Raw genomic sequence first — 144,179 nt, 5'->3', positions numbered from 1 at the left:
GTGCTTTAACTGTCAAATTTAAACATTAAAATTAATCAGATAAAATAGTTAAAGCCTTTCATAGTCACTCTATATTAATACTGTAAATGAAAATAAATTAATCATGACTATATTGCATTGCATTGCATTAGTTTATAGTAAAATAATAATTTTATTATTTATTTCAGTATCTGTTGGTTATGAATATGAATCTTGTTTGGATCTAACACTGTGGGAAAAACGGACAGCCATTCTACAAGGTTATGAACTGGATGCCTCCAACATGGGTGGATGGACACTGGACAAACACCATGTATTAGATGTTCAAAATGGTGAGTATTATTAATCTTATAATGTTACGTAGTACATCTTAAACTGAAAACCTCAGATTCCAAGTCTGAACATAATTGTACCTTAAAAAAAAAAGTTTATAGGCTTTCTCTTGGAGAATGCTGTGTTTTTTCCAATAATGTGATTAATCCATTACTCTGAAACACAAAGCATAAATTCAAAAATTATAGTTCTCTTTTATTTTAAAATTCCAATTTCCAAGCATTCTTTAACCCACATAAACACCATGACAATGTTTCCTTTTTTGTAGTACATATGAAAATACTATATTGCTCTTTTCTGCCTCTTCAAATCAATTAATTTCCATGCAATATAGCAGTACACTTTCACTCTTTTATCTGATTATGTCTCTCCAAACATACTCTATGCAATGTATACAAACAAACTCTGTGTGTGTATGAGAGAGAGCTAGAGAGAAAGTGAAATAAATCATAAGAGGTTGGTAAAGGAATATCTCCTCCTTAAGAAAATATCTCTATGAGCAATAAAACTAGACACCTGCTTGATGGCAAATAATCAAATAGAAATATGCTGATTTAATAGGGAAATAAGTAAAATATTGGCCCTTTCCCGAGAGATAGTATCCTACCCCTTTTAAATGGGCCGTTAACCATGAAACAATATAAAACAAAGAAGCTATCCAATCCTCAGTGTAGAAGGGATTGCCACTCTCGAATTGGCCTTTTTAGTCACACTAGATGCTGTTTTAGGACCTCTTTCCAGAGCACGATAGCATAGTCTTTTGAGACTGAAGGATGCCAATGCATCCAGTCAATGTGGTAACTCATGTAAGGCAAAAGAAATTGATGTCCAAGAACTTATTCATGCAATTATATTTTTTTAAGTATATATATGTTCATGCAATCATGTTTTTAAGTATATGTATTTAATTATTATTCTGTTGCGTATACTCTGTAAATCAACTTCAGTGCTTAGAGATGTGCTTAGGAAGCAGTTGGCAAATAATGACTTTTGCAAGTGTAATTGAATAAATGAAGTGACTAGGATGAATGAGCTGGAAAAGTGTATTGGCTTAGAGCAAATACTGTGGCAGGTTTTTATATGGATATCTTGAATGACTGCAATAGTCTAATGTTCATCTTTCCTTGTTTATATTAAAAGAGAGATGTGAAGGAACAATTTTTCAGTGTAATGAGGAAATGTGTAAATCAGATGGTATAGTACTAACCTCTAGGAAATTTATAGAACTCATGTATTGAAGTGACATTGCAGGTTTCCCGATTGTCATAAAGGATATAATCATAGAAGTAGGGGTTCAGATTCCAGTAGTGTACTTTTTTCCTAAGTGCTTATGAGGATCTGAATTCCATATAGAATAATGATGCAGTCTTCTGTATAGTCTTCTGGTAGATGGGGAGGGAGGGGGTGGATGGGTGGAAGATAGATAGATGATAGATAGATAGATAGATAGATAGATAGATAGATAGATAGATAGATATGTTCAATAGTATATAAAATATTTACTTAATAAAATAAAGTAGCTTGGATTGTGAAACTTCATAAATATATTTTACTGGTAATCGTAAAGTATAATAATGATCATGAATTTCCATTTTAAATTGAAGTGAAACCAGTATTATTATACAGTACAAAGTGACATGTACATTGCATGATTTAAATTAGATTGAGATTTATAATGAAACAAATGTTACAATAATAGCTCACTGTTCTTGCAGCAGACTTAGATTGACTCATTAATCTTGATAATAATGAGGAAAGAAGTCTGTCCAACAGACAGCATTAATTGTGAAAGTGTACATTAGGTACATATCTTCCTTCCCCACATTTCCTGTGAAGGTCATAAAAAATGATGCTGGCAAGATACTTTGTCTTTTTCCAATGATTGTTGATGCCTTTGAGCAGAACTCGGTTTAAAGGGCAGGTGGCCTGCAAAAGCATTTTTGTTGTGTTTGACATATGAGAACCTAACTGCAAACACATTATAAAACCAGGCTCTGTAACCCAAAGTAAATTATTATAAAACCATTTTGCAATGTGAAATTGAGGCTGTCAGAAAACTGCTCTACAGTAATAACGTACTAATACAAGATTTTGATTCGTAACAGCACATATGTTTGTAGTTTATTCCAAGAAAAGAAAGAATGTGAAAACATTGCTCCAATCCAACATTCAGCCGAAACTAAAAGAGAAAATCTGCATGCAAATGAATTCTTCAGTCCTCTTTCATATAGCAGACTGAGAAGCAGTTTATGCAGAGACACGGTCAACATACCAGCTATCTGGAACAAAAGAAGACAAACATAGATGTGGATTCTGTCCAGAAAGAGAAGAGTATTGCTAACTGGGGTTACACGTACATAGCTCTTGTTCTTGGGAACCAGCTGTACAGCAGCTGTTTACATTTGTTTTTCTGCTTCCACATATTTGGCTTATTATATGTAACATTACAAGCCTAGATAGAAAATAATGTAGGAGGGATTCATTATGGATTTATGAAGATCCTTGTTTTTCTTATTATTGAATTAGCTGTAAATATGAATGGTTGAAGACAGGATATCTAGCTATACATTGTTAAATAAAGTTACAATTGGAATTGAAAGGACAATGCCAATGGGATTCTAAAAGATTGTTTCTTGGTATGTGCTGACAATGCTTAATGAACAAACTTGCTGAATTTCATTGTGATGTGCTCAGATACACTATTCATATATTAGCATCCATGAAATGCAATCACACTGTGAATTTTAAAGTTTACTTTATTTAAAATGTATCTGGTTATTAAAAGTTATTACAGAGACAAGAGGGGTCATGTTTCTGGTTTTTTTTTTAAAGGAATCCTATATAAAGGCAATGGGGAAAATCAGTTTATCTCTCAGCAACCACCAGTTGTCAGTAGTATAATGGGTAATGGCCGACGGCGCAGCATTTCTTGCCCAAGTTGCAATGGTCAAGCAGATGGCAATAAACTCTTGGCTCCAGTTGCCCTAGCTTGTGGAATTGATGGAAGTCTGTATGTAGGAGATTTCAACTATGTTCGACGGATATTCCCATCTGGAAATGTAACAAGTGTACTTGAACTAAGGTATATTTTCCCCTAATTTTAAATACCTAATTTTTAGAATGCGGTTGTGATGATTCATGGTGTCTCTTAATCCATCAGAATATAAAAATACACACAGCTAGAAAACCATTTAATATAGCATAACCATTCAGGTGGCCATGCCAATGGAACTGCTATATATCATGGCTAGTGTTTGACTACTACTGGGGATGCTAAATTGGAGTCTTTTTTCAGCCATAAAAATTCACTGGGTGTTTCTCTCTCAGCCCAAATGATTATACAGGTTGGTTGTTGTGGGAAAAAATTGGAGGATGCAGCATTGTGTATGCCACCTGGAGCTCCCAGAAAAAAAGGCAGGGTATCAATATAACTAATAAATTAATACATAAAATAAAGGCTAAAGTCTTACTAGCAACCTTACCAATTTTTTCGTTCCTTTAACTTTTTCCTTCTAATACTGTTCTTTTTGCTCTTTCTTCTTTTGCCTACCCACCAAGAAATAAAGATTTTAGACATAGGTAAGCATTTTAAGCATGTTCATACATTTTGTTGAGGCTATTATTGGCTTTAAATGAGTAAATAAGGTACTACAAAAACTGCTTCAATCATTATTTGAATAAAATAATAGTAAAACTATTCTGAGATAAATCTTAGTAAGTATAAGGTGAAAACTTGCTACTGTTCATTATTAATCAAATTACTTTCACATCCCAGTTTAACTTGTTACATTTTAAAGTATGACTCTTTAGATAAATGTAATGTTTAAAACAGATAAAACAGTGCTTCATTATCTTTATATATTTCTTATCTGTTTTTAAGGTATTGGCTATGTTTTATTTCAATGATTTGTATCTTCATTCTGCTACACCAATCATCCACCTCATTGTCTTTTGGGCATCCTCAATTCCATTGACAGAGGCTGCCATGCTGCCTTTTTAGATGGAATTCATTTACATATTTGATTGCTGGGCATCAAGGCTTGCAGTAATCCAGATAGATAGTTGAGCATTGTATACATGTGTACAAACATGTCTGGTTTTCAACAGAATAGGTCAGAGAATGTTTTAGCACTGTGATGGAAAATCTGATATACAAAATTTAATCTTCAGCATCTCAAATGTGTCTGAAGCTCTTAACATTGGAATGAAATGGAATTGGGAACAGGAAGAAGAACAGAACAGAATACTTCATTTGTCCAAGTGTGATTAGACACACAAGGAATTTGTCTTCGGTGCAGAAAATATTAGAGAGAATCTACTTTTCTGTTTATAATTTTTTAAAAAAAGTCAGAATTAAAATAGTTCAAATTCCACTTTCTTTATGACGTGCTTTAATGATTATACATGAGTTTCCCATTTCTCCAACCATAAAATGCTACAAAAGGTAGCTTCCATTAAAATATATATTTCTTGAGTTGTTCTCTCTCATCTTAAAAATAATAGTATTTGGGTTAGTATATGTTCACTTTCTTTTTCAGTGTTTTTCTAATGTAGTAAAACTAAGTCAAATTCCACTATTTTGTGCAAGTTAAATATTCTTTGATTTAAATTTAGTTAGTTTAAATTTGTCCAACTAAACTGTAAAATTATTATCCAGAGCTGAATTTTATATCTGACAAAAGCTTTTCTTTAGACAAAGTCTAAGCACATTAGTGAAAAGTTATAGATGAAAAGACATATATTTGATCCGTTATATTTACTGTAACCATCATTATTTTATCTTAAATAATTTTCAAAAATATATTTTCCAGTTAAGAGGTTTCTGATCAAATCCAGACATACCATTTCTTAAAATAAAAATCAGAACAAGCTGTCAGAACCTTCAATGCTTTGCCAAAACCTGTTCACAATTTAAAGATAGTTAGAATGCCTCCAGTTTAGGCTTTTATTGTTCAATTGCCCTGCTGCATTAATCACATTTTACCAAAACTTAAACTGATTATATTTTCCATCCAGATTTCTGTGTCTATTAAAATGACATATTAATTATTCAAAACCTGTCCCTACTTCAAACCATAATTTAGTCACAACTTGTTTATGTTAACCCCTGACACTCTTTGCCAACAAGATTACATGCAATGTGTTATTGTAACACTGTTACATTTATATTTATGAAATACTAAGCAGTATTTTTTGTGAACAGATGCTCTGATATCACCAAATCTATTGGATACATGTTAGTAGCACATTTGCAAATAAATTAGAAATTGATCTGACGGATACTAGGGCTTTGTGCATTAGTAGGCAGTCTAATATTATCAGCTATATATTCATTCTTTTATGTCATAACTTAGATCTATTGTTATTGATGCAGCTAGTTAAGCTTTTGGATTGTATCTTTGAGCAGCAGATATATTCAATAAAGTTATTTACTCATTAGGAAAGAAAACTTTTTCTCCAAAATTTATTGAGCTTTGAAGAAAAGCTCCAAAACTGTATATTCTTTTATTTCATAGGAAAATATGGTGGCATATTTAGTGGTTTTTAAAATGCTGTGATATTTTGAAAAAAGCTGGATTTACTCACAAATATGTCTAATATATGAAACTATGCTCAGTGATAAGAAGGTGCTTTTTGATCAGAAGAAAACACAATATATTATTTATCAGTAATATGGATCATATATTCAAATGGCTTAGATTTATGAGAAAATGTTGAGAACAAAGGAGCGATCTAAGTGAAGAAATCCAGATATGATTATTTGAAACTAACATTTCAAATATGTTAGATATCTTAGAATTATATACAATTATAGTATTAAAAGAAAAAGATCACAAAAGAATTAATTCGATTCAAATTTTAAGACAAATGACAGTCTGTGCCTATGCAACTATACCAATTGTTCTCAAAGTATAGTCTTTGCCAAGTTAATTATTTTAAAATTTCTTTAATTTCTAATATAGTAAATATCAATAGATATAGCCCATGTAAACTTTTTGGAGTCTTCTATTATTTTTTATAATGTAAAGGGATACTAAATGTTCAAGAACCATTGAATTAGACAAACAAAAATAGTGACATGGGATTATAATCAAACTAAAAAAAACTTGTTTTCCTTTTTGCAGCAGTAATCCCGCTCATAGATATTATCTTGCAACCGATCCAGTCACAGGAGAATTGTATGTTTCTGATACAAATACAAGACGGATTTATCGTCCAAAATCACTTACAGGAGCAAAAGATCTGACAAAAAATGCTGATGTAGTAGCAGGGACTGGAGAACAGTGCCTTCCATTTGATGAAGCACGATGTGGCGATGGTGGCAAGGCTGTAGAAGCTACTCTGATGAGTCCGAAAGGTGGAGGAAATTGAAAATTTATGAAGAGAAAAATACGCAATATTAGTCAGCACTCACTATAACATTTAACACTGTCTAGTTGTTTATTCAATCCTGTACTTATATGTAGTTTTCTGAATGGAAGAACCTTCTAAAAGTAAAGTTGCAAAAATGAAGTCTTTGATTTCCTATCATTAATAATTTGTCTTTCATTATCATGCATTATGAATATTTTTTACCTTCTATCAAGGATGTCCATGGAAACCTGGAATGATACCTAAAAGATGGCATGTATATGATGCCATAATCATGCAAAAACCATAATTACATGCTTGCATCATAACACGAGTTGCAAGTACGTAAATCATGTCAATTGCATGATTGCATCATTATGCATATGTCATCATTTGTCCATCTTTGGTCATCTATGCATGCCATAAAGACTTTGTATCCAGGGTACCATGAAGGGCTCAATAATTAGACACAATGCTTAACAAACTGCAACAAGCAATATTTTATTTTCATACATGATATGCCAGCATACTAGAATCCAGTTCTGTTAAATCTTTAGAATCATTCTTGGTGTTTAATGAAAAGACATAAAAAACAGTGTATAAATAGAAGAGGAAAAATGTTGATGGTTATAATTTGAAAGAAAATCATATCGTATATGCTTGTTTGTTTGTTTGTTTTACTGAAGGAGTGGCAGTAGATAAGAATGGATTAATCTATTTTGTTGATGGGACTATGATCAGGAAAGTGGACCAAAATGGAATAATATCAACATTACTTGGTTCAAATGATCTGACTTCCGCGCGACCATTAACATGTGATACCAGCATGCATATCAGCCAGGTACTTTTAACAAAGATCTTTTTTCTTTTGAAGTCATTTTCCCTTGAAACAGCCTGTATAGTTCACACAATAATAACATCAGCATCTTCTTTGTCAATCTACTAATGAAAAAATAAGTACAGGTCTAAATGAATAGATTGTTCATTCATTCATCCAGGTCTAATCTATTCATTCAAATGTCTTTCCAGCAAATAAAACTCCTGGCAGGAGACAAAGAAAGAAGGAATTTTTTTAGATTTTTATATTATGGAATTTTCTTGCATTTATTTATGCTTTCTGTCTGTGAATTCTAGACAATTAAAAAACTCAGCAATAAATTTGTGTTAAGATAGTGATAGTTATTTCAAATTTGATCACTCCTTAAAATAAAATTTACTGTCTTATACAAGAGCATTGTGTTGAATTTAGTGCCTCTGGGAACAACCTTCAGTTAAGTTATTTATTATTTAATTCTACAAAATGTAAATCATCAAAGTGAAGCAATTATAAAAACAAAGATTTTATACACTTTATAATATCATTTTAGAAACAATTGAGAAAAAACAAAAAACCTTCAAGGTGGATTGTAACAATTATTGCACATGTATTAACAGATCTATTAGAAAACTACAAGACTCAGATACATTTAGTACAAACATTTAATCATTATTTTAGTGTGCTACAAACATTTCTTTACTTATTTATTTGCTTGCTTGCTTGCTGCTTCTTTGCTGTGCTGCTGTGGGTCAAAAGCTAATGTAAAAATCAGAACTGTATACCCGAAAGCAATTTAACACGTGACAAAAATCAGGAAAGACTATCAAACTTCATAAATCAGCATGTTTATCAAAACCTATTCTTGTCTGAGCATAACTCAGAGGCTGTACCTCCTAATCAGAACTATGATTGTGATGGTATAGATTTTGCAACTTTCTAAGAGATTTTGCTAAACTAATGTTTTAATAAAAGGCTCACAAATCAATATAATTTTAAATATTGCCTTTTTTCAGTACAGTTTCTCTAGAATTTTTCTTTGCATTGCTAGGTTTGTAGGGAGACAAGCTCTTAATATTGTGTGGGAGTTAGACCTGAAGACCCCATTTGTTTCCACAGAACCACATTTAAACAAATCTACCATTAACTTTTAACAGATTAACAGAGTTGGAAGGGACCTTGTAGGTCATCCAACCCCCCACCCCCACCCAAGCGGGAGACCCTACACTATTTCTGACAAATGCCAGTCCAGTCTCTTCCAGTGATGAAGCTCCCACAATTTTTTTTAAATCTTTCATTTGTGACAAATGGCAGTCCAGCCTCTAAATTTTTTTTTTTTTAATTTGATTTATATGCCGCCCTTCTCCGGAGATTTACAATGCGCTGGCAATGGCCTTCATTCTTTTGTATATTTATACAAAGTCAGCTTATTGCCCCCACAACTGGGTCCTCAATTTACCTACCTTGGAAAGGATGGAAGGCTGAGTCAACCTTGAGCCTTGGCGAGATTCGAACCTGCAGTAATTGCAGGCAGCTGGTCTTAATAACAGGGTGCTTTAGACCACTGTACTACCAAGGCTCTATCAAGTTGTAATGTTTTTAATTTTTAGTCTAATTATTTTCACCTAAGTTAAGCCATTTAAATTGTTGAATAATACCATTCTCAGTAATCCCATGCAATTAAAAGAAAACAGAACACTATTCCAAAAGCAGCAACTAGGGCTATTTTAAATTTCATTCAAAAAAATTATTTGTCTAAAGCCAGGATAACTAATGTGTTAATAAATTGTTCTTGTTTTGATAAGGTACGTCTAGAGTGGCCAACAGATTTAGCTATCAACCCAATGGATAACTCCATATATGTGCTGGATAACAACGTAGTGCTTCAAATTACAGAAAATCGGCAAGTCCGTATAGCTGCTGGAAGACCAATGCACTGCCAGGTTCCTGGAGTGGAATATACAGTAGGAAAACATGCAGTACAAACTACCTTAGAATCAGCCACGGCTATTGCTTTGTCTTATAATGGGGTGCTTTACATTACAGAAACAGATGAAAAAAAGATAAACAGAATAAGACAAGTAACAACTGATGGAGAAATCTCATTAGTTGCTGGAATACCTTCTGAATGTGATTGCAAAAACGATGTTAACTGTGACTGCTATCAAAATGGTGATGGCTATGCTAAAGATGCCAAACTCAGTGCCCCTTCTTCCTTAGCTGTATCACCTGATGGAACACTGTATATTGCAGATCTTGGAAATATTCGAATAAGAGCTGTGTCAAAGAACAAACCATTGCTGAATTCCATGAACTTTTATGAAGTTGCCTCTCCAACTGATCAGGAGCTCTATATCTTTGATGTCAATGGCACTCATCAGTACACAATGAGTTTAGTCACAGGAGACTATCTTTACAATTTTAGCTACAGTAATGATAATGATATAACTGCAGTTACTGACAGCAATGGAAATACCCTTCGAATTAGGCGTGACCCCAATCGGATGCCAGTAAGGGTAGTATCTCCAGACAATCAAGTCATCTGGTTAACCATAGGAACCAACGGTTGCTTAAAAAATATGATAGCACAAGGACAGGAACTAGTCTTGTTTACATATCATGGCAACAGTGGCCTCCTAGCAACTAGAAGTGATGAAATTGGATGGACAACATTTTTTGAGTAAGTATAAGCTTAATGTGTATCATTTTGAAGCATGCACAGGTTGGTGTAATTGAAATTTGATATATATTAATAAAACTGATAAAGCAACTATTAGAAGAGGAATTGTGCACCCAAAACAGAATACACGATCTATCTGATAAGAAATCCAGAGTAATGCTGTAACCAAAGCTGATAACCAGGCTAAATCAATCAATCCCATTTGTGTACTATAGAAAAACAGCTTAACTTAATATTAAGTTATTTTGACATGTAGTGCCAAACTACTCTGAGGTAGAAAATATGAAAACAATGTTTGTTGTTTCCTGTAACAACAATTACAGGTGTGTCAAACTCAATTTCATTGAGGTCCGCATCAGGGTTGTGTTTAACCTCAGGGGGCTGGCGTGGGCGTGGCCAACTCAACATAATTCGTGTTAGGGGACTCTGTGGTAGCCCGAGTGCTTTACTAGCGAAAACGGGCTCCTGAGCTCCATTTTCGGCTGCAAAAGCCGCCTACAACCCTCTGCCAGTGAAAATGGAGCTCAGGAGGGCCACGGGCGGCCCTCCGAGCTCCGTTTTCACTGGTAGAGACATTGTGGGCCAGTCATTCACTGTTTCCAGGGGATCTAAGCACCCCGGCGGGCCAATTCCGCCCCCCGGGCCTTGAGTTTGATATCCCTGCTGTAGTGTGTTAAGCAGCTGCTTATAATTGTTTGGACTGGTTCTGAGAAAGTTGCTTTCCTCAGAAAATGTCAGCTTCTGTTTTCTCAATTATTCTACGCATGTTCTTATGAAAAACAATTCAGATTATTCAGAACTCTGCTGGATTGGGTCCCAGATCCATTTAATCCAGCATGAATTAGATTCATGTATCATTTCCATGTATAGCTAGCCAGACACCACCTAGGAAACATACAGTCAGATTCTGAACGGAACAGCATCTTTTTCTGTGTACCTCAGAAAAGTGCTATGGCTTATAACTACCCTGTTTCCCTGAAAATAAGGCATCTAATAATAAACCCAATCGCACTTTTGAGCACATGTGCTAAAATAAGCTGCCCCCTGAAAATAAGCCCTCCCCAAAAATAAGCCCTCCCTGAAAATATTTAAACGCATGCGCAGCCGGTCCCCACCATTTCCTCTGGTTAGGGTTAGGGAGACAGAGCTGGAAATCAGGTAAGACGGCAAGAGGAGCCCTGTCTTGCTCCATGTGCCCCAAAATAATAAGACCTCCCCAAAAATAAGGCCAAGCACTTATTTTGGGGTTCAAGAAAATATAAGACAGGGTCTTATTTTGGGGAAAACACAGTAACAATAGCTGTCAAAAGATGGTTGCATCAATATAATGTTCCTATTGCAAGACTAGCAGAAGAGACATAAACCTAAATGTCCAGTCTGAAAAGTAATAACGGAAATAACTTAGACTTAAACATTGCTAGGCAGCAATAAAAAAAGAGACAGGAATGGAAGTTGGTTTTTAAGTTGATATAGTACAGGATGTGAAAAAAGACCATGGAATAAGAATGAAGACATTCAAAAGACAATAGAAGAAATTTAAAGGGCAGAAGAAGGATGTGCTATAATCGTAAAAATACGAAATTAGGTGAGTTGAAACATTAAACCGCCCATTTAAATAGATTAGGGAATTAAATAAGCACTAATGGAGATATTTAGAAGCATATTACCAACCCTATGTTAATTTAAAGAAATCAAAGAAACTTCCCTTTCCTTTCCAGTATAGCCATCAATAAGCATCTCAAAGTTCTCTGTTTTTGTCCTAAACAATATGACACCATATAGGGGAAAGAAATAATTGGAATCATTTCTTCCATGCATTTTACTATGCAGGCTGAGTCCTATAATTGGTCCTAACATATAACTTATCCTATTATTCAAAAAGTCAATTTGACTGTCAGGTCAACTTTTATAGGTATGATAATAGAAAATTTATCTTCGAATTCGAACATAGTTTTTCTTTTGTTATAAGAAGCCATCAAGAAATTCCTATTATTTAGGCATGTAGCTTCTTTCCAGAAAACAACTGAAGTATGATTCTAATCTGTAAATCAGTTAAACATCCTTTTCAATATATGTATGAGGACTGGTATTTTTTAATGCATTTAGACATCCACCTGTTTAAATAACATGAAATCTTAATATTATTTTGTGATAAAAAGGTGTATTCTGAATTGATATATTTCAATAGCTAAATATAAAATTAAGTCAAAATACATGGAAAAGTATGTATTAATCAAAATGAAAATAAAATATTACTTTGAACCTGCTTCATAATTCAAATAATCAAACCATATTCTGTTTTATTTTTACTTTTTTCTTTTACAAAGTATGTGCTGCCCAATGCATTTGTGGCTCTTGGCAGCTTACAAACACTGATATAAAAGCCAAAGTAAAAAGCCATTATAGCCCATTTAAGAAGGCCTTAAAAATTCTAAAGAACTCTTTTGAACCCTAGGAAATCTCAGTAAAATATGTTAAGCCCCTTCCAGAACTATAACAATTACAATAGCAAATTGTTCTCACAATAGAAAAAACAGAATTAGCAAAAAGTATAGTGCAAGCTATATAGGAATTAGCAATTCTTCAAGTAACCTGGGCCCAAGCTATATAAGATTTTATACACCATACTGAGCACATTGACTTGAGCTCATGAAGCAATTGTTAACCAGTACAGCTGGTTTCTTATTTCCTACAAGCACCATTCATCATCCAAATTATTGCATTATGGAGCAATTGGAGTTTCAAAACTATTTTATTATGGCAATTCAAAAAAAGCACTTTGCAAATTCTATCCTTGCAGAATGAGTGTTCCTACTATATCAGCCAGTGCTGATAAACGGTCCATCTTGCCACTAACATAATGTGGCTTTCTAGGACCAGTATCAAACCCAAGAGGACCTAGCAGCTGTACATCTGATCCTTATGAAGTCTAGCCCCAAGAAAGGAAGCATTTGTACCTTGTCTGAATTCTGGTTTGAATTATTATTATTAGTATTAGTATTAGTATTAGTATTAGTATTAGTATTAGTATTAGTATTATTTTATTTTATTTTATTTTATTTCTATACCGCCCTTCTCCCGAAGGTCTCAGGGCGGTGTACAGCCTATTAAAAACACAAAAATATACAGACATCAATTAAAAATAATTAAAATTATTAAATAATTTCGGCCCAAATTAAAACTCAAAAATTTAAAACACCCAATTTAAAATCATTTACATTGATAGCCCGGCCTGGCGGAACAGCAGGGTCTTGAGGGTATTGTATTCTCTCACATTTAACTCTTTACATCTTAGTGACATACAGAAGAATTCTAAGCGTGCAATCCAGGTTCACAGAAAAACAGAAGTATAGAGAAATATACAGCAATCTTCACCCATGCTAAACTGGTGTGACTTATTCCACAGGGCTACTTGGGAAGAGTTCTTGATGTCTCTAAAAACAATCATCTCTTGCATGAAATTCTGCGTCTGTTGATTTGGGGTGTTTTGTTTTTTTTTACTTTTCAGTCTAATGCTACCAATATTGCCATATGTTGAACGAATATAATTTTCGTTATATTCAGTCAATCACCGTCATTGTTTTAAGTTTGAAGATGAAGGAAATGTCACCTCTGCTAGGGGCCTGGCTATTTGGGATCCTAGTAGAGAATTGTGCCCATGTTCAATGTTATGAAGAGCAACCAACAGAGTAGATGGGATACAATTAAGGAGAGTCTTATGCATCGATCTCCTTTTACACAGTTAAACTTTATGATTTAGTCAATATCTGGACCATAGTCGTAATTATTTTTTATTTCTTCTATTCTTTTAATTTTTGTTCATATTTTAGGTGCTTATTTTTAATTATTTTATTATTAGCTGTTGTTGAAAATAAAGAATTAAAAATAAAATACATATTTATGTAGGCAAAACTTTCTAACTAAATATTTATCATTCACATTAAAAATTAATTCACATTTTATTTCCAGTGAAAAATCTTACACTGCAGGAAGTCCTTCCCATGTCAAGAGAAGGTTAAATCCTTTCATTAAACGTGCTGTCCTACTGATTATACAATTTCAGCAACACTGAGATGCCATAGTAAAATACACGATATTTTCTTCCGACGGGGGCAAGATAAACATAGCAAGACACTTAGTAGATTGAGTTTTATGTCCTCAGCAGTAACATTTGAACTGATATTTAAATTAGTTAACTGAGATGCAGAAGGACCCAACTCTATTTCCTGACAGATGAATTCTAGTGGGGAGTGGGGAGTGGTATTCTGAAACAGGGAATTCCTGGCAAACAATTCAGACTCTCTCTTCATATAGTCTAGAGTCCCTGTATTAATCCCCAAACTTTCTTGTTGAATCTTAATTGTCACTTAACTTTACTGCTAAAAATCCAGATAAAAGTTTCAATTGTTCTGGGGTTCTCTATTGGAATGCTGAACTATGAAATGCAGTAGTCCATGAACTATATGTTATCCATAAACCTTTTCAGAATTACTGTATTTTTTATCCATACATTTTTTACACTTGTTCTAGAAGTAATCCATATCCACATACGACATGATAGAAAAGTAACATTGCCATTGGAATAATCTGCAGAACTATCCCTTTCAATATATCATAGCAACTTGGCAAAGGGAATTCCATTGTAAAGTCTCAGGATTTAAATATATGTTTGCCTCTGATCTGAGATAGTGTAGATTTTTTTTTTTTAATTTGATTTATATGCCGCCCACCTCCGGAGACTCAGGGCGGCTTACAATGTGTTAAGCAATAGATTCCCCACCCCCACCCCCAATATTTAGGGGACGTTTTGAATGTCCCAGTTTTACCTCATTTCATTGTTTAAAAATGTTGGACAAACTAATAGGATCATCTATATAGTATTATATACAGTATACTTAGAATTCTTGATTAGTAAAGAATGCTATGAGAGATTTGCATTTGATTGGTAATTTTCAGTAGCTTGACAGTAAAGAAAATTTCCAGCAACAATACTGCAAATGAAAAGAGTCAGATTGATGTAATGGTTAAGGCATCAGAGTAGAAACCATGAGACTGTGAGTTCTAGTCCCAGCCTAGCCACAAAGCCATCTGGGTGATTCTGGGTCACTGGGCTAGTCGCTTTCTTTCAGCCTTAGGGAGGAGGCATTGGCACTTCTGAGAAACCTTCCCAAGAAAACTCAGGGACTTATCCAGGTAGTTGCAAAAAACTGACTTAAAGGAACAAAAAAAACCCTCTTGAAAATAATACTTATACTTTACTAGCTCTGAGGCAATGAATACAAAAATAGCACTGTTTGATTTTTTGAGACAGCAACTGTCTCGTGTCCCTGCTCTTTGCAGATGCTATGACACAAAATATTATTGCAAATAGGCATGGAAGTAGGTAATACTTGTTCATGCTCAGTCCTAAAACTTTGTATTATAATATTTACCATTTAGAATAAATTACTACATCAAAATATACCATGTGATTGCAAATACCTATTTAAAATATGCAGATATGAAAAGCTAATGAGTAGCTGTTAAAACATAAGATGATTATTATGATTCACTTCAGGGTCAATTTATTCTATTACTATGGCTGTGTTATACAACACATTTAACTTGGTTTTAATCAACTCATTTTTCTGAGTTTTCACATTACAGTACATTAAATCATATATTAACCACATGAGTGGGTTCACATAGTACAAACTGACCAAGTTTTCCAAATTCATATGAATATAGCCACAAATTTTGCAGCATACCTGCTTGAGCATGTTATCTGAGTGTCTGATTCAGGGGTGAAATCTAAAACTTTTCGCTATCGGTTCTGTGGGTGGGGCTTAATTAGTGGGCGGGACTTGGTGGTCAGGTGGGTGTGGCCAAGTCGACGTCACTTCTTTGCCCTTTTTTAACCTACAAAACAACACAACACAACTGGCTCACCCACAATGTAAAAGCAGCTGTGCTAGACCCAAAATGGCCCCTGCAACAAGCAGGAACCTCACAGAGCCACAAAAAGCCCCCAAAAAACCAACTTTCACACTTTACACACACAAAATTCCACATACAGCTTTGTGAGATTTTGTGTGTTTGTGTAATTAGAGTGAAACACTACAGAAACACACAAAATCCCAGAAAGCTGAATAAATATTATTTTATTTTATTTTATTTTTATTTTTATATAAAAGCAGCTAAATTTAAAAATTCCTAAACTTTAAATGGCTAGGTCTAAAAAGAGAACAATTAAAAAAAAACCCAATTAACTATTTTTTTTAAAGCTCTCAAAGGGGAAAAAAAAACTTACCCAATTGAAGGGACAAGGCAGGCAGGCAAATAGAGCTGCTCACCGATGAGCTTGATTGCAGGCAGGGAGATTCACTTGCTTGCTGATGCAATGGATTGCAGGGATTACAGCAAGCGAAGCAAGGCAGGCGTTGCAACCAGCAGCTCAGGATTCAGTCCAAAAAGCGAAGGTAAGCAAGCTGGAGGCTGGGGGGGAAGGGATTTTTGCTACCGGTTCTCCGAACTGCTTGCTGCCATCACTACCTATTCGCCCGAGCCTTTCCGAACCGGGAGCATTTCACCCCTGGTCTGATTCTTTTTTGCCACATACCGGTAAATATTTCTGACCCAATCAGTATCTGGTTCAATTTAAGTATATAGTAGCATTCTGTGATATTTTTTCCTGAATTCTATTAAGCCAAAAGTGGAAACCTAGGTTACCAAGACAAACAGAGTTAGAGTTGGTTAACATTTGGATTATGAGAAAATACCAGGGTTAAATCTAAAACTAGATTAGGTTATTGGAAGAACATTGCAGAACAGGAGAAGTAAAACATTCCTGTATTGGTGCCAAAATATGTCAGTTTTAGCCCAGAAATCATCCCAGAGTTGAGTTTTATTCAAAAGGGTCTTCCTCCCTATAAAAACAAATACTAAAATTATCAATTAGCAAATAAGTACTATTTCCATTGTGTTTCCAAAGGCTGTTCATCTTGCAAGCCATTCAACATTGCAATTAAAAATTTAAAAAGCTGTTTAATTATCTGTTACAAGGTCAGGTGAATACTATATTGTCATTCAGTCCTAATTATTCTCTGAGTTGCTAAATGTTTCTGTAATTATATATTGGATTTCAAAGGAAGTCAAGTTTTGCATTCTAAATAACCCTTTATATTTCTAACAAAACTCTTCCCTTTCTTCCACATTTGTTTGGCTCACAGATTATTCAAATATGTAATTTCTCTGATATGTGCCTGACAATTTGAAGGAAGATTTGATCTTAATTGTGTTTTGAGAGCTGTATCAAGAGTAAACTGTGAAATAGTGTTTGATTTTTCTGTCTGATATCTACTATTTTATAAATACAATTATTTTCTGTATTCTTTTTTTTTATTATTGAAAAAGTTTTTCAAATACAAATTTTCCCCCTTCCCCCCCTCCTCCCTAACCCCCCTCACCCCCCTTCCCCTTTGACTTCTTCATAATAAACCCAAATTCATAACAGATTATATCGTACTTTGCTATCCACTTACTCCATCTCCATATACTGACCCTTTCTTTCTAATAAAATTATCATACCCCCCTTATACTATGCTGTAATATGCATTTCAAAGTGACATTCTATTATAACAATATCTAGTAACTCCTGATTTAACATAATGATATTATTATATCTCCCAATTTAACAATTTCGGCTCGTGATCTACCCTTTTACTACCCCCCATACAATATAACATTTCAAAGCATACTTCCGCTCTAAAACTATTCAATAAATCCTAATTTGACACTTATTCAATTCAACTAATTTCCTTCCCCCCCTTCATTACATACATTCAGATCTAAACATAATATCCCTTTTCTTTAAACTAAACAATCCGTAACCTATCCTATCTCCACCCACTTTCCTACAAAATTACCATAATTATTCTTAATATCTTTATTCTTCTGCCCACTCCCCTAGAAAAATATTCCCTTATGTAAATAAAATCCTAGAAGAAAAAAAAAACTTTTTGCTTGTAATCCATATAACATCTTCTGTAATATCCTTCAACTGGATGATAAATTCCATCACCCATGTTAGGGTAACATCGCATCCTTATTCCAACAGTATTTTCAGAATCTTCAATTACCATCTGCCCCCATCAGTAACGAATATCTTCATATTGGAAAAAAGAAACAAAAAAAGCCCCCAACAACCACCCGAGTGACTTTATAATTATATTCCGTATAATGTTTATGGAGGTATCTTTTATCCAGATTATTAATTCCAACCATCGTAATAGGGTAACAACCAGATCTTCTGCGTGCCCCAATCAGTAAATCTCTTGCCATATAACTCGACATACACGTAATATATTTATCCGGAAATCCAAAAATCAAACAAGATGTTTACAACCATTCAATTTAAGGCCTTTTTCACACCCCAAAATAATTCAGCACTGCAGAGATCTGTCCTTTCCTCAGGATAAAATAAACCAATGCTTTGCCAATTATCTTTTCATATATTCAGTACTCTCATAAGTAACTGGCATTACTGTTGTTTAGTTTAAAAGTTTTTATGTTTGTGAGACCTACTTCTTCTTTTCTTGACTTTTTGTGGGTTGGATCTCCATCCTAAATTCCTTCCTGTAGATTGTATATCAACTATTTGGTTTTGCTGGTGTATAACTTGATCCTGTTGGGTTTGCTTTTGTGGCTGAGATCTTTCTGGTTCTGTAAATTGTATATCAACTAATTGACTTCCATGCTGGTTTGTGGTTTGACAAATCATTGCAATAGGATCCAGAACCGCCTCTCTTATATTAAATAATCCAGCTGAGACCTCTGAAAGAGAATCCAAAAGCGGCTCATCTGTGGAGACCTCTTTAACTTGTTGTTTCTTCATTGTCTCCATCTCCTTCTGCTTTTCTTGAATTTCTGTCTCTTGTTGATTTTGCTTTTTAAGTACCTTATGATAAAATTCTTCCGCTTTTTCAACAGTATTTATCTGATATCTTATTCCTTGATATCTCAGTATTATACCCACTGGGACATCCCACCTGAATAGAATATTTTGTCTTCTTAACTCAGTCACCAAAAAACCAAATTTCTTTTTATCTCTTACCATCTTAGGCGGCAATTCCTTAAATATCCAGATTTTTCTCCCATTCAGTTGTAAAGTAGAATTAAAAGATTTTTGCACAATATCATTCCTTATCTCTTTATCTGTAAAGTAAATCACCACATCTCTAGGCAGTTGCCTTTGTTTTGCAATCCAGGAATTCACTCTATAAGCCTTATTAATTTTACTGAATACCTCCTCAGGATGAACATTTAAGATCCCAGCCAAAACTTGAGCAGATGTTTTTCTTAAATCATCACTATAATTTTCCTGTAAACCTCTAATTCTGATCGCAAATTCTGTGATTCTGTACTGCAGCATTACAACCTCTCTTTCAATTCCTTGCTTTATATCTTCTGCATTATAAGTCTCGTGGCCAGCTTCCTTTTTAGACTTTAGTTCTGAGCTATTATCTCGAATATTTATTAAGTCCTTTTCAATTCTTAGTATTTTATTGTCCAAATTATCAATTTTCTCCATTTTAGACTCTAACAATTTAATATTTGTATCCAACTTTATAACAATTTCTGAAAAACCATTAGTCACTGTTACAATCTTTTGTTGCAAATTGTCATACTTTTGTTGTATCATTTCTTTAATTTCCTGCCTTAAATTTTCGAATTCCTGGTTCACAGTCTCATAACATTTTGCCATTTCCTCCTGAATAAATTCTTTTAAATTAAAACCATTCTGCGAAGTCTGTAGGCTCAGAGCTTGCTCAAGCAGTTGCGAGTGGGGGAGCACCCGCCCCCCTTCTTGTCTATCAGATTTCATTAGTAACGCCATCCTTCCAGCAGGCTGTTCTTTTTTACCCCCCAAACAAGATCAAGTACAAATCTCCAAGAAGAGAGGAACTTAAAATAACTCTTTTTCTTTCAAATTGTAGCCAGAAGTATATATTCCGCTACTTTGTATCTGTTATGGAAGGACTCTTAGTTTCAGCTTTCTTCTACTTCTCAAGCCTCAGTGGCCATTTTAAAGCTTTTTTTTTTCCTCTTTCACTTTAAAATGCTTGTAAATTCATTAAGGATACTTGCGACTTAGGGTCCAAAATCCAAGTCTCATCTTTTTTAATAAGTCCATCTGTTAGTTTCGTTAGTTAATCCGGTTCCAGCGCCTAGCTCTGCAAAAAAAAGCAGATTGCACTCGATGCCCGGAGCGGCGGCAAGGGACAATAGGGAGCTCCAATCCACCCGTCCCCAAGAGTTAAAAAAAGACTCTGGGGACTTCGCAGAGGGCTCTACCCACCCCCGCCCGCTCAGACTCACATTTCCATCAGGAAATTGAGTTTTTCGAGCCGCCTTTCAGATGTAAAGGCGGCTCTTTTACCGGCAACGGGGCGGCGGTCACAGAGGACCATCTGGCGGCGCCGGAAGCCAGACCATTTTCTGTATTCTTATTGCTGTAGTTACATTATCTTGAATTTAGTGAAGCAGAAATGAAATGGACTGAGCAAATAATTTTAATCCATTGCATAGCTCCAGATTAATCGTATTGACCACATAAAATAAAAGAACGTGTCTGACATTAAAAATCATACATTTATCACAGATTATTAAAAATTATCGGGCAAATGAGTTCATTTTCAAAATCAGTAGTGATTGTTGTTGCATTGAGAGTGTAATACAGACAGATACAGGCTACCATACAGACATTCTACTGGCAGAATATAATATGGCAAAAAGCCATTTTGATGCAGCTTTTAACATCTACCTTTTAGCTTTGAACAAAAATATTTTGTTTCTTCCTGTATATTTAAAGAGCATTTTAATCTGTAGCTGTTGTTGCAATTCTAATAGAACTAGATTGTGTGTATCTACTTCAGGTCATGTAATTTGATTTTTTTTTAACATCGCTCTCAATTGATCTAATACTGCAGCCTGGAGACGCCTGCTATAGGCCAGGATTTATGTAAACCATACAAAATGCCCAGTGCTGCATTTATTCCAACTTTGTATGTACAATTCACCACAGGAGATTTAAGGATCTGGACAAGAGAATTGGAACCATATGTCAAACTCCATGTAACTGACAAACCAAATAATTAAACAGCACACAGATTTCAGAAGAGTAACTTTAGTGATAATCAGGGATAAAAACATAATTTTAAAAATGATAAGATTAAATTCCAATCCACATATGAAAGTCAAGTAAGGTCCAGTCTCTTTGAAACAGTTTCTTCAACAATCCCCAAATCTAGGCTGCTTTTCCTCTTCTTACAAAAGCTAGACCAGGGGTCCCTGGCCACGGACTGATACTTGGCCCACCAAGAACCAAGCCACGCAAGTGAGCGAAGCCCCATTCATGCATACACCGGATCTAGGCAACACTCAAAACCACGCCTCCATGGTCTGCAGAAAAACTGCCCTCCATGGAGCTGGTCCCTAGTGCCCAAAAGGTTGGGGGCTGCTGAGCTAGACTTTTCCTGCCCTGCTTCTTTCCCAATCTTTAATAGCTAATTTGATTTCGATAGAAGAAATCCCTGTGCATATTCTGATAGGGTAAATATATACAGGTGTAAAGGATACAAAAATTCCAAAGGTATAGAAGTTGTGCCACTTGCTAAAAAATCTGCACTCCTTTTCCCAATGCTAGCCAATTTGCTAGCTAGAACCATTGTCACCGTGAAATACCCTGTGGCTGATAAACTAAACATTGAATTAATGAAGTGGACTTTAGATGGTGATACTTTTAAACCTCACCCCAGCCTGAGTTTATTTTGCATATTCAGCATTATATAGCTAATTTAGCTAATTAAAGAGCTAAAAGGGTTATCTAATGTTAATATATTCTCTGCCTGATAGGATGGAAATATACTGGCTGCCAATTTGCTATGACGCCAGGTTCTAAGTGCTTTTGTTGACATATAACTGCTACATAGGCCAGGATTTTATTTAGTTGATGGATCCCATCCTTTCCATATCAGTTAGGAATGCAATACCCAATAAAAATATCTTCTTATGAGATTGTCCTTGTCAGTGATGTGTTATGTATCAATCCATAACAGAACATTTTCTAAAGAGACAGTAGCTTCCTCCATGACTTTCTGGCTTGTAAATATTTGGTATTAACTGAAAACCATTAATTGAATTGATGCTGCTGAATATCTTGTTTCTCCTGCTGTCTATTTTTAAAGTGTTGCAGTTTTATGGTTTTAAGAAGTTAAAAATTTAAAGTTTTGATCCCATTTGTGCATTTTCTTTAAGGTTGTGAGGGCTGTAATGAAAGGTGATAGTAGATCCTTATGCTGACTTTGATTTTAACAAATGAAAACATTGCGTCCATATTACAAGCATATATCTATCTATCTATCTATCTATCTATCTATCTATCTATCTATCTATATATATATATACTTACTGAATTATTACACTAAAGACATTAGAAAAGCCTGTGTCATTCCCAAAAATAAAGTTACAATAACACAAAGCTTCAGAGCGCCTAATTAAATTTAACATATAGTTAGAAAATCTCAATATACATTGTGAGGAAACTCTAAGCTCCTGGCTTGTAAGAGATAAGTAAATGTTATTATCTAGAGAAAGAAGAGATCATTATTTTCAAAATCAACAAAGCAAACTTCAGAAGTACCTTTAAAAACTGCTTATTAAAGTATTCCTGGAAATTTATTGTGCTTGACATATTTTGAGGAAAATAATGTAACCCTGAATGAAAAGAAATTGTGAAATGGGACATTTTATTTCCCAGAAGTAAAAAATGAAATGAAATAAAGGGAAGCAAAATACCTTTTTGCTGATGTTGTAGCTTTCAAGTTGCACCCAATCCAATTCAGGAATACAACAATGATATATACATTGAAAGTTTAAAAAAAGCAGATGTGTTTATTTAATTACTATTGTTTTGAAATAGTGTGGAAATCAGTTCATACTTTTAACAATGTTACATGCTTTCTTAATCAAGTTTGTTAATGTGTTATGGATAAATGTAAAAATTTAAAAAATAAATAGGTTACTCAGATAATTTAGGACTGGAAAACCCATGGTATTCTTCTTTTAAAAGAAAAAGGTTAGCTGAAAACATTTTGTACACCTAATAAGCCAATTAATATTTTACCAGATTTTTTTTGAATCGCCTGTTAACCATGCAAAATAAATGCATATTTCTACATAATAACTAAGAAGCAGGATATTTTCTTTGATATGTAATTACTGCACACTTGATTTTAGCCAAAGGCTGAAAAGTAATACTCTGTTTTTTTCAGATTGTATAAATTGTTCAACTTTTTTTTTATACATAAGAATATATTTCAGTACAAAATTTGTGGAGCAAGTACACAAGCAGTATTGTACAAAAGTCTCTCATATTTAATTTTGTGTCCTAAAAATAAAAATGTCAGTATATGCCACATAACTATGAATTTATGGAAAAGTTGATATATTTTCTGCCAAATATATAGATACATGCTCTAAAGATTCTCTACCAATAGATTAATTAAGTTCAGCTGAATATGAATTTTCATATTCATATTGATTATCTTGAAAAGCAAGATCAAGTTTTTCATCAAATAAATAGACAATTGTAATTGAAGTAGTCCTTGACTACCCAATTGGGCCCAGAATTTTGGTCACTAAGCAATTAAATTATTAAGTGAGTCATCCTGTAACCACACCCAGATTTACAACCATTTTTACCATGGTCATTAAGCAAACCACATGGTCATTAAGTATATGTGGCTTCCCCAATTGACTTTGCTTGCTGGAAACCAGCTGGGAAGGTCATAGATCATGATCATATGATTGCAAGACACTTCAACTATCATGAACGTGAGCCAGTTGCTAAGCACCCCTATTGTGATTGTGTGACTATGGGAGTGGTGCAATTGTCATAATGTGAAAGACAGGTTGTAGATTACTTTTTTAATGGCATTGTAACTTTGAATATAGTTAAATGCTTGTAAAGCAAGGATTACCTGTAGTTTTGTTGTGAACCATTTCAGATCTATTCTTTTAAATATCTGTCACCATTCATTAAAAAATGTATAAATATATTTCAATCTTAATCACATTATCTAATTTTCCTCTGTAATTTTCACATGTTTTGGAGACCAAACATGTAGCTTAAAATTTATTTTGCAGAAATGTCTCTGATTTTTTTATTGCCTAGTACTAGACATATTTATAAGATTTGCTCAGAGCTATAAGTAGACTGTCCATCAATTCAGAGAGGAATTCCTGGATGAGAATTAAAATTTAGAAAGGCATGTTAGCAATGTCTTCAGCTGGAATAGAAAAGTAATAGTATCAAGAAATTGATTGCTTAAAATGCATGTAGATATAAAGAAAGGAGAAATGGCTTAGACAGAAGAACACGAGATAGCATAAAAGCAACTAAGAAGCATATACTGTACATGATATGACTTTTAATGAGGAATTCTTTTGCATTTTTTTTGTCTAGTACAAAAATCTGTGTAGTACAGAAAGAACACAATAGCAGTGATACCGTTTTGTAGGATTTAATGGGGTTGATGCCCAGTCAAAAAAGTAGCTTTTACAAAAGTAGATCATGTCTTTTCTCTGTTGCTTGCCATGTTAGAGCCATTTCATATTCAGCACTATAAATCTTAACCCTGATTGCTCTCAACATTAACATATTGTTTCTTGCAGTGAATTCTTTAGCCTACATATTTCAGAGTTACATTGCAATTCTCTAGACCTCCAGCTCTATTATATCTAAGTAAACAAGGATAGGTACCAGTAGAATCCTTTAAAACTGTTTTCTCTCTAGCTGTGTTCTATTAGTGCTTTTTTATATGCAAGTCCTGTTTGCATTTATTTTACAGAGAAATGAAATAACTAATAAATATAGCCTAAGCAAGATAATTCATTTTAATCTGGTTGTGAATTTTATTAAATTAAGTTTTGAAACCTTTTAGAATGATCCATCCAGATCCAGTTGTGAAATTAGTGAAATTTACAGCTTGTCCCTTAGAATGAACAATTAATAATAAAATGAAAACAAAGATAACTTTTTAATTATTTTTAATTCTGCATATACAGCATTTTGAAGAGCTTCCACTGAGTCTATTTGTGTGATCCATTGTTCATTACAGGATTTAAGTTAAATTAGTAGTCACAAATTGTTTGCAAAGAAAGAAAAATGCATTTATGCAGGGAATAACGCAGCAGAATTACTAACAGAGTCATTTGGTATTTGGAGTATCAGGAAACACTTAGATAATCTGTGGGTGACTGAGTACAGTATGTCAAGTACATAGCCTTTGTGTGCTGCTTTTCAGTAGCAGAAAAGGTGAATCATCTCATCCTCCTACTTGAAAATGTAGGGACAATGATGAGAACAAGAGGGCACATTGCTGATATTTCTTTATTTCTTCATAATAAACTCTCAAAATAAGCATGTGTCCGATATCAGCCTGCCTATACTCTGTTTTTAACCTCTGTATTTATATAAGGCTAGCTTTACTTAAATATTCTATGTAGGACAAAGAATTACTTGAAAAGCACTACAGATCAAAGTGGGAGTTTTTCCCAGTACACAGCCTTAAAGATGCATTTTGCTAAAAATTATCTTGTAGCAGAGAGTTTCCTACAGGAAACCCCTGCACTAATTTGCAAATGTTCACATTTATTATGCCCGGGGTGGGCATGCGAGGTTTGGCGGGGCCAACCCCCTTTTCCCGCTGCCCTGAGCTTCTTTACTCCTCTAGCTGAGAGGTGCCATCGGCGGCATTGATTGAGAAAAGGGAGGGAGTGCCCACGATCGAGGAATGGATTCTGAAGATGGCCAGTTTTGCAGAGATGGCGAAGATTTCAGCATTTTTAAAAGACTGTTTACAAGAGACTTATGAACGGGAATGGAAAAAGTGGATAGATTATGTTCAGAACAAATATCAAACTAGGAAGTATCAAATAGCTTTTATTTGAAAATGATATTTTAAGATAGAAATATTTCAATGTAATGAAGATGAAAAAAAATAGGAGGGGGAGGGAGGGGTTCAAGTTTTATATAAGTTTTATACTAAGGGTTTTTTTTTACCTGATATGAGTATATTGTGTGGAAGTCCGGGGGGAGGGGAGGGCTAGGGAGGTTGGGAAGTTTGGGGTGGGTTGAGGGGGGGGGAAGGGGTGAAAATGTAATTGTAAAACTTTTGCAATAAAAAAAAAGAGAGAAAAGGGAGGGAGAGAGAGATAAAGAAGAGGAGAAAAAGAGAAATAAGAAAATGATGGAGGGAGAGAATGAGAGAGAAACAAATGAGAGAAAGAAGGGGGAGAGAAAGAAAGAAAGAGAGAGGGAGAGGAAAAAGAAAAGCAAATGAGGAGAAAAAGAGAGAAATGAAAAAAGATGGAGGAGAGAGTGAGAGGGAAAAGAGAGGGAAACAAATGAGAGAGAAGGGAAGAGAAAAGAAGGGAGAGGAAAAAGAGAGAAAAACAAATGAGGGGGGGTACGAGAGAAATGAGAAAATGATGGAGTGTTGTGGACTACCAGTGGCCTGCGCGGATTGTGGCTGATCCTGACGACGAGGAGGCTGGTATGGTGTCGCGCCAGCAGCCTGTGCAGCCGGTGCTCGAGTCGGACAGCAAAGAGGCTGAAAAAGATGTGGTGCCAGAGGCAGAGATTCAGCCAGGGCCTTCAGATCCTCCAGAGGCTCCTTCAAGTGAAGAGAGTGAAGTGGAGGAGCCTCTTCTCAATGCACGAGCACGCAGAGCTGCCAAAAGGCAGGAGTGGTTACTCAGGAGGAGGGCTCCTCGAGAGTAAGGCTTGGGGCTAATTGGCCACTCCCTTAGCCTATTTAAGTTTGCACACAGCTAGCAAACGTTGCAGGAAACAACGTGTGTTTGTCCGGTCATTTGTTGAGCATTTGAGAGTGAATTTTCCTTGCAAACCTGGTTTCTGGGCTAATTGCCAACTCTTGTAAGCCTTTATCTAATCTTTGGAATTTCTGGCAGGCTGTTAAGGACATTTTTAGTAATAGCCTGCATTTGAAAAAGACTGTGTTTGTAGTAAATGGAGTTGTTTGGAGTTTTGTGTGTGCTACATTTCTTGAGTTCCGTAGCTGGGGCAGAACATGGAGGGAGAGAAAGAGGAAAAAGAAACACATGAGAGAGGGAGAGAAATGAGAGAGAGGAAAAACAGAGAAAAACAGAAATGAAAGGGGGGGAGGGGAGGGGGGAGAGAGAGACCCATTTCCCACAAAAAACACCGGGAGCCACAAAACCTAAGTAGGCATGGCTTTGGGGTCATGTGACTGGGTGAGAGTGACGTTGAGCCACGCCCATCCAGGTTTTGTGGCTCCTGGTGTTTTCTGTGGGAAACGGGTCCAAATGACTCTGAGTGTTTAAGGTTGCAGACCTCTATAATAGACATACCATGAAAGAAAAGGAGATTAAGCGAACAGTGAACAGGGTCATTCAATACTGTAATATTTGGTTACAAGTACCACTTGTTCCTTTTATATTAGGAATTTTATCTTTTTCCATTCAATTTTTTGTTCCCAGTGAATGCATCACAATGGCCCTACAGTAATAGTACTCCTATCACAGCTTATTGTTGTATCATTAAGAATGTGATGCTGTCAGGAATGTACATGAACCAAGTTCATTCTCTTCATAAACAGATAAGGCCCATGCTAAATTAAAAAGAAAAAAAAATCAAAACCACTGGATATAACATTTGTATCAAACTGAATTAAATCTACCCTTATTATAAAAAGCAAATTTGGAACATAAAACAATTAAACCCTACTAAATATACTCCTTTTAAATAGCAAATTAGATTGCAGTAGGATTTGGTCACAGTCCAAAGAGACTTCTATGCAGACTTGAGAGCCATTGGGGTTTTTTTCCCCCTCTACCAAGCTTCCTTTATATATTGAAAAAGCTTTCAATAAATTCAACAAATTCTTCATTTTTTCATTGTGCATAAGTCAGGCATAAAACCTCAAAATTCCTCACAGTGTTATCAGCTGAAATTTCTAGTTTGAGTCAGTGAGTAAAAACAATTCATTCTTGCATTTGTTTGTTTGTTTGTTTGTGTAAATTGTTTTAGCTATGACAGTGAAGGCAGATTGACCAATGTCACATTTCCAACTGGAGTGGTCACTAATCTACATGGAGAAATGGAAAGGGCTATTACTGTAGACATTGAATCATCTAGCAGAGAGGATGATGTCAGCATCACTTCAAATCTATCCTCAATTGATTCTTTCTATACAATGGTCCAAGGTACGTTAACAAATTAAATGAAGCAATAATCTTCAAGAGAAAAAAAATGAATTAAAAGAAAAAACACTGTTATATTTATTACAAGTTGTGATGAGAACTAACCTGAAAGGGAGGTTAGCTAGGGTTTTGTATAGGGTTAAAGCTTTAATCTTCTATAATACACATACCTATTTAGAAGAAAATTCAACTGAATAAAGTCATTAACTTTATGATTGTGTCTCTAATTTTTATGATTACACTTTCACTAGTTGTGGATGCAATTTGCAAGTAAAAGTTTTAAAAATATTTAGTTACATTGATTAAAACCTTTTATATACATTCTATTTCTAAAATTATTCTAAAAGGCATGTAGATGTAAAAATAATGCTTCTTATGGCATGTATTTGTTATACATTGAAATATGCACCAAGAAGTCAGATAATGCTGAAAGGTCATAATCAAAAAATTAAAATTAAAAGTTTAATGTTTAATAGTTTAAATGGTTTAAAATTAAAACGCTTGTATTTTTAATGCAACTGAATGTTGCATTAATATTGACTTGGTTTGTGTTATGAATAATTTTGTATGAAAAATCTTGGTTTAGAAATACATCTTTGCTGGGTTTCATTTCAGATCAATTAAGAAATAGCTACCAGATTGGATATGATGGGTCTCTCAGAATCATCTATGCCAGTGGTCTGGATACACACTACCAAACAGAACCACATGTTTTAGCAGGTACAGCCAATCCAACTGTAGCAAAAAGAAATATGACTCTTCCTGGAGAAAACGGACAGAATTTAGTGGAGTGGAGATTTCGAAAAGAACAAGCACAAGGCAAAGTGAATGTGTTTGGCCGTAAGCTCAGAGTAAGTTACATCTCTAATGCATTTTTAGTTTAAGATGAATAGTATACAAGACCTACTGACAGCTTTCACTGCTTCAAATGAACTTTTTTTTCTTTTAGCAAGTCTTCTAAGACCAATAAGATAAAAAGGAAAAGGAATAATCCTTGCTAATATAATTTCAAGTTAGCAATGCCTCAGAAAGGAATATCTTAATTCATATTGTTCTATGTATTTCCAGACTTACAACCCTCAGTTTTTACCATTAGCATCACACACTAAATATGAAATCCTTCCTATGCAACCCTATATTTTCTGCAGATACATAGAATGTTCATTTTAGATGAGACCCATTAACAGTGTTTTAGGTTAATCTTAAACATTAAGCTATAGTCATCAACTGTATAACTCCTTACTTTAAAAAAAAGGAAGTTTATAACCCTAGGTGTGTTTCATTTCACTGAATGTATGAAATCTGGGATCTCCCTGTAGTATGTTGGTTTGTGAGTTAGTGTCCAGGTTAGAGATCCTAGCTTTCATACCAAAGGACTTCAAGCATGCTTGGGAAATAATTGGGCTTTATCTGTGTTTGTAGTGTACTATCTGAATTCTTCAGTACTCAAAAATTGACCTGTAGTGTCCCTAGTTTTAGCAGGAACTCTTACATATGGAAAGATGTTAGTAAGACTGGTAACCTAATCAGCCCTGTCTCAATCTCTTCTGAATATTCTATGGAAAAGCCTCAATTTACCAACACCATGATAGGCAACAGAGGTCAGTATCCATGAGTCCATCTAGTCATAGCCATGGCATATGGAAGATTGCAAACCGGAACCTAAAAGCATAAATGGCAAAGGCATGAATTAACAAGAATGATGTTATATATGCCTGTGAAATTAAGAGTGGAATGGTGTTGATAAGTACAAGTAGGGAGGTTTTAATTAATAAAAAGGCTTAAATGAATACTAGAAAGTATGCATTTATGTCATGTTAGTTGTTGAGGTTGCTGAAAGTAAAATTTGTAGGTTGGTGATAATTACATATTATTTTCCAGCGAATGACAATAAGAGAGAAGGTTTGGAAAAATTGTGCAATATATTGAATGAATGCAATCCAGGGCGAAAATATTCTGTTAGATGATGATGACATGAATAGATGGTAAGAAAAAGGCAATAGAACATAGAAAAAATGTTACTGCCATTTGGACATCAAAGAATGAAAGATTCTGGTCAACATACATTTACAAAAAGGTCGGTTTTCAACATGTCACTGAAGCAGAATGCACAGGGAAAGTAAATGATTCGAAAAACATAACTGATATAATTGTTTATTATTACAAACTGAGACATTAGCGAAGGATATAGGGGAGATAAGAAGTTATGAATGTATGGCAAGCCATTATTTGAAAACATCAAAAGTGAATCAAGAAAAAAATATGCATGGAAGAAAGGAAGTAAATGTATGAGAGTAAGTATATGACTACAGGAACTAAATGTATGAGTTGTATCTGAATAGCTGGCAGAATATAAATTAATCTCTCAAAAGAATGAATGGAAGTGAAACATATGGAAAGAAGATTTGGAAGTTGCCCAGAATTAAGTGAGAATTACACTCACTGGGTGGAAGTGACAATAGTACCACAGAATGTGGGGGTTACTCTAATGAAGAATATGCCAAGGGCTTTTAAGAGAAAGGTCTCTGCAAATAGTGCTGCTGAGAGAATGTTAATGTGTACACATAGCAAAAAATAGTTGCAAATAGAATGTTGTCTTTATGTGGCATTGTGTGAGTAAGGGTAAAAGCATCATCTCTTCTACCTTTATAGTTTGAGCAAGGATTTGAATTACAGTAACATTGATTGGCTTGGACCTTGGTGAAAGTTTGCTAAAATGGGAAAGGAATAGTAACATTTTAAGTGATACAAGCGCTGATAGAAAGAAAAATAGATAGTATGTATTCTTTTGTATGTAATGAATGTGCATATAATATGAAATAAATTTAATTGTGTATAAGAACCGGCTTCTAGCTATTTTGATATGTGGGAACTGAAATTTGGATAGGTCAGGAACATAAAAATAAGTTGAATGCAGTAGGAATGGGGTATTCAAATAAATGTATGGTAAAACAAAAGGTGGTAGGGTAAAGAATTAATGAGTGTCAAAAGAATGTGAATACAGATGTCAGTGACTAGCACAAAGTGAAGGTTGATAAGATGGTTTCATTAGAAGGGGAAAGTGAAAGAGGGTCCAATTATAGAAAATACATCTGAAGAAGAATGAATGGGTCAAGAGCAACTGGAAGGCTGAGAAAATTGTAGTTGGATGGAGTGAATAAGGTCCTGAAAAAAGAGACAAGTTGTGAGTGTAAAGAATCAGTGCACAAATGTGCTAAAAGCAAGAATGATTTGCAAGAATAAAAGGTATATGGAGAGCTATAGTGAATAATTTGATGTAAACTAGATTTAGATATACTTCTTTTTACCTTTTGCATTTTTCTTATCTTATACCTATGATTTACTGTTTCTTACTGCTTTTCTGTATTTTCCAGAAAAGCATGCATTTATACAATGCACATGTACTTTGAAAGCTTTCAAAAACATTTCTTATCAAAACAGGATGATGAAAAGAAATGTTGCAAACAATTCTTATTGACCCTCACTTTTGAATACTTCAATCAAATTATAGTTGCCTAGAGGATTATTGTAAAAGATTTTGAACAGCGGGATCCCAACTTGGAATAGATTTTTCTGTCTGTATTCAGATAATTAAAGACTAGAAATTCACCGTCCTTGTTAAAATGCTTTCCTTTTAAAAACTTCTGGAATATGATCAGAAAACTTTGGACCTTTTGTTTCTATTGCCCAACAAAAATTCTTTGTATCTCTAGACTATCTAACAAAATAAATATTTTATTTTGTTTACAGATCTTACCATCTTTCTCCTGATAGGTTCCAGAACTAATGATATTTATTTATTTTATTTTAATTTAATTTAATTTGTATACCGCCCTTCTCCCAAAAGGGACTCAGGGCGGTGAACAGCCAAAATTAAAATACATACAATACAAAAGTTAAGATAATTAAAAGAGATTAAATCAATCGGCCTCCCAACTTAAGACCCCAAGTCTATAAAATTTAAAAATCCCATTAAAAACCATTTAGGCTAGGCCGGCTTGCTGGAATAAATAAGTCTTCGGGGCCTTACGGAAGGTACGGAGGTCCAGGATCAGTCGTATTCCAGGAGGTAACTCATTCCACAGGGCGGGTGCCCCCACAGAGAAGGCTCTCCCCCTGTGGGCCACCAGCCGACATTGCTTGACCGACGGCACCCTGAGGAGGCCCTCTCTGTGAGAGCATATTGGCCAGTGGGAGGTTATTGGTAGCAGCAGGCGGTCTCGTAAGTACCCTGGCCCTTAGCCATGGAGCGCTTTAAAGATGAGAACCAACACCTTAAAGCGCACCCAGAAGACCACCGGGAGCCAGTGCAGCTCACGCAGGAGAGGTGTTACATGGGAGTGCCACGTCACTCCCATAATCACCCGCGCAGCCACATTCTGGACATAGTTGGAGCCTCCGGGTGCTTCTCAAGGGGAGCCCCATATTGAATCATTAATCAATTTTTCAATAGAATTCTGTTTTCTAAGTACAGCTGATATAGGATTTTGACATAGTAAAACCTGACACTAAAATGAAAAATAGAACTACAAACTTAAAACAGACAGTAAAATTATGAAAAGAATGGAATATGGAATATAACAGAATTGAAATTAAAATGCAACTCATCATTGTTCTATCTATATTTTTTTGTACAACTGAAAAGCATTACTTTTCATTGCCCCTTGTTTCAGTGGATTGCAGACATTATCCAACTTCCTGGTCCTAATGATATTTATTTGTAAATGTCTTCTGCTGTAGAATTTATCAATATTTAATAAGTGAGGGTTTTTTTTTTTAAAAATGTAGCATTTGGCTAGATTATTCTACAGTCCTTGGCTATTAGGTCAAAATATCAAAATTCGTTTTTATTTATGAAAGTCTGAATAATGTATTATCTGTTTTAAGAATATTACTTTTCTCAAAGTTTAAATATTTCTTTCTGGCTTCAAACAATGTAGCTCAGATGATCCATTAGTCAGAGAAATTCTTTCTGAAAATTCTTCATATTATATTATATGTATAATATAATATGTCAACATTCCATAAAACCCCCAACTCCCAGTAAAGATGCGGAAGCAGGCATTTTCCAAAGTTCCTTATAATATACCTTATAAAATTAGAAAGTAAATGAACATTCAAATTTTCTTGCCTATAAAATAAGCTAATTTTATTATTGTGAACGACCTGCCAGTGTCTATTTTTGATGACCTATTTGAAAAGCAGTTCTTATATTTCACCAACATATTTGCTGGCCTTTTATTTTTATTTTTCATTATTATAGTGATAATTCTGCTATATCTTCATAATTTCCTCTGTAAATCTTGTTAAGTATTATAAAAGTTCTCAATGTATATATTGTTGAATTATATTAACATTTAACTAAATTCTATCAGCATTAATTGAAAACATTTTGAATAAAATGTCAGTGCATCTTTATTTAATGAAACCTTTTAAAATGGCAACCTAATCCCTGGCTATTATACTAAGAAGCTGCTAAATTAGTTTACTGACAAAGAAAATCAATCATGGTAAATGATCTTTAAACAATGGTATTCAAACAGTGGCTGATTCTATAAAGAAATAATAAGCAGCTCAATGCCCCTCCCCCCACATTATTTATTTTGTTGTCTTGTTTGTTTCATAAAAGGTTAATGGTAGGAACCTCCTTTCAGTTGACTTTGATCGGACTTCAAAGACAGAGAAGATTTATGATGATCACCGTAAATTTCTACTGAGAATCGCCTATGATACTTCAGGCCATCCAACTCTCTGGTTCCCAAGCAGCAAGCTTATGGCTGTCAATGTTACCTATTCATCTACAGGTCAAATTGGTAGCATCCAACGAGGCACTACTAGTGAAAAAGTCGATTATGATGGACAGGGAAGGATTGTATCTAGAGTATTTGCTGATGGTAAAACATGGAGTTACACATATCTTGAAAAGGTACTCAACTATTAGATGGAGTGTTGGTTTGCAGTTCTATTAAACAATCATTTCTGCATAAAACGTTAAAAATGATTGCTGCATGATATTTGCAGTTTTAGACAGAGAAGGGATATCCGTGTGTGTGTGCACGCAATTTCCTCCAAGCTCTTGCAGTAACACATATGATTTTTATAGTTCATTCCCCTGCAAAGTCATTACTCGGCTGAACATTACTGTTCAACCGAGTAATGAACAGTAATTATTGATCCTACTCATCCAGTAAACTTTCTAACTTTGTGGTCATTTGAACCCTGATCTCTTCGACCCTAGCCCACATCTTCACTGTTGCACTGTGTTTAAGGAAAATCCATCCTAGAAAACTGATTGAGATATATAGTATGTAAGATAAATTTGATTTCCTGGAATTTACTAGCTTGTTGCCTGTGGATACAATTTCATGGAATTTAATTATGTCTTTGAAATCATGGGGAATGATTATACATTTCTAGGATTTCAATGAGATTGAAGCATATTTAGGTGGCAAGCAGAGTCAATTTATTTGGAGATACTCTTTATAAGCAGTCATGTTAACCTAACACTTTTCTAAATGATTGTTTATTTAATATTATATTTTTTTTCAAATGAAGTTACCCTTAAGAATGTCTGTTAACACAAATAAAAACAGCTGTAGCTTTTCCAGGCTAAATCTGAATCTAAAAACCTTTTCCAAACATTTTTTTTATTTTGTACCAAGAAAGAACAGTATCAAGTCAAACTTATGAAAGAGTTCTAAACTGCAGCATAAATGTAATGATTTAAACAATGATTTTTCTTTGTGTATATGTGCTTCTCTCTTTGTCTCTTATACATACATATACATATACACAAACACTAATGTGTTTTCCTCACATTTGTCCAGAAAAGTCCAAAATGAAATATGGTATTAAACCAGTGCTGCATACCAATAGCATAGCATAACAAAGCATAAGAAGTCTTTTATCATTATTTAATTTGATGTCCTTTAGTGGGACAGAGTAGAATTTGCCTTAGGTGGAAACAGCTACCGACAGTGACAGATGCTGAGAGTTTTATACATCTTCATGTGAGTAATATAAAATAACAGTGGTAGTGATGTGTAATGCCAAAGCTTTACAAAAGGAATCATTTGGTGACTAATTAACTCTGCAAAATTTGATGTAAATAACAAGCCAATTGCTTCACCCATCTGACAAATAGATATAAAAGAGGAGGTTCAGGGATCTTCAGGCTAGTAAAATTCTCAGTAAATTATCTCTAATTACAGGAGTAAAATTGTCTCCTCCATATGTTGTTCCCTTCTTGAGTTGCTGGCTTAAGACAGCCTCACTTTTGTTGGTATTAAACATGACTTATCCCAGTCCATTGACAATCTGCTGTTTGGCACTGAGTACTTGATAAAAGGATGACTCAGTCACAACAAGAACACATTAGGAATCTGGAGTGACTCATTATAGATCCTCTTACAATTAAGTATCCAAATGAATTAGGCAATTACCAATATGTAAGGTCAAGAATTACTCAATTTGAATAATGATGGTTTAGTAAAAAAAAAAAACACAGTGTTGCTAGTCTATCAATAGTTTTGGCACTTGATTAAACTCTGTTTTCTTTTACAGTCAATGGTTCTCTTACTGCATAGCCAACGGCAGTATATCTTTGAATATGACTTACTGGATCGGCTTTCTGCAATAACCATGCCCAGTGTAGCTCGCCATACTATGCAGACTATCCGTTCTATTGGCTACTATCGGAACATCTATAATCCTCCAGAAAGCAATGCCTCTGTCATCATGGACTACAATGAAGAAGGACAGTTGTTACAAACTGCTTTCTTGGGCACAAGCCGGAGAGTCTTGTTCAAATATCGAAGGCAGACCAGGCTTTCTGAAATTCTATATGATAGCACAAGAGTGAGTTTTACTTACGATGAGACAGCAGGAGTTCTGAAAACAGTAAACCTCCAGAGTGATGGCTTTATTTGCACCATTAGATACAGGCAAATTGGTCCATTGATTGACAGGCAGATTTTCCGCTTTAGTGAAGATGGAATGGTAAATGCCCGATTTGACTACAGCTATGACAATAGCTTCAGAGTGACTAGCATGCAAGGTGTTATCAATGAAACTCCATTGCCTATTGATCTCTACCAGTTTGATGACATATCTGGAAAAGTTGAGCAGTTTGGAAAATTTGGGGTTATTTATTATGATATTAATCAGATAATTTCAACAGCTGTAATGACTTACACAAAACACTTTGATGCTCATGGTCGCATAAAGGAAATTCAGTACGAAATATTCCGTTCACTTATGTACTGGATTACAATTCAGTATGACAACATGGGCCGAGTAACTAAAAGAGAAATTAAAATAGGCCCATTTGCTAACACTACCAAGTATGGTTATGAATATGATGTTGATGGCCAGCTACAGACAGTTTACCTTAATGAGAAAATAATGTGGCGCTACAACTACGATTTGAATGGCAATCTCCACTTGTTGAATCCAAGTAATAGTGCTCGATTGACACCACTGCGATATGATCTAAGGGACAGAATCACTCGACTTGGTGATGTTCAATACCGGTTAGATGAAGATGGATTCCTGCGACAGAGGGGCACTGAGATATTTGAATACAGTTCAAAGGGCCTCCTTACCAGAGTTTATAGCAAAGGCAGTGGATGGACAGTGATATATCGTTACGATGGACTTGGAAGACGTGTTTCCAGTAAAACCAGCCTGGGACAGCATCTTCAATTTTTTTATGCAGATCTCACATATCCAACAAGAATAACTCATGTGTATAATCACTCAAGCTCTGAAATCACCTCTCTCTATTATGACTTGCAAGGACATTTATTTGCCATGGAGATTAGCAGTGGAGATGAGTTTTACATCGCCTCAGACAACACTGGAACCCCGCTGGCTGTTTTCAGTAGTAATGGTCTAATGCTGAAGCAGATTCAATATACTGCCTACGGCGAAATCTATTTTGATTCTAACCTTGATTTCCAGTTGGTGATAGGATTCCATGGAGGTCTTTATGACCCACTAACCAAACTAATTCATTTTGGTCAAAGAGATTATGACATACTGGCAGGCCGTTGGACTACACCTGATATTGAAATTTGGAAAAAAATAGGGAAAGATCCAGCTCCTTTTAACCTGTACATGTTTAGAAATAACAATCCAGCCAGCCGAATACATGATGTGAAAGATTATATCACAGGTAAATATTTACATTTAATAAAGTACAATTTTCTATTGTTTTTATTAAATTACATTACACATGTATATCACCTTGGAATTACAGCATCTGATATATAAAAGTATAGGAATATACTTTGTTAAGGTAAAAATGTATATGTATTCTACCTTGCTTCATATAAATGAGAAGTATACATAGTTGGGTAAAATAGTAAATAAGTATATCATTTTTCTTAATTAGATCTATTTGAGATCTTGTGTCTATAGAAAGTAGTCAGGATGGTGTCTTTTTTTCCCCAGCCAATGATAGATGTAGTGACTTAATAGACAATAAGACTTATCAAAAAATCCTCATAATAGGCCTTGTTCCCTGTCTCTATAGAATATTTTATCTCTTAGAGGATTCAAAAGAAAATGGGGTTTTGATGTTTCCATTTGACTGAATGGTTACTATGGCAACAGTTTATAAGTCTGCAAATTTATTGTATATTATGAGTGCTATTTTGCCAGATGGCCAATATATCTAGGAAACATACTAGGATTTTTTGCTTGCATGGTAACACCTTAGATCTTTAAAGGGAAAGTTTTCCGAGCAGTCATGTGTCAGTGGGAAAAATAATGTGCAAAACATTCCTTCTTGCTATTTATGGTTGTAGGTTTATCTGTAGTTTAAATAGTAATGCTTTTTGATTTACGTAGCTCTGTTATGTTTTCAAGTACTTCATAGAAAGGCCTTAAACTAAGAAACTGGTATTTTAATGTTTAAGCATTTTTGTATCCCAAAACTTAATTCACAATATACTTTTGTTGATAAATATATATATTTGGACACCATTGTAGTCTTTTGTAATTTCTTTTCTTTCAAAGAAATGGATACAAGTTCATTGTAAATCACTTGAAATATTAATGCCAGCTGCTCTCAGTATCTAAGAACTATGCTTCCCTTTTTCACAATGAATTATTTGCATAATTTATTTACCTAATTATAACGCACTTATATGATCCTACCATGTACTAGAGAGAATCATGTTATCTGTATATTCCTGCTTAATATATCTACATTGCAGTAACATTAGGGATAAGTTGCAGTTGCACTGTGGAATTACATAATTGGAACATAAGACCAAATATATTCCAAATTAGGATCTTTAAGATCTTATTAATTCACTAAAGAGGCTTTTTTTCTAAAAGATGTCCAAATACTTTTTTTTTTTGCAATAGTCGTGATCATATATTCATAGCAGTATTCTTCCTCTACTGTTTCTTCTGTTCCTCGCTGTCTTGCAATAGTTGAATTCATGGGATGTGAGGATCTAGTGCTTTCCCTATGTTTATTAAGTAGATAACTTTATCTGCATAAAGAAATTATGTGGATCACATGGAATCATCTATAATAGATCATAGATTATTGCTTCAGATTATTCTGGATTGTATAAATAGTGCATTTAAAAACTAGCTTCACTGCGTTCCTTTCCCTGGGTCATTGGTTGTATATAAATGAGAACAACTTTTAAACAAATAAACTACATCCCTGCCATGGATTTTCTCTTCCAAATATATTTTAAAGCACAGAGCATTACCCAGCTCACCGACATTCATTCAAATTATGCTGTGCTAAATTCAGGCACATATTGAGGGACACGTGACGTTTTTCTAACTTACTTTATAATTGCTTTCTAGATGTTAACAGCTGGCTGGTGACATTTGGTTTTCATCTACACAATGCGATCCCAGGTTTCCCTGTGCCTAAATTTGATTTAACTGAACCCTCCTATGAACTTGTGAAGAGCCAGCAATGGGATGATGTACCGGTAAGAAAAAAAATAAGGAACATTAAACTGCAACAAAATATAATAAAAGATTCTATTAGAGTATTGAAAAATCCTCAGAGGCATACATTGACTATTTAAAAATTAAAACACTGTAGAGATGTTTCTTGATACACTTTTGTCCCAAACTATATAACAGATGTTAATTCTGTAGGGAATTTTTTGTCCAATAACTAAAGACTAGGCTTATATTTTAACATTTCCTAAACTGAAGTGAGAGGGAGGAAATGATTAATCAATAAATAATAGTATTTTAAAATCCTTTTTTTTTTTTTCAAATTATAACATTCCCAGTGGATGCTATAGAGATTGGATTGATAGCAGCACCCTGCCTCCAGGCTAAAAGGGAACAATGTAATAAAAAATAGAATGTGAAAGAAACAGAATAACAGGTGATATAAATTATGCATATTGTACAGCAGTACAATTTTACTTGTCTTTAATATTAACCGTGTTTTATATGTGAAGATAAAATATTGAATATAAAATCACCCCAGGTAAAATGTATTACATTATATGGAGCCCAAACTCAAACTCCTTGTTTTAAAAAATATATTGCCAAACAGAAGTATAAAACTAAATCATTTACAAAAATCTATGAAATGTAAAATAGAAAGTTCATATGTACCATTTAAGAAAAATAGCAATTATAAATTTTATTCAGAAATCAAAAATCCATTTACCCTCAAATTCTCAGTACCAGAAATAAATGACAAACATTAAATAGCTGTTAACCTTTCAGGTGTATTCCGAAGGATCTCTGTGACTTTCCAGGCTATTAAAATAGTCAAAATAATTTCATGTTATATAAATCCAGAAACATTGTGTTGATGCTTTTACAGAAGAAATGTAAAATAAGTGATATGAAGGATTCACCCAGGGCCTTTTCCCAAAATGGATATTAAACCTTGGGATAAGTTATCTGGTGCAATTGCTGCTGTCAATATTTATTTAATACATTTGAAGTTCTAATGTAAAAATGTAGAGAAAACTGCAACTTGCTCCTATTATCTTTCTTACTCATAGCTCATTTCTTAATTTTGCGAGTTCTCTCAGATCTTGTTCAAGATCTTGGCCAAACTTATTTAATTATTTTAAATCTATTTTAACTTTTGTATACAAATGTTTTACTTCGGCTGTTCACCGCCCTGAGTCCGAAAGGAGAAGGGCGGTATAGAAATTTGATAAAATAAATAAATAAATAAAGATCAAATATAGGCAAAATGTGACAATGAGATCATTGAGGCCTTTTATTGATGGGGCCACGCCCCTCAGTGATCCAAGATGCCTGTTTCCCTGTTGAAGAATGTAAAGGGACACAGTGCACAGTGTCGAGAGAATGGATGTTATTAACATAACAGTAAAAAGGAGAGATTAGGAAGGAATAAGTAGAAAATGAAGTCATAAAAGAGGATTCTAGAAAGGAAATAGAGAAGAAACTCACATAGTATGTATCTGGATGCATCTTTAAAACCTCTGAAAGTCCACCAGCACTGAATGAAACTTTGGTAGCTTAAGTCCTCATAACAATTTAAAATTGAATTTCTATTGTGACGTGAATATCCAAAAACAAACCTTTTGTCCTAATGGTATATCTGAACACTTACTGTTAAATCAAAAGCAAGGCAAAAGTTGTGAAATTAAAGATGTAGAACTTTTAAGCCAGTGGAGAAACTTATTTTACAGATCTAGCAGTTGAAAATGCAATGTATTACTGTGAGATAGATTAGGTAAAGAGAAGGTAGTGGTCCAAAGCTACTACCACATCACATTGCACCCCAAGGGTATGGACACTGCTCTCCTGTAGCGAAGTTGATCACAAGTTCCTGCATCTGGTACCTTTTATGTGTGAAGATACGAAATTCAGAGATTTCAGGGAGGAACTTACATTCCCTTTCTGGATGAAGTTATAGCACCGTGATGGCGAACCTATGGCACACATGTCAGAGGTGGCACACAGAGCCCTCTCTGTGGACACTCGCGCCATCGCCAGCTGCTCTTCTGGTTTCTGGAGCACACTTGCATGCCGGCCAACTGATCTTCGTGTGTACCGGAAACCTGAAGACCAGCTGGCCAGAGCCCCGGAAACCCGAAGACCAACTGGTTTTCGGGTTTTTGGTGCTCCAGCACACATGAAGGCCAGCTGACACACCAGAAACCTGAAGACCAGCTTGCTGGCGGGCGCATGCGCACTGGCTAGCTGTTCTTCGAGATTCCAGGGCCTTTGGCATGTGTGAAGACCAGATGCCCAGTGCGTATGCATGCGCCAGAAACCAGAAGACCAGGTGGCTGGCACACCGGCCAGCTGGTCTTCTGGTTTCTAGGGTGCCGGGGCATATTCCAGTTTGGGCACTCAGTGCTGAAAAGGTTCGCCATCACTGTTAAAGAATATAAAAAATGCCTGAAATAAATAGATTATACCAAATATAATTGAATCAAATATATAAGCAAGCATAAAACTCTCATGGTAGACCTTCTTTCATTTTTGCAATGAGGAAATCATTAAAGGAAAGCTCTAGAAAATTACTTATAGGAATATAGGTAATAATTATTTTAGTAATTATTTACATTATAAGTACTCATCAAAGATGTCTTTGCTTTTAATTCTTTAGCAAATCAATTTATTATATTAATCTTCCTATCTGAACAATATTTTATCTTTCTACCATTTCATGGTGTATAAATTAACATAATAAAGACTGATGTAAAAAACTAGTGAAGCATAGCAAATCTCTTCAGTCAATGTTTCTAATTTTATTTTGATTGGTTAATGATCACAATAAGGAATAGTTTGAATAACTGAATTTTTCTTTGGAGTGATTCAGTGCTACTTTTTAAACTTCTTAATCAAAAATGGTAATAAATGTTGAAATATATCAAGCAACGTAGAACTTATAAAAGTGGAATCCAGTCTGTGAATTCAATTAGCTGCAGCAGTGTCATTGTGGCATATCATGTTGTCAGCTGCAGGCATCATGCCAATAAATGCTTGACTGTTGGAATTTATAGGCTTGTAAAAAAAAAAAAATCTGTCTCTTCTTGTTTTCAGCCAATTTCTGGAGTGCAACAAGAAGTGGCAAGGGAAGCAAAGGCTTTCCTATCCCTAGGAAAGATGGCAGAAGTCCAGATCAGCAAACGCAGACCTGGTAGTGAGAAATCCTGGTTGTGGTTTGCAACTGTGAAATCTTTGATTGGAAAAGGAGTAATGCTTGCTGTCAATCAAGGCAAAGTACAGACCAATGTGCTTAACATTGCAAATGAGGATTGTATCAAAGTGGCAGCTGTTCTGAATAGTGCATACTACTTGGAAAACCTGCACTTCACTGTTGAGGGAAAGGACACGCATTATTTCATTAAAACTACTTCACCTGAGAGTGACCTGGGCACGTTGAGATTGACGAGTGGCCGGAAAGCACTGGAGAATGGCATCAATGTCACAGTTTCCCAGTCCACCACGGTAGTGAATGGCAGGACTCGTAGGTTTGCTGATGTTGAAATGCAGTACGGTGCACTGGCTCTTCATGTCCGCTATGGCATGACCCTTGATGAGGAGAAGGCACGGATATTAGAACAGGCTAGGCAAAGGGCTCTCTCCAATGCCTGGGCCAGAGAACAGCAACGAGTGAGAGATGGAGAGGAAGGGGCCAGGCTATGGACAGAAGGGGAAAAGAGGCAACTTTTGAGTGCTGGAAAAGTTCAAGGATATGATGGGTACTATGTACTCTCTGTTGAGCAATACCCCGAATTAGCTGACAGTGCTAACAATATACAGTTTCTTAGGCAAAGTGAGATTGGAAAGAGGTAACACATTGGTTGAGCTTGGCCTGCCAAAGAGACGGACCCTGTGCCAGTGTCTTCTAAGAGGGGAGACCAAATAGTTTGCTGCATTATTACTTGAGCCTAAATATACATCTTTGCTCAGATTTTTCTGTAGCACAATCTGAATGGACTCTACAACAAAGAGAGAGCCTTCCAGAAGAATGATAATATTAAAAAGAAAAACTGGAGTTGTGTTTTTTTCTGAATGACCTTAAAGGTGATCTGCTTTAAAGAATATGTTTACATATGCATATCGCTGCACTCAAGTTGGACTGAAAGTACTAAAAAAGAAAGATCTAAAGAGTTTCCAACTGGCTGAGTATTCCAGTAACTAAGAAAGAAAGCGATAACAGTGTTTCCAAATATTACTAAATTGTTGACTTTTACTTACAAGAATTAGTCTTTTTTCCTCCTCCTCCTCCTCTTCCTTCTCCCCCTTCCTCTTCCTCCTCTTCTCTCCTGCTCACTCCCTTTCTCTGCCTAGGATGTGGTATATAATCTCTGTTCATGTTAAGCGGAGGACAAGACTCTTTGTGTATGGACACCCCAATGGCTTTAACAGTGCTGCTTTTTGAAAGGACACTGGCACAAGCAATTTATTCTACAATCAAAATTTGGTAATGGATTTTACGGTGATCATGGGGTTTACCTTGGGGAAAACGGCAAATAGAATTCTTGTCACAGAGAAGCAAAGGAAGCTTGATTTTTTTGTAAATTATGTGAGACAAGTTGTTTATGGATTTTTATATGAATTACAATTTACTGTACATCAAATATTAGTCTCAGAGGAGTTAATTTATGTAAAGTGTTTAAAAAAGTTTATACTTAAATAAAATAATAAAAATATGCAGTGTGTGAATTTTTTAAAAGAATTGCACCTTTTATTATGTTATAGCTGTACAGTATTAAGAGGTATAATGTAGAGATATAACAGTGTACAACAGTTGGATAGAAGTGTTAATATTTTTGTATTAACTTTAACATGGTGTGTTTTTCTCTTTGGATTACTTCTGAGAAAGGATGGAGAAATCACAGACTAGAAGGAAACGGAGTTGCCACTCTTTTTCCTCCCTCCCTCCCTCCCTCCCTCTCTCTCTCTCTCTCTTTGCTTGAGCCCTGGCAAGCATGGTTGCATCAGTCACTGCTAAAAGGAAGGAAGAACAATTCAGCAAGACTCATTTGTTACCATAAAAGACTTTTGTAGGCTGGACATGCCTTGTTCTCTTTCAGAGCTCAAGGTGTAATTATTCTTTTTACAGCTTTCTAATGTGTGGGGTTTTTTTAAAAAAAAATGGGATGTGAAGTTGTGTTATGTCATAAGAGGAACATTTCCATACTTCTTTACACAGGAGTAAATTCCTTTGTGGGATTTATTTTTGATAAATAAATTTAGGGCTGGAAGCTCAGATATTTAGAGGTTCATGAAGGCAAGTTGATGCTGTTCTAAACATACAGAATTGGTTCTTACAATATGTTTAACTGAGTAAGCTGGAAGTTAATTATATAATGGAAATACTATATCTGGTCAACCATGTTGGAATTAATAAACATGGAGTAATTAGCTCTTTTGTCTTTTGAGGATTAAGCAACATCCTATAGAAGCCTCATAAAACAGGGTCTTTTAAGGTAGTTTCTATGGAAGTTTTCATAAATACATCCCTTAGACACAGGAGAGAATGAGAAACAAGCAAGTTCCATGCCGGCTGGTGAGAGAGCAATAACTGAGTTGCTTGTGTCTGGGAACTTGTGAGTCTTTTCGGTTTGTTTAGTTTTGGTTTGGTTCTCTGCATGTGTGAAAAAGACATACTCAATTCTCTTCTGGAAGAAAGAAAAAAATAGAATTCTATCTGGGGCGATGGAACAAAAAGAAAGTTACCCTATCAAGTAAAAAAAATTGAAAAAATCCAATAAATTGATAATTTTAGGATATCTAATCAGCATTTATGGGTATCGTAATGTTTAAGACTTGCCTATAAAGACACGTGTTAGGACTTGAGATGTGCTGATAGAAGAATTTAATGTAAAGCGTGCATAATTTTCTTAAACCAGGTTATAGTATCAGATCTCTCCTGTTGAATACCTGAAAACATCAACCAAAAGGAATATTTCTGAATGGTTTCTAAATATATCTCCATCATTGATAAAATCCAGGATGGAACATAATTTTCATGCCAAATGCCAGCCTCGCACATTGTTGGTCCAGCACTTTCTTATTAACAAATCAATCAAAATACCTGTCTCAAGAAGTTTAACATACTTAAAAATTCTGTATTGACTACCTTTTCACTTTTTTCTAGTTAGTTTGTTAGTGCAGAAGTTCGTGTAAAAACTTGAAATGCTTAGCTTCCATTTAAAAAAACCCTTCAGGCGCAAAAAAATATTGGCAGTTTCTGGTAACCCTCTTATGGAAAAACACATTAAAACAATATTTTTATCCCCAATCCTTTTTTATAAGTATAATAATACAACTTAACTTGCAATTGAGCTGAATGTTGCATGATTTGAAAATACATTTAAACTTTTTATCGGTATTAGTATTGCATAATTTATATGTGGGAAGGAAAAAGGAAAATCTCAAAGGCCTAATTTCTCTCTTACATCCTTCGTACTATTTTCAGCAGCATATATTCAAAAATATTATTTATTTGGGGAAAACTAGTCCATTTTCATTTTTCTGTGCTAAAAAATCAAGATAGAAATGCCAGTTAAATACATCTGAAACATGTAAAGAAATTACATAGATGATTTTTTTTAATTGTTTTCTAATTGCTTTCTGCACTGAGATTCTGTAATAGACTTGTGCTTTCAATTACACAGTGTGTATCTTGTCAAAGAATTATGGAATGATCAAGCAAGCCACAGTAGTATTACTTACCTGTGTCCTGTTGGACACAACCTATAGAATAACAATCTAGACATTTAGAACAAGTGTTATTTTATTACATTTAAAGTGTAAAAAAATACTTTATTGTTATTTTTCAGACACAAAGAATCCAAATTTAGAAATTAGAATTTAAAAAATGCTGATCAGTGCCATTATTTCCTATCTAAGTTTAAATCTCAGAACAGCCTGTCTATAGTTCTGTTGGGTAGAATTGCAGAGGATTTTTTTGAAAGCACTGGGTTTTCTGTTCTTTTGGGCTCATACTGGAAATACAGTAATATGCTGTTTAATAGAAATACTGCAACAGATCTGGTGTATGACAAGTTGGAATAGCACTAAGATTTCTGTTGATGTGTCCTTGTGCTTTCACAAATAACCGAAACTTTTATCTGTTAGCTCAAATTGAATGATGGCCAATTAACCTTCATAGGTTTTTAGTAGATCTTTTTCATACTGTAAAAAAATATCTGATATGTTCCTACATGACATAGTGACTGTGGGGAAAATGTAAACAAGTTTTTTTTTAAATTAAAATCTGTATTAAAGTAATTAGCCTTTGGAAATTCAGAGTATTTTAGGCAAAGCCAGTCAAAATGTTTTCATGCAATTTTGAAATGTATTTTTTGTCCAATTTGTATTGTTCTTTTCATTTGCCTTCCAAACTTTATATGTATCCTGAAGTTTTCCACAACTTGATGACTATAGATTGCATCTAGGCTTTCCAATAAAAGCCAAGCCAATGTGTCTGCGTTTAAATTTGTTTTCTTAACTATGTTTGTCAGACATTATAACTGCTATTACTTTTTGTTTCAACTTGTAGATGCAAAGTGATCTGGTTGTACTAGTATTGATTTATTTGTTCCACAATTGGGAATTGTTTCCCACACCTTCTGCCAGTGTCTCAAACTGCTAGTTCAGCAAGGCAAACCATGGCAGGAGTCTCCAGAGACCTACTTTACAGAAGCATTAACTAAGTTAAGCTTCGCAAATTTAAAAAAAAGACAATTGAAGCTGTGTCTCTCATGCTAAAAATAAAAAGATTCATTTAACTAACCGATCATGAGCAGGAACCTTTCACTGGGAAGTGTTATCTTCAAATCATTCAGTATGTTTTATGTATAATGGTAGCATATTTTGATGTGAATTGGAAGAGGTGCATTAAAATATGCCTCCTCGTATAGAAAGCTACAGTTTGATAACATGTCAAGCAAACACAAATCATGTTACTTGTCTGCTACACATAACCCTACACATATACACATAGTCCAACAACAGAAATTAGTTCATTTTAAATGGAAAAAGACTGTTAGTACGCTTACAGCTTTTTGCAAGTAATGAATGATTTATTAATCATTCCAATTTGTATATCATTTTAGGATATTCATTGTCTAATTATAATCCTTACAGGTAGGTCTATATCAGCTCATATTTTAGATGAGGGGACTGAATGATGGCAACTTATTTTATAGCCATCTAAAGAATTCACAAATGACATAATACATAGTTCAATTCTTCTTGATTTATATCATTTATTGTAGGTGTCTTAACTAATTCTATGCCAGCCTTTAGGAGATACATGAAAGAAAAACAAAGTTGATTTCTAAAAATGAAGTTATGTTTTAGAACAAAGTGTAGTCCCAAATGTTAATGGCAGAGACAGTAAAAGTTATCTATTAAAACGTACTTTATTATATATTTATAAATCTTAGCAAAATCCCCAAAAGTAACAATATTTCAGCAAAAAAAAGTTAACAATTGGTTTAATAAGATAGACTTCTTACCAAGCAATTTCTATGCCTTGGTACAACATATACCATTCCCAACTCAAAACAGTCATAAAACCCATTTCCAGGTTAGAGGCTCAAATAAAGACAAGGAATAACAGTTTGAATATATATTACAGTGATTCATGAACATGTTTAATGGTATCTATTGCACAGATATGATCATTAAAATCAAATGTCAAAATCGTCAGGGTCACTTGTAACTAACTACTTCAGGGTTTTTTATTTTTATTATTGGGGCATTTTGAGGGTCCAGGTTAATTCACAAAACTAGATAGAAGTAGCTTCTGTATAAAAAAAACCTGAGTTCACTGCTTTGGAAATCTAACCCAATCTATGTTGTCTCACTAGAATGCCCTGACATTATTTTCACACTTGGCATCAGGCAATAGAAGTGTGTTGATCAGCTTATCACCACTCCGATTTAGCTCGCATTCCATGTCAAAGTTCTATTAGATACTGCAGTTTCCATTGTCTTCTGAGAGGCCAAGCCTATCAAATGTGCATTTTAAAAGCATGTTTTTAACTAGCCATTTTTTAAAGCAGTCTAGAGAATAGCCAATCCTTGTCTGGCAAGCAGTACAGAATCCTTCCACATGTCTTCTGCATTCTGACACCACCAGCAACAGCCAAAAGCACAACACAGAGTGCTCTTTACAAAGACCTATTGCAACTATCTGCAGTTGATTGCTAAGAAAAGGGATCATTGTGTTTTGTCAATAAAAAAAAAAAGTGTGTTTGGCATTAGGGCAACATGGTGATTTCAGAAGGCACATGCATGGGCATAAATGTCACACCTGTTGTATCTTCTTGAATCAAAATCATTTTCATTGGATCTCACTGTTCAAGCTGCATAAATCTATAAAAGAATGTGGGTTCTTTAAGGAATTGTAATTTGAGCCTGTCAGTAAACTCCAAAACACCTTTCCCCTTTTGTATTCTGATTGTTGCACGGCTCAATGGAAGGCATTCTTTAGCCCTAAAATGAATTGGCTATCCCAAATTAGACAATAGACCTGCTAAATTCTGTGCGAGGAGGCTTTCTGTCTGAGACAGCGCTCCAAGTAAGCATACTTTTCCACTTAGGGCTCAGTACAAAAATCATCACCAGCATTTATAAACAAGGCATTGGCTTCAGAAGGAAAATATAATTCAAAAAGAAGATCACAGTTACAACAAATAACTGTTTTGATGTTTTTTCCAAGTTCTTGCACACTGAGCACAACATTCACAATTTCTTTTCTGTTAAAATTTGCTGACACTCTACAAACAAATGCAAAGGTCTGGATGACAAAAAGGAAACTTTCCTCAACTCTACTTTATAAGGCTCACAAAAATAATAAAGTTAGTTAAATTTTGACATTTAGCAGTGGCTGACATTTTTAACTTTAAAGGGGGGCTTTTATTCTCACTGACCAATCTTCTGAGTTTGAAATGTTTGGTAATTAACACTACAAATTGTGCAGGAGTTAGAACAACCAACTTCTAAATATTTACTTAGAACTAGATGCAGTATTTTTTGCATTTATCTATATGTTAGTCTTCAATATGTAAAAAGCATGTATTTCAGTGCAAAAAAAAACCCAAAACCAGAAAGATTGCATTTTTATAAAAACAACAAGAACACAGGTACAGCAATATTATGTTTTATTTTAAAAAAATCCAAAGACCAAACATTATCAGAAACCTGAGGTGCTATAAATTTAGCATTCAAAACTAAATTTAGGGTTGGCATGCTCCAAATTCATCCAATTAAGGAGTGTCATCAATCAGGACCCTGGAAGTACCTCTTCCCTATAGCAGAAGCTTCCCTATGAAAGAAGGTTCCACCTGAGATTCATACACTCCCATCCAGCTTGTATTTTGGACACTTTGAAAACCTGGATGATGAGAATAATCAAAAGCTCCATTTAGGCTGTTCAGATCTTGCTTTTTGCTTCTGTCTGATTTTTACTATCTTACCATCTTTCATTCTTGTTCCTTGTTGTATGTTTTATAGTTTTTGTTTAATATTTTTTACTTGTGAATTTCCCAGAGTCATTGGTTCTTTATGAACCCTAAGTAGCTTAACTGACATTTTTGGTGCAAAACATAAAGGAAGGAGTGTCTGAAGTATTAAGAGAGATGTGAATATGGAAACACAATTTAAGCATTTTAGACATAAACAAGGTGCATTCATATGTACCTCCCAGTATGTGCATGTCTCCTCTATAAACAACATTCCATTTCATATCAGTACAGTAGCAATACTTGCAGAATTATACTAACTACCCTGTTTCCCCCAAAATAAGACATCCCCTGATAATAAGCCCAATCGGGCTTTGAGCGCATGGCAATAAGGCCAAGCTCTTATTTCAGGATTCAAAAATATAAGACAGGGTCTTATTTTCGGGAAAACATGGTAGTTAGTTTCAGAGCACTAATTAAAAATATATCAATTACAGCAGAATATCTCTCACTCTCTCTCTCGCTTTCTCTCTCTCTCTCGCTCTCCAGTATCTATCATCTATCTGACAGAACAGAACAGAATAGCTTTATTTGACCAAGTGTGATTAGACACACAAGGAATTTGCCTTTGGTACAAAAGTGAGTGTACATGCAAAGCAACAGAGTAATAATAATCATAATAATACAAATAAGAGGGGATAGTAGAGAAGATGTGAAGGATAATAATAGTACTACAGCCATACAACATGAATAAATATCTTTAGACATAAGACAGTGCTGTAGGAATTAGGTGTTCAGAGAGTGATGGCATTAGGGGAAAACTGTCCCTGTATCTAGTAGTTTTGGCATACAATGCCCTATAGTGGTATCCTGAGAGAAGAAGTTGAAACAGTTTATGTCCAGGATGTGATGGTGGCTACCAAATGTCCAGCAGAATGACCACCAAGCTGTATTTATTGTTAGAAATCCAATGCTTTACTTTTTTTCACTTGAGCTATTAATTGAGGGTGAAACTATGGGCCATTTAGTTATTTACTGGCAGGATACATGCATCTTCTAGAAATGCTTTAAATAAGCCGTAGAAGAGCCCAATCTGTCTGAAGGACCATTAAATTAGTGCTATTTGTAGAGCTGAATCTTGATAAAGATTGTGATATAAAATGCCAGACTAGGCAAACTTTATATTTCAGAACCCAATATAACCAGATCCAGTTTTCTAATTCGTAGTTTGATTTCTTCTCTATTTGTATTTTTTATAGCCGCCCCCTTTTTTTAAAGAAAAAAAGTTGCATGTGAAGGTGTAAATTAGGATTTTCTGTGCTCTCAAACTAAGTTGGGATCAATTGTTAGACTGATATAAAGGAGAAAGTGATCTAAAATAATCAAAGAGAGAACCAACATAGAACTAAGGAGAAATTTCCTGACAGAATAATTAATAAATGGAACAACTTGCCTCCAGAAGTTGTGGTTGCTCCAGCACTGGAGGTTTTTATGAAGAGATTGGACAATCATTTGTCTGAAATGGTATAGGGCTTTCTCTTTGAGCAGAGGGTTAGACCAAAAGACCTTCAAGGTCCCTTCCCATTCTATTATTTTGTTATCCTGATTAGACTATAAATTAGGCAAGACTAATGATTTGCTGAAAAAAAATTTAGTTTCATGAACATTATTACTTGTAGTTATAGACTCTCTCAAAGAATTAGCAGTTGGATCATTAAAAAATTAAATTGAGACTGTAGACAACTGAGCAAGACATAGGTCTATGTCAGTCACTAGTCACTACTTGGATGAATGTTAGCAATAGGGGTTAATTTTGTTTTATTAAATCGAGTGCTAACTTATCCACAAGCAGTCAGTGGTTACTCTCTAGGCCAGTGGTGTCAAACTCACATTGTCATGACAGCGTTACGTGACGTATCGGAACTTTTTTTCCCCTTCACTAACTTGGGCGTGGGCATGGGCAGCATGTGATGCATCTGGCCCGTGGGCCAGGAGTTTGACAACTCTGCTCTAGAGGAGGAAAAAAATCCACCTCTACAAGATGTGAAAGCAGTAATATTAACATGTAATCTTTACCACATCTAGATCATAAAATAATGGGTTTGTTTGAATGAGCATGTGTATCATTTGGAGACAATAATTTAAATTATACACACGGACGTTAGCTGGAATGTTTACAAAATACTAGCGTTGAAACCAAATAATTTTAAATACATTTCTGGAATTTTAGTGGAAAGATTCATTTCTCATTTTTTTTAAAAATGAGAGAGAAGGAGAGACCATGATAACTTTCAGTGTTTCTGAAAGAGAATTTTTTGTTATTAAAGTTTAATTTAGTAAATATTCATATTTTAGTAACCTGACTTAAAAATACATCATTTCTAAATGTAAAGCTTTCAACAATATAATGTTAATATTAAAGGGATCCATTAAGAAGAGGTGGGGGCAATGGTGATATTCTTGATTGCTCCATCAGGCTCTTAACTGCAGCTATATTGCATCGTTTAAAATGTCACATATTGAAAAACAACTAGATCTTCAGAGGCTTTATCTTAACATTATTACATAAACATTCCTGTAGTGAGTACCAACAAAACATTCCAGGAGGTGAAATTACAAGATCTAATTAACCTGAGACATGTAGGAACAGAAAACTCATGCTTGACCCCCTGAGAACGTGCTGTTTCCATCCTTCATTGAAATTGTCCCAATACAATTTAGTAGGCAATGAAAGCAATGGGTTTTCCACAGGAATTACTTAAAAACCTATCTGGTTTAATAGAAAATGGGAGTGTTTCACTAGGTTGTTTGCTTTAAAACCACTTGAGAAGATTCTACAGGAGAGACAAAACTGTCTTTCACATCTCTGCCAAAAGATTGTTTTTCAGTCATAATGCATGTAAGAACTCAATTGTGGTCTTTTTAATTGTTACATGTTCTGGTTATAAGCATTAATAAAGCATACCCAGAACCATCTAATACATCTGAGCTCTCTTGTGCAGAACAGTCATGTGGAGGAACAATTTAAACTTATCTCTGTCTCTAGAATGGAACAATTTTGTGCACCTGAGCCTAAAATATTAAGCAAGAGCATTCCGTTTGTTTCTGTTGCCATGAAATCAGGGATCGGCTCTTGAAATGTCATTTGTATGGCAGCCCACTAGCTAGCACGTTCCTTGCCTTCCAAAATATTGTGGCACCACTAGTGGCTTAATAATGCCTTGCCCTTTTCTATCCACACTTTCATGTTGTGCTTCTAATTCTGTAAAACACAAAAGAAAAGGAGAGCATGATTGATGGTAGCACCTGCCCAATTTTTACCTAAGTTTGGAGCTAAACTGGAATAAGCCTAATTAATACTTACAGTAGGAGCCCTCCAGAGAATCCTACAGTTTGTGGAAAATGGGGGGTGGGGGGAGGAATGTTGCAGAAGGTGGCATTTCTATATAGCCTAAATAAAAGACAAAAGGAACCGACCATGATGTGCATGAGAACTCATGGAAAGTGAGAAGTGTTTCCAGCTGAAATGATATTATAGCCATCCTTCTGCAGCTGTGAGGCAGGGTAATAACTAGGAAAAAGGAGCTTTGAAAATAGGAAGGCATGAAGAAAGAGAAGGATTTGACTCCCCTCTGTTTGCCATGTATGTTTCCCTTTAATTGCTTCCCAAGATGACACTTTATAGGACTGCAGTGGCAAATTGATTCGGCACACTCATTTGACATAATTACATCTAGTTTAGTCCTGACTGCAGTAAAGCTAGTCTCAACACAGTGCAAAGAACTGCGGCTCTTAACAGCAACGCCAATATCTTTCCCTAAAAAAGTTGTTTCTAGAGGTTCTAGGCTGTAGTTACTACGAGCATAACCTGGAAATACTACAGAAATATCAGCACATTTTATCAGAGCACCAGTGAACCTCCCCTTCTAAAGAAGCATCCCTCCTTGGTCCATTCTGTCACTTCCTGTTTCAGCTATAGCCAGCTATTTAAGTGAAGGTGAAGGTTCCCCTCGTGCACATGTGCTAGTCATTCCCGACTCTAGGGGGCGGTGCTCATCTCCGTTTCAAAGCCGAAGAGCCAGCGCTGTCCAAAGAAGTCTCCATGGTCATGTGGCCGGCATGACTAAATGCCAAAAGCGCACGGAACACTGTTACCTTCCCACCCAATAGGTGGTCCCTATTTTTCTACTTACATTTTTTATGTGCTTTCGAACTTCTAGGTTGGCAGAAGCTGGGACAAGTAACAGGAGCTCACTCCATTACGCAGCACTAGAGATTCGAACTGCTGAACTGCCGACCTTTCGATCGTCAAGCTCAGCGTCTTAGCCAATGAGCCACCGTGTCCCTTAGTCAGCTATTTACAAGTTGTTAAATACATTGAAATAACTGGTCCTCCGTCTCTCTCTCTCTCTCTCCTCTCCCTCTCCCTCTCCCTTTCTCTCTCTCTCCCTCCCTCCCTCACACACCATTTTATCTGGACTTGATTGATTCTGGGCTTTAGGAATGCTGATTTTAAAAAAGACGAAATTAAACATAAAAAAAAAACATTTGTGGAAAAGCTTAATGTTTAAAAGACTTGCTGAAAATTTCTCCCATTTTTATCCTTCAAAACTGGCAAACTTTATTGAGAAAAACTGCAAACAGGCTGAAAGTGGAAAAATCAACCTACGGTAATACCCTGATGAAAGCATTAGTTCAACATGCTTCTTTCAGCGACAGTAACCGCTTGGGGTACTTTCAAAATGGGACTTTGACTTCAACCTGCATGATTTGCCCTGATATCAACAATAGGAGAGAGGAAGCTGTGGTCTTTGGAAAAAACTTGGATTTTGAATACTTAGTAAATTGCATGGATTCCCAATGGATTAGGGAAGCTGTTACATATGAATGTGCTTCTCTACAAACTATGAAGAGGGCTGTACCCCATAAGAAACCTTATATTTACTCCATATGCATCCTACCAGAAATATGACACCAGCGCCCCTTAGTGGTCAGGAGAATTTGGAAGATAATTTGGGAAGAAGGGGGAGGGGAAATCTCATTCGATTTGAGCCAAGTCTGCATTTCTTTTGCTATTGTTTGAAGAATTCTAATTATCCTGCATTTTAACAGCTTAGTACTGCCCACAGAGTTTCACAAATAAAGGCTATTACTGCTACTTCATGCTTCAGCTCACTGATTTCTGGGCCTTACGAAGAGGAAAAAAGCCTTCTTAAGATCTCTTTTCACCCCCAGCAAAAACTTTATGGAACAGATTCTTTTCATCTGCTAGATCAAAATGGAGCTGCTGCCAAGAATTGTTTTTCTGGTCAGATGAATGTAACAGGTCCCAGCATGAACTACCCCTGCTGCCATTTAGCTGTTCAGGCTACAAATTGCCAAACAGCAAAGAGGCCAAAGAAACTTTAAAAATCCAGACAGAGAGAGGAAGATTAATTTGTAGTATTAACCATGTAAAAATGGAAGCTTATAAGAGACATGAAGCTGTCACCTAATGTTTGTCTCTTTTAAAATTTAGGCTGAGATGAACAAAAAAACAAAAACAAAAACAAAAAAAAACAGATTGATGTGCACCTCAACCTCGCCTCTTCTTACTAACTACATAATAAACAACTGGAAGTTTCCAAATCACTTCAGAAGCTAGGAATAATACAAGCTGCTTTGATTTTGATAATACTTTGATTTTGTTCAATGTTGTAACTTTTTGTGCTTATTTCCAATTGTTGTGTTCGGCGGCCCCAGCAACTGGGGACGCCACCCCGTGATTGGCCAAGAGGCGTGGCCTCCCTAAAGCGGGAGTATCTGTGGTTGCTGATTGGTTATCGTTTGACAAGCTAAGGAGTATAAATAGGCTGTCAGTTCTCCCCAGCCTTGTTCATGTTTTCTCAATGCCTGTTGCTGTTTAATAAAGTGTTCTGTTTAAATGCAACCTTGGCCTAATTCATGCCTGAACAAACTATTTAACACTGGCGACGAGGATGATGGCAGTCATGGCCAGATGATCAAAGGACTTATACATCCATGCAACATTAACACACAAAAGGACAGGACTTCTTGATTTTCTAATCCCATCCCACTTCACAGATCCACACCAAGTCATTTTATAATCATATTTTTGCCAAACTGAATGTGTTCATTTGAAATCCAAATGCACAGGATGGTGCTTAGCTTCTCCCAAAGAGGCCCATATAGTAGTTGGCAAGTTAAATAAGCTAAACTTTCATCATGTAATACTTAGCAAATAAACTTGCCACTTCAGAGAGGAAGCCAATTACAAGTATTTCACTGAGGTAGGTTAGTTGGTTAGTTGGTTGGTTGCTTGTTTGCTGGATTGCTTGCTTGCTTGTAGATATTTCATTACCAAACTAGGTAATATCATCATGAGTTTACCTAGTTGAGTAATGAACCGTTTTGAAACAAGCAAGCCAAGCTCAGATGCCATCAAGAACACTAGAGTTCAACCCTGAGTTACAGACAGTCTCTTCTATCTACAAGATAGTGTAGCAATCTTTCAAGCATACAACTAGCTTTGAGGCCATACTTAATCATGTAAACTTGATGGATCTTGATTTTTTTTTTTTTGCTAGTCCAACCTATCTCAGAGGATTGTTGTTAGGAAAGAGCCGGATGAAGGAAAATCATGAACATAATACTGAGCCCCTGGAATAAAGCAGATGGTAAATCTAATTAGGAAATAAAATTATACAAAAGCATGCACATTATGCTTCCAATATTCAAAATGGACCTAAGATTTATTACCTTGTGACTGCTTTCCTGGCATTGTGGTAAGTTCAGGATCTTTATCCATGTGCCCGAGATCCAGATATCAAAGAACAATGAGGGACAGGCTTTCTCACCTAATTTAAGAATGGAATATCCTTCTGCCTTTCTCCTCTACCTAACAATCACACTAGAAATCTTTGCCATTAAGAAAAAAACTCTCTTTGAGGCATTTTAGCCCACTGCTACTTTTTAAAAAGGTAGTTAATGTTTAGCTGCTGATTAATTTCTGTGAATCATTTTAAACTGGACACCAATTTAGAACTTCCATGTTTTTAATACAGTGTTTTTCCCTCTCTGTTCTGCTTACTTCCTAGCAGCCCAGGCTTATCCACCAAGTCCACCCCATTCTAGCCTACACCAATCTCTTCCTTCTTGGTGGCCTTTCCAATCTTGCGGGGGCTTCCCCCCACCTCCTGCCTTCAGGGACCATTTGGGGCTTGGTTGCCTTCTATGAAAGGCTGGACCTTGTTTTGTTTTTGATTTTTAACAGTTTCAAAGATGGAAGTGAAATGCTGGTTACTGTCTTCATTGAATTCTTTTTAACAGGTTCAGCAGACTAATGGCCATTTTGATGATGATGATAACGATGATGGTGGTGATTACTAACTGAAATTACCAAGCATTGGCTCATATTTCCCAGCCTAGCTCAGGTGACAAAAAGAGCAAGAAACCTGTGGGAGGTTTTTCCCTCTGAACTAGCCTCAAAAGATGCTGACAGAAAGGAAGCGATTGGTATTTCCTTTCCTGGAATGGTTGGGAAAAAGAAGCAGGGAATCCACCAAATCCACCAGCCATATTAGCTGTGGTCTTGAGAGAACTCCTGGCCATCATAGTGATCAAGTGAGGAAGGGGTGAAATTTGGAAGAGGATTTCTCAAGTCAGCTTCATTTCTAGGTAGTTAAGCAAGCAGCTGAAGGTTGTGTTACTGAAAATGAAATATATGATATATTGTTTTAAACAAATAAAATGCACAACGTTGTTTGAGATGAAAGGAAACCCCTCAGCCTGATTGCTCTCCTTAATCTTGCGTGGACTCTGACCAAAAGAATCAACAGATTTTACTGTAGGAAGCCTGCTCATCCGGTCATCAGTTCTAGTAGAAATAGCCTCACAAAAATTGTTCCTCACCACTTTCTGTTCTCTCACATTGGTTAAAAGGCTTGGCTCTAAACACAACACATATCCAGACAGCCATATTAATTTGCCAGCACCACCTCCGGGCATTTCTCTCAACACAATAGCCATCCTATATGTAGCAATTATTTATGCCTCCCTCCCTCCACTTGTCACTTCCACTTAGGAGGTCACTGCAATTTTACATTTTTAATCCTGAATCTACTGTGGCTGCCAGTACAGGAGCAAATGCCTTTGGAGTTTTGCAGTCCAGAGTCTGGATGCTTTTGCCCACCCAAACTGTCCCCTCCGCTTGGTTAGTCATTACTCAGAGCTGCAGTGAAACTTCTCTATGTTGTGTCAGACTTGGCCAGAATGATGAAGTTGTCAGGACAACAGATTGGCATCTAAACGTCTTACTGTACATTGTAGAGGTGAGTGACAGAAGGTGCTTAGAAGGTTTCCCAGGCAGGAAGGTGGAGATGATGAGCTCTCCTCTGCTACCTCTAAAGGTTGACATGCTCATCGGTAAAAGGAGTGTAGCATTTCCACTTTTCCACTTTTCCCTATTGGAAAAGGCTAGACAAGGCAGAAGCATTCTGATGTTATTTGAAAAGGCTTAGGAAATACAAAGCCTAGTGGTCTGGAAAAGACTCACAATGGTGTGCCTGAGGCAGGAGAAAGGTTTTGCTTTGGATTTTTGATTTCCTGAAATATCGCTAACAGCGCATCATCAGTATTGTACTGTGGCAATTATGTCTTTTTATAGCACATCGCTTCCTAACGTGAGATACAATTTAAAGTCTAAACATACCAATCCTTCTAGAAGATTGCTGTTAAACTGTCTCCAACCAAGTGTCCATATACACATACTGCACTAAAGCCATTTAATTTGCTTAACATCAGTTCACTTGCAATTAATATGCCTGCCATAACAAGGCCCATAAAATCGCTAGCAGTAGGGGAGTGAAATGATTATAACATTTTTCCCCTTTCAGCAATACCCATCTATTATCTGAGCTCTGTCAAATCTTTTTAAAGGTAGAAAGAAGAAGCTGAGCAGCATCTGAACAGCTGTTGTTTACTGAAGCAATAATTAGTAACAGGGATGGCATTAAAGTACCTGCTACCTGAAATAACAGCAAAACAGCAGATGAACACACACACGTGTGTCCCCGACCTCCTGGCTAGACAAACCAAAACAACTAACAATACAAAGAATAGGCTGCTGCTGAGATTACTTAATTTGTTTTATTAAACATTCAAAAGCTTCCCAGATGATTCTGCTCATTTAAGACAGACCTGCTTGGTGCCACATAATTAAATTCAAGTCATCCCACTTGACTCTACTATGCTTCTCTGGATAATTACTAGTTCAGTACAAGTATCTTTGGATTCAGGCAGATATTCCAGTCCCTCTTCAGAAGATAATATTTGAGCTGAGAATAATTAATAAATTAAAATAGAGATAAAACAAGCAATCTTGGGGGGTGGGGGACACACACCGATCCATGGTATGCAAATCCAGATCAAGTGAGGCAATTTGGAGCATAAATCAAGACCGAAAAGTATCTATATGTTCCAGAGACAAATAACTTTTTTTTTCAGATATATTGGACATTTGGACATCCTGTCATTCCAAACTAACACATTTGAAAGCCTTGACTTGGAAAAGCAAACAGTGCAGAAGCAATTTGGACATTTGTTACCGAATATTGTTTGTTTTAAATGGTATTAGCTCAGCAGCCCATGAGTGGGCAAGTATTTCTTTGATGGCTAAAGATCTCCCTTTAGTGTTGAACTAGACAACACGAGGGCACAAGCCAACTTATTTTTCTATCCTGTGCATACTTTAAGAAGATGGCAACACTTAGCTGACTAGGGTTGGTTCAATGTATCTTCCATTAATGAATGTTGGATCTGGATACATGGAAGATCACCAGGAACTTCAAGGGATTGTAAGACAGCAAGAAAATGGAAAAAAAATACTTAGGAGAAGCAACCCATCTGAATCTGAGCTGCCAAGAAAAATACTTGGATGGAACCATATAGTCAATATGAATTGATCTTTACAACTGAAGTCTTGTGTGAGAGAAAATAGGATTTAGGGACCAAAAAAGGAATAAAGAAAGAAGGGACTAGAGAAGAGGTACTTTGTGATTTGCAGACTCTTTGAGAAATGTGATGTTTTGGCAGATTGACAACTGCTTGATAGCAATGTGCATGCAGTTTGCTTCAACATTACAAAAACTGATTTGTAAAACATCACACATGACAAGAGCCATGAATGTCTACTGCTTCCTTCTCCAAAGAAAGATAAACCTGAGCAGCATTGTCTCACTTATCTTAGAAAGTAAGAAGCATATTCAGTCCTATAGCCAACTAGCCCATAGCAGACACCATTCTTTTAAAGCAGTGTTTTTCAAACATGGTAACTTTAAGACGTGTAGATTTCAATACCCAGAATTTGTCAGCCAGCATGCAGAATTCTGGGAGTTGAAGTCCACATATCTTAAAGTTGCCAAGTTATTTTATAAAGCTCCTTTAAATAATCTTCAAAAGAAAATTGACCTTTTTAAACATTATCTAAAATAATTCAGTACTAAAACTAAGCTTAGAGCTTTCATAGTCTTCCAGTGAAAATAAATGGTTATCAATCTTGTTATTATGGAAAATCCATGAGAATGATTCCAACCTGTTCTGGAAAATGAGAGGAGTATTTTCCTTTTTAATTCACAAAAGTCTCCCAAACCCATATAGCACATATTCATGCAATTCCAGTTCAGGAAATTACCAGTTCTGTGAGAGCTGAACCAATGCTGATCCTGAGCACAAGACAAGACAACTACTATGCGGTGCTTATTTAGTCAAGGAGAAATCAAACTGGTAACTTTCTAATCTATGTTGTAACATTGTGTAGAAGTCATTATGAAATTGACCAGATATGATTTTCTTAAAAAGAGAAATTGTAAAATTGATTAGAAACAGGAACACTCAGGAAATTAATGGCATTTAAAGCCCAATTTGTATCCACCAGGGATTGGCAATGTGGTAACCATGGACACTGATGTAAAACAGACATCTCCTATCACACCTGACAATCTTCCTGCCCACCTGACTGTGTATTGTTAAAACTTAATAAGAAATTATAATAAATGGAAAGCTAGTATGCTACAAAGTGCCATCCTCTAAAATCAACCTTATTTAAAAGTCTAAATTCTCAGAAAATAAAGCAGTGGTTCTGTCTGTTTAGTAGAGAGCCCACCTATTAGTAGGGAGACATAGATGGATTCAATGTTAGGGGACACACTAACAGACTGCAAGGAATGCCTCAGAGCAACTTTGTCAGTTTGATATTTTAACCAATCACAATAGTTGGAAAGGGGCCTGGTTAGCAAGAAGATAGGAGATTAATATTCCAATAAATCAATACATCTTTCCTTCCTCTGATATTTCCATGTCAAACAACAAAAAAGTACCTAGTTTCCCTCAAAGCCGAAGCCAAAATACCGATAAGGGCTAGTGCTCAGGAGCTATACAGCAGGGGTGTCAAACGCGCATCATCACGGCATTGTCACATGATGTATTGGAATTCCCTCCCCTGTGCTAAACTGGGTGGGGGCGGGGGCAGCACATGATGCATCCAGCCTGCGGACCATGAGTTTGACACACCTGCTATACAGGGATGGGAGCCAGGGCCCACAGCAGGCTTTGGCAGCCAATAGAAGCTAGATAAATCTCTGCCCCTGACTGCATCATTATCAGCCTTGTCGCTGAGACCAGTGTGACTTGTTCCATCCTGACCCAGAGGTCCCGAGTCATCCACACCCAGTGAACTGCATCGAGCCGGCCATGCCCAGCCAGCCATGCCCACTTCGCCGCTGTGAGTCATAGTCTTACATGCAACTGGCCCTTTGAGGGCAACCATAATGCTGATGCGGCTTTTAATGAAATTGAGTTTGACACCCCTGCTGTAAATTGTTTATATAGCAAGCCTTGGGTCAGGACAAAAGGGAAGCTACCACTTTAATGACAGAACAACTAAAGACAACTTCGCAGGGCCTCTTTAGCAGAGTGAAAATGAGACACTGGCAATGTTATGAGTACATATCCCTTAAACATAGTATGATAGGCAGATGCAATTCTACCCTTTATCTATCTTGGCTTTAAGAAACAAATTGCACAGATTATTAGAGTAAAAACAGCATCTGTGGGAGCAAACAGCATCTGGTGGAACTAAATAGAGATTATCCTATTCATGTAGAAGCATCCATTTTATATCAGTGGGGCTATCAAGGCAGGTCTCTGTTGAACAATTCAGGATCTCACTTAAGAGAATGAGCAGGAAAGCCCCAAAACAGAGGATGGTTGGCTTTTTGACTTTTGAAATTAGGGAAATTCATTACTGTTGAGAAGGATCCCTCTTAGTCCATTAAAGCAGAATCTAACATTTATGTATCATTAAAAGAAGATGATTACAATACATATGTTATACAGTATAACATATGTATTGGGCTATTAAAATTACAGTTGTTGGAAATCTACTAATTTCTTTTTCATCAGATATGTTCATAATATTTGGCCAACACAAGCATACATTTTCTTGCATAAGAGTGAAAAAATGTGCAAAACCTTATGGGAAATAGATTTAACCACTCATCCATTAATCCAAGATGCATAAATATCAACGAGAGTTAAAGATACTCAAGATAATAAGAAACACGTTGTCACAAGATGAAGCAGGGGCTGCCTGCAGTTCAATCATGATGTTTCAATTAACTTTTAGAGAGAAGCAACTCAAAATATTTTCTGAAGCCTGTCCTGTCTCTCAGCCAGAATCAGACAAAATTTAAGTAAACACACAGCTAGTGACAGCATTGAGCAGCAAAAAGGAACTCCTTGATAACCTGAAATTAAGGTGTATAAAGTAACCTGGAGTGCATAGTATTGTGTAGCAGATAGCTTGATATGATGTAAAGAATGCATGGAGTGAGAATCACTAAAGTGAAGAGTCTAAGTTTTGTAGAAAAATGTCTTGATGCTGCTGTCTGTATGGGGAAAAAAAACTTTATTTAGGAAATAACATGGTGATAGAAAAGCTACTGTTACTTAAGTCTAGCTATAGTTTAGTCGGAGATAGACTAAATTATTACTGTTATGGTTTATCCTGGAGCCTGTAATGTTCTCCCTTCCATTATGGAAAGAAGGTGTGCAGGTGAGAACTTGCAGTGTATAGTTGAGAGACAAGAATCTGAGAACTGAGAACTGAGAAAAGAATCAAATAATGAAGGCCCTGAGAAAATCAGTCCAACCCAATATATGTTATGTAGAAGCATGCAAAGTATGGTGCTTAGACAAGGAAGGGACGGTAGTTCTTCTGTGAACTATCTCTACATCAGCGGTGAAATGCACTTACCTTCACTACTGGATCGGAAATGTGAGAACGTGTGCCTTCTGCGCATGTGCAGAAGATAAAAAACAGATCATAATGACATGCCGGAGGATGGGCAGAGTCTCCCGCCGCTGGCCCTATCACCTTGCGCGAGCCGAATAGATCCATTCGGATTTCACCGCTGCTCTACGTCTAATGTCTCCAGCAGTTTATAGGTTTATATGTGCAGAAAGCTGGTACGCGCAAGATTTAACTCCAGCACACAACTTAGACGTGATTCATAAAACCATACAGTGCCTTAGAACCCTCAAGTTGAGCAGCCATTGCACCATAAGAAATAGAGTGGCAACATTTCTTCAGAAATGTGAGGAGCAAAGTATCTTCACAAGCGACCTTCTTTTTGAGAATCTGCTCCTTGAGAGGAAGTTGGAGAATCTTGTCTCTTCTGAATGGAATTTTCTGCTTGGTGTCTGCCTTGCGTGGTAGGCTATTGGAATTTATTGGTATGCTAATAGGGTATGCTAACAGGAAAGACTACCAAAAATTCTCCTTTTTTTATATCAGATACAATCAAGGCAGAGTTATTTTGAATGTTTTCTTTTTGCTTATTGCCTTTCCCTGCTGAGATTTCATTTACTGTCTCTTTTAACTTTTGCAGCTTTCACATTCCTTTGCTCTCTCTGCCTTCCACCACAGCAGTGTTTTTCAACATGGAGAACTTTAAAATGTATGGACTTCAACTCCTAGAATTCCTCAGCCAGTATGCTGGGTTATCTTAAAAATGTCAAGCTTCAGAAACATTGCACTATAGTAGGGGTACATCAACCTGGCAGAGAATCTCTTTACGTAGTCTTTGATTTATGAATACACTTGAGCCCAAAATTTCTATTGCTAATTGAGATAGTTGTTAAGTGAGTTAAGTGAATCACTGCAATTGTTCAGTTAGGAACATGGTTGTTAAGTGAATCTGGCATCCCCATTGACTTTGCTTATCAGAAGGTCGCAAAGGGGGATCACATGATATCCCAGGATATCGCAACCATCATAAATATGAGTCAGTTTCCAAGCATCTGAAATTTGCTGCAATAGCTGTGAAAAATGGTCATAACTCACTTTTTTCAGTGCCATTGTAGCTTCAAACAGTCACTAAATGAACTGTTGTTGTAAAAGGACTACCTGTAGTCAGAATTGCCTGCATATTTGCTATTGGCACAAGGGATGCAATAATGATTTTTAAAAAACCCAGAAATCTATATCCAAGATGATTATAAAAATGTGTCCTTTGTTTTTCAATATATAAGGACCTTGGAATCTGTGTAATATATTTGTCCCATATGTAGTCTGCTGACACAACAAAGCATGCTGTTAATTTGCTGTAACGGTTTCTATTGCCAGCATTAGGCACTTCATTTCTTTTCTAGAAATCCTTTTGGATCCTTGACTGTGTTCTTAACTGCAGGATTAAAAGCAGATGAAACGTACACTTCCATGAGTCCTACAGTACCAAGCTTACATGCTCCAGTTTTATCTACTAAAAATTCAAAAATAAGAAGAAATCAGGTAGATTAATTTTGCCCGGCTTGAGGATGTCTTGAGTAAAATGCTCACTTTCAGATTACCTGTCCTGGCTTTCCCTTTTTCTTCTCAAAACTATTTTTTTGCAGAAAAAAAAATGGGAGAAGATACAGCTCTACACCATTATGCCCAAATCTTGGTGTCCCAAAAATTAGTAGAAAAATTTGGTTTGATTGAGTCTAACGCTCAGATATTCTACAATATTACCATAGCATATAATATTTCAACGGAATCAGACGTTTCGTAGATTCCGTCTACAGCTTCTCCTTTACATCTTTTTCCCCCTTTATTGTTACTGTTCACCTTCATGTCATTCAGTAAAAAAATTGTGTGAAGTTTCTGGGTTGTGCTGTGTTTCTCTGGAATGCGAGAAAAATCTAATCTTCAAAGAGGAAACAGTGTTAGTCACTGATTAAAGTGCAGCTTTAGCATGCTACTTCAACTCAACTGTTTTGCATCTCACAGGGCACCACCTGAGTTGAAGCATGTCAAAATTCAAAGGCTTCCAAACCGGCAAGTTAATCATCAGAATGCTGAAAACTTAATAGCTTGTTATTTAAAGTGCAAAATGCAATTGAAATATATGCAGTAAATCCAACTATTTACCTGGACTTTGTCATTTTATTATTTTATTGAGTTTTAATTTATTATTTGGTCCTGTTAAAAACTGACATTGATCTCCTCCAAGAGGTAGAAGAGAAACAAGTATGAAGGGAGGTGACCACCATGTCTGTCACTTTAAAACAACCACCTTAAAAGCTCTAGTAGCAACTGTTCCTTCTCCTGGTCAGGAATTGAAATGTAACATTGAAGCCTGGAGAGGTCTTCTTGATCCAAACCAGGAACAGATGGAACTAAATGCACCCTAGATCCAAAGAGCAAAACACAAGCAAATTCCTGCCCTCATAATTAATAGGGACAGTCAGGGAATTATTCATCTATTCCAGAAAGTCACACCTTCCAAGTTGTAATTGGACAGAGATATCAGTATTACAGAACAATGACAGGGCAGCCAGAATATTATAAATGTTATGCATGCGCATTCCCTTCCAGAAAAACGCCCTCCTCTGCAGATTGAGCAGGGGAAAAGCAAAGAGGCTAATGCACACCCTCCCCCCCCAAAGAGCACTCTGTGTTTAATAAGTTGATGGGTCTTTGTCAGCAAGTCCATCCAAGTTAATACTCTGTGTTTGCCAATGAATAGTTCAGGTCAATGGCATTTTCAATGACCTGCATACCTATCACAGCTAATGCAGTTTCATGTTAGCAAAAGGGTAAGCTGAGGTGAGGGAATTTGTGAGGAGTACTCAAAACTTTTGTTAGTTAGTCAATATATATCAAACTAATGGGGTCATTCTCCCAAGCAGAATTTTACTGCATCGTAATTTGTGTGTTGAATATGTGTTGTATATGCCTCTTTAATTTTTACTTGGGGTTTTGTGTATATCCTGTTCTGAATTCTTCATTTTAACATCTCATAATACATCTGCAAAATAAATATATAGATGGGGAAGGCCTCAAATCTGTTGCTGTACTGGGTCTCCAAAGCCCATAAAACTGTTCCGATTTTATGCTAGTAAAATGAGAATAGGACTGGCTCTAGATTATGCTTCTAGACACACTCCATTGCCTGTGTCTTGGAGAGAATTAGCCATTTTACTTCTACTGTATTTTAAGTGTAGGCAAGAGAAATAGAATTATTTCCAGATCACACTTTCAGGACTATCAGATTGCCCCCAAATGTAAATTTCACTAACTTTGTACTCCCATGGTGCTGAGTTAATTAAATGTGCAATTACAAGTGCCTAGCTTTTCAAGATATGATGGAGAGCAGATCTCGCTAAAGCTTCATATTGACTTTTTAATGCATATTGTATTGCTAGGTACAATAATATCACTGTTAGAAAGAAGGCAGCTTACATACATTAGAATGTCTATGAGCAATTTTCTGTAGATGTATTTACAATGGAGGAACTAAGTCAAGCAGTAGTTTTTCTGGAACTGTTATCAATGTCCATGTTAATCAACGTATTGTTTATTGCCAAGTGCTGTAGTTTTCTTTTTGTTGTTTGTTATTTGATAATCTTATTTTACTTTCACTTTATTTACTGAGTACCTCAAACTAACAAAAATACCAACTTTGGCCATCACTAGAAGTTCAAAAGAGAATTGAGCCCAAGTGACTAAGGAGATGAGAAGGAATGGTGGCATCAACTGTATTTTATTCACAATACAGTTTAACACAAATAGTTCTTGAATTCTAAAAAAAAAAAAAAACATCTCCCTTCTCTCATCCTGGCATAGCTTCATATACATTTGTTCCTGTTTCACAATTTATGAAGGGACACAATTAAGCACAATACCCTGATCCTTTTATCAATGTACTGTTTCTTCTACCCAGAGACCAGCTTGGCGAATTACTTTTCATCGATGCATTACTGTCTGAATGTCATCCCATTTTCTTACATTGAAATAGTTGCTTTTCTGTTCTATGTCCTTAAAAATAGATATTTAATGGAAAAATGTAGTCTGCGGGTAGAAGTAGCAACCTGCTTTTTAATAATCTATTTATTCATACCTAAAGGGCCTCTGTTCTGTAATGTGACTTAGTTTAATTATATTTCAGTATTCCACATTCACATCAAGGCAGATCAGAATAGAAGAAACAGATTGCTGAAATTTCTAACAAAGACCAATCTACTTTTCCATAAAGCCTTTTCCAATAAGACCAAAAGATGTAGAAAGTAGTAAGATAATTTTTGTAGGAAGTATAAACACATAATTGAAACTCAGGTTGTGACATGTGACCTATCTGTAGCGTACTAAGGTCAGTTTTCATCTGTTAAAGCTTATTACAGCATGTTTTTAATAGACGTATAATTATAGTCCATTATTATTGTACTACTCAGTACACCATGCGCTACTAAGTACTGCATATTATTGTAACATATGGCTCTTTCAAAACACCACAGGAGTATTTCTATTAGGAAAGAAATAAAGTGGTTGGTAAAAAGGATTTCCATGTACTCCAAGCAGTTCTTATCAGGCCATGTTTTGAATGGATTGCTTTTTAAAAAATGTCTATAGACACTGAGAATACATTAACACTCCGTACATGCATATATCACCTTATACAAAATATAAACTGACAAATCTAGCATCTAATAACATTTTAGAAATATACAGTAATCTGGTCAGATTCAGGACTCTCTAAACCTATTTAAATTAGAAAAAAGGGAATGGGCTTTATAAACAATAGATTGATTTCGAGCACCAATTCGTTTTTCTCTAAGTGCTTATGGATTAGTTATTTGCTTTGTTATATGAACTTCAGAAGTACAGAAATCAAACAGGCCTGAGGTTTATATATTGGTTATTCACCCATTATATCTGGTAAATCAGTCCACATAAGCCTCAGTCAGAGTGAAATCTTTTGTGTTCTGGAGTCCTTTTCAAGTGTGAAATCCATGTATTAGATTTATAAAATAAGATAGCATTGCTGCCCTCCACCCAGAAGTGGTATTCAGCCGGTTTGGACTGATTCGGGTGAACTGTTAGCAGAGATTTTAACTGGTTTGCTGAACTGGCAAATACCACCTCTGGCTGGCTCCGCCCCCCTGTCTCCCGCCCCCCGCTTGCCTGCCCGCCTGCCCCACATGCCCGCAAGAAGCCTGCAACCGCCGCCTCTTTTTCAGTGCAAGAAACCTCCAGCCGCCGCTGCTGGCTCAGTTCCAGCTGACAAAGAGGCGGCAGCTGGAGGCTTCTCATGCTGAAAAAGAGGCATCGGCTGCAGGCTTCTTGTGCTGAAAACTACTGAAACCTACAGGCCGAAAAAGAGGCCCAAAGTCCTGTCGCTGCATTCGCCACCCTGTTCTTCATGCCAGCTACACACACACACCATTGCCTGCCAGTGCATGTGCACAGCCGCACTCCATTGCCAGACCCAGCCAGGTGAACGGCCTGCTGCGCCGGAGGGACGGTGTCACAGCAGAGCTGCTCGGAAAACAGCTGCCGCAATCTGTCCCTTTAAGCTACTTAAAGGGGGAATGGGGGACCATAAAAAGACAGGCTGCAGGAGCTGCCTTCCGAGCAGCTCCACTGCGAAGGAGGGCAGAAAAGTTCAGCCAAGTCTTCTTCTCCTTCTTGGGCATACACACAGAGTGTGCACACATCTCACAGTGCCAGGACCTTTTGCAAGAAGACAGCGCGTGGGTGAGCTTGCTCTGTGTGTATGAGGCTGAGAAGGAGGAGAGAAGCAGCCAGGTTGAATGCTGCAGCAGAGAGAAGCAACCAGGTTGAACGCTAAAAGACTTGGCTGAACGTTTCTGCCAGTTCTGTGGGTGTAGCTTGGTGGGGGCGGGATCATGTGACTGAGTGGGCATGGCCAACTCAATGTCACTCACAGCAAGGTACCACCCCACTTACCGTGAGAGACGTTGAGTTGGCTATGCCCACTCAGTCACATGAGCCCCACCAAGCCATGCCCACAGAACCGGTAATAAAACAATTTGAATCCCACCACTGCCTCCATCCCTCTTTAACCATTTGTTTACAATCTGGCTCCTATAGACAGAAGGAAATTTTTGGTCCCCAAAGGTATCATAATAGCACCTCAGAGTCGTAAAGTAATTAGTAACTTGACATGGAGACAGGTAGTGAACATTGTCTATGGAATTAAATGGCCTCCATTTTTATGCATCTTCACAGGAAGCAATTTGCAAGAACTAAGCTAGTTTGTTCCATTTCCGAACGCATCACAAATAACCATGAAAATCCCTAGAAAAGCACTAAAGAAGCAGTATGAGGAAGCCATTTTTGAGAGAGTATAAATTGTTGCATTTTGGTGAATAGGATTTGACAAAATTTTTGAGTAGGTAATAAATTAAGTGCCATATTTTTATACAGACTAGACAAAGTATCTTCCATGTTTGTAACTTCTGTATAAAAGGGAGATTAACAGCTAAATTTATTCTTATCATTGTGTTTTCATTTGAAATATGTCTTCAGCTGTCTTCTAGGTAGAGGTAAAATCTCTACTCGTTGAAAAATGGCAACTTCCCTTAAAGGCTGACAGAATAGTTAATAAGAAGCTATTCAAGTATGTTTTGAAAATATATTTTATTTAAAACTGAATCGTTCACAAAAGAGTGTTATAAAGATGTAGCACAGTTTTCTTTAGTATTTGTTAAATTGTAAATTGTGCAGTGAACAATTTATCAAATTGAATGTGATCTTTCATTTAGTTACTTGAAAGATTGTAAATGATTAGTTTGCCATCAGGAATACTCTCTCCTATGACTTCTGCTATGTTCTTGCATTTTCTACTATGCATGGTAAAGGAACCATATAGAAATAAAGTTGGCTACAAATCAAGACCACCTAATCTTCTTTTGAACATAATGGTATAATTTTTAAAAAATGAAAGAATTCACACAGGTCACTTACACAGAATTACGTTGTGGTTACTGAGTAATGTACAATCAAAAACAGGGCGCTCCCACATAACACCTTTCCTGCACGAGCTGCACTGGCTCCCAGTGGTCTTCTGGATGCACTTCAAGGTGTCGGTTCTCACCTTTAAAGCGCTCCATGGCATAGGGCCGGGATACCTGCGAGACCGCCTGCTGCTACCGATAACCTCCCACCGGCCAGTACGCTCGCACAGAGAGGGCCTCCTCAGGGTGCCGTCGGTCAAGCAATGTCGGCCGGCGGCCCCCAGGGGAGAGCCTTCTTTGTGGGGGCACCCAACCTGTGGAATGAGCTACCTCCTGGAATACGACTGATCCCGGACCTCCGCGCTTTCCAAAAGGCCCTGAAGACTTATTTATTCCAACAAGCTGGCCTAGCTTAAATGGTTTTAATGGGGTTTTTAAATTTTCGATTTTATTGATTCTGGGCTTTAAATTGGGAACTTTTCGATTTTGCAGATCCGGATTTTAAATTGGAAATACCGATGATTTAATTTATTTTAGTTTTTTCTTAACTTTTGTACTATATGTGTTTTAAGTTTGGCTGTTCACCGCCCTGAGTCCCACTGGGGAGAAGGGCGGTATATAAGTTGAATAAATAAATAAATAAATAAATAATTGAGATGTGGGTTTTCCCCCCTATGCCTTCATGCCTCTCCTCAAAATATCACATCTCTCTTTCTATCTCAAATGTTTTCTCTAATGCTTCAAGGTGTAAAGGCTTTCAACTATAATAATGCAAAGTATAAAATCATAAATTCTCAAATATGAGTTTGAAGACTCTGAGGAATTTCAATAAAATTGCTTGAAAACCAAGTGAAGAAACAAGCCAGAGATCACTAGCCTCACCTATCTTGCTGAAACTTGCAAGATCATAATAAACATGTTTATACAAATTATTGGACAAAAGGCATTATTTGAGAGGCCTGCATAAAAGTCTATTCTGCATTTCACACAGACACCTTTTAAATCAATGCTTTGCTTCTAGAAAGTATGCCAGGTGGCCAGCATCTTTTCATTTAAATCTTAATTAAATATCATACTATGTAGCATTTCTATTATCACTTAATACTTCTCCTAAATTGCATGAAATTGCATGAAATATAGAGAAATTTCTGAATGATTGCAACAGTTGCCTTCTGAGATATCTTCTATATCTTCTCCTGTGTACCTCCCATTCTCCATAATGGTAAAAAATGGATAATCCTTCCCTTTCAAGTGTCTTCAGATTATATAACGTTCTATCACACAATTTTTCATATTCTATAAAAGAAACAAGGCAGACATCCCTACTTTTTAAATCAGTGGTGCAGCCAACCTAGCATTGTGAGTTGCTAGTTCCTTGACAGTCTCACTGTTTTGTAAATTTTGATATCTCACTATTTTTCAGATAAAACAATAATTTTACTGAACTGAAATGCATAGCTTGATTGTGTATAAATTATACAGGATTGATATACATGTCTGAATGCACACAGACAAACACACACAGACAAACACACACACACACACTGTTTTTGGCATCCAAAAATAAGTTTTGTTATAGTCACATTCTCAGCCTTGCTTCCAGATCTTGTCCTTAAAGCAATTAGGAACTCTTAATGCACCTTGGGAGCTCCAAATGAACTTTTTAGGCTAGGCTCCAAACAGAAGTTGATTTTCTCTCCCAACAATTGCTTTAATGGGTTGGAATTCCTGGGAGACAATTTGACTTTTGCTCAGACTCATGCCACGCTTTTTTAAATGCTGATTGTGCAAAAGCATAATGCTGTCAACAACCTCTATTCAGTAGTATTTCAAGTAAGGAAATAAAGGGCCATCTGATCTGTCAAGAGGAAGGTGGAGATTTTGTTTGGAAAATAAAAAGCAAAAATGTTCTTGCAGAATCAATAGTCAAATCAATACCAGGCCGTCCCGCCGAAAGCTCAGTTCAACAGTGGGCTTCTTTCCACTTCCCCGCTCCCTCATTACAGCAATCATCCATTAAAGGGAATGGATGATACATGCATTGCCAGGACCGCATCTTTGGTAAGTGTTTCTGTAACAATAGAGTAATGATTATTTTGCAGTATTGCATTTTAATAATTAAAATAAAGCACTGAACATTATGCCTGCTACTCTGTGGGAAATGTTTCCCAGTAACTAGGGCCCTAAGAAAGCATAATTTACATTAGCAAAGAGATGCTTCCACAGAATAAAAGCCTAAGGTGAAAATGTAAAGGTGACCCTGACTTATTTACCCTCTTTCTCAAGTAGAATCAACAATCAATGCTTTAAAACATGTTTTTCTCCCTCAAGGAATTACTGTATTTCCACAGCTGCATTATGTGCCTAGGAAGAATATTATCCTAAAGCATCAGTGAGGTTAGAAGAGAGAACAGATCTGGCTCCCCCACAAAAAGGAAGGATATAGAAGAGTTTTATAAAATGCCATTTTAAAGGTGCAAGATTCCTTTTTTAATGGACTGTAGCCAATGAAGAAGTCACAAGTTATGGTCCTGTTTCAACTTTTTTTGCTTTGTGTATCATCTGTAAAATGTTATTCTATTGTGAAATGCATTTTCTGTGCTACGCCCACCATTGATTTCTGTAGCTTTAACACTTAAAAGTGACTATTTCACAATTCACTTATTATGACCAGACATATGAAAGGATAGGTCACTGATCTAAACCATTAACTTTTATCTAGAAAATAAATTTTAAATAAATGTTATTGGTCATGCTAAAAATGCTGAATCCTCTCTTTTAGAGAACTACTAAAGACAGAAGAGCTCTATCTTCACTTACATCTAATACCAACTTCAGTCATTATGAATACTAGAGCTGCCTTATTTCAAACTTCCTCCTTTTTTAAGATAATGAGCACAACCATTTGTCTTTCTACAGGATCTAAAAGTAATTTCTAAAACTAAATAGAAATGGATGTGGTCATTGCTTGAATTAGAGACCACCTGAGAAGCTTACACATCATCTTGACTTCCATTATCAGATTAATCATGATGACATCCAACATTACACAAAATTCTGTTCTAGAGGATTAATTTCCACAAAGATTGTGAGCAATTAAGAAACATTAAGCATTCCTTCAAAACAGCAGGAAAATCTCCAATTGCTTCTTGCCTTCCCTGATTCCCACACAAATGAGAGAAGCAGTTTATTTCACAAAGCCCTTGACCAAATTAATGGAAGAAAGAGTTAATAATGAATACATACAATGGCTGACTGTTAAATGAAGTCACCATTTTGGGCCTTTTCCAAATGACTGGATTTTTAAAATATTATGGTGAAGCTAATACATTCAGAAACAATTCAGAAATAATTTCTCCTCTTGAAAAGAGCATGAATGTTCTTCTGGACCATAATACTACTTCAGGATACCTTTTAAAAAGATAATTCCATTAAAATTACAATTGTTAAAAGTAAAAACTAATTCAAATTACAAAAAGTATAAGTGTAAGTGTGTGTGTGTGTGTGTGTGTGTGTGTGTGTGTAAAATAAAAAATATGAGATGCAGGAAAAATGGAAAAAGGGAAGTAAAAAATAGAAAAAAGTAACTTCCCCCTTTTGGGATACCTCCCTAACTAAAATAAATAAATAAATAAATTATCGACATATTTTAAAATGCAACCAATGTACTCTTCTTCTCATTATTCTGGTACCATCACTGACAATAGGGAATGAGATCTTGCTCCCCACAGAGAGGGCCCGCAACTTGGGTGTCCTCCTGGATTCACGGTTATCTTTAGAAGATCATTTGACAGCCGTGGCCAGGGGTGCCTTTTATCAGGTTCGCCTGATCCACCAGTTGCGTCCCTTTCTGGATCGGGATGCCTTGCGCATGGTCACTCATGCCCTAGTTACCTCCCGTATGGACTACTGTAATGCTCTCTACATGGGGCTCCCCTTGAAAAGCACCCGGAGGCTCCAACTGGTCCAGAACGTAGCCGCGCGGGTGATTATGGGCGCAGCTCGTTACGCCCATGTAACACCTCTCCTACGCGAGCTGCACTGGCTCCCGGTGGTCTTCCGGGTGCGATTCAAGGTGTTATCACCTTTAAAGCGCTCCATGGCTTAGGACCTGGGTACCTACGAGACCGTCTTTTGCCACCAATAGCCTCCCATCGACCAGTTCGTTCTCACAGGGAGGGACTGCTCAGGGTACCATCAGTCAAATTATGTCGACTGGCGACTCCCAGGGGGAGGGCCTTCTCTGTGGGGGCTCCGACCCTTTGGAATGAACTGCCCCCGGAGATACGGAATATCCCTGATCTCCGTGCTTTCCGCCGTGCCCTCAAGACCCTGATGTTCCAACAGGCAGGGCTAAACATACAAACATGCGAATGATTTTTAAAATGTTATCTAATTCTGGGTTTTATTTAATTGACCAAACTAAGTAACAATTTTAATTAGCAATTTTATGATGTTTGTGTGTCTATATTTTTCTTGACTGTACACCGCCTTGAGTCCTACGGGAGAAAGGCGGTATAGAAATATAATAAATAAATAATAATAAATAATAAATAAATTATTCATCTCTTGACTATTAACAAAATCTTAAAGCTTCATCACTTATAACTTCTCAGCATAAGTCCATTAAGGGCTACCAGAAATCACTACATAACCATTTTAACCTTAATCAAATCAGCCAATGCTATATTCCTTCCCCACACATTTAACAATCTTAGGTTTTAATCCGTTAAAATAAAATCCTTGGGATTGATTTCTTTAGATCATCTTTTTGTCTTCTTTCAGCAAATCATTCAAAGCTTTAACAGATCTTTTTTGTAAAACCAGTAAAAATTATTCTGAATTAATATGTATATATCCTTTCTAAATATCATGACATCACTCAGTTTCATTTGTATATTCAGTGTATCTTTTTGCATATCATTCTTATTGCTGGTCATATTTATATTCCACATTCTCTGCCATAGACAGTGTCACATTCAAAAAGGGTCATCTAGCTCACCATGAATCTTCTCCAGAAGTCCCAGGATTTGAGGGTCTTCAAGGTTTGGGGAAATGGCAAGGCTTTCCCCTGATGTTAATTTCACCAGAATTTGGGAGAGAGGAGAGTAAATGGCTACAGCTAAAAATTGACAAAACTTTGCTTTTGTCAGTTTTATTACTATATTTTTTGGAGTATAAGACACATTTTTTTCTTCCTAAAAGAGGCTGAAAATTTTGGTGTGTCTTATACTCCGAATGTAGCTTTTTTGAAACTTTTTTTCAGCCCTAACGAGGCACTAGCAATCTTCTGGGCTTTGCTGCTCCCTCCGACTCTCAGCTGTGAATCTTTTTTCAGCCTTAATGAGGCATTAGCGATGGTTTGCCTGCTTTTCTCACTGCTTCTCTCTCCAAAGATCAGTTGTGCTTTAGAAGCTGTTTTTTTATTCCCAAGCAGGAGATAAAAACCAGGAAGCTAATGTGCTGAAGCTGACCAGAGTAAGGACGCTAGCCAGATGAATACCTGCTAGGCAGAATTTTTTCCCCCTATTTTCCGCCCCAAAAACTAAGCTGCGTTCTATACTCCAGTGCGTCTTATACTCTGAAAAATATGGTAAGTATCTTGAATTAGACATTTTTCAAATACCAATGTCTAGCTATATAAGCACTGAAGCATAGCATCATTTATATAGATGTAGAGATAGATAGATGATAGATAGACAGATAGATAGATAGATAGATAGATAGATAGATAGATAGATAGATAAACAGACAGACAGACAGACAGAGACAGGGACATACTGGTAGATATAGATATAATTAGATGAGATAGAGAAGAGAGAGAGAGAGAGAATCATTCTCATATTGTCATTAATTAGGTCTTAATGAATTGCATTTCAAACATGTTATATAGCTGTGCTGAACCATAACTAAGTAGACATGTGCTGGAAGGAGTTTCATGGGAACTTCAAGAACTATGGTATAATTTCACGAAGGACGCAGATAATTTGTGAATAAACCTGTGTAAGTTGATAATGTGCATTAAAGCAAAGAGGGAAGGATTATTATAGCAAATGAAATGCATATGCAATCAGCTTTAGAAATATTAATGCAATATAAGGACAGCAACATTTCTAAAGATAAAAATATACATTTTTTATACCAGCCATATCTCTAATTAATTACTTTTCATAATGTATCCTGAATCTATTTATTTTCTCTCTCTCTCTCTCTCTTCTCCCGCCTCTCTCCCTCTCTCTTTCTCTCTCTCTCTCTCTCTCACACACCTATCTACCTCCCATATTTTTATCCTACGGCAGTTATGTGACTCTTGATAGTAAAAAATATATATAAAATTCCACAATACAGATAATAGCTAATGTAATGATGTAAAGCAATAAAAACAATAATACTTTTAAATCTAAGCTATGTAAATCCTTAATAAGTACTTAATTTTATTAAGTAAACTTTATTGGGAAATGCTCTAACTTGCTTTCAGAAGGCTAACGAATGCCTCAGTTAATCTAATTTCCTAGGGGAGACTATTCCATAATACAAGCATATCTTCCTAGCCTGCTAATTTCATGGCAGTACAGAATTACAAGTAATTTTCCAGAAAATGTTTATATTGGGTGGGACAGTTCTAGTTGAAGAAGCCAATTTTGGTGGTGTCTTTTCCTCAAACCATTTTACACTCTATAGCATGCAGCGCCCTCTCTGTAGGCATGCAAGCCATCTCCCCAGTTCAGCTCTACTGCGCATGCGTACATGCCTCCCGCCAGCAAGCTGGTCGTCAGGTTTCTGCCGCACATGTGCAGGGCGGGGCACGTGCAGGGGCCCACACATGCTTGCATGGGGGGGTGGAGCGTGCCCACCATTGCATTTTGGGGGTTCAAGCATGCTTTGGGTGCCCGGTCTGGAAAAGGTTAGCCATTACTGCTCTATAGGGTACAACCAACACTTTAAATTGCACCTGGAAATCTCTTGGTAATAATTCAGAGCCCACGATTTTGGTGTAATGTACTTTTATTAGTTTTAGTAGAAAAATCTATTCTTGAAACACTAGAGAAAACTAGAGCACGTCCCAGTCTGTCTGAACAGGCATCCGACAGCACTGTTAAAGGAGCTACGGTCCTCCAGCCAGGGGTGAAATGCTACTGGTTTCCTCCAGTTCAGGCGAACTGGTAGTGATAAAAGCTACCGGTTCAGTTGAACTGGCAGTTTTAAAAAGCTACCAGTTCCTCAGAAATGGTATCTCCGACGATCAGCTGTGCAGTGGGGTTTAGTTTTGCTAGAAAGCACGAAATCCTGCTTTCTAGCAAAGCTAAATTGCGCGCCACAGCTGATCCCCCCCTCGCTGTTCTACTTATCTTCCCAAGCCTCCCTTTAGCGCATACTGTGCATGCATGTGCATGTAAGTAGAACAGCGGGGGGGGAATCAGCTGTGCAGCGCAGTTTAGCTTTGCTAGAAAGTAGGAAATCCTGCTTTCTAGCAAAGCTAAATCACGCACCACAGCTGATCCCCCCCCCCTTCTACTTACCTTCCCAAGCCTCCTTTTGGTGAATACTGTGCATGTGCATGTGGCAGAGCGCGTTTGGTGTGCACTGTGCATGCAGAACACGTTTGGCACGCAGTGGGCAAGCGCATGCACAGCCAGCAAACCGGTAGGAAACCGGTTCGGATTTCACCACTGACTCCAGCTGTGGTATTTGAAAAAGGCTCCCAGGATATTTTAATAGAGTATTCTTTATTTCATCATGCTCAAATAAATAAATTCCTTTTGCATTGAAAATATATTTTGCAAACGAATGCATACATTTCCCGAAACATATTGGTATGATGCAATTTGATATCAATTTTTGAAACTTATCAAGAACTTCTTTCCTGTAACCTTTCTACTTTCCAGAAATACGAAATTCAATTTTGCATGCTCTGCATCGAATTGCTTCTGAGCTTCGTACAATTGCATTCTACATTGCAAATGGCTGTTCAGTTGGCATAAATCGAAATAAGTAAGATAAAGGATGTTGTTTTAATCTAGGAAACTACTCAGTGAAGTGCTTGCCATGTTTTTATGTGCAGGTTTCATTAACAAGCCCAGGTATTATTAGGTTTTGCATTATCAGTAGCAGACTTATTAATGCTTCACGAACAAATGAAAAGAGCCATTGAATGTCTATTAAAGTGTAACAAAATTACCCCAACAAGGAAATGGTTCCATAGCAAAGGTATAACAATTAGTAGCTATTTAGATCAAATATTTTACATCTATCTCAACAATGAATTATTTCCAGATCCACTTCCATTTAGGTATCCATGTTACTAACTGAGATTGAAAATAAATGTTCTTCTCCTGTTTTCTCTAAATCCAGCATTGCAACAACCAGCAGAATGGGGAATGGGAGAAAATCTGTAGATATAAATCTGTGTGTAAGTGTGTGTGTGAATGATGTATGTGTATACGTATACGTATATGTATATGCATATGTACTGTATGTAAAAAAAATATACGATGTCAGGAGATGGCTGATGAAAGCTTAGTAAAATAAAATCTTAATTCTTTTAAAATTTTAAAATCTTAAGTTCCGGAGTTCGCAGTATATCTGCTTCTTTTTTTACTAATATACCTGGAATTCGTATTTTTAGAATAGTTTGTAATATGTATATGTATATGTATATGTATATGTATATGTATATGTATATGTATACATACTTTGGTATTCTCCAGGAAATTAGAAGGCAGACTATAAATGCAATGTGTGGTGTTCACTATGGTGGTGATTACTCATTTAGGCATAAAGGTCATCATTTGAAATTGCACTCATTAGTGATGGATATTCATACCCAGTTGTAACCCACCTTTTAGAGAGACGGTTTCTTTTGGACAACTTTATTTAGAATAGACTGGCTCTGAAAGTAGATGTCCAAATTACATTTGCTAGGGTGGTTTAGGCTACGTAAGAGACAGCTTTTCCAGCCTGTTACTCTTCACATGGTCACTATATCAGAAAGTCACGACAGATATTTTTCTTCTGTTTGTTGTGTTATTGTTTTTTAATGGATTGCAGAATTCTGGAGTGTTTCTTTCTCATCATCTTTTTCCCCTCCCTCTCTTTTTTTCTTTGCTGGATAACAAATAGCACTGAATTCAACAAATGCATACGAATGGCCTCCATTACAATTTTAATGTCCTCATGGAATTGGAATGAAAGAAAAGCTTAATATAAATCTTCTTTAAATAACCAGAACATTAATTCAGACAGGGACCTCACCACCAAGGCTGAGCTGGAGAGTTCACCGTCTGCTGTCCTTCTCATAAATTAATTGAGGTCGCTTGGTGAACAGCGAATCCTGGAAGGAGTGTATCTGTCAAGATTGCAGATTGCTTTTTTTTCCCCCTCTGAGTTTGCAAAAAGTCACAACTTACATTACCTTCATTATGTCAATAAGAATGGCTTTCCAGTTGGAAAGAAATGTGTGCTTTATTCCGTGAGGCCCAAGATTTATAGAAAAAGCAATTTCCTTTCACAGCCAAGTCACAACAATTCCCATCCCCACACAAAAAAATGTCATTTCACGTCTCTCATTGTCACTTTTTTCTGACAAACGTATATTCTTTCAGCTTCATGTGTACTGAAGAATTGTGACATTTAATGGCCAAGTAAGGTTAATCATAGGTGAGTGCATATACTGGATGGATATTGCTAGGAGAGAGGTATCCTCTGGCTTCAGAGAAATTGAATGATCTAAGTATGTGATCTGATGTCTCACACAATTCTGCAAACACGGGGAGCTAATATTTCAATTCCATCTTGGGAGGCTGAAAATCCACCTCAAAATGTTACAATACCCAAGGACTGTGACCTAAAAGATGAGGAAGGAAAGAGATACATATCAGGCCCTCAAGTCCTCGTGGGCTGCTGCTTCTCTTCCTGACTTTCACCACCACTGTGCACTTTCAGGCAAGTGTAGAACAGCTTCTGGGGTAGCTTTAATTTATTAGTTTCTGTCACAATCCTGAACATTATGTGCACTGACCTTGTACTTGGATACGTGGATGCAAATAGGCAGTTTTCTCAGGGCAAAGTGCTCTATTAGCATTCATTAATGCTAATGTTACTCCTCGATATAACATAAAACTCTTAATGCCAAGTTATTTGCTGAGGAGCAATATAAAAATTGCTACTCCACAGCGAGTCTAAGCCACCTGCTGATCCAAATCAGCAAGGAGATAATGAAGTGCATGTCTGCTTCCTTTCATTACATAGTGACTCTCTGAAAAGAACTGCAGTTCCAAGGCTGTCTCCTGAGGCTTTATGAGAGGCCTGAGACAAATGAGTTTCCTCCCTGTCTTCCGGCAGGCCAGAATTGTTTGATCTCACTATCCAGTTCTCAGAATGGCTAGTTTAATTTTTTTTACTTCTGTATTATTTGATTCCTTTTTCCACTGCTTCCTTACAGAACAGCCACATTCAAATAAAAGCTCTTGTTTTCTTTTGCCCGTGGCTTCTTTCTGGTCGATCTCAGTACTTTCTCTATAACTCCCAGGGAAATGCCCTTTTCTGTAAATTACTCTGAACCCTCTGTTTTAGTCAAGTGTTGATCAAGTTATTAGCACAGGCACATAAGCAAGATGAAGCCACTGGTTTTAGAACTTAGCAACCTCTTTCTTTCTTTATAGTATGTAAAACTTAGTTTGATTCTTCCTCCAACTAGTACTGACCCAAAGGCCAGAAATAAAGAAGAAGTCAAACCAAACTTGTATTTCCTCTGTTTTGTTGTTTATGTTTTAAGGTTTATGAGATCAAGTAGTCATTATACTTAGTGCATACTGCTAAGTTCACAGAGATAGAGAAGGACCGGGAAGAGAGAAATTTGTGATTGAGTGGAAATTTCAGTCTGGATCTTCTCAAATACACAAAGCACAGGAGTAGTTGTCCCAAAGTGTTTTTTTTAAGAGGCAATTGGACTTTGTTTTTCTTTGAAGATGCTTCATTTCTCATCCAAGAAGCTTCTTCAGCTCCGGAGCTGAAAAAGCTTCTTGGATGAGCAATGAAACGTCTTCAAAGAAAAACAAGAAAGTCCAGTTGCCTCTTGCAAAAAACACCTTTGGGACAGCCATAACCTGGATGACTGAGAATCTCCTTTCTCAGGAACTAGAGTAGTTATTCTGAACAACTAAATTTGCTTTGGAATTTCAGAAAGAGCACTTTTGCTTCTATAATTTTTGGCTTAGTAGTAACCAAAGCCAAGATATATTACATTTCTTTTTAAATCCATTGTTACTTCCTCAAACCCCCATAGCTTCAACCTTTTTTTTTTTTGAATCAAGTTTTATTGATTCCCCCCCCCCCACATTCACCCACATATTTTATGAACAGAGTATTGGCCATATCCTAACTTATACAATTTATCATATTCAAATACATTTTACTCAGTTACAATTTTTGCTAAAATTTCCTTTTTCCATTTTTTGATTGTATCTTAAAATTTCTATGCTTATTTGTATAAGCAAATCTTTATTCGCCCTCAAATTCTGATTTTTCTGTTTTAACTCATATTTATTCTCTTTTATTTTTTAATAACTCATTCTTTATCTTAGTGCATGTTCGGGGTTGCCTTTCTTCCATTTCATCTTTTTTATTGTACAGCAATCTTTCTTCTCAATCTCTTCCATCTCCTTCCCTTCTTTCCTTTCTTCTTCCCTCTTCTCCTACTCCTTCTCTACTTCCCCTTCCTTTCTCCCTCTCCTCTCTTTCTCCCTTTATAACCCTCTCTCCTACTCTTATATCCCCTCCCTTCCTTCCTCCCCTCTTTCCTTTCTTCCCATTCCGCTCTCTCCTTCTTCCTCCCTTCCATCCCTCTACTCCTCTTTCGTCTCTCTCTATTGCTGTTTTCATTTTCTATTTTCCACTATGGTGTCCAGGCAACCCTAACTTTTCTTTCATTTATTTTTTCAAAATTCCCCTTATCTTTTAATTATTAACAGTGTATTTCAACTTATTCCATTTTTATCTTAAATCCTTTGCTAGTATAACCTTCCAGTCCTTAACAATATCTTTCTTCTATTTTATTTCTTACATGTATTGTTTTGTTCTTACTTGCGTCATTTATTAACATTTCCATTTTATTCAATTTTACATTTCAATTTTTCCCCTTGATTTCAATTAATTCTTTTGTTACTATTATTTCTCTCAAATTTGTACATCTTCCAACAAAATATATAGTCCATTCTGTCTTTCACATTGCATCTACTGATCTATTTTACATTAAATAGTATATTTCTTCATTTTTACTTATTCACATTTCATTTTATCTTTACTTATATCCGTTACAATAAACTGTATCTTTGTTCTAAATTGCTTTTTATATATAATTTCTACAGTTAACATCCTTCTCTTCAATTAGCATATTCATCTTTTAAATTCCTTTTCACTATCCCCTAGCTATTTTCTTTTAATTTCTCCACAATTCCATTTCTTGACACTTTCCTTCCTTTCTCCCATTCTTCTTCTTCTCCTTTTTCTTCCCCATTTCTTTCTCTTCTCTTCCTTTTTGAGATTTATTCCTCCTTATCCATTTTTATTCTATCACTGTTAATCCCAGTGTAATCAACTTTTTTATTCTGTCACTGTTAATCCCAGTGTAATCATCTTTTTTATTCTCTCTGTTAATCCCAGTGTAATCATCTTTTTTATTCTGTCACTGTTAATCCCAGTGTAATCATCTGTATCTTTATTTTCATTTATTTCCTTCCCAATACTCCATGTTATCAATTTAAAAGGCAAGGATTTTAAAGTTTATTATTCCTTTGCATATAATTCAAATTCAAAGTCCATGTAGTGCCTCTTTTTTCTTTCTTTTTTTTCCCTTTCCAGATAGTGTTCAATTCAAATGTTCATTTAAGCCATTCCAATTTCAGTCTTTGTTATTTCAATCTCATTCTAGTTATTTAAACAAAGCACTCTGACAGTACTTTCAGTACTTTCTCACGATGATATAAATAAGCTTAGTACAATACTCTTTCCACCAGCAGATGTCTCTCTCCAATTCACAAATCCTCCAGCCACAAAGTATCCATTTGTAAATCCACAAAAATGATTATTTCCTCTTCTCCAAATTAAATCCTTTTGTAGTTTAAAGAATACTTCTCTATCTCCTTTTTTCTTGTCTTGTTTTAATTTCATCCAAATCCAGTTTTAAGTCCCGGTGGAAGGTTCCTTTTAAGGCTTTAGTTTTAGTTTTAAAGTTCCTTTTTTTCCTTCGCTTAAATTCCCGAGTGCCAATTAGCTGCTAATTAGTCGTTGGGACTTCTTTCAAGCTTTTAAAAGTTTTTTCTTCTTACCTGTGAGTTGGCCAATTACTCACCCGGTAGCAATACTCTGTTCAATCTCCACTCCTGCTCACATCTTAATCCGGTTGCCCCAGTTTATAGCAAACATAATGGCCGCCTCCCCCACTGCCAGGCCAAAGAGCTGTCTCCGACTTTGGAGCAGGTCTCCTCTTGCCTGCTCTTCTTTGGTCTTTCAAGACACCTCTCTTTCTCCCCCGTCCCTCCAAGACGGTTCCGGTCTGAAGACTTCCCGACAGCGGTTTGTCTGGCTGGGTTTTGGCGAAGACCATTGGAGTTTTGCTATTTCTCAGCCAGTATCGTCGCGACGCTTCTGATTCCTCCGCTTCAACCTTAAACTGACTATCGTGGACCTCACACCATTCCTAAGAGGTCTGTAAGGGAGTGTGCATAAGCGCATCAGCATGCCTACTGTCTGTGTCCTACTGTCCCCATTTATTTGTACTCATTTCAAGTGCTCATGTCCATGTTTATACTTATTCCTGTTATCTCGTACATGTTTGACAAACTAACTAACTAACTAAATAAAATAAATAAGTTGCAGCAAACAATAGCCCCCTTTTGTCCAAGGTGCATTGCTTCATAAACCCCATATTTATATACTTTCCCCTAATATGAATTTCATACTTTTCGACTTATTAAAGGACAAGGAAATCTGACATTTCCATATCCCTGCATCTCTACCCAAGGGTTATCTGTTATAGAAGCATGCATCAGCCTTGGCAATTTTAAGATAGGTGGAGACTTCAACTTCCAGAATATAGGAAAAACCTGAAGTCAACAGACTTTTTATTTCCATCCTGGCAAACTTAGCTTGTTACCTAGGACTGTTTTTAAAATTAAATTTTCTCCTTTCCTGTTTTGTGCTATAAATTCTGAGAGGAGTTATCTTATCTGCTTTGGCAGGAGATCTATGCTTCCCAGGTGCTGTTGGCAAAGGCATGTCTGCTGGCAGGGTCTAGGAGGAGCACCCTTTCTGCCATGGTACCTGACCCTGCTGGCCTTTCAGAAGGCTTTGAAAACTTGGTTTTGTGCTTGGGCCTATTACTTCATTTTGTTGAGGGTCATTTTATGATGCTTGAATGCTATGTGTTTTTATTTTTATATTGTGTATTTTATGTGCTTTATCTATTTTAAATCACCTAGAGTCACACATGTGAAATTGGCAGCTATATTACTCAAGTAGATAAATACAAACACATACATACCCCAGAATATCTGTGTATGTTTAGTGACTTGCAAAAAACACAGAATATTAAGTGTCAGTGGAAAAATAAATACAAGGGACGAAGAGAAAATTGGGGTTCCATTGGCTTGCTATATTCCTGTACTGACATGGCTGACTGGCTGTAACATAGTTTGAACAGAAGGATTCCTACTGGATTGAGCTATCTTACAACATTATATGTTTTCTTGTTGTAGAATTCTTATAATATTAATTCCTAACACTAACATAAACAATGGAATAGTAAAATACTACAGGTGGATACCAATTTATGGAGGGCTGCTGTAAATTGTTACACTCTTTGTGGTTTGATATTGCATAGTATTGGTTTTAGTTGGTTTGTAGAATTACGTAACTTTGTAGAGCAGAAGACCAGGATTCAAATATATGAATATTTTCATATATAGCAAAAGATGTAAATCATTCATTTGGAAAGTGTTTTGAACATTCTTAAGCTTACTGTATGTGAACAACTAATGTTATTGCTATTACAAGAACACAGAGTATGCTAACAACTCTGTTGTTTCCTCTTTAATGCCTTCTGTCACCATGAAATAGTGGAGTATAGCAGCTATGCGTGATGTGAACAATATTGCCAAGTTACTGCTAAATACAAGTGACAGAGTTCCTTAAGTTAACAGTACATTGGAGATAGCCAATTGATTTAGACTACTACTTCTTATTTTAATTGCTTACAAAACACTAACAAGCTCTGATAAGATTCAACCCCAGCTGTGATGCTTTGTAGCTTCACATCATGATGCTGCATTTTCTCACCATGACTCTGCATCATCATGCCATGAAAGTAATTACAATACTATTTATTTATTTTATTGCAAGCACTAGTATTATTCCCAGTACAATATTTAACAGTTTGAACACTGCTTGTGTTTTTAAATGTAGATCATCATGTCTTCAGAGTGAGCATCAAATAAACATAATAGTGAGAGCGAACAAATTTTATTCAGGAGTCATGTGGTTGTTGAGTTTGGAACAGTTTTTACTGACCTTGTTGATTTGAATTTATATTGCTTTGGGTTTTCATTATGCTGTTTGAATATGTGCTTATGTATTTTATTTTATCACGTTTGTAAGTCGCTGTAAGACGCCTTTGGATTAGTCAGCATGATATTAAATATTAGAAATACAAATGTAAATACTGTTTTACTTGCAATGAATTTAGCACAGCAGCCAAATTGTTGGTGAATATGCCTAAAAGCTGAGTGCATGTTTTCTGCAATCAGTTTTCATATCTGAAATATGAAATGTAAACAAACATAATATGGTATCTAAATCAAGACACAAACATATTTTCAGCAATATTAGCAATTAGGCTTAGCACAATTGCTAGTAAATATAGAAAGAACATTAAATCTTTATTAAAGGACGCTAGGTTTCTGAACCAACAAGAAGGGTATTAAATAAAACCTTCCTTGGTAAAAGGCCTTTAGCTCGCTGCAGCTAAAGAATTTCAGATCCACATTTCTAAACTTATTTAACTAACAATTACAGCATCATAGAAGAATAAATGTGAATCCATTTCTTTAGTAAAACTATATGAACACATAATATTAATGGGTCTATTATAATTAGGGAACATAAAGTTTATTTGCTAGAGATGTGACATTAGCCTCATCGAAGAAAAACTTCAAAATAATCATGGAAAAAAATTAAAGTACATAGAAAGACACAGAGCTAATAATTGGAGTTAATAAATTAAAATGTATGATTTAAGTATGGAATCAAAAGAAGCTGGATGATCAAACAGAATATATTGTATGAAATAAAAATTTAAAATAAGGTTTTCATTCTTTCATATCACCAAATTATTAAAATTAATTTCAACCCTTTTATAAATCAAATCATTAAAAAAAATCAAGTATACACAAATAACAATCTAGGAAAGATTTCAGCCATAAATTATTACCCAAATATTTATTTTAGACTTCTTCCTGTGCATACTTCCACATAATAATTGGCAGGCAGGTAAAATATTACAAATATTAGATTGAATAAAAAAGTTATATATAGCAATTTAGAAAATCAAAAGGTGTTCCAAATATTACATCCTACAATGAAGTATCCTGTTGAGACAATTCATTATATTAATAAATGATGATAAAGAGAAAAAATAAATATGGAGCTAAAATAAAGCAGCACAACTTATGTGGCCTTCCTTTCCAAGTATATCAGTTAAAGAATATACTAAGTCTTTGTAGCTCATCAGTATATGGAATAATTGCATTCCAGACTATTTATGTAATGCCATATAATCGTAATATATCCTTAAACTGTTGCTGAAGATTCAAGGAAAAACCATTCACATACAGTAGAATGACCCAAGTAATAGCAAACGTCAGGTGCATTTCTGGAGCTTCAGTTTGGGGCTTAGACGTTTCAGAGCATGTCCCAGATTCCTGCGCTAATAATGTTATCTAATGGGTATATTAGTTAACCCAATAACTAAGCTCATACAATATAACATTGCAACATTGCCCAAATGTTAAAAACTTTGTACGAGTTTCTTTCCAACTAGTTGTCAATGCAAATGTAGCTTTATTATTTCATTTACAGATTCTAAAACACTGAGGCTAAGGAATTGCTTATATTGCTTTCTGTTAAGCATAATAACTTACATTAGATTATGAATCAGAAGGTTTGGACTTCAGCTTCAAGCTGAAACATTGGCCAAACAATTAAGAACATGAACACTGAAAACAATGCAGTAGATGAATATTAGGATATTGGTACATAGTGCAACACATGTCCAAAGATACAGAGCTTGTACAATACCAGTGCAACATTGCTTTCATAAGTTGCACCTCATTGACCTTCCCAATGGAAGCACATTGTAGAGTTTTATATATTGGGTAATTTGATAGAGCCGTGCAGGTTTAACACCAAACTTTTCAACATTTTTGAAGTGAAGTTAAGCCCAAATTGTAAGAATCAGTCAACAATGTAATGTCTCTTTTGAAAATTCTATGTTGCTCATTTGTTCATCATTTACAAATCATCATTTGTTTCTAATAAAAAAATGAACATATTGTGTTCTCATATGTGTTACATGATAATAATAGTCATCAATATAATAATTCAAGACAATGATAAAAAAGTAATAAATGGGGGAAAAACTCTTTGAGTAGTTATATTATTCTATAGAAGTTATTATACTTTGAGAATTATAATGTGCTTAACAGATTTGGCAAAATTACCAATAATTTTAAAAGTGTTAATGTCAACTGTCCAGCTAGCTAATCCAAAAAAAAAAGAACTCCTGGGATATTGTTCTTCCCAAAAAGTAAAACTTTAAAGATAGAACTTTATTAGAATCACTCTTGACAGTTATATACATTTCTTTCTCAATTGATAAGAAGTAATCCACATTATTATATCAACTTTTTCAGAGATTACAGCCAACATATTTATAGAAACACCTATATGTCAGGAATCATAAGGAAGGAGAAGGAAAGAGAAAAGGAGACTGGCCCTCTTGTATGCAGTGCTGTCTACATTTTAAGGTTGTCAGGTTATGCTAAAAAATTCAAAATGATGGCCATGATGGTTTAATCAAAGTTCTGCTTGATCATCATCAAGCAGTTGATCATCACTGCCATCTAGCCATCACTGCCATCATGAACTAGCACAGATGATCAGGGGTGGGGGTGGGAACACGACTAGAAGAACTAAATTTTAACTACAAGAACTAAAGTGTATTACTCATTAAGTACTCCTAGTATTTTTCCAATGGACTCTTTCTCCATTGCATGCCATTATAGGTAGTCCTCAACTTACAACAGTTCATTTAGTGACTATTCAAAGTTACAACGGAAAAATGTGACTTATGACCGTTTTTCACAATTCCGACCTTTGCAGCATCCTCATGATTATGTGATCAAAATTCAGATGTTTGGCAACTGGTTCATATGTATGACCATTATTTTGCCCCAAAATCATGTGATCACCTTTTGCGACCTTCTCACAAAGTCAATAGGTTCATTTAACAACTGGATTGCTAACTTATCAACTGCAATGATTCATTTATCAATTGTGACAAAAAAAGTCATAAAATGGGACAAAACTCACTTAACAGCAGAAATCTGGGGCTCAATTGTGGTTGTAAATTGAGGACTATCTGTATTATTCTTATAGTGTTGGCTGTTGACTTGGTACAACAGGACAAGTCTTATATTCTGTTTAAAAAATACGCGTCAGGCATCACTAAGCACAGATTAATTATATTCCAACTTTTGGGAAAACAGTTAACATATGAACTTATGCTCTGCAGGTTCAAAGCACATTAATAGACCACCTCAAAATGATATCAGAGTACTTGGTTTAATTTAAATAGTCCATAGCCTTCTCTTCAGAGTAATGGCTCCTATCTGATGCCAAAATAGTATTTTGGGGATGCTGCCAAATTAGCTAATAGACCTATGGTTGTGCTTTTCAATGCAGACACTATTTATATTTATAGAAAGCCAAGGAACAGGGCTTTGAGCCTTTGCTTCGTACTATAATGAGCAAAGCTTAAAAGGGAATGATTTTTTAAAAAAATTATAGCATTCATTAAGAAACTACAAAACATAAGCATAAGGATGCTCAATCAAATTGAGCAGAATAAGTTTTAAATATTTCAGGATTCCCCCCTCCCCCCCCCAATGTTTTAGCTCTTTAGGTTATCCTTAGTGTATTTATTGCCAAACATGGTAACTATATTCTGGCTACATTGAAATTATTTAGAACTAATTAACTAGCCAGGTTTTATACAGATCTCAAATTGATATTTATAAGGACTATGAGTTGTATTGTTAGCCTTTGTAATGCTTTAGGATGCTCCTTGGGTATTTCAAATATCACACTGCCTATAGAAACAGTGCTAGTCTCATTGATGTTAGAATTTTGCTCTTACCACTTATATTTTTGGTTCTGACTACTTTTCCCAAAAACCCATGCCGTTACCATCTTTAGTTAAGATGACTTTAAATCCTCAAATAACATTAGTCAAAGTTAGTAAATTTTATTCATTTATGAACGAAGGAAAAAAACATGACTGGTTTCTTGTCTATAGTAGCTTATTTTCTTTCTTTAGGAACATTTTTGAAAGTATAGCCAGGCATTGAAAAATGTTGTTTCTATGAGCAAACTAAAAAATCATAGAAATTATTTAGATCAGGGGTCCCCAACCTTTTGGATTCAGGGACCACCAAGGTCATAATTTTAAGTCCTGCAGACCACTAATATGAATTTAAAAAAAAGATAAATACATTTGTAAAATAATGATCAGAGATTTTATTTTATTAATATGAAATGCACCTATTTCCATTTTATTAATATGAAATGCACCTATTTAGTATAACAAAATTATAAATGCTTATTTAATTATAACAAAATCTTTAAAGGTTGTTTAATTGTAACAAATTTATTAAAGTTAGTGTAATTATTACAAAATAATTGAAGCGTATTTAAGTATTACACATTTTTAGTATGATATTTGTTCCTGCTTGCCCTCCCTGGGAGTCTGGAAGCCGGACTGGGAATAAGGAAGTGCCTTCCGCATCTCCCCCCCCCTTCACTGCCGGCAGCACCAGGCACCCCCAGAGCGACTCAGACGCATCCCATCCACTCTCAAACACCTCAAGGCACCCGGCGACTCACCATAGGCAGCCGGACGCATGTGGTTCCAACCTCCACTAGGTCCCGTAGCCTTGGCTCTCCCAGAGCCTTCCGAAATGTAGGATGTGGCAATGGCCAAGACCCTCCCGAAAAGCCATCAGTGACCCCCACCCTACCCCGGTCCAGCCCAGCCTAAAAACACCCACCACCTCCGTTACACGTGCTGGGTACCGTTTTCCTCAGCAACCTCTCACCTTTTGGCAGCGCTTCACACCGCCACTGGCTGGCAGGCAGGCTCACCTTCCCGACTGGAACGGCTCCGCGACTGCACCACTTCTTTCTCCAGAGCTGGAACAGCTCACCCCCCTTTCAGGCTCCAAGCTGGGCGACCCTCCGTCTCCAGCTGAGGCCAGTCAGGTGAAGAAAGTGGGGCTGGCCCAGCTGAGGAGAGCGCTTCTTGGGCGGGCATGTGCGCGCCAGAGTGTTTAAAGAAATTATACACCTTTAAGAGTAGGGGCTGGCATGTGGGCGGGGTGATGTAAAAGATTTCTCTGGGGACCACCAAAAATTTCTTGCGGACCACCAGGGGTCCGTGGACCACCGGTTGGTGACCTAGGATTTAGATCACAAGTTTTTTTTTTTTAAAAAAAGATTTTTATTAATTTTTCAATAAAGAAGAAACCAAAAATATACATACAAAAGTAGAAAAAAAAGAATGCAAGCGATACAGAAAGAGAAAAAAGAAAGAGAGAGAAATAAAAGAAAAAGGGAAAGAAAAGAGAGGAAAAAAAGAAAGAAAACAGGAAAAGGAAAAAAAATTTTTTTTTGCAGAACTGTGTCCATTTGCAAACCTCATCCTTATAGAATACTTATAGTCTATATATTTTACTTCATCAAATTTTGTTATGTCTGACCTGATTCATCTTTCTCTTTTTAATCCCTTCATACCATTTCTCCCATGATACGTAATACTCTGAGTCTGTCATTTCTTTCAGTTCCAATCTTAGTTTGTCCATTTCAGCGCAATCATAAATTTTTTTGATTATTTGATCTTCGGAGGGTGTCTTCACATTTTCCCAACATTGCGCAAAAGCCTATCTCGCCACTGTCATTATGTGTAAAATCATATGTCTTGTCTTCTTATTGTAGGTTTTTTCCATTATTCCAAGTAGGTATAATTCTGGTACAAATTCTAGTTGAACACCTGTTATTTCTTGCAACCAATTTTTTTTCCAGGTTTTTTTTTGATTCTGGACACAGTCACCATGAATGGTAGAAGGTACCCTGTTTCTGTCCACATTTCCAGCAATTTGGGAGCAAATTTGGATATATTTTCGCCAATCTTGAGGGAACCAAATGCCACTGGTAAAACATTTTATATTGGTTTTCCTTATATTTTACCAATCTTGTTAATTTCTAATTTTTGTTCCAAATTATTTCCCATTTCTCTAATTCAATATTGTGTCCTACATTTTTTGCCCTTGCTATCATCGTTCCCTTCACTATTTCCTCTGCTTTATCAAATTCCAAAAGATGTTTATACAGTTTGATTATTAATTTGTCATCTGGGTCAATCAGTAATTTATCTAAATATTGTGGAACCAGTTCAATATCATAATCCTCTTTGTCTTTTGAATACCGCGATTTTATTTGTAGATATGGCCACCAATCAATAATGATTCCTTATTTCTCCAGATCTTGCCTGCTAGATCACAAGTTTTGTTCCTTAGATAGAGACAGACCAGAACTGTCTACAAAAATGAAAAATTCTGTGCCATAGCAATCATCCCCCACAAGTCTTACTAGTGATGCACACAGTTCTCATATTGGCTCGTAACATTGTTTTTGCTTTTTACTATTAATGATATTAATTAATTATTGTCATTACTGTTTTACTTTCTTCTTTTTGGTTTTTGTACTTGTCTCTTAGTAGCAGAATAAGAATTGTTTCTGAGTTCTTATTCTATTATTGTCAAAGTAATAAATTACAAGTATCAATGTTTGACAAGTTCAGATGCTCTCTCTCTCTCTGTGTGTCCATAAATTCTTGAAATAATTTTAAATTTGTTAATCTGCTATAATTTGTACTGTTTGTAGTACAGTGGAGTATAAATTTAATAAAAAATCAGTTAAAAGAACAGCTAGTATTAATTTGTATCATATTTCTAACAATTTTCATGCACCAGTAAATTCAGCATTTTCAAATGAATGTCTGCAGAAATTGGTTTATAACAGAAGTTCCCCAAATACCATTTCTGATGGCCTTAGCTACTATTAATACTTATACATGCGGTTCTTATGGTATAGTTGATACTGAAATTATTTACACTAGATATCCCACAAGAGACATTTAGATAGCCAGAGAGAGATTGCTCCTGAGGCAGTAGAGCATGAATTTGTCATCTGAAAACAAAAACTGTAACCATGAATGCCGCTGTCGCTGTTGTTGTGTGCTGCTTTGTTAGCAATCAAACAAGCAAAAGGAAGCAAAAACAAAAACAAGCAAGCAGGATATCAGGAAAAACTGGACAAGAAACACATCTGGGAAAACAAATCTTCCAGCCCTTGTCGGCTATTATTTGGAAGAAAGTGATGCGTTTCACCTCAAAATGTGCTCATGAAGTCAGGAAGAGTGAGTTATGGCTGCCCTTAACAATTTAGCAACTAAGAAAACAACATCTTACCTGGGCAGTGGCTCTCCTAGACTAATAATTTCACCCATTCAAATATTTTTATGAGATAGTGACTGGTTTCCTAGCCTCCCGGCACACATAATAAGTTCACATTGTCTCTCTTGGAATGAATCCCACTGGCCTTTGCTAGAAGGTGTTGGTTTATAAATCATTTCTAAAAACCTATCTATTTTTTAACCATTGCTATAAATCTACATATATGAAAATAATGTTGTATTTTGCATTTGTACACACACTAATAAAATCTAAAAGACATAGAGATCATCCAATGGATCTTTGGCTTTTAATAAGTGGGATTTGCAAACAAAGAAAAAAGACAATATTGAGTCAATGTATTTCAATTAAACTTACCCACCTTCACATTGCTTCATTCAATTTGTTCTCTCCAATGTTAAGAAAGGAAGCTATCCCTAAGCCATATACGATAGATATTATAGGTAAAGTACAATATAGGTATTATAGATACAGTATTAGCAAAGTTTGTCTCTCAGCAGCTACTGGCTACAATATCATGGTTATTTTTCTGTCCATTTTTTTTCAAACGCTGTCCACAAGGCTAAAGAAGGCTCTTCTGTTCAACCCATCTACTACCCACTCTGCTAACATCCATTTCAAATGTACCAGAAAACTATTCAACTATTTTCAGATCAGTTCAGATTTCAGATTATAAACATGGATATGTTTCTACTATCTGTTTGTGAAGCTAGAACTTGCAGAGAACCACCAATTGATCAGTGCTTGTTCTTTTGGCCACTTGCTGAGCATAAAAACTGCCAGCTGATCGATATGTGGTTTGCCATCCAGTATTTATAAAAGTAAGACTAAATTTTCTCTTGTTGCTTCTTTGCTTTCATGATGACAAAATGCTATTGCCTTCCAAAATCCTAATGCCACGAGTTTTGCAATTGGATTCCTTTATTTGATTATCCGAACTACTGAGATTCCATTGTTACAGTGGAATCTTGGCGGCCAGAAGCAAGGAACTAGAGTAAGCCAAGAATCGCCTACAATGGGAGCATGGAAACATTCTCATTTCTGAATGGATATTATGCCTCCAACACGAAGATATGTAACAATTGCAAACCATCATTATGATGCTGTTTTAACAAAGGGAAATTCATTGGCTCCCACTCCTGGGACTACACTTGCCTATAGTATACCTTGACTTCCATGAATTTCTTTGTGGGTGCACAAAATATTTTCATATCATATTATTTATCCTCTCTTTTTTTTTTGCACCAGTTATTTTTGAACAGCTTTCATTTTAATTATTACCTTCCTGTACCAGGAGCTCAAATTAACATTGCTTATTATTTCTACTTCAGTAATACTCTATTGTGAAGTTTGCTGGGCCTTCTTATGACTTTGCCACTTCTCTAAGTCCTTATCTTTAGTAGTTAGCTTTGCATTTTTCTCAGGTTTTTGTTTCCATCCTCCATACGATTTGTTTAAAAGCTCCCTTGATTAGGATTGCCATGCTTTTGCTAAATGCAATTTTCCCAGTCCTTGAGAAGTATAGCTTTTGCCAGAAGTAAATTATTAAGAAAGCTTTGACCAGGGTCCAAAATTTGAAGCTTTTATGTTAGCAACGTCTGTCTAGAAAACCACAGACTTGTAGTGACTCATATCTACCAAAGGCTTACTGCAGTACATATATTTCTCATTCTCCATTTCTTCGACAGAGCTTGAATACTTGCCAAATGCTTTCTAAGACCAGATATGCCTAATCAGAGTTATATTCTTTAAAAGTATATCCTTCTTCCAAGGCTCAAGAATGAACTGTGTGGGGGATGGAGACAAAAAAACCGACATATAGATCATTTTAAATATGACCATTGGGATCTAGTTCTATGATCTTAACAGAACTGGAATGGAATTAAATGTGAAATGTGCAATCTTGTAAAAGGACATCTGCAACAATTACAGATTTCTTGCTCAAAATAATTGCTAGGTATCTTATATCTTTGAAACGCACTACAATAAATTAAAAGCTATCTTATTTTCCTAAAAAGAAATGTCTAGCACAAAATAAAGCATATACAGGTAATTCCAGGGTTACGAGTGTTCCCTTAGCAAACAAAGTTACGTGATCAGCGCCCCCTAGTGTTTACAAACAACTCCCAAAGCTGAATCTTGCAGCACCACAGCAGTTGTTCACCTTTATGAACAACAGCAGAGGCTCTGCAACATTCATCCTGCACTTTGCCAGCCAAAATGGAGCTCCATTTAGGCCTCCACAGGCCTTGCCCGGCACTTTGCAGGCCAAAATGGAGGTTCGCTCCGTTTAGGCCTGTGCAGAGCCACTCCTCTGAACCTCCATTTTGGCCTGCAAAGTGCTGGCTGAGGCCTGCGCACACCAAAATGGAGCTGCAGAGGGACGAGTGCAGCTGAGAGTTTGGAGAGGAGACAGCTTGTTAGATCTTCACATGGGAAGTGATCCAGTGCAGCAGGTTGTGGGAGGGAAGCAATTGTAGGGAGCATGAGGTATTTCAGTGGGGGGGGGGCTTGGGTGATCTTAAGCAGGGGGCCTGTTCCATCACTAGCCCCCCCCCAATGGCCTTACCTACCTGAAATACCTCATGTGCACTTAACGATTAGCGAATGCATGGGCGAAAGGAGCGATCCTATTCAAGGTACGAGATACACTCCCAGGAATCCTTGGGTTACGAATGGAATGGGCAGGCTCCATTACATTCGTAACTTCAGGACTACCTGTAATGAGCACTTATTTGTTTATTTGTCACATTTATATACCTCCCATCTCACTATTGACTCTGGCCAATTTACAAATAAAAAACTGTAAAATCCATACAAAAGATAAAAAGACAAGAGTTAAAAGAGCAGTTTAAAAAGCATACTAATTTTGAAACATCTTGAAAAATCACTTCCTCCATTATTAGCATGCCTGCACGGCTCTATATTCTTGGGGGAGGTGGCCAACCTTCTCCATATTATGCTCACTTTGAGCTAGGATGGCGATAACAGGGCACTGAGAAAGAGCATTCAACTGATAGCAGATGGCTATTTACAAGTTTTACAAAATAGCTTTTGCACAAAAATTAACACATCTAAGGAGTCAAATTAAAAGACGAATGCATCTTTAATTATATTACTTTTCTTATATTTCAGACAACTCAAGATGTTAACTGGGTACCAGTCATGCTTCATTTTAAAGAAAAATAAAATTCCCTGTAAAACCCCAAGGTTTATGGACATAATTTCCATGCTGGCATATGTTGGGTTAATACAGTAACAATATTATATTAGTTTTCTGGGTATTTATCAATGATTTCAATTGTTAAGATTTTGTTTCTCACTGTTGTAAATTTAGAACAAAAATTAGTAAACATGTTTTCTCTCCTGTTATTTATTGAAGGAAAACAATTAATAATCCTTAGTATTTTTGCTACTTAAAACACAATTGTACATTATTTAATGTACAATATACAGTTTGTATTATTAGAAGAGTACTTTACAGTATCCTGCTTGGCACACATTCCTCATTAAAAGTCCTTTATTCTGTCCAGGTCCATTCAATTATTAGGCGTGTGTTTGTATTTTTATCATGTATTATGCATATGCTTTTTAAGCATAGCCATTAGTCTTAATTTTAAATCTTAAACTGCTATTTAATTAACATTCATTTTGGCTGCAATCCTAAATTATTTTTCATGAAATAATTCTACTATATCTATTATAGACAGAATACAACAAAGAATTAAGTCTCCTGTAACTCAAACATATTCCTTTCTTTTTTTCTTTCCCATCCATCCATCCATCCATCCATCCATCCATCCATCCATCCTCCATCTGTTGGTAGTAAACTCCAGATCTTTACCTTGCTATTGGATGATTATGAATATGTAGACATGGTGCATATTATGAAGACCTGGAAGGGTAAAGATATAGGCCTCTGTCCTTCAGGATACTTGGCACCAGGATGAAGTGACACTGATATTTAAGACAGCATAGTGGTGATCAAAGGAACAGGACACGGATACTGAGAACACTGTGCTCAGCAGGATCCCTCCCTAAAGTGCTCAGATGTTGGAGTTTCCTGTTCAATAACTTCACAGTCCATGCTACAAGGCGGGGCCAGGAAGAGCCTGGAGGTTCATGGTCCTTAATAGCCACCATTACCTTATCTGAAGTAATCTTAGGCCCGATAGGAAAGGGCAAAAAGCCTTCTAATTGATAGGGACTCATGACTCTATGAAGTGAAAGGGATGATTTGGAAAGTTCACCCCTAGCCCATTATCTATTGAGATGATTTCTGGCAAATACCTGGGAAGGTTCCCAGTGATCTTATTAATAGTTCCATTGAATACTTGATTGCTTATTGGCATCTAAGAATGACTTGGGCATTTGGCAACATATTTCTTGAACAACCTGTCTTTTGTACTGAACTCTGATGGTTCCTTGGTATACTGAGGAATCCCAGGAGAAAAAGTGGCAGAATTAACAACTAGCAAATAGAAGAGAAAAAGGAGAAACTGACCAAACACGGTATGAGCTCATGTTCGAGCCTAAATCAAGGCAATAAGGAAGGTGAAATGCTTTATTGTGTTGGACTATTGGACAGCTGATAGTACCATGTTTATGGTAACCTTTTTAGGGAGGAATATCAAACAGCTCTCCTGCCTGACCAGTTATGTTTGGCAGTGTTTGGTTGATAAAATCATTCAGATTTACAGCTTTCTTGACTCTTCAAGGGAAGTGTCCAATGTGATTACTGCGGCAGTATCTTGGCCAATCTTTGATTACTTTTGGCCTCTAAGGATGTAGATGTTTTCTACTATGTTCTCACCCATCAATAGTTTGGATCCATGCCCTTATGACTCTTTTGGGTGCAGGATGGTGTGGCATTGGATATTTCTATGTTGTTATTGTATAAATCCGTTTTTGGATTTCTGAAACTTTTGAATTTATTCCAAAGGATCTAAGATTAAGATGCCCAATCTGACTAATTTATGGATATTTGTTTTAGCTTTTTTTATTTTAACCATGCATTTGTAACTATTTCTTAATTGCAAACTATCAAGGTCTGATGATTGCAGCAGGCATCGATTGAGACATAAATGTCTGTGCTCCATTGTGATCTTTTATTAGCACTATTGAGGTCAGGTGGAAGGGGGGATTATATCTGGCTCCTTCTTTGCCCAAGAGAGATATTAAAAACGTACTTTTCTTTCATTTATGGGTCACCTAAGTTAGACATAGGAGATTGTTGTACATCTGAGACCTAATATGAATTGAATATTGCATTTAAACCTACAGCTGTGATTTTCTCTACATGCAAAGGTGCCATCTCGTCATAGCTGCATTGCTGTCATTTATCATTATGTTCAAATACATTCATACTAACATAAAACCCCACTATACTAAATATGTGGTGTTAAAATTGTTACTAAAGGACTAGCAATCTTCCTATATATACGTCAAGATACAGGATTCTACCAGTGAGTAGAGCATAAAAATTGCTATTGAATTTGAAAATCTGATAACCCCGGGAAAATATGGCCATCAGATATACTGCATATAGATCATCAGACACAGATTAAATTCTAAATTTATAAATGCACTTTTTCTATATTCATATCAAAGTAGTTACCAAATCTATGGCAATGAATGAAATTTATTTTATTTTCTTTCACTCATGGGCTGTTTCTGTAAACTAAACAATGATTGCATACAAGTTTTTATCCTGCATTTCTTCAGTAGCTATATCAGAATGATGTAAAGGTTAACTTCATTTCCCATGTTAATTCAAACCTTCTTTCCAGACCCTGGAAAAATCAGACATGTTTTAATGAATATTGCTCCTGGCTTCTTTTCAGAAAAAGGCTCCACGCTCCCTCTCCACAACCTGTCTGTCTCCTGTGCAGCAGTCATTGAGTTTTTTTTTCTCCCCCAAATCAAAACAGACAGCCCATACAGGTAGACATATTCTTGCATTGCTTACTCCTCACATCTCTACATGCCCAGCTGAGATGCCTGCAGTCCTAGATGGATGGAATAAAGCATAGAAAAAGGCATTTGCCTGATATGTGTACAAGAACACATCTTCAACAAAGCTTGTTTCTCCAGAGAATGCAATAAAAGCTCAAGGACTGTAGGACTTGTAGTGTTCTCTTTAAAGTGAGAAGAAAAACATTTCCCAAAGCATTTTGTTGTGTGTGTGTGTGCGTGTCTATGAATTTAATGCAAAAGCCTAAGATATGCACGCATTTATACTAGTACTGAAATTCTGATACAAGAATTAAGGTTATATAGTTTTGTTTCTTTGGATCAATATTTTTCAAACTTGTCAACTTTAAGATGTGTGGACTTCAGCTCTCCAAATTCCCTAGCATGGGAATTCTGACAGTTGCTCCACACTTCTTAATATTAACAAGTTTGAAAAACACTGCTTTAGGTGGTCATTGTCTTCCTCTTTTCTTTTTCTGTTTACACCAATCTCCTTCAATAGAATCAGAATTTTGGAATCTACAGATAAAAGGAAAGGAAAATTGGACAGTACAGTAACAGGACTGATATTTTAAAATGATTTATAAGTAGTGTTCTAGAATTTCTGTCAAAATCACACTTATCTGCTATTCATTAAACCGTCTATGTCTTCTTTCAGGGTCTTCATGTGGACCTGCAAAAAAGATGCTACTGCTTTAAGAATCACATTAATGAGTCTCTAATATGGAAGAAAAATGTTGCTGCTGTGTGGTAGCAGAAAATTGTTATAGTCACACTTACAGGGGTTTTTTTCCTTTCCATATTCAAAGTATACATGGTCCGAGCAGTTATTTTATTTCCTTCTAAAATATAACAAAAATAAAATTAGTTACTGCATTATAAAAGTTAGATACTTCAGAATAGAAATCAAGGCAGAACCACCAAGGGGTTGTTGTTAGGTTGCCATTGTTCATTAGCCGATTCTGATTCATAGGAAATGCTGATTTTTTTCCATGATTTCCAATCAAAGGCCATACCTGAGATTGCCTTGGACTTCTCCTTTTCCTTCTCCCGCAAGTGCAGGATTCTTTTTTTGGATCACTTGAAAGTTGATCCATTGGTTTTGACAAGAATTAACCAACTGCTTCCTATTTTGTTGACCTATATCTTCCATTTGCCTTCTAATATGCTCTGATTGCATTGAGATGGATGATTGGTTTGACTTTTCAGTTTATATTGTAATTTAGCTTTAAATTCAAGTTTCTTAACCAAATAACTTATCTCAGCAATATGTGTTTGGAACAAAAGCTGTGGGTTTTTCGGAATAGAATTGTAACCCGTGCCTACCTTTAATTGAGGGTGCAAGTACTTTGTATTCCTTCTAATTAAAGGTATAATGGCAAGAGTATAAGGATTGTGCCAGTAATTAATTAAATTCCATGTACGTGTATTATATTTAGTCTTTATTTAGGATAGTATACATTTATTTTATTGGACATAAACAAATGTCAAAAGTAGCCTATTTCAAGCCTGAAAAAAAGTTTTTCAATTTTCCTCCTTATAACATGGTATCTTTGAAGATCAACACAGGAATATTATAGTCACACTGGGATTCAAGCTCTTTATTGCCTGTCTGTCCTTTGAATGTAACAAACCTATTGAAAAGTATAAACCTTTTGTGTTATCTAGTGGTAATGAAAGTCAGCATCATTCCTCTTTGTTTCATGTCATGATGCTATAATTGTTAATTAATGTTTTACAAACCTGACCTTGTATATTTGGAAAGTTTCCTTCAATAGGTAGCCACTTATAAGCACACTAACAACAGAAATTGCCCTGATTCCCTGTTTGGGACAACACAACTCCACTCATCCTCCATTTCAGAAGAACTAACAGAGCAGTCAAACATTTAGTATGTACAGGCTTTGATTAACCTTAGCGTTCTTGACTCGTGATAGCTATAGGTAGAACTCTTAAAAAGGCAAAGACAATCTGCTATCTTGCTTTTTAAAACATGGTAGACTTCTTAATGGAAGTGTGTACTTTAAATATTTATTTGTTCTGGATATAAAGAATGTAAAGAGCATTCTTCTCACGCTATTAGTAAATCTATAATCCCTTGATAGTACAACTGTCTGAAGTGAGAGACCAAAGCATCTGGAAATGCTGAATTGTTTGATGCACTGGTAATACTTGGCGTAGAAATTGCCATATATTGGCCTTGAAGAACAAAATTTATTTATAAAAAAATTTCCAACAATTTTTTTCTGTCAATTGCTATGTATATATAATTTGGATTATGAAACAGGCAAACAGTACCTCTTCAGGTAAATTGGACTAAAACTCCAAGAAATCTTAATTTTTGGCTATGACAGTGATGGCAAACCTCTTCAGCACTGAATGCCCAAACTGGAGCATGAGAGAGTGCCGGAGCCCCAAAGACCAGCTGGGCAATGCACATGAGCTGGTCTTCGAGTTTCCGGTGCTCCAGCATGTGTGCCCACAGAGAGGGCTCTGCGTGCCACTTCTGGCACGCATGCCATAGGTTCGCCATCACAAGGCTATGATATATTGAATTCAAAAAACTATCACTCTAAAATGTAAATTGGTTTGCTAATTCCCTTCTTGCAGAATTTTAAAATCTTGTGAAATATATTGGCTTACTGTTCAGAGAAAGCTAACAGAAATGCTTATTTCAGCGCTCAGCTTTGGATCACTAAGTCCTTTCTATTTCACATTTAAATTAAAAGTCCGTTCCTTGAAAGCCAGTTTCTGAACCATTATCATTTTAAGTATGTAATTTATTTTCTGGCTACATTAGCAATTTGTTTCCTATTTTTAAATTAATGAAAATTTCCTTAGTTGTACATAGAATTTATTCCTGCCATGAAAAAGTTCATAATATTCATACATTTTCCACTATGACCATAAGATCTTTCTCAGGATATTTTGGCCAATTACACTATTGGTGTGAAAAAGGGTATGACAATAATAGCAGATTATATGACTTACATTTATATTTGCCTAACCAATAGTAATTTATAGGTAAGCAAAATACCACCAATCTCAGTATAGTCCTATTTTCACCTACACTGGATATACTTCCACAGATCAAGACAGAAGACTAGAGGAAGTTTAATGAAAAAACAAAATCTAAAGAAAATCTAAAGATATTTTACTGCTCTAATATTGTAAAGTATGTTTAATCTAGTATTTCTTTACTGACAAAATACATTGACTAGATCTTTTCTCTTTCAGTTTAGGAACAATACTCTAGAACTACACAGTATTTACATTTCTTTAATGAAATTAGCCCTCTATTCCAAGAATGGTTCTCTGGATTCTACTAAACATGACTAGTATGTCCAATTATTGAAGGTATTGCCTTATTTAATTATATCACAAATATTATAACGGGAAGGGAATATATTAGGTTTTTGACATATCTTTCAACATTCAACCAGGATTGATTTTTTTCTTATGTTTTATGTTAGATATATTTGTTACTTGTTTTTTTTGGTCACATGGTTTGTTGTTAGTGTTGGATGTTTGTTAGTTTGTTTTTTCTTTTTCCCCCCTTCTTTTTTCATATTTTATCTTTAGTGATAAAATAATAAACATGTTTTTAAAAAAACAAATATTAAAATATACTTTTTGCATGACCACAGAAATACTAGGATTTAGAACCAAGCACAATGAGTAATATAATAGTAAAAAAATATTTCACAAAGATTTTAATAGAGATTTTATAATGTTGGTATCGTGCCATATTAAAAAATGTTTAACACACAGAATTTTAATACAAATATACATACCAAACTTCACAAAACATTTTTTAAAATGAAATAATTTGAGTATCTAAATATATATTTGTTGTCAAAATCAAATAAAAGGACCTATACTGAAATCTTGTGAAAGCTTTAATCCACGTTTCTAAAGCTTAATGCTAATTTTAACAAACCAAAGCAAGCTAAAGCCATGATCTATTTGGCATATGTAGCCTCAATATGGATTAAGCGTATTCATTTCCCTTAGAAGAAAATACTGACTAATTTAGAGGCTAGTTTTAACGTTGGAAATTATTAGATTGTCTCCCAGAATTTTAGATCAATGGACAAATTATTTTTTAGGGTATAAAAATCAGCTCCAAAGAAGTTCTTATTTGGTTCTGATGATTTATTCACATCCTCTAAGAAAAGTAAGATGTTTGGGGCAGAGGGGCAAAGGGGATGAAAGCTACTCTAAAATTTTATCCAATGCAAAACATTTTCAAATGTAAATCATATAAAGAAGCAATTAAGTAGCTGAAGATTTCAAAGTGTTAAAGTACTAGTTATATAACTGTCTAGCCAGTCTGAATTAAATTAAACTAGGACAAGTGTTCCCACAGTTGTATGCTGCTGAAGTGATTCTTTAACCATTCTTGTACAGTCAATATTCACAGAATATGAATTGTAATTTTATTTCCCTTCAAGTCAGATGAGTTCTTGGCTAATTGACACAATATATTGAATACCTTTTGCATTGTTTACCCACTAATACTAATCTCACAGACAGTTTCATTCACAGAAGATTTAGTAAAATCCTGGAAGTCAAAGTTTAAATGTATAGCAGAGAAAGCACAAATGTTCAAGTTCTGACACATTCCTTAGATGTCTGCTTAAACTGTAGTGGCTATTAAAAAGTTATGCCTAACTTCAAGATGAAAGGCATTAGCAGCTTCTAAGAAAAGGATAATCACACTCTTCTGGAGATTTAATTAGATGTAACTCACAGAGGCTTTTGACTTGGTTTGCTGTTAATTGAATCAAAATCAATGATGATCTTGCTGCACTTTGGTTTGAATTTTCTAAAAACAACAAAGAGAGGAATATTAGCTAGTGAAGTAGTTAAACATTTTGTTTGCTTTGGCTCCCAACTAAATTTTAAGAAGGAAAAAGCATATCCTTGGATTCATTCTATGTTTTATCTCTATAGGAGCCAATTATAGTGCACCATACTGAGAGATACCCGGACAAAAAAGACTAAGACAAAAAGACACATGGGGTTGCTTAGTCTGTATGTTCTTCAGCTATTGGAGTTCATAAATTAGACAGGAGTTAGAAGGATTTCTAACAACTTAGCTATAGGGGGTAGCATCTCTGTAACATTTTATATGTTCTTTCCATGCCAATTTTTAATAGGAAATTTCCAAAGTTTGCTTCTTGTAGTCTTAAAGGAAAGGCAGAAAACACTGCATTATGCAAGGGGGATAAAATACAAACTACTGAAGCTAGAATCATTTTAGAACTGTAAAATTAATACCATCACTATAGCTCATCCTTTTACATCATTAGAGCATCTGCTGCAGCAATTAGCAAGAGAGGTATTTGGGGACTTTGTATATATTTTACAATCTACTAGTAAACAGAAGAATATGCAAATAATGTGGATTTAGTGTCTCATTAAGCTTGACAATTCAGTACTAGAGATTCATTCAACCTAGCCAAACCCTCACAAATCATTACAAAAGGCAGAAATAGTCAGTAATGAAAGATATGCTTGGAAGAATGACTATACACAAATGTTATCCAACCAATTGGTTAGAAATACTTGGAGGCATGCCAGCCACAGATAAATTTTAGAAAGATCTCATAACAGAATGACTTGTGCCCTTCCTGTAATAAATGTCTCTCTCACATACATACCACATTTTATCACTTCATGTTTCTACTTCAGTAAATTAGGGTAAAATTGTCTGCCAGAACTGTTGAACATATAAAATTCCCTAATTTTCAAATTCTGAAGACTGAAAAATTAGATTTCTATCACATTAGTAGTTTGCCTCCCAGAGCCTTTGAAAGTCTACCTTCATTTCGTAACACTGTAGCTTTAAAGAAAGACATTTACAAGAAATGGTTTCAGAGATTGCTTTAGACTGATTTTATTTTTGAGATAAAACTGTTTCCATTTGGACTTGTTTTATTTAATAAAAAATATTTTGTAGATAAAAATGAGTTTTGAAGCATATACAACTTATAAGGATAAAAATGAGTTTTGAAGCATATACAGCTTATCCTTACATGGACATTATTGAGACATTATAAACATCAGAAATAATCCTCAATCTTAGAAGACATCACTTGTCAATTGCTATCCATTCAATGTAAACCTTACATGATCTACTTACTTAGTGTACTTTCATGCTGTCACTTTAAAAATATGAGAAATTGTGCCATTGTTAAACTGATGACATACAGCTCTGATTCTCTGTCAATCTGAATGTTGCCATGCATAACCAAGTCCAACACATTGCAATTCAAAGTTTTAATGCAGAGTAAATGAAAGCAAATAGGCTACAACTGAATCCTGGTGGGTCTGAAATTCTGTGCGTAGGTAGTTCTCAGGTCCTGTGGGTAATTGGTTTCTTTGTTTGTTTATTGGATGGAGTTGCATTCTCCATGAAGGAACAGGTATATAGCCTAGAACTGCTAATAGATTCAGCTTTGTCAGTGGAGATCCAAAGCAACTTCAGTGACCAAGGGCACCTGTTGGCAGTGTGTGCTGGTTGCTTCTGCCTGCATGAGCATGCATAGCCATCTTGCTTTGCCAGCCAATCCCATGGAAGTATTCTCTATGTATCCATGTAGGCAACCTGGAAAACTGCAGCCAGCCTGAGCCTTTCAGAACAACTGTTTCAACATCTCATGGATGGCTGCTTTGTTTATACTAATATGCTCTACAAAGTGTCCCTCATCCAGACCTTCCCTTGATTTTGTCACATCCCACAATTAGAATTATTTTTCAAAAACTATCTTTTTAAAAATGGTTCCTATAAAAGTTTTTATTTATAATAATCATTGTAAATTAATTTGGGATAGTTTAATTAAAAAGCAATAAAGTGTTGCAAATAAAATTATCTCTCATTTTCTATTTCTGACACCCTCTTTTTTTCCTTTTCTGCGATAAATGGTAGGCAGTTGGGCTAAGGGCAGATTGCTCATTAGAGGCATAAATTTATCTTTTGTAAAAGACTTTGATAGATTTGAAGGCTGCATAGACACTTTAGATCTAGATGTCCATTTTGGCTTTATAGGTCTATATTTTCACAGCCATTTTCTTTATGACTGAAAACCTTTTAGTTACACAATGAATATGGCTCTGTTTGCAGTAACTAATGCAGTCATGATACATTTGCCAAAGCACAAAATTTTACTGATGTTTGTTGTTTGTGAACAGTATGTGTTTCTTTTTTTGCAGAACAGAGGCTATTGTTTCCACAATAATTCCTTGTATTTTTGCTTATTAAGTCCCAATCATAAGCCACTTTTCTCTGCAGACAAGTTTGCTATATTTTTCAAAGAAACTAAATCTAACCTACAATTTTCTGCATGCTTTGGTTGTATCAAAACCATAGCAGCGTGTCCAATACAAGAAAATCGGTCCATGAAAAACAGCTCATCTCTGCTTGTTCAGTATAATAAGAATGCTCTGGAAAAAGTTCACAACAATCGACCACTTTCCCATTATTGTCCCAACTCTACTTTTAGCGTTAATAACATTACTATCTCAACTTACACCATTCTGTACGTAAAAGGGAAAAGAGAAATTATTGAAGTGAAGCAACAGATTCCTTCACAATTTTAAGACAAAGCAATAGCAACCCAATGCATACAAAAGGAAGATTGGGGATGGGGGTGGAGTGGGGGGGGGGGTTTAAGGATTTATATTTCATGTACACTCACATGTACAAAATTCCAGCTAGATCAAACAAGCGCCGTGCAGCTATCATTTCCGGAGTATCGTGATATTTATCGGACATAAAAATGACTTCTTTTATCCCTAGAACAGTGGGGGAGAAAACAAAAACATCAAGTACGAGCCAAGATACAGTAGTTCATTTAGACATGTAGACAAAAAAAATCCTGTTAAAGAGAAGTTCAATAAAGTTTCCATGCAGCTAAAGAAAAGGGGGGAAAATTACTCTTGTACAAATCTCTATGTGCCAGAGGCAGCAACATGAGTTCTGTTGATCACTGACATTATATTTTAATTACTGCAAAGGGAACAGTTACAGATTTCTTTGGTATAAACCCCTAGTATGTTTGCCTCCGTAGTCAAGCTAGGAATATTCCCCATGTTAGAAACATCACTTGTAAATTAGTATCCTGTTCAATGAAACCCCTACATTAGCTATGTATCCCATTTAGTTTAAACTCAACTACTGAATGTAACCAGTTAAAATGCAGCATGCTGATCCTGCACATTATAAACAAGCTAAAATAGGTCATCTAACATGATAGCAACAACTACAATCAGCATGACAGATCTGGATCATGTATTCTGTAATTTAGATGTTGCTATAAATAAAAATATCTTTGGAAAGGAGCAGTGTTGTTAATGAGGCAAAAAATTGTACTTGTAGCCTCAAGGCTATAGGGCTTTAAAAAGGGGGAAATATACTAGTAGGATTTCAAGGACTGTAATACAAATAAATTACTTTTTGTCTTTACTTAAGCAACTGTTGAAGGATATACTGTGTTTCCCTCAAAATAAGATCAAGTCTTATTTTCTTTTCAGCTTGAAAATAAGTATTAGGGCTTATTTTCGGGGAGGTCTTATTTTTTTTGAGGTCCAGGAGGTAGCGAGAGTGGTCGCCAAAGTGAGCAAAGAATGGACTTATCTGGTGACACTCAGAGAAAAAAACCTAAGCAGAAAATAGTTGCTGCTGCTTCTTTTGCTCAACCCCCACCATTGCTCACACACCAACCAGAACCTCTTAAAAGGCATCTGAACTGTTTTTCTCCTTTTCTATTATGGTATCAGATGAGCCTTTTCGGTGGCATTAACTCCCGGCTCTAGTTTTCAGTAGTTTCAGGTGATGGCTTGTCTTAGACACTTAACAGAGTGGCCCGTTTCCTACCAGGTGGCTACAGTTTACCCCTGGAGTTAATGTAAAACTTGCTTCGTCGTCGCCCACGCCGAAATTCACTTTTACCATTGCTGCACTCACTGCTACCCCTTACCCCCCCCAAGCAACACTGCCCACCCCCCTTGTGTCGCCAGGGGTTTGTGCTCCGCTTTACTGTAGTTGCATACGCATAAATGGATCACGGTCTTGGCTCGCCATTCACACACCCACAGACATAACAGCCCAGGGGCCCTGCCTGCGGAACACAGTACTGCTACCTTTGGCGCACACCGTGAATCGGAGAGCGCGCCGACTGACTGGCTACCCCGAGGAATGTGCAGTATGCAAGAGGCAGAAGCAACCATTCCATGTGATGGGGGGATGGGAACGGCCCATGTCTGCGGAGGGCGCAGAAGCACGCATGTTTTGAGCCGTCACGCGCAGTCCGGAGGAAAAATGTCCTTGGCGGCGTGTGACTAGCTGCTGAGTAGCCGCCGCGCGGAGCAGCTCAGTGTTTTCCAATTTAGTTGTTTCGACTCCCCCCTCCTCTGCTCAGTTGCATGCTCTCTGTATGTTTTCCCCCTCTCTCCTGCTCTCTCTCACTCACTGGACAGTAGTTGAGGCCGCTGGTAGTTAGGACCGATTTTGCTGTTGCTTAAGTCGCCGTGGAGGATAGCAGCAGCAAGCAGCAGTGGTAGTATTGGGTAGATCAAAGAAGGGGCATTTATGGCAGGCTGGCCAGCTGAAGCTGTAGGCTAAGCACAGCTTTGCTGCCGCCAGTGATTCAGAAAAGAGGGAAGGAGGATGGGCGTGTTGCATGAGAGATTCAGCCCAGGGAGAGGCGGATGGAGGCAGAAAAGGTGGAAGCATCGAGCCAGCAGCCAACTGCAGGAGCAGAGTCCCATCCCAGCAGCCGGGGAGAGAGAGGCGATGAGTCTCACAAAGACTCATTTCTGGTGGAGTTTGGGGGAGAGAAAGAAAGAATTTTGCTGCTTCTGCTGCTTTCCTTGTGTGCAGCCAAAAGCAGAAGCAGCAGAAGTCTTTTTCTCTCCCCCAGACTCTGCCAGAAATGAGACTTTGTGAGACTCATCATGCCGACGCAGCCTCTTGGAGCAGGACTCTGCAAAGCTTGTTGTGCCATTGCACACACGAATGGCAGCACCGCCACGAGCTTCATAATACCAACACAGCTGGCGTCCTGCCGCTCGCTGCTGCGCCAGTATATCAAACCTTGCAGTGGTGCTGCCGTTTGTTGTGGCTTGTCAGCGGCCTGTGCAGTTGGTAGCTGATTCCGACAGCGAGGAGGCTGGTGTGGTGCTGCGCCAGCAGCCTGTGCAGCTGGCGGTCAAGTCGGACAATGAGGAGGCTGGAGAAGATGTGGTGCCAGAGGCGGGGATTCAGAACCTCCAGCCAGGGCCTTCAGAACCTCCAGAAGCTCCCATAAGTGAAGAGGAAGAAGACGAGGAGCCTCTTCTCGATGTACGAGCACGCAAAGCTGTTAAAAGGCAGGAGTGGCTCCTCAGGAGGAGGTCTCCTCGAGAGTAAGGCTTGGGGCTAATTGGCCACTCCCCTAGCCTATTTAAGGAAGGATAACGACTGAGGCAATTTGTAGGAAACAACTTCGTTCATATTCCTTTGCATCTTGATTCCAGAAACTTTTGATTCGGCTCTTTTTTCTCTCGTCAGTCTTCTTGAAAATTGCTTCTGGGCATTCTGCCAACCACAGTAAGATTATGGTTATCTGAAATACTGTGCCTCAGAATTGAGTTATTATTCTTTGGATTCTTGTTGGCTGTTAATGAAGTTAACAGCCCTTGTTCGGAAAAGACTGATTTAAACTGTATTTGTATTCGAACAACTACTAAGAAAGCTCATTAGTAGTCCTTAATTAATAAACTAAGGTTTGTACAGACTTTGTTTGTGCTGCGTTCTTTGGGGTCCGTAGCTGGGGCAGAACACCATTTGTGTGTGCAATGGCACAAGTCTTGCAGAGTCCTGCTCCAAGAGGCTGCAGCGGCGCAACGAGTCTCACAAAGACTCATTTCTGACGGAGTTTGGGGGAGAAAAAGAAAGACTTCTACTGCTTCTGCTGCAAACCATGGTCACCGCCAGCTCCATAGCCACAAGGTGGGCTGCGGAACAGGGGGCCCTTGGCTGCAAGGTTGCCTGGTGCTGTGGGCAGGGCTGGGGCTAGCAAGTGTGCTGGAAATATCTTCAGGCACCCGGAGAGACAGAACTCCCAGTCCTCACTCAATCAGCTGATCCACGGGCCGCGGTTAAGGGTCCCAGGTGACTGGGGAAGGGAAGGGCTGCCTCCTGTGCTGGCCACACCCACCCTTTTCACTAGGGCTTATTTTTGGGTTAGGGTGTATATTAGTCCCACTCCCAAAAAATTGGGCTAGGCCTTACTTTTTGAATAGGCCATATTTTCGGGAAACACGGTATAAAAAAACTGAAGACAGATGCCATACATTCAGCAACAAACTATAAATATGAAACTGCTGCTATCAAAACATATTGTACTTGTACTTTGTTTGCATTTCTGTATGCAGATGAGTAAGCTACTACTGTCCATCTGTGAGCACAGAACCACAATTTTTCTCTGAAGAACATAATTTTGCACACCTCCCATACAAATTCAAAATCCTTCTATCTGCTGCTTCCAACTCTCTATATCTCATCACTAACAGTCAGAGCCAAACTTAATTATGCTCATATCTTACTCTATCAAAAGGTTATATTAACATAAAAAGGTAAGAGTTTATTTCCCGTCTAGTCATGTTAAACACTAGGGAGCGGTGCTCATCTCCATTTCTTAATCAAGGGAGCCAGCCAAAGACACCTCTATGGTCATGTGGACAGCATGACTATACGCTAAAGTGCACGGAAAGCTGTTACCTTCCCACTGAAGTGATACATATTTATCTACTTGCATTTACATGCTTTCGAACTGCTAAGTGGGCAGGAGCTGAAGAGAATAATGGGACCTCACTCTACTGTGTGGTAATAATATCCTGCAAGAAGCACTCATAGAGATAAATGCTATGTCTACAAAGCAGTCTTCAAATCAGTGTTTTTCAAATTTAGCAACTTTATAAAAAACACTAGTTTAAATGTTAGCTGATTTAACTGTTACTGCTTATACATGGTGACAAATGAGTACCAATTGATGTGAAGTATTTTGGAATCCTCCACCCCCACCCCCCAATTCTACATTCTATGACTCATCAGTGAAGATATCAGTACAATTCCTTTACAGACTTTACAGATGGTAATGACAGAGAATTAATCAAGCTGAACTCAAATCTTGGCAACTACATGGGCACTTCAGTATAGTCCACATTCTTTGCTGAAATACAAAGTGGTTTTTCACTGACTGTTGTTTTCACTTGAATGCAGGAGGGGCCATGATATGGCACATAGGGTAGTGAAGACTAGGAACCCCAAGCCCTCTTTTGGTCTTTCATGCTTTACGCTTGGTTCTGCTCCAATTGTACATGAATAAAATCCATTTATAGCAGTTCCCCAGCGGTCCAAATTACCTGAATCAATACGGTGTCATGGCAGGAGAGGAAGTCAACAAAACAGGGAAGCGAATCATCCAGCCACATTCCAGATTAGAAAGATGACATTATGATGATCACATGGATATCAAACAAATGCACCGAGAGCCAGGAGCAGGATAATTTTTATAGTAGCTTCTCCTTTTGAGATCCTATTCTTCCTATTTTGCCATCTTTTTGTCTGCTGAGCTTCCCTTCTTTTGAAGGGGCAGTGGAGCTTATTCTGGCAAAGAGACTGCAGAATCAAAGCAGCATGGGCAGCAAATTGTGGGTTACTAGTGCTCACCATTAATCCACGTTTGCTGCCTATGCTGCTTTGATTCCCAACTCTTTAGCAAGGGGAACATCCTTTGCCTTACCAAGTGAGAGAAAGATAGGGAGAGAGCTGTTTATCCTGAGAGTCAGGTTCCTGCAAGGACAGGATAGTTTGGAAGCAGATGAGGGTATACCTCCAGGTTGCATTTTTTGGAGGGCTTGGCTGAAATTTGTTTTGCTTGTGAGGCAGTTCCTTCTAGGTATTTTTTAATATAGCTGAAATGGAGCTTTGGAGGAGTCACTATCAATGTCATTATCATTGTTACTGGTGAAAAAGTTATAGTGTGCTGACAGTTTTCTACCTATCTGAGTCAAAGAAAAGACAGCAGTGTGAAATGATTTGAGCATCTCTATAGGGCAGATGTGTAAAGTTGGTGCTGGACTTCCATATCATTACCAGAGGGTGGGGAGATGTCAGGATTGTTGTTTTGATTGTCTGCTAGTTTCTTCCTCAGATTAATGAGTTCTGTGTTTATATTCTTGCTCTTGACAAGTCTGTCAGAATTACTTTTGGAGCCTACGTTTTTTATGGCTCTTATCTGCAGGGTCCTGATCATTTGTCACTTTCCTAGTGATGGGATCACGGACTAACTCGTCCTTAAAGACTCTGACAATTTGGATGTAGTGAGTCTGCCACAGAAATTCACTCATTTGTATAAGTCTAGAAGGGAGAGATTATTGTTTGAAATCCAGGAATAATTGTTTAGCATTTCTTGAGCTGGGTAAGTAATGAAAGAGTTTCAAATCAGTTTCTCTATTTTGGCAGTTTAGAAGCTGAGATAGGGAAGTCACAATAGTCTTATGGCAGTGCCAGCTCTGAGCATTCCAATGTATTTCTATGGGTGCTTCTGGATGCACAGTTGACATGGGACAGGCTGCTGTAGTGCCAGCATGACCAGCTTCTGCTGCAAATTTAACCCGATTGCCATGGAGGATTTGCAGATCAAGCACTTGTTGGAAGTTGCCATTTATCCATTGCAGTATGAAAACCAATCCATTTGTTCTGCAGACAAAAAGCTTACCTTATGGTAAGAGGGGAATAGTATTATTGTAAGGGGAGGGGGGTGCAGGAGACTTACTCCAAACAACTATTCTCACTGCTTCCCTGCTCTGGGGAGTGACTTGCACTGAAGCTTTGGAGGATTGGTGGAGGCAGCTCTTATTCCTGGCTTTTGTTTGTCAACTTCTTTGGAGATAAAGGGATTCTGAGGTTGTAGATCTGCTACTGACATTTTTGATCGCCTTTGCAGTGGGGAGATAGGAGTCAGTTCTCATCTGTTTTTTTCTGCTTTGTAGGATTTCTGGGCCCCATTATCATTACTGGGGGTTGCCCAGCTTCTTTCTTTACCTCTGGATGCCATTTTTAGGTTGAAGGACTGCACCAGAGTGGTAAGAGGATGTAAATTCATTTCAGGAGCTGCTAGGTTGTTTCCATCTTGTCTCCTTCCTCCCATGTTTTAAATACAAGCAGGAAACAAAACAAGGAATAGGACTATGCAGATGTAAGCAATGGATTTTTTCTCCATTCCAATGATGCATACCTTTTTTTCTTTTAAATGAAATTAAGTAAAGGATTCACTCTTGGAAAAGATGACTGCATGAGAAATTTGCTAAAATTGTCAGACCTGTAGTCTACCAAGCTACTACTGTGCATATTGACTGATAGTGATTCTTTTTTATTCAGTTGGATTTATTTTCCCCAGAACTAATTGGAAATGTCAGGAATTTAACTAGAGATCATTTTTATACTGTGCATGATCTCTACTAATGATCTACAAAATCTCTTCAGATAAAAAACTGGAGCAATGGAGTCATAAGGGCAAAGAAAGACTACCACTGATGACAGGAGATGGTCTGACTCTCACTGCCAAAGAACCTGTAGAGATGTACAATAAGCACAACTCCATATGGCTAAGAAACATACACGACTTTTCTCTGAACACTGTCATAAGGATGGGCATTTTACCAGTATCTAATAATCTGATGAAAGGCCCAACTGTCACACTTGCACAACTGTAGCGATGGCAAAAATGTGTAACTATTGTAATGAGAAAAAGAGAGCGAGAGAGAGCCTGGAAGTCTTATGACATTTATGACAAAAGAGATAAAAATCTTCAAGTGCTAACCATGTCTGATATTCAAATTAAAATGTAACATATATATTCCCAGGAGATCTTATGTCACACAAAGTTTATTCTTCCATCTCCTCCCCTTACATTCAGTGTGTCAGCAATGTAAACCGACAGTAATAATATGCAATGTCTGCACAGTTTCTTGGCAACTGTTGGTCTAGAAAGTTAAAAACTTAAATTAAAAATAAGTAAGAATCACAGAGGATACAATTAGTATGGGAAAACCTGGCACCAGTCAAGGATAAAAAAAAAAATACAAGGAGTAACTTAAAGATTGATAGTGCAATTAATTTAGATCTAAACAGCGGCACTTGTAATGATGTGTCCAAACAGGCAGCACTCTAATACCAAAATAAAGCTGGCCCCTTTTCTTACCTGCCTGGATGATGAGCTTTGCACATTCATTACATGGAAACAGAGCAACATATATGCTGCAGCCTTTTACATCAGCAGAATTCTTGTTCATTATGGCATTCAGTTCAGCATGACATACTGATTAAAGAAAAAAGATTTCAACAAATATTATTATGTGTGTTCATTAAAGAAGATCATCAATCTAAAACTTAACTAAGTGTTAACTGCAAATGCCCAATTCCTTCCAGAAGCAAACACCAGTACAATTTGTCACACAAGAGAAATTTAGCAAGGGAGACAGAAGAGAAATTCTTCAGAAAACCAAGATCAATGGAGGTCAAGTGGTCTGGCCAGGCTAGTAATGAGGAATGAAATAATTAAGAACATTAAAAGGACCATTCACCAACACCTACAGGACAAGTCAAGGCCATAGGCTGTACGCTAAGTAATTTCAGCCATCCTAAGTGTGCCAATATGTCGTAGCACTATTGCTCCCAGAGAGTATCTAATTGCCTATATAAAGGAACTCATTTAGGGGCTTACATGCATGGATACATTCTTTTGATGAGGCACGTGTATGTTGTATTCCTAAAAATGAGAGTTATGACAAAAAAGCAAGCAGTCCTGTCCTCCAAATAAGATAACTGGAAACTAGGGCACAGAAAAGATGACTAGCACAAAGAATACTATTTAGAAAATTATTCTGCCCTGTTACTACTATTATTAATGCCAAGTAAGAACTCTGAAACACAATTAAGAGATTTATTTGATAACCAGACCATCATAAACAATCTGAAAATGAATATTTATAAATTCCAGGAGGCACAAGTCTTTTTAAAGAAACTATAAATTTATCAGGAGAAAATGTATTCTTTTGGCAGTATATGTGTTAACAAATTAGCAATAATTTGCCTATTTGTGATCACTGTCTGAAAGCAAAGTCTTCGCTATCTAAAAGCCAAAGCTGACAAGTTCAATTATCTGCAGCATGTTCAGTGGGATTGGAAATCACTTTAGTTTCACACATGTTTGATATATTGGCAGCAGGAGCTGCTGCCTCTGATGTACAAAATCAGTTCTGTGATTCTTTGGGTGTTGGTCTATGTAGTCAAATTCTTTAGAAAGATTTTTCTCAAGACCACTGAGAACCAGAATCCTGTGGAGCAAAGATTTATTATGCTGCTATGATAATGCCATGCAAAGCAAATTCTATGTACATGGATTTCAAGATATTCCTTGTATAATCAAGCTCAGCTTGTCACTATGATTTTCCCTTGCACCCACCCACCCCCATTCCACCCACTAACTGAACTGATAATTCCCACATTTCCTAGCCGGAACAGTAATTGCCAGCTGAGTTTCAGAACCTGCTGTCCAAATATATACACTTAACTATATCTGTAAAATATCAGATTGGGGAAACTTTGGCTAGTAAACTGCAGTTAATATTTTTAAAATGCATATATTGCCATTTTGAATATTTATAATTTTATGGAAACATACATTAATAAAGAGTGTTATTTCTAAGTACCATTAAACAATCCATGATCTGTTGGGTCATTCTTTCAGATATATTTCCTTACCTAAACAGAGAAGCAAGATGACTGTGGGTGAGCAAAACAACTGGAAGTGGGAATGACTTCCAACCAGCTTCTCCATTGACTTTGTTTGTGGGAAGCTGGCAGGAAGCATTGGAAGTCACAATCATGTGATTGAAGCGAACTGCAATGATGCTAGTGGCTACAACTTTGCAAATATAACTGGTATGAACATCCTTGAAATTTCAATTACACAGGTATAATGGGTCCCAGATTTTGTATACATTCTTTAAGTAAATGGATTTGAGGTACACTGATTCAAAAAACCTTGAACTATGATGCACCATTTGGACTACTTGAAGGTTTCAGACAGATGAGTTTTAGTAGTATATAAACCAGGGGTGTCAAACTCACATCATTACATTGTCACATGATGTATTGCGACTTTTTCCCCTTCGCTAAACCAGGAGTGCGCGTGGCCAGCCCGTGACACATCTGGCCTGCGGGCCGCAAGTTTGATATCCCTGATATAGTTATTTGATTAGTATGCCCATATAATCAGTAAAATTTACTTTCATTGCACTAATTCTATACAATGATTTAGAGATTCATTTTAGGAAATTAATATTATAACCATTCTAAATTCACATTCTTTTAGAAAAGAATATACTAAAAAAATCAACATTTATACCAGAGATGGTATTCAGATAGTTCGGACCAGTTCAAGTGAACCGGTAGCGGCAATTTGTATTGGTTCGCCAAACTGGTAAATACCACCTCTGGTTGCCCCCGCCCATGCCTGCCCGCCCCTAATGCCCACTGACCCGCCCACCCCACCCTATATATGTTGCCTTTGCCATGCAGCCCAGCTAATCGCCGAGCCAATCACCTCCATGCCTCGCCCACTCTGCTTAGCTCACCAAAGGTAAGCATGCTGCTCACTCGCTCTCCGCCAGGGCCCAAGGAAGCACCATTCCCCAAGCCCTGAGTCTCCGCCCGCCTCGTCCAGGTCAAGGAATGTGCCACTCCCCAAGACTGGAGCAAGGCAGCTCCAGCCTTGCCCTGGAGCTGCCGGCCGCTTGCCACCCCACTCATCTACTTTACTTTACTTTTATTTGATTTGTATACCGCCCTACTCCCGAAGGACTCAGGGCGGTGAACAGCCAACAATAAAATACATACGTACAAAATTTAAAAAGCAGAAATAAAATCGAATTAAATAGTTTGGTCCAGACAGATTAAAACCCAATCAATTTAAAACAAATTTAAACTTTGAGGATTAAAAATATTAAAATATTAAAATTGTTTAAAAAGAGGGAGAAAGTTAGGCCAGGCTAACTTTCATTCCAGATCTACCTTCCATTCCAGTCACCTTGGTGGGGGGGACATGGCGAGGCTTGGCTGCCTTTTGCGGGAAGCCTCCAGCTGCCATTTGTTTTCGGCTGCCTTCCAAGCATCTCCACTGCGACGCCATTCCTCTGGTGCAGCAGGTCATCCTCCTAGCCGGGTCCAGCCGCGTGCAGCACTGGTAGGCAATGGGGTACGTGTGCACAGCCAGAGCAAAGAACAGGGCAGTGATGGCAGCGACGGTCACAGGACATCGCCGCCGTCGGTGCCTTGTTCGCATTGGCCACACACGTGCACCCCATTGCCTCTTGGTGCCGCTCACGTCCTGACCTGGCCAAGAAAACGGCCTGCTGCGCCAGAGGGACAGCTCTGCTGCAAAGGGAGGCAGAAAAGTTTGGCTTTTCTCTGCAGCAGCATTCAACATGGCTGCTTCTTGCCTCCTTCTCGGCCTCATACACACAGAGCAAACATGAGAAGGAGGCGAGAAGCAGCCAGGTTGAACACTAGAAGACTTGGCTGAACTTCTCTGTCGGTTTTGTGGGCGTGGCTTGGTGGGCGTGGCTTGGTGGGGTGGTGCTGCCCCACCTTGCCGTGAGTGACATCGAGTTGGCCACGTCCACTCAGTCACATGACCACGCCCACCAAGCCACATTCACAGAACCAGTAGTGAAAAAATTTGAATCCCACCACAGATTTATACTATATTTTGTCTTTCGCAGAAAATAAATGTTGCCTGGGAATCTGGCGTTAAAGTATGCAATGACTTTCTCCATTAATGTTAATAGAGAAATTTAATTTCTCTATTAAGTCTCAACTGGAGCCCAAAATGTATGAAATGAGCACAACAGAAACATGTGATTGAAATTATTGAAATTCACATTATAGCCTAAAAAGGGAATGTTTATAAAATGATGTACCATTGGTATATGATTCCAGAAAAAATATCTGGAATGTACAGTCATGTGAAAAAGAAAGTACACCTTCTTTGAGTGCTATGGTTTTATATATGACATAGTAAAAAAAAAATCTCGTCCTTGGCAGTTCTTAAAAATAGGTAAGTACAAGCTCAGATGAACAACAACACATGATGTATTATAACATATCATCATTTATTTTACAAAAAGAAAGCCAAAATGGAGAAGCCATGTGTGAAAAACTAAATACATCTTTACTGCTTCTAAAGGTCTGAAGAATCTAAGTAGCAGCCAGGTGCTGCTAATCAAGTGTCCTTGATCGGTTGATTATCAGCAAGTGTGACTACTTCTGTAAAAGTTGAAGTTTTAGGAGTTTGCTGGTCTCCAGCACTGAGGAATGTGTAACCAATGCCAAAGAGGAATGATCTTAGAGAAGCAATTGTTGTTGCCCATCAATCTGGGAAAGGTTATTGGGACATTTCCAAACAATTTAAAGTCCATCATTCTTCAATAACGAAGATCATTTACAAGTAGAAAACCTTCAAGACAGTTGCCAATCTTCCCAGGAATGGATGTCCCAGCAAATTCACTCCAAAGTCAGACTGTGTAATATATCAGAGAAATTGAAAAAAGTCCAAGAGTTACATCTCAGACTTTACAGGCCTCAATTAGCTTGTTAAATATTGAAGTTTATGACAGTACAATTAGAAAAAGACTGAACAAGTATGGTTTCTTTGGAAGGGTTGCCAGGAGAAAGCCTCTTCTCTCTAAAAAAACATGGCAGCATATCTTAGATTTGCAAAATCTCATCTGAACAAATCACAAGACTTCTGGAACACCATCCTTTGGACAGATGAGACTAAAGTGGAGATGTTTGGCCATAATGCAGTGCCAAGTTTGGCTAAGCCGAACACAGCATATCAGCACAAACATCTCATATCAACCGTCAAGCAGGGTGGTGGAGGAATGATGATTTGGGCTTGTTTTGTAGCCCCAGCATGTGGACACCTTGCAGTCATTGAGTCGACCATGAACTCCTCTGTATACCAAAGTATTCTAGAGTCAAATGTGAAGCCATCTGTCCAATAGCTAAAACTTGGCTGATATTGGATCATGCAACAAGCCAATGATCCCAAGCATATCAGCAAATCTTAATGGCTTAAAAAGAAAAACATTAAGATATTGCAATGGCCCAGTCAAAGCCCAGACTCCAACCCAATTGAAATGCTGTGGCGGGACCTCAAGAGAGCTGTGAATAAACAATTGCGCAGAAACCTCAATGAATTGAAACAATGTTGTAAAGAAGAGTGGGCCAAAAATCCTCCACAACAAGTGAGAGACTGATAAAATCAGACAGAAAACGATTACTTCAAGTTAGTGCTGCCAAAGGTAGTTTTATAAGCTACTGAATCATAAGGTGTACTTAGTTTTTCACACAAGGCTTCTCCATTTTGGCTTTCTTTTTGTAAAATAAATGATGACATGATATAATATGTCACGTGTTGTTGTTCACCTGAGGTTATATTTTCCTACTTTTACAAGCAGCTAGGGAGCGGAGGATTTTTACTATGTCCTCATACATAAAACTATAGAACTCAAAAAGGGTGTACTTTTTCACATGACAGTATAAAGGTAGTTTCAAAATTTATGTTGGAAATATAGTAATTTTATCATGCTTGGTGGGCTTGTAAAAAAACCCAGAAAATTCAAATACCATATACCAGGGATCCTCAAATTTTTTTAAACAGGAGGCCAATTCACAGTTCCCCAAGACTGTTGAGGGGCTGAACTATAGTTTGATCTGCCTAATGACGGCTGGGTGGGCCTGGCTAGATGGTCATGTGACTGGGTGGGTGTGGCTAGGTGATCATGTGACAGGTAGGCATGGCCAATTTAGCCGTTCATTTTGCCTTTGTCCTTCCTAAACTGTACTTGCTCACCCTAAGGCAGGGATGTCAAACTCAATTTTATTGAGGGCCAGTTCAGCATTGTGGCTATCCTCCAAGGGCGGGGCATGGCTGGGGTGGTCGTGACCGACTGGGTGTGGCCTGGGGCGTGGCTCGCTTAACGTCACTCACATGGGTGGTGCCTTTGGGTTTGGGCAAGATTGGGGAGGGAATCCAGGGATCTCCAGTGGGTGGGGCGGTGGCCTCATCCTGCAGGATGAGGTGAGGCAGGGGGAGGGACACTACAGCCGGAAACCCGCTGGCCATGTGGTCGCCGCCCTTTGTGTGCAGGGGGAATTGTTTCCAGCTGTACACTGCCTGATGTCCCCTCGGCTGGCGCATGCTGCAGCTCCAGAGCCTGCTGCCAGCATAGGGCTGGCTGTCCAAGCAGAAAGTGGAAGCAGAGAGAAGGAATGTGATGTGGGCCGCTGAGTGCATTTACTTTGTCCCACTGTCTGTTTTGGCTTGCGGTTGGACAGCAGGTCACCGCTGGTCATCTTCTCCTCAGCCCTCTCGCGGGTCTTGCCCTTGACCTGCGTGTGGGGCATGTTCCCCTTGCGCACCTGACTGAAGCTCCTGGGTGGCAGACCCGCCTAGTCCAAAGAAGGCGAAGTAGCCAGCTAGAAAGGATGCTTTCCTCGCATACCCAACACACCTCAGCACCACCGAGGCCGCCAGCAGCTCATGCAGGTCCATTAGGCTGTTGCTGTCGCCACCTGGAGCACCAGGTCCGCCCAGCCCAAAGGAGGCAAAGCAGCCTCCTATAAAGGCCCAGTAGAGGTGGTAAAGCATGCCCAGACCCAGCAGAGATGGTGGGGAGGCACGGAATCCCGGCTGGGCTTGGGCGGTCATAGCACTGATGAGGGTCAAACTTTTCCTGGGCCTGGTGCTCCAGGCAGCAACGGTTTAATGGACCTGCGTGAGCTGCTTGAAGCCTCGGTGGTGCCGAGGTGCATCAGATGTGTGAGGAGAACACGCTCCATGCATGGCCAAGGGCAAGGCCGGCGAGGGGCCAAGGAGATGACCAGTGGCGACCTGTTCTTCAACCGCAAGCCAAGAGACGGGACAAAGTAGGCAGCAGCCACCCCACACCCTCCTCACCTTGTCTTCGCCCGCAGTAGCAGCAGTAGCCGAAGGCAGAGGCACAGGGGAGAGATTCTGTCTGGCCTGTTGGATGCTTCAGACAGTCACCTGCTCTGTCCCAGCCGCACGGGATGGAGCAGGTGCATCCGGTGGTCTGCATCATGTGCCTCTCCCCCCCCCCGACACTCTGCCTGCTGCCGGTGCCAGTGCTGCTGACGCCATGCTTGTTTCTTGGAGGACCAGCTGCAGAGTCCCTGCTCCCGGACACCTGAACCTTGGCAGATGCTGCTTTTGTTGCTCCTTTTACATCCTCGGCTGCCACCGCAGCCAGCCAGGCACCGCAAGGCTGCGCTGCCCACATCGCCCCACTGCCTGCTGGCAGTTGCAGCAAGTGAGGCACCTCCTCCCCAGGTCCCTGTCAGCCAGAAAAAAACAGCCATGCAAGGTATGGTAGGGAGGAGAGGGGTGAGAGGTGGGGCGAGGTTGAATCCCACCACTGTGCGGGTCAGATACATTGCACTGGCGGGCCGTATCCAGTCCATGGGCCGTAGTTTGAGGACCCCTGCCATATACTGATACAAAGAATTTTAAAGGCTAAGATTCAAATGAAACAAGAACTATTTTCTGGGATTAATGGACAACTAATAAAAACTATAAAAGTTTATTTTTAGGTATGATCTCTGCTGCAAAACAACTACATACGCAAAAATGGAAAGATTCCAATAGAGGAATAACTGATGAAAATGATGAAACAGAGCCAACAAAGTTAACTTGCTTGCTTAGAGAAAGATCAAGTACTACATTTATTAGCGACTGGAAACCTACAAATTCTGTTTAAAAAAATGAACTAATGATTTATAATTTGTTGATGAGAAAGGGTAGATTATGGAAAAAAAGAAACTTTGATGTAACCTTAGAGAGAGGGAGAATAAAATGTAAATATAATTGCTGTTAAGAAGACCGGAAGTCATTTCTTTATTATTTTTGTTGTTTTCTTTGCTTCTTTTCCATTTTCCTATTACTTTTCTTTGCATTGTTTTTACTGTGTGGAAAAACCTCTTTAATAAAAATTAAATAGATATATAAAGGAAAACTACCATAGAATTGGCCATGTTGAACCTAAAAATATTTGCACAGGCCAATCAACGGTCATTATGGCAGCCAATTTTGGGCAATACACCTTAATGATCTGAAAATTCCAGAGATGTCCTCCAGACAAAAATAGCTAGGCACTCTGTCTCATTTAGTACAGATTTTAACAGTCTCAATGACCACAGTAATCCAAGAACAAAGAAAGTTTGGATTTCAAAACAAATAAACAAAATAAGACAATATGCCCTTTAGAAATAAAGAAAATGCAAATCAGAATCACAACAATCATACCAGAGATCAATTTGGATTAAATTCCAGAAACATGCTTTGAAACATTTCCACAGTTGCCAACTAACCTTAGGAAAATACAAGACTCCTTTAAGATTTGGAAACTTGAATGACATCTTTGGAACTAAATCCAAAACGCTGTAGAGCTTTTATTTATACATTAATGTCATCCAGGATGAATTGGATATTCACCTTGGATTTTAAGATTATTGGGAATGCCTCCCAGGACACCCTTCGCATAGTGTACTCTTGTCATAACATGATTTTCCCCCCAAAATCTTGAGTAGACATTCTTAGCATCTCTAATTACTCTGATAGAAGTTTGAAACAGACATATAGGTAACAGACTAGTCAATACAATAGGAAATCTAAGTACATCAAGGTTAGATGGGCAGAATGCACATCATATATTGAGGCAAAGCCATTATCTCTGAATAGTTAGGAAGATTATTTTAGTCCAAAAATCTAAATGTCAGATGCACCAAATAATAGAAAAGATGGGACAAAAATCACCAAAAGTCCCTTAAAGAAATTAAGAACAACAGAAGAGAAAACTGGACTTACCATGTAGTTCCTTACCATACCTGGACTACTTTTCTTCTTGCTCAGGTAGATAGGATGAAAATATTTTATTCTATGCTCCACAGATAGAAGAGAACAATCTCTAGTTAAGGGATTGACAAAGAACACTAGAAAGAATTACACAAGATTGAAGTGGAAGAAAAACAGATATAACGATAAATACTAGATGTATTTAGAAAAAAAAGAGTCTTGTTTTCACTAAAATATAATAAACCATCCATCAACAGAAGAAAAAGGAATTTTACCTGTCAGCTTGTGCTACAAAATCTCAAGTAAAGATGGTAAAAGGATGGTAAGTGTAGAGTAATCTTTGCCCTGTAGAAGGTAGTTACCTTGAATGTGGGCCTCTTCTGTTGTTCCAGGATAACAAAAACCAGAGAACTAACAGGATGATCATACACTTGGCTCCCACTATTGCCAATGTTTTGTCATAGGGCAGTGATGGTTAACCTTTTTGGTGCCCCCCCCCCGATGCATGCACTCACGCTTCCCGTGCATGCACACACACCCGCCATATTTTGGCTTCCAGGAGGCTTTCCAGGTCCAGGCGGCTTTCCAGGTCCAAAATCGGGTGCGGGGGGTGGGGGTGGGGCGCATCCCATTTTGGGCCTGGAAAGCCTCCTGCACCAGCCTGCCCCCCCCCCCCGTCCCCGTGCATGCACAGCAGAGGCCTGAAGACCAGCTGGCCGGCAGGAGGCGCACAGGCATGCATAGTGGAACTGAGCTGGGGCGACGGCTGGCATGCCTGCAGAGAGAGCTCTGGTGCCACCTGTGACACACGTGCCATAGATTCGCCATCATGGTCATAGGGTATTTCTGTGGATACCTAAGATTTCATTAGGACATAGACCCAAAGCAGCTCTTTTGGATTCTCTTCCTCCATTGATTATGGAAACATATCAGAATTGCTGGTATTAATTTTGTTTTCCCCCATTCTAATTCTACAAGCAGAATTAAAAATTAATTAGCATTCCAATGCTCAATTCTTGCTAACACCATTGCTTTACTTTTTAAGTAAAACATTACTTTCATTACTGTCATTACTGTTCAATATCAATTTAACACTTCTCCAACTACATATACAGTTGCAAGAAAAAGTATGTGAACCCCTTGGGATTACGTGGAGTTTTGCATGAATTGGTCATAAAATGTGCTCTGAACTTCATCTAAGTCACAACAATAGAAAAACACAGTCTGCTTAAAATAATACTACACAAACATTAGATGTTGCCATGGTTTAATTGAACATAACATGTAAACATTCACAGTGCAGGGAGGAAAAAGTATGTGAGCCCCTAGCCTAATGACTTCTCCAAGAGCTAATTGGAGCCAGGAGTGAATCAACCTTGACTCCAATCAGTGTGATGATATTGGATGTGTTGCTGACAGCTGTCCTGCCCTTTAAAAACACACACCTGTTTTGGGTTTACTGGTTTCAAGAAGCACTGTCTGATGTGAACCATGCCTCGCAGAAAAGAGCTCTCAGAAGACCTACGATCAAGAATTGTTGACTTGCATGAAGCTGGAAAGGGTTACAAACGTATCTCCAAAAGCCTTGATGTTCATGTGTCCACGGTAAGACAGACTGTCTACAAATGGAGAAAGTTTAGCACTGTTTCTACTCTCCCTAGGCGTGGTCGTCCTATAAAAATGACTGCAAGAGCACAGTGCAGAATGCTTCATGAGGTAAAGAAGAATCCTAGAGTGTCAGCTAAAGACCTACAGAAATCTCTGGCACATGCTAACATTTTTGTTGACACATCTACAATAAGGAAAACATTAAACAAGAATGGAGTACATGGGAGGACACCACAGAGGAAGCCATTGCTGTCCAAAAAAAATATTGCAGCACGTTTTAAGTTTGCAAAAGAGCACCTGGATGTTCCACAGCACTACTGGCAAAATAAACTGTGGACAGATGAAACCAAAATTGAGTTGTTTGGGAAGAACACACAACACAGGTCATTGCAACAGGACAATGAGCCAAAGCATACAAGTAATTCAACAAAAAAATGGCTTCAACAGCACAGAATATGCCTTCTGGAGTGGCCCAGTCAGAGTCCTGACCTCAACCCGATTGAAATGCTGTGGCATGACCTTAAGAGAGCGATTCACACCAGACATCCCAAGAATATTGCTACACTGAAACAGTTTTGTGAAGAGGAGTGGTCTAAAATTACTCCAGATCATTGTGCAGGTCTGATCTGCAACTACAGGAAACGTTTGGTTGAGGTTATTGCTGCCAAAGGAGGGTCAACCAGTTATTAAGTCCAAAGGTTCACATACTTTTTCCTCCCTGCACTGTGAATGTTTACATGTTATGTTCAATTAAACCATGGCAACATCTAATGTTTGTGTAGTATTATTTTAAACAGACTGTGTTTTTCTATTGTTGTGACTTAGTTGAAGTTCAGAGCACATTTTATGACCAATTCATGCAAAACTCCACGTAATCCCAAGGGGTTCACATACTTTTTCTTGCAATTGTATCTGATAGCAGTAGTGATGCTCTAATATATGTGAACATGGCTATTTCTAATTACTTTAGGAGAGAATATTTGTAGCTCAAAGTTGAACTATAGGGTATTTAGTGGTCTCTGAACTGGGTCATTTTCTTGCAGACGTTTCATTATCTGACTAGGTAACATTTTCAGTGGATCTAATTATTTATCTATTTAAATCCTATTGTAGAGATGAAGGAAGGATAAAATATTAGTCTCTCATCTTTCTCTTTCAGACTGACTGATAGATCATCCAACTTTATGATAACTCCAATTAGTTTAGATATATCAGCCAGCATTTCTCTATACTAAAATCTTCAATTGTCATGTCTAGCTTGACATGATGGCCAGCCATTAGGCTCCTCTATTACAATTCTCCTTACAATACTTCTTTCTATTCACAGGGTTGTTTTCTGGGAGTCCACTTCTAATGCCTTCAACAACCCCTTCTTTTTCCACAAGTGCATTCTCCTATGAGAAAATAACTCCCAATCCTTGCTTCTCTTATCAACTACCTAGCACAAAGAACTTGTTTGGGTATCTATGTGAATATATGAAAAGCCAGACATGGCTGAATACAAGATGTCTGTCCATCCTTCTGCAGAAGTTAACTATACTTGATCACAGTCAAAATCTAACAACTTGCCAAAACATCTGTGCCTGTTTTGGATTATATACTAAATCCTAAACTGAAAATGTCTGTGCATGGTGACTGCCCTATGCTCAGCCATAAGGCCAGATTGATTGTGGGAGAAGGTCAATTTTCAGAGACCCAGAGATGAGGGAGCACTGAACATGAAAGGGGAAAGTTCAGTGAGAAAACGTGTCACCTACATCTACATTAATCCAGTTTAAAGTGGCCCTGTCAATCAAAAAGAACATTAAAGATGTCCTAATCCACAGGTCTTTTGGCTGCTTGAAGATAGCTCCATAATTTCACTTCCTGAATATCCAAAATGGTCCTTTGGGCAAGAATGAGAAAAAAACCCACCTGGGTGAGTACTTATTCTGGTAAAACCCAGGCATAAGAATGACAGTCCCATGTCTGGACAGACTTCTGCTGTGTCCAGGGAAAGTCTTATAGGAAGGAAAAAGGAAGGAAAAAATCAACAGAAATTGAGAAAGGAGAAAGTTTAATTTAGAGGTTTTGTCTGCTTATAAACAGACAAGAAATGTTTGGGAGGTTACTCTCATCCCTGCCATGTAGGAGCTATAAAATAAAATATTTTGATCCTGCCTAAAACATGACAGGCACTTCCGATAATATTGCCTTGGTTTCCATCAGGAAAAATAAAGACCTAATTTAATCATTACATTCCTTACCATAGGGATATTTTGTGTTGAGTTTATTATCTGCTGTTCTTGTCCAAGGCAAAAGATCATCACTGCATCCATTAGGCATCCCATTGTATCCAATTCCAACAATCTTGTTTTCTGAATTCACAATGCAAGCACCAACCTAAAACAAAGCATCTGGTTTACTGTTTCACTCCTGTCATCCATTTACCTGTTGACTATGGCTCAGAAGGTTTATTTTATTTATTTATTTTATTGAATTTCTATACCGCCCTACTCCCGAAGGACTCAGGGCGGTGCACAGCCATAAAATAAAACACATAGATATACAAAATTTAAAATCAAATAAAATGAATTAAATAAATTTGGCTGAATTAGTACCCATAATTTAAGATACCCATTTTTTAAAATACATTAAGAATTTAAAAATTTAAAATTTATACTTAAAAGGGAGAAGATTTAGGCGAGGCCAGATTGATGAAATAAAAACGTCTTCAACTCGCGGCGGAAGGTGCGCAGATCCGGAATCCTCCGTATCTCTGGGGGGAGCTCATTCCAGATCGTCGGTGCCCCCACAGAGAAGGCTCTCCCCCTAGGGGCCGACAGCCGACATTGTTTGGCCGACGGCACCTGGAGGAGCCCCTCTCTGTGGGAGCGTACTGGTCGGTGGGAGGCTGTTAATGGTAGTAGGCGGTCCCGTAAGTAACCAGGTCCTAAGCCATGGAGCGCTTTAAAGGTGGTAACCAGAACCTTGAAGCGCACCCGGAAGACCACCGGGAGCCAGTGCAGCTCGCACAGGAGAGGTGTTACATGGGAGCTCCATGTTGCTCCCATAACCACCCGCGCGGCCGCACTCTGCGCCAGTTGGAGCCTCCGGGTGCACCTCAAGGGGAGCCCCATGTAGAGAGCGTTACAATAGTCCAGACGAGAGGTGACGAGGGCATGAGTGACTGTGCGTAACGAGTCCCGATCTAGAAAGGGACGCAACAGGCGAATCAGGCGAACCTGATGAAAAATCCTCCCGGTCACAGCCGTCAAGTGCTCTTCTAAAGACAGCCGTGAGTCCAGGAGGACGCCCAAGTTACGAGCCCTTTCCGTGGGGGCCAATGATTCGCCCCCAATAGCCAGCGATGGCACCAGCTGACTATATCGGGACGTCGGAAACCACAGCCACTCGGTCTTGGATGGGTTGAGCCTGAGCCCGTTTCTCCCCATCCAGATCCGTACGGCCTCCAGGCACTGGGACATCACTTCAGGGGCATCGTTGGGGTGGTCCGGGGTGGAGATGTACAGCTGGGTGTCGTCAGCGTACAGATGGTACTTCACCCCGAAACCACGGATGATCTCGCCCAGCGGCTTTACATAAATGTTGAACAGAAGGGGTGAGAGAACCGATCCCTGCGGCACCCCACATATAAGGGGCCTCGGGGTCGATCTCTGCCCCCCTGTCAACACAGACTGCGACCGGTCAGAGAGAAAGGAGGAGAACCACCGTAACACGGTGCCTCCCACCCCCAACCCTTCTAGCCGGTGCAGCATGATACCATGGTCGATGGTATCAAAAGCCGCTGAGAGGTCTAACAGGACCAGGACAGAGGAACAGCCCCTGTCCCGAGCCCTCCAGAGATCATCAACCAACGCGACCAATGCCGTTTCCGTGCTGTACCCGGGCCTGAAGCCCGACTGGAACGGATCTAGATACGACGCTTCATCCAGGTACTGGGGTAGCTGTCGCGCAACCACACTCTCAACAACCTTCGCAATGAAGCAAAGGTTGGAGACTGGACGATAATTAGCCAATACTGCCGGGTCCAGGGAAGGCTTCTTGAGGAGAGGCCTTACCACCGCCTCTTTCAAGGCGGCGGGAAAGACACCCTCACCCAACGAAGCATTTATAATCCCCTGGAGCCAGCCTCGTGTCACCTCCCGGGAAGCCAGCACTAACCAGGAGGGACACGGGTCCAACAAACATGTGGTCGCGTTCAATCTACCCAGAATCCTGTCCACGTCATCTGGGGTCACAGGATCAAACTCATCCCAGATAACAGTCTCAAGACCTGTCTCTGTTACCCTCGCTGGATCTATCCCATCAGAGTCCAGACCTGCCCGAATCTGAGTGATTTTGTCATACAGATACTGAACAAAATCCTCGGCTCTTCCCTCCAAGGGGTCCTCCCGCGCTTCCTGGTGGAGCAGGGAGCGGGTCACCCTAAACAGGGTGGCCGGGCGATTATCTGATGACGCAATAAGAGCAGTAAAATGAGTACATTTTGCTGCTTTTATCGCCACTAGGTAACTCCTAATATGAGATCTTACCAGTGTTCGGTCAGATTCAGAAAGACTAGCCTTCCAACAGCTCTCTAGGCGTCTTTTCCGGCGCTTCATCTCCCTCAGCTCCTCGGTGAACCAAGGAGCCAGGCGAGATCGGCGCCGGATCAGAGGCCGCAAAGGCACGACTCGATCCAGGGCTCCAGCAGCCGCCCTGTCCCAGGCGGCCACTAGGTCCCCAGATGAGGCGTGAGCCAGAACCTCCGGGATTGGCCCAAGCTCCGTCTGGAACCTATCAGGTTCCATCAGGCACCTGGGGCGGTACCATCTTACCGGTTCCGCCTCCCTGCAGCGGGGTGCCGCGGTTCGAAGGTCAAGGCGAAGGAGCGAGTGATCTGACCATGACAAGGGCTCGATGACTATATCCCCTATCTCGAGATCACTCAACCACTGTCCAGAGACAAAAACCAAGTCCAGTGTGTTCCCCCCCCCTGTGCGTAGAGCCATGAATTAGTTGGGTCAGGTCCATGGCTGTCATGGAAGCCATGAACTCCTGAGCCACCTCAGACGCCTCACCCACGGATGGCAGGTTGAAATCCCCCATGACCATAAGTCTGGGGGTATCAACCGCCACCGCGGCAATAACGTTGAGTAGCTCGGGCAGGGCTGCCGCCATGTGGCAGGGAGCCAGGTACGTGATCAGCAAACCCATCTGAACCCCGTGGCCCCACTTCACAAGGAGGGACTCACAACCAGCTGTCTGAGGTACAGTGGTCTCCCTCGGCCTAAGGCCTTCTCTAATAATAACCGCTACTCCCCCGCCCCTCCCCTGTGACCTTGGCTGATGGAATGCGTGGAAACCTGGTGGGCACATTTCTAGCAGAGGGACCCCTCCCTCTGGGCCCAACCAGGTCTCCGTAATACCCGCCAGGTCCGCTCCCCCCTCGTAAACAAGATCACAAATGAGGGGGGGGGCTTTATTTACTACAGACCTGGCGTTGCACAACATCAAGCGAAGGCCCGGGCCCTGAAGGTCTGTACTACCTGGGGAACGGGAGGAGCCTTGGGGGCCGGAGCACTCTACCGCTTGAAGACAGCGGGTTAAGGTTAAGAGTAACACAGGAATATTAATTGATATATCAAATTTTGAGGCTGCCCTATTCCATGATGTCTTGCTCAACATTAGTCCAAATGACATTATATTTATTTATAGGTGCTGAAAACCTTGGTACTACAGGGGTTTAAGGCACCCTGTTATTAAGCTGCTTAAGACCAGCTGCCTGCAATTACTGCAGGGTTCGAATCTCGCCAAGGCTCAAGGTTGACTCAGCCTTCCATCCTTTCTAAGGTAGGTGAAATGAGGACCCAGTTTGTGGGGGCAATAAGCTGACTTTGTATAAATATACAAAAGGATGAAGGCTATTGCTGAGCACATTGTAAGCCGCCCTGAGTCTCCGGAGAAGGGCGGCATATAAATCAAATTAAAAAAAAAAAAAAAAAAAAAAAAAAAAAAAAAACCAACCTGAAGAACTACAGACCAACTACAAATATATGAGGCTCCATAATCACCTATCTCAAGGTCTGGAGAATAACCAAACAGATCTTTAACAATTTCCAAAAGATTGGGAATCACATGAATCTCGGCAGGGGTGGGGAGAGAAAGAGCTACAATACGGTAGGTGCACTTCCTAGGGTCCCTAAGATGACATGGTTTATTCAATGGAACCTGGAGCACACTTACCTGCATTCATGTACCTCTAGCATTAGAGGCTCAGGTTATCTCAATGTGCTTTAAAAGTTGGTATTTTAACTGCGGAACTTCCTAGACAGAAACAACCTATTTGATTTTTATCCATTTATACAATGCTTTGTATATATGATGGCTTTTCAAGCCTGCCAAAAAGTTACAACTGCAAACACAATTGCAAAATTTTAGCAGGTGCTAAATCAAACTATTAAATGCACATCTTATCAATACTTCCAAAATTGTACCAGTTTCTGGGGGAAAATCATAATATTGCTAATCTTAAACAGTCACAGAAATTAAGACCTTATTATATTTCAGCAAGAATTGGAGTGGAGCTGCTGCAGCGAGGCAGGTGTCAGGACATGAATGGTGTGGCTGCGGGGGTCCTGAGGTAAGCTGGTGCGGGGCACATGGGGCAGCTCCACCTCCCCACCTGATCTTGTGGCCGTGGCACTGACAACCAGATGGAATGGGCGGGCAACTGCGTAGGCTCTTAAGTAGGGCTTATTTTGGGGGTAGGGTTTATATTGGGGACATGTCATGAGCCACAAGCCAAACTTCAGAAGAAATGCAGTCATTTATTAATGGAGCACCATTCCGGCAATACTCCGATGGCTGATCAGATCCCGAGGGAATATCAGGACCTCGCGGGAGTATTCAGCGAGGCCGAGTGAGACATCCTGCCTCCCCACCGTGAGACGGACTGCGTCATCGAAATCTTCCCTGGGGCAAAACTACCCAAGCCCAAACTGTATGCTATGGCATACAACACACACATAAAACATGCTAGGGCTTATTTTCAGGATAGGTCTTATAAGTTTTGGAGACAGATCTAGTCATGTCTATTCAGAAATAAACCCAAATGAATTCAATTCAATGTGATTAGGATAGTTTGCCTAAAATTTCAGCTTCGCTGCCTTATCTTAGTCTGCCCAAATATCATCTTCCTACCTGAGAATTTGGATCCTTGCTTCTTTGTGCTGACAAGAATGCTACAGCCATGAAATATTCAGGCCACTCCAAGTAATCATCTCGTTTTTTACAGGTCATCTCACAATCATACCTACAGAAATTACACAATGACAATAAATGGTTATGGTTTGCATGAACTATGATTTTTTAAAAGAAAATTAAAACCTGTAAAAGATGCACTTTGACCTCAGGGTTTGAATCTGCAGAAATAAATCAATTATTGCCATACAGAAGGATGGCACCAGAGTTTAATTAAGTACAACTAAAAGAGCAGAATCTGACCTTGAAGGTTACAGATTCAAATAAAAATAGTTGGAAATATTGGTGTTTTATATCTGCCTAGTGGCAGATATAACATTACTGAAACATTACTTTTCAGACCAAAAGGCCGAAAGGAGACTGAATTATCTCATTTAAAACTGCAATTTATAGTGTTTAAGTCATGCAATGTTAACTATTATCTATCCCTCAATATTATCTTCTTTGGAAAAATATGGAAAAGATTACCTCACTTACCCGAACATTACTGACATTAAGTTGTTTGAATAAAGATACCATCAGCCAGCTATTCTTACAGCAAGCATCTGATGCAGTTTCATTTGTTACAGCTAAAAATAAACACTGAACATGAAATATCTTTTTGCTGAATATTCTTGGAGTGTCAATGCCTGCTAATAATGATTTTCAATTATACTGCTCATAAGCCATGTTGATAACATATAATCCAATGTCAGAAGTCAAGTGTTCCATTTTGACTGCTTTTATGGTAGACTCTAATAATAGCCCTTTTTTTACTTTGCATTTTAGCAAACATGAATAAGCAGGTAGAACAATGACCCTAAAAGTAGCATTTAAATAAACTCAATTTTTCAAAGCATTATATTCTTCCAAAGAGAATAATCCATGTGCACTATTTTCTAATTCTCTAGATAAATAAATACAGGTTTCCTGAGAGTTGAAAGTGGGTTATGATTTGTGAAATATTTTGCTATTCATGTTCTACAAACATAAAAACCCAGGAAATATACTCATTCAAATTCTGCCTGCACTTTACAATGTGAGCAGCTGTACTCTTCCAACTCTCTAAAAAACCCATCATTTAATGGAAGCTCTCAGAAAGCCAACTTCATTTGATGTCATTCACCCTAGTATCTAAAATTCAGTTTGCAGGTTTTATATCCATCAATATTTATATCCATTCTCCCATGTAGATATTAATACCTCTTTCATTTACTTAGAAAACATCTATATAGATTTTTCATTGTAGAAAGCAGAACCTCATGTAAAAATCCTACAGAACTGAATTGCAAGCATTGCGGAGTGCATTCTTTTATTTCACCCAAGATATTTGTAATATTTTCTCTATGCCTAAAGACTATACTAAAAATAGATTAATATGGTGAGCATTTGTCCTCACACTAACCAGAAGTTGAACCTGATTTGAGAGCACTAGTCTCTGAAGTTTTTTAAGAACATGATAGGCAATTCTTACAATTAAAAGATGCATACAAACATAATGATGGATTTTTCCTGCTGCACAAGTGAGCTCTGCTTTCCCCAAACATAAGCTTATTTACTAGATATTTCTGTATTGGAAAATGTATGTGATCATCCATATTATATAAAAAACTCTGGGAGCTAATCAACAGATATGCAAATGATAAAATATAGAAGATTTTTTTAAAAATTATATACCACCAAATGGCCTAAGAGCATCCTCTCAAAAACACAAGTGGTGTCACTTCCCATTCTGGCTCAACTCCTAAGGAAAGTGCCTTCTGATTAAATGGCTGAGTACATTAATCTGTTCTTTATATGGTGTATCTGCCCTAGGATTTAGTTAGTTTTTCCTAAATCTTTACATACAGAAAACATTCCAAACATTTCCTAAACACTTTCTGCTTGGCATTGTCAGTTACTTTATAAAGATTAGTTGAAATCCGAAAGGAGGTTTCACATCATATAGAGAAGTTTGATGCAGAGGATCTCCAATATGTCCTGTACAAATGCTTCTTCTAAAAAAACATCCCCAAATTTGGTCCAGAAAAAGAAGCTGTGTTCACATAACATGATAGACTAAGCTACAATGGTGTTGGCCAGTTTGTGGTCCAGCACCTGTAAAACCAAGTCACTTTCTTAGCATATTGTGTAAATTGGACCATCATACTAACTTCTATTACATACTAACTTATATTTGTATGTTATGTAGGCATCTTTTGTTAATCTGCTTTTAGAGTTTAATATGTAGTATATCACGGTGTAACAACAAGCCATACATCTGTAGCGAGCTCATATTTTTCTCATGAAGCAATATCTTTTCTGATCTTAAGAGAAAGACTTCCACTAATGAAGAACAATGTTGCTTTTCAATGTTTTTTCCTTAGGGAAACCCATCTGAAGAACAATCATTACTTTAAGATATAAAATACACTCTAGAAATTGGACTGAGATAAAAAGCTAGTCAAGATGAGGCCATTTCTTCATTATTTTATGATAGCAGATCAGTTTAAACACTCAGGTGAGCCTAATCTTGACATTAAATCAGTCATTGCTGTAATATGAATTCAGTATTTCAGACTTTACAATGGTTGGATTCAAAAAACTTATTTCTCCACCAGAACATATTTAAGTAATTGCTAAATTTAAAATCTTCGTAAGATTACTTTTTAGAATCAAGTCTGATTTTCAGAATTCTTAGAATCTATCTTTTTAATTACTGCATAAATCAACTTGCTTTCCTTTTTAAGTTTGAAGTATAGGATATAAATGTTTCATAAAATAAACATTCAACAATGCAATTTCAGGTTAAATTACTTTAGATTATATATCTGTTTGTAGCCTACCTTTATTGTTTTTACAAACAACTCAAGAACATATCTCAACATACCTTCTTCCTCCTATTTTCCCCACAATTACAACCCTGTAAATTATGAAGTGTGTTGGACAAAAAGTGACTAGTCCAAAGTCACCCAAGCCTGGCTTTTATGGCCAAAGCAGGACTTGAACTCACAATCTCCCGCTTTCTTAACTGGTGCCTTAACCAAGGATGTCAAACTCGCGTCGTCACATGACATATCGTTACTTTTCCCCCTTCACTAAATCGGGTGTGGGTGTGGCCAGCGCATGATGCATCTGGCCTGCGGGCCACAAGTTTGACAGCCCTGCACTGGACCAAACTCAAACTGAAAGTGATTCTGAAAGTAAAACAATATGAATACATTTAAAGCTGTTAGGTTAAATTCTGAGGTTGCATATGTGGAAGAAGAGCTCTTATCTCATTTTTAGGACTGTCATCCCACTTTCTCATTGTTCTGTTTGTTTACAGCATCTTGAATCTCCAAAGACCTACGCAAGGGTCCTCTTTGTAGACTTTAGTTCAGCATTCCAGACACACTTCTAACTAAGCTAAACCAGCTACAGGTACCTGAACACACTTGCAAGTGGATCATAAGCTTCCTAACAAACAGGAAGCAGCAGGTGAAGCTAAGCAGAATCACATTAGATACCTGTACAATTAGCACAGGGCCCCCACAAGGCTGTGTGCTCTCCCCACTTCTCTCTGTATACCAATGACTGCATCTCTAACAATCCATCTGTTAAAACTACTGAAGTTCACAGATGACAGAACATTGATCGGTCTCATTTGCAGGGCTGTGGAGTCGGGAGATAAATGTTCCGACTCCGACTCCTCAGTTTTTGTACTTCCGACTCCGACTCCAGGTACCCAAAATTTCCTCCAACTCCACAGCACTGGCTGTGGAGTCGGGAGATAAATGTTCCGACTCCGACTCCTCAGTTTTTTGTACTTCCGACTCCGACTCCAGGTACCCAAAATTTCCTCCGACTCCGAGACTCCGACTCCACAGCACTGCTCATTTGAGACAATGATGAATCCGCATACAGACGGGAGGTTGAACAACTAGCCTCGTGGTGTGACCAGAACAATCTGGAACTGAACACACTCAAAACTGTAGAAATGGTGATAGACTTTAGGAGAAACCCTTCCATACGTCCACCTCTCACAATACTAGACAACACAGTATCAACAGTAGAGACCTTCAAATTTCTAGGTTCGACCATATCGCAAGATCTAAAATGGACAGCTAACATCAAAAAAGTCATCAAAAAAGTACAACAAAGAATGTTCTATCTGCGCCAACTCAGAAAGGTCAAACTGCCCAAATAGCTGCTGATACAGTTCTTCAGAGGAATTATTGAGTCTGTCATCTGCACCTCTATAACTTTCTGGTTTGGCTCTGCAACCCAACAAGACAGACACAGACTTCAGAGGATAATTAGAACTGCAGAAAAAACAATTCCTACCAACCTGCCTTCCATTGAAGACCTGTATACTGAATGAGTCAAAAAGAGGGCTGTGAAAATATTTAGACCTCTCAAAACGCCATAGAGCACTGCACACCAGAACAACTAGACACAAGAACAGTTTTTTCCCGAATGGCATCACTCTGCTAAACAAATAATTCTCTCAACTCTGTCAAACTATTTACTAAGTCTGCATTACTATTAATCTTCTCATCGTTCCCACCACCCATCTCCTTCCACTTATGACCGTATGACTGTAATTGAGCTGCTTGTATCCTTACGATTTATATTGATATTGTTTCCTGATTGCTTATTTGTACCCTATGACTATCATTAAGTGTTGTACTTTATGATTCTTGATGAACATATCTTTTCTTTTATGTACACTGAGAGCATATGCACCGAGACAAATTCCTTGTGTGTCCATTCACACTTGGCCAATAAAAAATTCTATTCTATTCTAGCTCAGAGCAAATCAGAACTAGCTTGTTCTCATAATCGTGAAAGCTTGTGTTTGAAATCTACAAAGGTACAGAAAGATAGCATTCGATATAGACTTTGCTCAACTTTGTTTAATTAAATGCATGCATCTCATAACCTATGTAAATTTCAACTGAGTCTTTACTACTGTACTACACCTAAAAGAAGCTGTTTCTACATCTGTAAAGGATGCTTTAATTTTTTTTTATTACTCTAATTTTAGAAAAGAAGAAATTCTGAAAGTTATTGAACAAGAAAATTTCAGAAATCAAAGACCTCCAGCAACATAATATTTAACACTAATCTTATACTTAATCCCTAGCAATTTAACCTGCTGAAGGAAATGCCTTTCCTCCAAGTTGCAAACAACCACAATTCTTTAGATTTGACAACAGCAGGCTGCATAAAGTATTGCTTTTGGTCAGGGTTTCCTGCCAGGCAGAGCAACAAAACTGTCTGTGCTCTGCATTCCCAAGTAGACACAAGGAGAATAAGTGATTTTCCCCAAGACATAAAGGAAGCCATACATGTACGCAAGTTACTTAAATACAGTCTCCTGTATTTACCTCTGGGTGTTAACCTTTCATTGTGTGCTCTAATAGTGAACTGATTTTTCAGGCTTGTCATATTATGTTGGAGTAGTAGATACTCCCATTCTAAATTCCAATTCTAAATTCTAATTCTAAATGATCGTAAATCCTTCTGTCGTTCAATTTTCAGTAATAATCAAGACATTACACACTACTTTATAATCTGTGAACTCTATAACCATATAATAAAGATCACTCTGTCCACAACACTCAATGGTAAGCCACCAAATACATTTAGCAATTGCTTACAATTTGTATTTGAATTTCAACCTAAGTTCTGCAATGAAATGTTACTGTTAAACAAAAGGATTGTTTCAGCCAGCCAGCCATCAAGCCATGCCAGCTCCAGCATATGCCATTCAATTCTTTCTTCTCTCAGGCCCACCAATTAATAAACTTACTTCTCACAGGACTTTTTTTTTTTCCTTTGCTCTTACCATTTCTTTCTCCTGATATTTCTTTTACTTCACAAAAGTAATCCCACAACTTGGGATTCAGCGGGGTTTGTTCCTTCTTGAGTAATGAAAAAAAAAAAAGGGAGACTACAAAATACCGTAGGTTACACTGGGATCCGCATGTCCCTCATTGTGTTTATGGATGCACACTTCTGGTTCTCTCCTGTCTCCTGCGTTGCGGGCATCTAAAATCAAAAGGGACCTGCACAAAATATAGTGAAGAGCCTGCTTCTGCTTAATTCATTAAAAATAGTGAGACGAGAGGCGGAGAAAATTAAAAAGAACATTGCAGAGAAAGGAATAAATGGTTTCACCGGGATATGTGTGTGTATGTTAAGTAGGCTTTTGAGGGACCCGATTCAATTACCCAAGCAAATACAAATGTGCATAAAAGGGTGAAGGGAATTCGGGGGAAAGGCGTAAGTCTAAGCAACCAGGGTGGCTGCACAAGTGAGTGTAAACGGAGAGAATAGCGTTATGCGAATGCGCAACCCATCGGCAACCCGTGCCCCTACCCATTGGGGGAGCTGGTCTGCAGCTGACCGTCAGCGTTCATCGCGTCTTTATCCACGTCGACCGAACAAATTACGGTCCCACCGGCGTCCGCCTCCCAACAGACAAATCCGCTTTGCTTAGTTTGGCGCCAAAACTGGAGTCAGAATTGGCGGGAAAGGAAGGCGGAGTTCGACTGGAAAGCCCCGCCTCAAACTGCACATACTGGAGGCCGGAGGGTGCTGGCGGACTACATTTTCCAGAATGCATTGCTCCGCCGACCTTGTCGGGCTATCTCGGCAGAAAAGTTGCCGCGCAAGGGAAGTTTGTGCGGTGCCGACGGGAAGGCGACAAAGCTTTTTATCCACTAAAATCTAATTTAATGGTACAATGGAGCCATATGTCATTTCAGTAGCCTTTACATCCTGTTCTCCAAGAATATTCTTGATTTAACCTCAGTCAGACTATACCCCATAATTCCTCGTGGTTTTAGCTAACTTTACAGTGTCTGGAAATTGTAGGAATTGTCATCTGACCTCCCTAACTTTTTTAGGCTACATTTAGAGAATGTGAAGAATTCTCTAGAGAAACCTTTATTTTAGGATGTTGTACTCTTGTGGGCCATATAAGTTATTTGCAAGCATATTGCACTTGATTGTACCCTATTCCCTTCCTGGGCTTTTCTTAGTACAAGTATGCAACTGATTTAATCTGTAAACCTATTCCATACAATTGCAAGCATTAAAAAAAGAGAATCACTTTATCACATGATGACAGAATTGGGCTCTTGATGCTTAGAAAAGGGGGAAAATGGTTGACCCTACTGTTTAAAAACTGACAGTGAAGTCTTAGGCATAATAGGGCTACCTTTACCCAAAGATAAAGTTTTTGGGTATCATCTAGTGCTGGTACAAATTTTTACAGAGTAGATACTATAACTGTAAATATTTGGGTAATGAGAAAGACTTTTTTCTCCACTATTGATTTACAGTGCTATCCACTATTTCTGCCTCAGGGAAATACTGCAGTTTTAAAGTTGGTGATCTGTTTTTTTGACTTCATCCTCTCTGGCTTCTGTTGCATCTTTGGTGCTGAAATGTGTTACAGTGCCTTCACTATTCAGTATGCCAATACTACACCGACATCTGAAGTTATCTTCTTCCTGATGTTTCTGCACAAATCAATGAGTTGTAAAAAGAATGGGTCTCCTGTGTTATTCTGATATCATTTCTGATTTGAACAGATCAGCATTGCAACTCTAATTGAGAGAGCAAATGCTAGAAGAGAAATGCCAGCAAATGCTATGAGTACCGTAGCTGGGCTTCAGAAATCTGGGTGATGATTTGATAGTAGAAAATATGATGAAACCTTTTGCACCCACATAGTGATATGGATTTTGCAATCTAAATATAGTACCCGTAGCAAATGCTGATTATGAACAGAAGGAAGAGGTCTTGGCTACATTTGAGATGGCCACATCTGTGGCAACATTCAGAAGCAGGACCTAACTATTTCAAAAAGAGAATGCAAGATAAAATAGATTATGCAACCCTAGTTGCTGTAATGGGACCCTCTTGATTTAATTAAAAAAAAGAAAAAAAAAAGAAAATGCTTATCATGTATTATCTACCATAAAGAATGATAACAAAAAACTGAATAGCAGCACGTGAGATCACATTGCTAACATCCAGTGGATAATGGAAAAAGCAAGGGAACTCTAAAATATATTTATTTTGATTTATTGATAATACAAATGCTTTTGATTATGTAGATGACAAGAAAGTATGGGTTGTCCTTAAAAATATAGATGCAGCAGGCTATTTTACCTGTTTATATGATTATAGTTAAAATAGAATATGTAACAATTCATCTTATTTAACTTAGATCCATCTGTGTTGTGAGAAATGGTAGATTAGAAAAAATAGGATTTGGAATTAAAATATCTATAAGAAATATCAGTTCTGTGGATAATATCACTTTGATGTCCGGATGCAAGGAAAACTTTAGGAATATCTTGTTAAAGGTGCAGCTCAAAATAGGGGAGGGGGGAAGCTAGAATAATTTTTGACTTTACCGTCTGCTTTTATTTCTTGTCTATTTGCATTAAGCTGGCATTGCTTGTCAATAGAAGAAATAAAGGCAGACGTTATCATTCTAGAGTAAAAAAATTACAAGGACGGTGACAAGCTGTGAAATAAATAAAAACGTTACTTGGGAGGAAGACTGCAACAGATGTAGACAATATTAAAGTGCAGAGATTATAACAAAAGATTTTTATAGTCAACGTTTTCTCCATTATAACATGTAGCTTTGAAAGCTGAATGAAGAAAAAATATGTCTTTGAAAAAGTGGAAGCTGGAAAATTGGGGAGCATACCTCTAGCTGCAAGAACAATTTTATTCTGTACTAGATAAAGAAAAGAGAGTACTCACTGGAGGTGCTAATAATGAAGCTAAAACTCAGCTATTTTGGACATATAATGTGAAGGCAATCAAAGAAGAGGCTGACAGGAGACAAGATGGCTAGATATTATCACTGATTACACAAGTATCATCTTAGAAGGACCAAAAAAGACCATTCTGATGAAATGATGTCCATCAAGACATAAATAGTTGAAAGAACTGAACAATCAATCTTATTCAGGAGGGGGGAGCGGACCTGGTGGGCATTACGGAGACCTGGTTGGGCCAGGAGGGGGAGTTCCCCTCGTGGATATGTGCCCACCAGGCTTCCGTGCATTCCATCAGCCGAGAACTCAGGGCAGGGGCAGGGGGGTGGCGGTTATTATAAAGGAAGGTCTGGATCTGAGGGAGACCACTGTACCACAGATAGCCGGATGTGAGTCCCTTTTTGTGAAGTGGGGTCGTGGGGTGCAGATGGGCCTGTTGATCATGTACCTGGCTCCCTGCCACGTGGCAACGGCCCTGCCCGAGCTGCTCAACGTCATAGCCGGGCTGGCGGTTGATACCCCCAGGCTTTTGGTCATGGGGGATTTTAATCTGCCATCCATCGGTGAAATGTTTGAGGTGGCCCGGAGTTCATGGCTTCCATGACGGCCATGGACCTGACTCAGTTAATTCATGGCCCCACTCACATAGGCGGGTACACTCTGGACTTAGTTTTCATCTCTGGTCAGTGGTCGAGTGGCCTTGATATAGGGGATATAGTCATCGAACCCTTGTCATGGTCTGACCACTCACTCCTTGGACTAGACTTTTTAACCGCTACACCCCGCCACAGGGAGGCGGAACCGACTAGGTGGTTCCGCCCCAGGCGCCTGATTGATCCTGATAGATTCCAGATGGAGCTTGGGCCAATTCCTGAGACTCTGGCTCATGACTCGGCTGAGGATTTGATGGCCGCCTGGGACAGTGTGGCTGCTGGGGCCTTGGACCGCGTTGTGCCTTTGCGGCCTCTGACCCGGCACCGAACTCACCTAGCTCCTTGGTTCTCCGAGGAGCTGAGGGAGATGAAGCACTGGAAAAGACGCCTGGAGAGCGGTTGGAGACCAGCCGTTCCGAATCTGACCGAACACTGGTGAGGTCTCACATTAAGACCTACCTAGTGGCGATAAAAGCGGCAAAATCTAGCTATTTTTCTGCTCTTATTGCGTCATCAGATAATCGCCCAGCTGCCCTGTTTAGGGTGACCCGCTCCCTCCTCCATCTGGGAGTGCGGGATGACCCCTTACAGGGTCGAGCTGAGGATTTTGTGCAGTATCTGTATGATAAAATCGCTCAGATTTGGGAAGGTCTGGCCTCTGACTGGGTAAGTGGAGGGGATGATTGAGGCAGGTCTTGATAGTGTTATCTGGGAGGAGTTTGATCCTGTGGCTCCCGAGGACGTGGACAGGATTCTGGGACGTCTGAACGCGACCACATGTTTATTGGACCCGTGTCCCTCCTGGTTGGTGCTGGCTTCCCAGGAGGTTACACAAGGCTGGCTCCAGAGGATTATTAATGCTTCTTTGAGTGAAGGTGTCCTGCTGGCCGCCTTGAAAGAAGCGGTGGTGAGGCCCCTCCTCAAGAAGCCCTCTCTGGATCCGGCTGTTTTGGCTAACTATCATCCAGTCTCCAACCTTCGTTTTATTGCGAAGGTTGTTGAGAGTGTGGTGGCATGGCAGCTGCCACAGTACCTGGATGAAGCTGTCTATCTAGATCTGCTCCAGTCCGGCTTCAGGCCTGGGCACAGCACGGAAACGGCATTGGTTGTGTTGGTGGATGATCTCTGGAGGGCTCGGGATAGGGGTTGCTCCTATTAGATCTCTCAGTGGCTTTTGATACCATCGACCATAGTATCATATTGCGCCGATTGGAGGGGTTGGGGATGGGCACTGTTTTGCGGTGGTTCTCCTCCCTCTCTGATCGGTCGCAATCTGTGTTGACAGGGGGGAGCGGTCGACCCCGAGGTGCCTTGTTTGTGCGGTACCGCAAGGGTCGGTCCTCTCGCCCCTTCTGTTCAACATTTATGTAAAGCCGCTGGGTGAGATCATCCATGGCTTTGGGATGGAGTTCCATCAGTACACTGATGACACCCAGCTGTACATCTACACCCCAGGCCACCCCAACGATGCCCTTGAAGTGATGTCCCGGTGCCTGGAGGCCGTGTGGGCCTGGATGGGGAGAAACAGTCTCCAACTCAACCCTTCCAAGACCGAGTGGCTGTGGCTTCCAGCGTCCTGATATAGCCAGCTGGTGCCATCGCTGGTTATTGGGGGCGAATCACTGGCCCCCACGGAGAGGCTCGCAACTTGGCCGTCCTCCTGGATGCACAGCTGTCTTTAGAAGAGCATATGACGGCCGTGGCCAGGGGGGCTTTTTACCAGGTTCGCCTGATACGCCAGTTGCGTCCCTTTCTGGATCGGGACTCCCTATGCATGGTCACTCAGGCACTCGTCACTTCCTGCCTGGACTACTGCAATGATCTCTACATGGGGCTCCCCTTGGGCTGCACCCAGAGGCTCCGGCTGGTCCAGAATGCGGCCACGCGGGGGATTATGGGAGCGACGGGGCGCTCCCATGTGACACCTCTCCTGCGCGAGCTGCACTGGCTCCCGGTGGTCTTCCGGGTGCGCTTCAAGGTGTTGGTGACCCCCTTTAAAGCGCTCCATGGCTTAGGGCCGGGGTATCTACGAGACCGCCTTCTGCCGCAAATAGCCTCCCACCGTAAAGTACGCTTGCACAGAGAGGGCCTCCTCAGGGTGCCGTCCACCATACAATGTCGGCTGGCGACCCCCAGGGGGAGAGCCTTCTCTGTGACGGCACCCGCCCTCTGGAACGACCTCCCCCTAGAGATACGCACGATACCAGACCTCCGGACTTTTCGTCGGGCCCTGAAAACTCATTTATTTCACCTAGCAGGGCTGGCTTGATCCCATCCGTTTCGGTTTTAATTTGAAATTGGTTTTAATTGGGTTGTTTTAAATTGTGGGCTGAAATTATTTAATTACCTTTTAAATTGTTTTTTAAATTTTGTATGCTCTGTTTTATCTCGGCTGTTCACCGCCCTGAGTCCTGCTGGAGAAGGACGGTATACAAATCAAATAAAAAAATAAATAAATAAACAGTTAGATAAGATTAGCACTGGGTAATCATAGAAAAGTATTAGGATTGCAGAGACATAATGCTGCTGATTTAAATTATGAATACAGCTGGCCAGATTAGGGAGTACAGATCGGGCTGAATAGTATACACAGCACTCTTGTTCAAGAGAACAGCTGAATGACTCAAGATGAGTATCAAAGGAGCTGTTTTTGCCTCCATAAAAACACCAACATCTAAGACAGTGACTATTGTGCCTAATGGCAAACAACCCATGATGGGGGCTAAACTAGATTTTACAACAGACTACTCTTATATGTGAGTCCATTTGCTGTCATATAAAATAGGAACCAGGGCATTTTAAACATAATAAAGACAGGGTGCCTCTTTTTTGCCACATATTATTGTCTAAAATGAGTCATTCAGTTATTTGTTTTAAATCAATTTGGCATAACCCACTGTAATGCTATGTATTGTATATTTGTGTAATGCAAGTAGTAATTC

General features: G+C 37.8%; 2 protein-coding genes and 1 long non-coding RNA gene across 35 annotated transcripts in view; 1 reads left to right on the top strand and 2 right to left on the bottom strand.

Annotated features, from left to right (window-relative positions):
• Positions 1-46,871, top strand: part of TENM3 (teneurin transmembrane protein 3) — a 1,586,501-nt gene extending 1,539,630 nt beyond the window's left edge. For 24 of the 30 annotated variants that reach the window (XM_087874734.1, XM_087874727.1, XM_087874726.1 and 21 more), the window contains 12 exons: positions 168-311; positions 3,145-3,394; positions 3,871-3,891; positions 6,438-6,670; positions 7,350-7,504; positions 9,283-10,157; positions 28,270-28,445; positions 29,058-29,293; positions 34,072-34,368; positions 36,006-37,617; positions 39,276-39,406; positions 42,474-46,871. In XM_087874734.1, coding sequence (XP_087730860.1) covers positions 168-311; positions 3,145-3,394; positions 3,871-3,891; positions 6,438-6,670; positions 7,350-7,504; positions 9,283-10,157; positions 28,270-28,445; positions 29,058-29,293; positions 34,072-34,368; positions 36,006-37,617; positions 39,276-39,406; positions 42,474-43,229 — 4,886 coding nt within the window. In that variant the 3' untranslated portion in view covers positions 43,230-46,871. The remainder of the gene's footprint in view (positions 1-167; positions 312-3,144; positions 3,395-3,870; positions 3,892-6,437; positions 6,671-7,349; positions 7,505-9,282; positions 10,158-28,269; positions 28,446-29,057; positions 29,294-34,071; positions 34,369-36,005; positions 37,618-39,275; positions 39,407-42,473) is intronic. The other 6 variants (XM_087874758.1, XM_087874742.1, XM_087874753.1 and 3 more) reach the window with 1 other exon arrangement.
• Positions 46,872-98,640: 51,769 nt separating this feature from the next.
• LOC148112614 (uncharacterized) lies at positions 98,641-99,830 on the bottom strand. Its single transcript, XR_015729119.1, has 2 exons — positions 99,769-99,830; positions 98,641-99,661 (listed from the first exon to the last, which is right to left on the bottom strand). It is a non-coding gene; the product is annotated as an uncharacterized LOC148112614 (long non-coding RNA).
• Positions 99,831-102,686: 2,856 nt separating this feature from the next.
• DCTD (dCMP deaminase) lies at positions 102,687-138,335 on the bottom strand. 4 transcript variants are annotated; one of them, XM_034442764.3, is made up of 6 exons: positions 138,159-138,335; positions 131,775-131,886; positions 126,836-126,971; positions 114,243-114,359; positions 106,692-106,788; positions 102,687-103,816 (listed from the first exon to the last, which is right to left on the bottom strand). In XM_034442764.3, the coding sequence occupies exons 1-6, from the start codon at positions 138,197-138,199 to the stop codon at positions 103,738-103,740; spliced, it is 582 nt and encodes a 193-aa protein (XP_034298655.1). In that variant the 5' UTR covers positions 138,200-138,335; the 3' UTR covers positions 102,687-103,737. The 4 variants fall into 4 exon arrangements, with proteins under 4 accessions (XP_034298655.1, XP_034298657.1, XP_034298656.1 ...); XM_034442766.3 differs by having other exon boundaries at positions 138,187-138,320; XM_034442765.3 differs by having other exon boundaries at positions 137,626-138,268.
• Positions 138,336-144,179: the final 5,844 nt, after the last annotated feature.

The sequence above is a fragment of the Pantherophis guttatus genome, chromosome 8, assembly GCF_059756535.1.
Source record: "Pantherophis guttatus breed Tessera chromosome 8, ASM5975653v1, whole genome shotgun sequence".
NCBI lineage: Eukaryota > Metazoa > Chordata > Lepidosauria > Squamata > Colubridae > Pantherophis > Pantherophis guttatus.
This window is presented reverse-complemented; position numbering and strand designations above follow the sequence as displayed.

Coding starts and splice junctions, on each gene's coding strand:
- DCTD (XM_034442764.3), bottom strand. CDS start 138,199: ATGAACGCTGACGGTCAGCTGCAGACCAGCTCCCCCAATGG. Junction 131,887..138,158: donor CAGACCAGCTCCCCCAATGG/GTAGGGGCACGG, acceptor TAATTTCTGTAG/GTATGATTGTGAGATGACCT. Junction 114,360..126,835: donor CAACACAAAATATCCCTATG/GTAAGGAATGTA, acceptor TTCTTTAATCAG/TATGTCATGCTGAACTGAAT.